At 42.5% G+C, this 125,346-nt stretch overlaps 1 protein-coding gene across 1 annotated transcript; it reads right to left on the reverse strand.

Moving 5' to 3' along the window:
* Window positions 1–2,886: 2,886 nt before the first annotated feature.
* On the reverse strand, window positions 2,887–100,567 carry PDIA5 (protein disulfide isomerase family A member 5). The gene is given in 20 exon segments (XM_048952592.1): window positions 2,887–10,093; window positions 12,958–13,092; window positions 21,606–21,676; window positions 36,345–36,475; window positions 38,875–39,038; window positions 40,078–40,148; window positions 54,832–54,968; window positions 59,777–59,848; window positions 59,952–60,043; window positions 64,080–64,147; window positions 67,865–67,925; window positions 69,151–69,243; window positions 75,058–75,103; window positions 75,849–75,932; window positions 87,332–87,419; window positions 90,559–90,685; window positions 100,047–100,273; window positions 100,276–100,378; window positions 100,380–100,516; window positions 100,519–100,567. Coding segments are annotated over 20 exon segments (2,037 nt in total). The 3' UTR covers window positions 2,887–10,012.
* Window positions 100,568–125,346: the final 24,779 nt, after the last annotated feature.

Genomic DNA, 125,346 nt, shown 5'->3' on the forward strand with positions numbered 1-125,346 from the left:
TAAAGAAATTAGTTTTTATGATAAAAGCCACAACAAACTTACTTGGGCAGGAAACAAACGCATGGCTTTGCAGTCCACAGTTAGGATGTTCTATTTGAAATTTAATTCAGAAAGACAGAAAGGTTTCTTAGGACTGGAGGGATTAGTAAGTACTGCAATTTCTGATGTAAGATAGAGGTGATAGCTCATGGTAATAGAAACTCACTAAGACACAGGAATACACTATGGCATAGGCCCAGCAGGAACTTCTAGGTCATCAAATCCAATCCCCAGTTACTGCAGGCAGCTGTATCAAATAATCCATGTAAAACATTTTCTGAGCTAAAACCAGGTATGTTTTTGTCCTTATAATTTTTACACCCTCACCAGATAGGTAAATGAAAAACACCAAATTGATAGCCCAAGTTGTTCGTGGCAATTGATTCTCGCTTGTTCTCATGCCCCCTTGTTTTAGTATTTCCCCTACCAGTGAGTTAATTAAGAGCAATCAGTTCTCACCTCAGGCTTCTGCTGCTGAATGAGCAGTCACTTTCATGCCCTAAGAGGTCCTTCAGTCTCCTGTCATCTCAGCAGTTCTTCTCTGTGCTGGTTTCTGTAAGAATCCTTTAACATAAGCTTTAACATAACTGATCAGGACCACATATTGTCACAAAGTTTCGTTGGGGTCCTATACAGGGCCATTTATACTCCCTTTCTTTATTGCTAGCATTTCTCCTACTGCACTGTAGGGTTTCAGTAGCCCTTTTGGTCCACACTGTATAGGACAAATACTTCTGTGCCATTGCTGTTTCCTGCAGGAGTTGTTCTGCTGTCACCTCCCTCACCAAGGACATTGGATTCTTGCTGTGTGGCATTCTGAACGTTCCCTGCACCAATGATGCCTCTTAGCCACGTGACTTCAAGACATTTTAATTATCAGGCGCCTCTGTTTTCCACCTAGGTCATTAAGGAAATATTAAATAATAATCAATCCTAAGACTGACTTGTTAGGAACTCCAGATGATTCCCTTCTGATATGCCTCAGCTTCTCCTAGCACGCTGCCTGCCTTTCAGCTTCTCTATAAATCTCAGACTTCCCCAGGTAGGAGATATAATTTTACACATGGCTCCTAATCAGCTGCTTTATTGAAGTCCAGACACAGATTTTCCTTCCTTGTCTAGTTAAATAATTACTGTATCAGAGGAAGCTATTGAGTTAGTCTGGCATTATCTAGCCTTAGTAAATACCAATTCAGTTTTATTGTTTTCCATTGACTGTCGTGACTTCTACATTTCTCTCCCTCCACATTATTTCCTAAAGCTTGGCATAAAGCCTTGATATACACAAAGCAAATGCATTCTGCCTTCCAAATGAAATCCATGTTTTATTCGTCTTCAGTATGGATTATTTATTTACATCAATAATGCATTTTTGAATTTGCAGGTAGAGCTGAGCAGTGATGCTAAGCACACTGGATGCCTTGCTGTATTCACTGGCAGAAGCACATATGCATCCTTTCTACTTTATTACTCTAAATATTTAGAACTGTTACTTCTAGTAACACTCCTAAAAAGGCTCGGAATATAAATGGAGTGGGCTGTGCCAATGGGACATGGCCCCATATGGAACAGAGCCTTTTCCCTAGCAGGTTTGTTGTGAAACATGATTTATGTTGCAGAATATCGGAGAACAAAGCATGCAGTAACGTGACTTGTAAGGTGATGACAGGTATAAGGCGTGAAAGAAATACAGGTTTTGGAGAACAGAGAAGAGTGGGGGAGGATTTGGCCCAGAGGTACTGGATGATTGTTCCAGATTGAGATAAATTACACATGGTATTGTTGTCTTTGTGCTTCATTTTTATTTTTAATTATGTTGTGCGCAGTACCCAAATTGAAAGAAGAGCTGGTAAGGAACTAAATCGAGACTTGAATTTCAAGTCCAGCACTGACCCACAGACTGCATGTCCTTGGGCAAAATGCTTTTTCCTTTTTTTTCTTCTCACTGCCTCATCTGTAAAACACAGATAGCACCACTTCTTTTTTTCCCAACCTGACTATTTACATAATAAAAGCCTTTCCATGCATGACAGTCTCATATATTTGTACAGCATCTAGCATAATGAGGACCTAGATCTTGAGAGTACAATGCAAACAACACACAACAATTAAGATTATACATCTATCCAAAATAAACCTATTGCACCTAATACTGTGGTGCCTCACTGAAAAGAGATGACTTCATTACATGGTGAACTCTACCTCTGCTGCTTCTGTAGTCCCTCTTCTTATTCTGCTCTCTCACCTAAGGGAGGCTGTGGCAGTGAGGAAAGAAAGGAGTCGTGCTATTATTCTTGTGCTATCTCCTGCAAGTGATGGGCTCCTATGTCCTAAGGGACCAGCCAGAATGAGCAGCACCATGTAAATTAGAGGTTCTGTATTTCTGCACCAGCTCTCCAATGAACCAGTTCTCCTCCCTTGTACCAGAGAATATCAACCTTGAAGGCAGCTCCTTACATTATGGAAAGGAAAAACTGTCCTCAGCCCAAGTTGTCTTCTCCATGTTGTCCCCAAGGTCATATCCCCTCTGCAGGCCAGCCCAAGCACAACTGTCCCTGCTCTCGCTACAGTAAGCAGATTCCAGGCTGGTTAAGAGGTCTTGCTACATTCTGGAGATGCAACAGGCAACGCTGGTCTTGATTGCCCTGTTTCATGCTCAGGGAGCAGGGAATATAAGCAAACTCCTCCTCACCAGCAACTTGGAGATTATAGGATGATGTGGGTCATTACAACAGTCCACATTTTCCTAGGAAATGTTATCCTGTATGCAGTAGTTTATGCTCAGCTTGGAGAAAGCTGGCTTCCAGCAATAGAGCTGCTGGAAAGAGAGAATAAAGCTGGCAGTCATGATGTCTGATTGAACAGAAATGCTGTGTGAAGAGAAGAAGCACTCAGCCTCACGCAGCTGTGAGGGAGGGCTGTTGCTAGCCAGCCACTGAACAATTCACCAAAAAGATGTTCTGAGATTTTGCCTTATTTCACTCCTGCCCCAACTCATCCCAGAAGCCCCAAACCAGCTCACAGCTCTCACAGCCACCTGCACAGCCTGCAGAACCCCTGCCTTCAGGACATGGGAAGCTCTGTCCCCATAGCCTGTGTTGGATGGGGCCTTGGGCAGCCTGATCTAGTGGCTGGCAACCCTACCCACAGCAGGGCAGTTGGAATGAGATGATCTTTAAGGTACCCTCCAACCAAAGCTATTCTGTATGATTCTATATACACGTATGATTTATATGGCAAAAGACGGAGCCCAAATCTTGCTTTGGTCAGCGATGCAGCTGAGTCCGTGCCACAGTTTCCCCTATATTAATAGAGGAAAGTGAGTGGGGTGTGCCTGGCTGCCCCATGCCAGAAGGTCCAGGCCTCTGAGCTGGGTTAGCTCTGCAGGTTCTCAGCAAGAAAAGAAATAAAATCATGCATAAATGAGCTTTTCAGGCCAATTTTCTTGGTTTTTTTTTTTTGGATTAACTCACTGCCTGCAGCAGTAAGCCAGCTTCTCTCTGTGCAGGTACGATGATTTTGTAGTGCCTTTCCTGCATCGGCAGGAACACTACAGCACCAGTTGTGTAACTGGCTGCTCAGTCTTCTTTCCCCTTTCTCTTCCTAAGTTTGTCACCAACAAAAAAGGACAAGAAAAGTGACGGTGACTGAGCCATTAATAATGCAGCGCTAGCAACTGATTAATTTGGTTTCATGGGCTGTGCAAGGAAGGCTGCGTCGATTCCGCTGTTGTTGTTTTATGGGAATTGAGACCAGCTATCAGGTGTCTGTTACAAACGTTAGGGACAAAATTAAACACCCACACACGCTAAAGGACCATCAGAGCAGCAGGAAGAATTATTAATATTGCAAGGAAAAAAAATGACACAGCAGAGGAATGACAAGTGCTCCAGACAGATCCAGAGCTCCAATCTAATGCATGGGGTAAGGTCCTCTTTTTGCAAGTAAAGCCTCGACTGTTGTACATTTCCTCCTTCTCCATCATTGAACTCGGCACATATTTGGCATTTAGAGTGTGACGGATTTACACATTTGCTACCAAATGAGCTGCAAGAGCTAATCAGCTCACGCAGAATTGCTCTTATTAATGAAGAAGGCTCTTCTGCATGCCTGCAATGTAGACACCCACTTAAGTGGGGCATCAGAGACTCATTTGAAAAGATTTTGTTCGTATAGGAGCTTTTTTCCTGTGATGAATGCTTGAAAGGAATCGTGTTGCAAAGAGGGAGGGAGCAGTATCTGCCACATGTGACTAACTGGTGCTCATTACTGAGTGATTCAAGAGCAGTAAGAAGGATAAATTATCAGTGTCCGAAAGCTAATGAGAATAATTAGCACTGTAATGCTTTCTGAGACAGGGCATGAGGTGCAGTCCAGTGCCAGCTCAAGTTATGACAAAAAAGCTTTTTTAATACATTGGCTAAACATGGTCCTGTGAAAAAAATATGCAGGCATGCTTCCTCTTTTGATAAAGGAATTTGAGAATAGGTTTCAAGATTAGTGAAAAAATAATCAATTTTTTGGTTTATTTGTGACTCAATTTTCCTAAGTACATCACTTGTGAATTTTCAAAAGGAACATATAGAGTTGCAATCAAAAATTTGATCATGTCTCTTTACCATACTTTTAAAAGTCCTCTCTTACCGGAGAGAAATATCCCTCGCTTCACAATCACACCTTATTCATGTCATCACTTTTTGGCAGTATGTACATTTGTGAACAACTGGTTTTGAGAACGAAGCATGGGAAGAGTAAAATTTCACCAAAAATCTCTGATGAACGCCTGAGAGCTCATTGAGAACTGTAACTACTGCCACTGAACAAGCCTGATGCTTTAGTTACACAAAAACAAGTTCACAAATACTACTAATTTTACATTTTCTGCGTTAAAAAAATTGCAACCATTGACATCTATTGATGCTTGCTGAAAATTTTTGGAGACTGAACAGTGGATGTGAGCACACAGAGATGGTGGGTGATGTGTTTCAGCAGTGGTGACAGCAGCAGTGGGTCTCCTCTGCTGGTGCAGATTGTTATGAGCACAGCATGCAGGCTCTTGTTCATCACTGGTGAAAATGCAGAGCTGATGGTGGTCACTACATGGAAAAAATTGTGTTTTGTAGCTGAGAATTTGCTCTATTAAATAATGTTACTATGCTCTTTGTATCAGTTATAGTTTCCATGGAAATAATTAGGAGGCATTAAGTTAGGAGCAACCTTTGTAGATGCGGCTCTAGACACCCAATGTGGACCAGGCAAACCAGAAGGTTGGACACCCATGGGCTAGCATTAGGGCAATGAATCCCTTTCTAGAAACACCCACGTACTCTCTTTTCTCAGACAGTAAATAAAAGCAGGATGCACAGAGAAAACACAGCATCTTCTCATAACAAGCCACAAAAAATAGTAACAGGGAGTTTAGATTTCCAGTCAGTTCTGTACACAACTGCCTCAGCCAAAGGGCTGCACCCCTGGGGCTCAACTCTGCTGCTTCCAGCAAAGCACCAAGCATTCACTGATACTGGGCTGCCAAAGGCAAAGGAATGCCAGCGTTTGGCCCCAATGCTCAGCACCTGCTGATAAATCTCGTTTTTCCCATTTCCAGAATGCACTCCTGCAGATCCCAGTGTAACATTACAGACCCAATCACACTGAAGTAAACCTATTAAATTAAAATGAGATGCACGTGGACAACAGTCCCTGCTCCGCTGAGCATCATTCTGAGCAAATGGCTTGCTTCACAGTTTGTAAAATGCAGTTGGCAGGGGTTGAGTATTATTCTAGGAAATCCGTAAAAGCAACATTTCTTTCTCTTAACATAACACTATAAAGAATACGGAGAGCAATTTTGCTTTTTATTTTTAAAAGGAAAACAGACTTACAGACTGAGTCACTCAGTCCTGACTTTTCCCCTGAAAAGCAGTGAACTTTTTTAAACAGTAAAACCATCCAGGAAGCAATCCCATCTGAAAGGAGGCTCCCTTGGAAGCACTCACCTAGAGCTTACTCATACGGGAGTTGCATCTCCTTTTTTACTCCCAAATTAAATACTGTGAGAACATACAGTATTTATGTTTAATCTCTCTTTTTTTATAAAAACATCATTATCAATCCATCTTACTGGATGGCTGCTAAGAGACATTTAAGCCAGCAAAATGCGTGAGCCTAATTTGGGCTGAGTGGGAGTTTAGGAAATTCCCAAGGCTGTTTTACACAAATGCATCTGGTTATGGGGGCATTAGGGGTCAACGGGACTATCAGATCCAGAATGCAATTCAACAGGAGGGAGAAGGAGGAAATGAAGATCTGCTAAGTTGCTTTTCTTTGAATCATAGAATCATTAAGGTTGGAAAAGACCAGTAAGATTATTCAGTCCAACCACCAACCCATCCTCACCGTGCCTTCTATGTTCCTCAGTGCCACATCTCCACGGTTCTTGAAAACCTCCACCACTTCCCTGGGCATCTGTTCTTCATTCCGATCAAAAAGCAAGTCTGTTCTAGTCCCATCTGGAGGAGTTGCTCTAGTTTAAAGAAATAAGGATATTTATTGGGTCAGAGATGGATGGACAACTCCTTAGAAGAAGAGACCAAACCATTACTGGGGTTGCAGTGGGCAACAATACAACCATGTGCCCAGACTTGGGACTCCGACCTGACTTGCACACGTCTATGTATTCATACATTTTAGATTTGTCTCACTTCCTTTCCACTCCCTTGAGGGATGAAAGTAATCCAATGTCTCAGGATCTTTCATTAGATAGGAAACCATTTCCCATGCAGCTGCTACCAGTCTGCATAAATATTTGCTCCTGCTGCCTATAATTTCTTGGTCTAACAACAGGACTAGCCAGACCAGTGGGCTATTGTATCTTGTCCAAACCAGTGCTGAGGAATGAAGCCATGCACATCCCCTGTTCCACACCTCTGCTGGTGTACAGGTTTTACTCTTCCTCAACAAGATTCAATCTGTTTAGGATTAACTGTGTAGCAGATGTCAGGTATCTTAGAAGGGCTGAAAGACCAAACTCATCCGGAGCAGAACACTCTGATTCACTCCAAATCATTTGTTATCAGCAAGTTTCTTGCTGATAAATGATTCATGATTTGAAACATCAGATTACCCATTTTGAATCATGGCAGAAATTCCTATGTGATTACAAATGCTGAGGTCATGCATCTCCCAGGACTGGCTGGTAAGTCTGAGCATGTTGGACCAGTTGGTCATTTCACACAAAATAAGAGCTCTTACATATTAGATACTTCTGATTCACAGTTCATGTAAAAATAATCAATTTCAACTTAATTTGACTGACACAAATATCAACAAACTGGCTCCATTAGCAAATACAAATACTAACTTTTGCTTTACTCGAGACATGAGAAATTACAACACTGTAACTGACTGTAAACCTGGTTTTACTAATTGAACAACCTTGGAAGTAAAGCTCCTAGCTCATGGCACACTGTGGCTCACAGTAACTAAGGCTAACGTCAGCCACTTGATGTAACTGTTTGTGGTGTTCAAAAATGGATTTTTCAAAAAAATAAAAAATAAAAAAAATTCAGGCTGTAAACCAGATGAATCACAACCTCATAACAGAAGGTAAATTATTCACAAATATATTATATTTGTGCATTAACACGTGATTAGCCAAGAAAAAAAAAAAATGAAAGCCCAAGGCCAAGAAGTAACTGATAAAAGACCGAAGGGAAAAACGAGAATCCTTAATTTAAATTTTATTATGGTGTAACCAGCTGTAAGGAATTACGGGTCTGAAGCACAGTGTGCAATTGTCCTGTCCTAAACATTTACTAAAGCCTGCAATTCAGAACGATGCTGACAAGTGATGTCACCATTGGCAAGCAATGATTTATTTTCTTCCCTTCAAAAGAAGTCCACATTTCTCAGCAATTAGCACAAACACAGGCACAGCCTACAAGCAGTTCTGGAGACTATTTGCCTTCTTTAATGCCAGCTGCTTTGACTCTGAGATCAAAAACATCACAGGAAGTTCTGCACTATCGTTCTCAGTTGTCTGCCGGTAGGCAAAGAAATTCCTGTTTCAAATCCAATGGCATCAGTACGTATTACTTGTTAAGTGCAGGGTGGAACACATGCTGCCAAGCACGAGGCTGGCTTGGAGAAAACTGTCATGACTTTATGCAAAAGCACAGAATGCAACATGAAGCATCTTGCTAACAGGAAAGAAAACAAACAGTAAGACTTAATAAATTAAGCTTCTTTCACCCTAGGATATTAGCTATGACCGGACAGCTGACTAAGTGAAGAGACTGAAGGTGCCTAAAAAGGGAAAATACTTGGCACAGCTCCACCAGTTTTAAATTTAAGTCACAGTTAACAAGCTGGCTACCATACAAGGCCATCAGGCTACTGGTATTCCAGATTACTCACTACTGGCTGCAGCAGGCTGCAGCAGCCTAACGAGTGCCAACCACACAGGGCCATTCACTGGGTGAGAGAAAGGACAAAAACAGATCCAGAATGGAGGTGAATTGCCATGAACCTCCTGGGCCGCACAGTGATGTGCTGTGCATTAAAACATTCGAAACAGAAAATGAAACAGGCAGACCGAGGAGCAAAAGGAAGGTGACAGAGTCGAGGCGTGTTGCTTCATTGCGAAAAGCTGTTTGGTCTGCTGCTGAGTGTGAAGGTGGATGGATGCAGATCCTGGCACAGCCAAACACTACGCCATCCCCAGCACAGAGCGGGCATCCATCCTGCAGATGCCTGCTCCACCAATGCCTGTGGTTGTTCTCTTGGACAGCCCAACACAGAGGAATCTGAACAAGGCTGATCAACAATAAAAGTAACTTTCCTTTTTCAGATTTATTTGTAGTGAACCACAACTTCTTTCCTCTCTTGCTCCCCTCCTGTGAAAGCCATAAGTACCTCCAGAAAATGTCTTTTAAAAAAAAAAAAAAAATCAGGCGTTAACAAGTCAACTGCTACTAATCCAGCTTTTACAGGGATGGCTTTGTCTAACAGATTGTGTATGCAACTCCTTCAAGAGCAGAAAGAAACTCTCCAACATACAAACGTGGATAAACTTTGGGAATGTAAACATTAACATATATAATTACTGCATTATCAGAAGTAGTATGCATTTATCAAAACATTTAAATGTAACATTTTCAGCAAATGTTTCAGATGGCCCAGTCAAAACTTGAAGGAAGGCTGTGTACCCTACAAGGGTAACTGCACATCCCATAAAATCATTACTCATACCATAACGTACAGAGGCATTTGTCAATACTGATGTCAAAAAGGAGGGCTTAGTTTAATTTTACCCATGCTTTGTAGGTTTTTGATACTTGAGTCAATTAAGTCAATACATTCTATAGAGGTATGTAAACAGTCCTGGTAGAGAGAATGAAATGAAATCAACAGATCTGGATTGGCCAATGATAATGTCTTAACTCAAACACCTTATCTATCCCTGAGCACCTTAATATTGTTTCCCCAGATTTCACCGAAGAACATGTATGTATTTCAAAAGAATGTAAAACTGCATTTGGATAATATTTGTCTTGCAAGTCCACTTTCCTTCACTGCTGCTTTTTGTTTTTCTTTTTAAAGTGTCATCTCCTCCCTCCCCCCTCACTGCTGTTTTGTTAAACATGTACTGCAATACCCTTAAAAAAAAACACCTTATCAAACACCTACAGACACACTATAGACTACAAAAATATTGCATAGGAGTGTCAGTGGGCATACTCTCACAACATGAGAGAAAATGCTAAGTTTTTCTTTAAAACATTATGGCAACATTCTAATTTTTTTTTTTCCTTTTAAAAATCAAGTGGTTTCACTTTATTTCAAAATTGTACAAAATGGCCATGGCTGTTTATAAAAAAAGTCTCTGTCTTGAGAACGTGTGAAGTCTCAGGTGCATTAACAAAAGACCTGGAACCATTCACAGTGCAGCGGAAAGCTTCTTTTGAGGCAGACATTACAATTCATCCTTCTTCTTTCCTACTCTCTCATGGTCTCTTTCTCTAAGGGTTCGCATGAAAGTGGTGAATCCGGCCTCCTGTTTTAGAAGAAAAAAATATATGGGTCATATATACATATATATTTTAACAAATCCACAACCAGAACTGCATGCCAAGAACACTTTTAGCTTCTGTGTCCAACAGCCAATGGAAGCTGGCACGTTATCAACTAAGGAATGGTTATTGCTTCTGCGTTGCTCCATCATGCAGTACTCTGGCCCTGTGCTGCTCTGCTAAAAGGCAAGGAGAAAATCCAAAGAGATTCCACAGTTCACCATTTTCCACAAGAAATTGTGAAGAGATGGTGCACAGAAAGACCCTAGCAGTCACAGAAGGTTGAAAACTGCCCCCAGAAATGCCACATATGCTTTTTGCTGAAACTGCTCAAAGAACTGTCCTGCCTTACTTGTAAGCTATTTTTGCCATTCTGAAATCTGTTTGTGGATTGTTTGTTGCCTATACACATATTTGTCACCACTCCTCGTCCCATAATAGTTTTGCTAATGACGTCTCTCCTCCTCCACTATCCAGATGAAGGGAATTATAGTTTTTCAAAATATTATGAAAATTACAGTCAAAATTTTGAATCTGGATGCTTAGACATCAACCTTTGTATTTCAACAACTGTGTCAAGACTGTTTTTCTAAAGCTGTCGAGTGCCTTCTTTTGGAAGGTACAAGGTAGTTGGCCAAGGTGGTTCAAAAGGTGCCATCGTGCTCATGAGAAGCCCCTTACAGAACAGTGCTTTGTTACTGAAACAGATGTCTGAACAGAGCTGCAAGCTCCACAGAAGGCACTGCACAAAGCACTGCCACCACTGGAGATAATAAAACCTAATTGATGCTGTAGAAGCAGAAGACCATGGGGCTGAGAGGTGGAAAGGGAACACAGCTCTCAGCAGCAGAGAACGTGATGTTCTTGTTTGGTAATTCAATTTTAGCCAATAAATATTTGGCTGCATGCAGAGTATTAGTCAGTCTATTTTCTGGCACTGGGATAATCATCTCCCAACTGCTGTGGTCTCAGAGCACTCCTGTCTTCCTAAATTCTTCTTATCAGCAACCTCCTTTCACCTACCATTTCTGTAAGCAGGGGTTAGAAATATGAAGATTGCAGCTGAAATTGTACCTAATTGTTGGTTACTGCACCCAACTTTACTTTACAGACTGGAAGGAGCAGTCCTTGATAGCAGGCCTGCAGAGAAGGATCTGGGGTCTTGATGGATGAAAAGCTTAACATGAGCCAGCAGTGTGCTCCTGCAGCTCGGAAAGTAAATGGTATCCTGGGCTGCATCAGAAGAGAGGGACAGGGAGGTGATTGTCCTTCTCTACTCTGCTCTTGTGAGGCCCCATCTGGAGTACTGTGTCCAGATCTGGAGCCCCCAGTACAAGAAAGACAGAGCTGTTGGAGAGGGTTGAGAGGAGAGCCACTAAGACGATCAGGGCACTGGAGCACCTCCCCTGTGAAGACAGCCTGGAGAAAAGAAGGCTGCGGTGTGATCTAATTGGAGTCTTTCAGTACCTAAAGGGAGCCTATAAACAGGAGGGGAATCAACTCTTTGAAAGGGTTGATAACTGCAGGACAAGGGGAAATGGTTTTAGGCTGAGGGAGGGAAGATTTAGGTTGGATGTCAGAGGGAAGTTCTTTACAGAGAAAGTGGTGAGGTTGAGTGGAAAGTGGAACAGGCTGCCCAGAGGGGTTGTGGATGCCCCATCCCTAGAGGTGTTCAGGGCCAGACTGGATGGGGCCCAGGGCAACCAGGTCTGGTATCAAATGTGGAGGTTGGTGGCCCTTCGTGTGGCAGGGGGGCTGGAGATTCATGACCCTTGAGATCCCTTCCAACCCTGGCCATTCTGTGATTCTGCAATTTAAGAAAAGATCCCCAATCTGAACTTAACACAGTATCCATAACAAGGCCTGGATCAGCTCCTCAAACTGGCAATTACTGTGGTCCCAGTGCTGGAGAAAACAGGGAAGCCAAGCTCCATGAAGGCTTCCCTAAGATCCTGACTGAGACAGAACCTCAGAATCTGGCTTTTTTTCCATCATGCTCCTCTATAATTTGGCACACTGCAACAGCAGCAATGACTTTCACAAAGGGCTCTTTTAGTAAAATGACTGGATAGCCTGAAGACCAGAGGGTCTCTTCTTGCAGACCTTAGCTTCTCTCAGCAATCAATCACTGCTGAGAAGTAACCTCTCTCCACATCCTTATGACAACACACAAATAACCACATCAGTTCCTTATTTTCAGGCATTTTACAGAACACATTATTCCATTTCTGCTCACTGTATTCATAGCGTATAATTAGATGGCCACAGCAGGACAAAAGGATGAAACTTCAGTCCGCTGGCTAGATGGCACAGTTGGACTATCCATCCTGAGCTACACGATTGAGTCTGACCCAGTGAGAATGAGACATTTAGCTTCCTCTGGTCTCCAAAGGACAGCTCTGTCCCTGCTGTGAAACCAATGGTCTGTTTGGCAGCCTGGTAGAACTGAAGCATGTTTACAGTATATGCATGAACTGGCTCCAGAAGTGACAGGAGCAAGATCTGTATCTTCTGGCATTTCTGCACCTAGCAGCAGCCCTTGTAATACATCTCCACTTTCTCTCAGTGCAAACTGACTTCGTATTTCAGCTTAAAAAATTAAATATGTAACAAAGCATTACCAAATCTTCTTTTTCCTCTCCTCATATTCCTAAAATAAACCAAATATTTTTGTAATGCAGAAATGCACAGTGGTGCGGTATGCAGTGATTCATCTGTGAGTGTCAGTAACAGAAGCAGCTATACATTCTTTCAGTATGATAAAAAATTTACCACGCAGCATTTATTCTTTTGCAAGGCAGGCAGAGAACTTCCTCCCTTTATCAGGTGATGACTCGCTTTTACTCACCCCTCTCTCTCCAGTATATTTTTCCACAAATTTCCCATAGTTGTAATAGTTGAAGGTGGGGTAGCCATCAACTCCCTCCTGCTTGCACAGGTCATGATTCTGATCTTTGGCACAGTCCACCGCAGCGTAGGCGATCTGCAATGCAAGAGATCAGCATGAGGCAGCAGAATACCAAGCAAGACTCCACGGTCAGGATGCTGCTGCAGCTTATACATACTATTGGGAGAGACTCATGTCTTCTGCCAAGAGCACAGCAGAGGAGTGCTGTCCAGGAGTCCTGTCCATTGAGCAGTGCCAGGAGGGAAGCAGGCTGCTTGTGCACAGCTCGCCTGCTTTCATCTGTTGTTTTTTTTTTTTCCCTATGTCTTCTTTTTTTGTCTATGCTTTAAGGCAGGGGCTGTATGTAGGCACAGTCATTAGCAAAATGGGCTTTAATTCCTTCTGAAGCCTCTAGATGCTACTGTCACACAAACAACTGAGCAGGATGCAGCCTGCCTGCTCAACAGGGAACACGAGGAAGTGCAGCCCCCGAGCACCAGCTCAAGCTAACTCCAGTTTGGAACATTTGACATTTGGAACCCGAACCTGTGAAGTACTGAGAAAGGGCTGCACTTAACATTTCTCATGTTAAACCAAAACACAGTTCACAGGCTGTAATGCAAAGAAGTAGAGCCCTTTGCTGCCATTTCACACCGACCGCGCAGTGAGCAGCAGCTCTGGCTCTGAGCACCAACTGCTTGCCTTCACAACCCCATGACGTGCTTTGCCGAAGAGTAAGCAGATTTAAGCACAAGCTGTGTCAAAAAACTACAAACTAGAAGAATAATTTTTGCAGTCATGGGTTATGATGTATCAAGTGCTAATTTCATAGCAGACACATCTTGTCTTCAGGTTTCCACTACAAGTGCCTCCTTCAAACAATGTGACCAAATACCTTGTGCTTGCGTGACTCTGAGGCTGCAGCTGAACTGTTTTTCCATAATTAAAAGATCACTTAATATGCCACAATGCCCTTCAGTCTCATGGTGAAGCTGTCCAAAGACCCCATCTCATTAACCTAACAGCAATTAAAGAGAATGGAAAAGCCAACTTCATTAACCTGCTTGTTTTGTTTTGGCTTTCAAAGCCTGACGAAACAATGCTCAGTAGGCTCACACTGGAGTCTACCTTCAGATGGAAAACACAGATAAGGTACATAATATTCTTACCTTAAATATTTGGTTTGCTTTACTGTTTAGAACATTTGTAAGACTATTACACAGACAAGGCTCTTGACAGCTGTTACAAACAGGGATGATCACACTTTTTTTCTTTTTTCCTTATGAATAGAAAGACTCCTATTTCTTCAGAGCCAGTTATACAAAAGGGCAGGAATAATAGACTATGAAGAGGATCATCCAAGTTTTAATGTCTTCTTAACCTTAGCAGTCAGCCAAAATTTAGAGCCTTGTTGGCTACCTCTCTGTACAAGAAACCTCACAATGCTGACAAACGTTTATGTGATGTCACAATATTCATTTACAAAAAGTACTCAAGTCCTGGCTCCCCAAAAGCAGGAAGAATAACTAAGACTGCTTTTCTTTCCCCCTCAACTTCTCTAATACCACACAGGGAGAGATTAGAATCAGAAAGAGGGGAGGGTACATGTGCAGTCATCCAGATCTTAGTAGTCAAACTGAGACATAGCGTTATCACAACTGATGATCCACCTGTTCTCAGACAAAGCCTTGGAGATTAGGAAAACTAGTCCTTAGTACGCTGCCAGGGAGAGAAGCCTTTTATCTGCACCTCCTTGGAATCATCTAGGCTGGATTTGGCTGGAGCAAAGAACCCCATTACTTTACAAAAGGCTTTTGTGAGAATAGATCTCAGCAAGGAGAAGGCATGGTAAAGGAATGCAGTGCACTAAGCATTCATTGTTAATAGCGTTACTTGATGCCTCTAATCAGATGACTGAAGGGCTACAATCATAGTATCAGAGAATCACAGAACCACTAAGGTTAGCAGAGATCATCCAGTCCAACCCCAACCCATCCCCACTAACACCAGTGTCACATTCACAGCCTTCTTGAACACCTCCAGGGACAGTGACTCCATCACCTCCCTGGGCAGCCTGTGTGAAAGCACCACCAAGACGTGTGGTCATGCTGGTCTCTCCAAATCAGGTATTTTGTTTTCCCATGTTTTCAGAAGGAACTGTGAACAGCTCAAACTGTGTCTACCAACAGCAACTGTATTAACTGCATGCATTTACTCCATTCCCCTCCTGAGTTTCAATGTGTAAGTGCCTGAAATACAGCTCTCCTCTACAGCACAAGGTGCTCCACCTGCGCGTTTGTCATGCAATGAAGTAAGGCAAGAAGATCCCAGCATAAACATGACTGCAATGGCCATGCTACCTTAGCAGGCCTAACAGCAAGGGACATGTACATCTAGAGCAGCATTTGGAGAACACATTTGTGGACTGCTGTACCCTGAAGCACTCCTAACACAGGCTCCCACATGGCCCTATGGACTCACTGCCGCTCTACAAACGTCTCTTTGAGCCCAACTCTTCAGAGCATACACTCAGTTATTCTTAAAGCCAGGGAGAGAAATGGTAATTTTCAGAAGGAATGTAACTCATGAAGACCTGAGCAAAATTTCACAGAGAGATGTCTAATTCCCAAGTCTGCATCCTGGGGCCGGATTTCAAATGCCTGCTGCCAGCAGCAGCTGAGTAAGGGTACTTTGGAAAGCTTGACTGATTACTTTAAAGTGTAAACGTGAAGGCAGCCTAAATATAGAGGCTGCTACCACTTCTGTGCACTCATTACCATAGCATCGCACTCCTAACTGCTTTGCCTGCCTCACAGTGGAAGATCAAATATAGTACACTGCAACAAGAGAAAAATAACACTGGAACATACCTGTAGCAAACCACAGTCTTTGACTGAGGACTGATTCCACTCTCAACTCCATCAACTCCAGACAACTGAACTCCACAACATATCAGAATTTCAGCAGACAGAACCAATACCCCTTTGTTTCATTCTGACAATGTTTTTATGCACTATAAATATTCAGCTCAATTTCTGACAGTAGTTTTCAGCTCACCACCATAGGGAAATGTCACAGCAGCCCTCCAAAGGAAGGTCTTTGCTTGAGTCCTGGCTCAAGCGAGCAGCCACAAGTTGCAAGAAGCTTTGCTTTCATTCTCAATCTTATCAAAGATCAGCTTTTGTGTCATCACAGAAAGAAACTGAGTCAGAAAAAACAAGTGCAGAAAAATTTCCACCAACATTTGGTTCTCAGGTGAGAGACTTTTGGGGAATGCTGCTCTCAGAAACAGTGTTCAAATTTAACTATGAGCAGCCAGTCTTCATTTAAGTTCATTGGAAAGCATGGGTTAGCAAAACCCGTATGCCTCACCTTGTAAAAACAACTCTATTTAACCAGAAATTTCAGATATTTGACATAAGACATCCCAGAAACACATCCAGGAGCCAAGACACTTGGCATCAACCCTCATGAATTATGTGCACATGTATCATCATGAAGAGGAAAAAAATGTGAAAAATCTGTGATCTTCCTCACCAGGAAGAGCTGGGGTAAGGCTCAGGTGTGTCTATGAATGTTCATTATGATAAAAAGAATGCAGCATAACAGCTTTCAGAAGACAAGATTGATTTTATGGATTTTACAGAGTTTTTGACCGGGGGAGCTAAAATTTAATTTCTTGAGCATTTCTAACTTTCCTATGACCAGAGGGAGAATTTCACTGGAAAAGAAAAAAAAACAAACACCAACATTTTGAAATATATAAACAAGAACAACACTGCTTTACCTGCAGCACACACAAAACTCCATGGGGTTATGGATTCCCCATAAACCAAAGCTGCACCGCATTAAATATTGACAACACGTCATCATACAAAAGTTCTCCCTCCAGAGGCAGCGCTGCCCAGGTTTATCACTATCCTGTTCAGTAGCTGTGGTAGGAACAGAATAGTCATTGAATGAGAAGAAAGTCAATCAGAAGACCTCAGTGCCTGAGGAAATTCCCTACAATATGTCCAGTCCTCCTGATGTTATTGGTAGTTCCTCACAGCTACTATGCAGATTATAACAATAATTAATAACACCAGCTTAGTGTGAACAACAATAGTAATATCAGGTTCTGATATTCTGAATTTCTCCTTTGTTCCATAGCTGGTAAAGTTTATTATGATTCTAGCAACACTTAGAAAATATATTTATCTCAAAAGATAAGTCCCGTGGCAACATTTTATGGTTTTACCAAACAAGCAGAAACTGAATTGTAGTCACAAGTTGAACTCTGCACTGCATTTAAATGTGAGCAATGCACATCCAGCTTGAAAGAGCACTTAAAAAGGGAAATGAGCATGGCACACTGTTCACATGAAGTGCCCTGATCAGGAGTGTTGAGCTGTTGTAAACATCAGAACTTTTCAGTGAGGTGCTTAAGCAGAAGTGGAGTTATGCTAAAAGTGTGACCATTGATCTCCACATGATCTCCTCAAATGTAACAATCATAGAATTGTCAAGGGGCGATGCTCTTCTTGTTGCTTTTCCCTGTGCAAGTATTAGAAGGTGGAAGTAGTATTTGCAGTATCATCTATTCATACACCAGCAGCCACAGTTCCCTTCCAAAAGGATTATGGAAGCAACTTTTTCTTGTAGGGGGATCTTGCAGTTAAGGAACAAAATTACAGCTAATGGTTCAAGCAGATGTATTGAAAATTGAAAGTGGGATTCCTTGACCTCCCAGTAACTCCTTTCTATTTTTAAACCCCTTTCATTTTAACTGTTTGTCTCCCAGTTGCTATACGATGATACACAAAAAATATCCTGCAATCACAGTCTCCCTCCTGCTAAAATATGCGCTGCCATACACTGCTTTATTGATTCAAGGAATAAATCTCTGCTGGAGCTAATATTGACTCTTGTTATGAAAATGGAAGTGAATAACTGAATATTGATTTGAGGAAGGAATGATATATGATAAGCTTAAAAAAATTAAAATAAATCTAAAATTGCAACATGGAGAAGAATGCTACTAAGCAATGGCCTGAAAGTACAGTCAATCCCATAGGACACTTACTTGATTATGAGAAAAAAAAAGTCTGTTATTGCCAAATGTCTTAAAAGTACCTAGGAGCAAGACAGATGCACACCCTTCTCTATGATTACTCCACAATTTCTATTTATATTACCTGCTCTGGATCCTAACAGTTATGAACTAGCCTGCTAAAGTTTGTTGAGATTCAGCTATTGCCTTCAATGCAAATGGCCTCGTGAATGGATGATTCATTATTAGATATCCTGATGTACCACAGCAGCATTACCATGGCTGCAATTCATCAGCTGTTCTCAAAGCAGGCCTATTTGCAAAGGAAAGATCCATTAGAAGTCACCAAAATGTACAGTGCTAACATCACCATCTTTAATGAGCCTAATTAAAAAGAAATTCAACACATTCTTTTTAAGCAAAGGGAGATCAAATTCTTGGCCAAACTCATATATTTAGCACATTTAGATAACTCTAGACAGTACAGCTGAACAAACTGCTCAGAGAAGCTGTGGGTGCCCCATCCCTAGAGGGGTTAAAGTTTGGGTTGGATGGGTGCTGGGCAGCCAGATCTGGTGGGGGACAACCAGCCCACAGCAGGGGGTTGGACCTCAAGGATCTTCAAGGTCCCTTCCAACCCAAGCCATTCTGTGGTTCTATACATTGTTTTCATGATTATCATCACATTCAAAATGGGCACTCAAAGCCAGTGCTCACCACATGTGGGAACTCACCAGTCTCACTGTAACTTGCAGATCCCTGCTGGGACACCAGCTCAGCCCAGGAGCTGCAGTCCTTCCAGCAATCTCTGCTACTGTGGTTTCAGTACAAACCCATTTGCAGGGGATCTGGGTCAATGCATTTATACATGAACAGACTTCTCTGGAACTGGAGGAGACTGCCCAAACAGCAGCTTCTTTGGAGGGTGACAGAGATTTGTTACTGAAAGGGCTTGAAGAGTCAATATCTTTCCTTCAGCTAATCCAAACTGGAGCATTACAAATCAATTCCTTCAAGCTGAATGTTCCAATAAGCCAAAAGGCAGAATGCAGATTTTTTAAGATTTAGCTGGTGCCCTTTCAAGAGTCTCCAGAGCAGTTAGTGCATATCTTCCATTTGTTCTGCAAAGCAACAACCCTCACACGTGCATCTTCTGGTTTTGGTCACTGCCAAAACTCCAGCTGCGAAACAGAGGCCAAAGGCTTTCTCTCTAGCAGCTGTACGCAAAGGCCACATCCCCCTAAGGCAAGAATATTCCACATGGCTTTTTTCCTTCTTTTTTTCTTTTTAAATAACTGAAAGCAGCAACACGCTAGGTGCCTCACTGGACCAGCCTGTCCCACATCTGCTCTTCCTGACACTGAATGCCTTCAGGCCAAGAAAGCCATGCAGGCAGCCTGAGCTCTGCAAGAACCCTCCCTGGTTACACCCAGGGCTGTGCTCTTAGGCCAGCACTCAGGATCCCTGCTTCCACCAGCAGTGATGCAGCCACCAAATTGACACATGGAGCCAAAGTTCCAAGCACAGCGTTTCTGAACTCTGACTCCAGCAATGTGGATGATCTAAAAGCACACAGTGCCACACACATCCCTATGGGGGATGCTGCACCAAAATCACCCTGTTACAGCCAATCCCAAGAGCCAGAGACAGGTTTTAGCAGCTTCGACTTCTGTTCATCTTTAAAATTCCTATGTAAACACGCAAAGTCTCCCAGAGGACACCTGTTAAGATACCATTTCCAACCATTCGCAGCTGGAATGTTTTTCATTTTTCTTTGGCTTCTGCAGAATTAAATGTTTAATTAAAGGACCACCCCTGCTGGAAAGAAGATACAGTTTAAATGCTACTCTTGTAAAGTAAAAAAATCTCCCTCTGGGGAAAAAAAAGACAAGACAGGAGCCAGAACTACAGACTCAAAAGGAATACACTTAATAATTCTTCTATGTTTCTGGGGGAAAAAGCACTTCTCTTTAAGCATTATTTTTAGAGAAGTTTCAAACCCCACAGAAGCATGAATTAGCGAAACATTTAGGCTCAGCCAGTCTGAAACACAGGGATTTGCCCAGCATGGCTTGCGGGAACAGCTGGGCACCTTTAAGTTTTAAGTAGACTTGTTTTCTTTCCCACAAGGGCAACTACTGGAAGCAAGAAACCTTGTCAGGTTATGGCTGTACACAGTTCAACAGTGTTCCCCAGATAATCAATCCCTGGCACTTTTGTAAGTCACTAGGGTGGAATAACATCATTTTCCTTAACTGCACACACCTCCTCAAAATTGCACCAGTCCTCATATTCCCTACTGGCCCTCCTGTTCCAACTCATTACATTTTATACTTCTCTACTTCAGCCTTACACTGAAATCAAGAACTGTAACCACCAACCACAGCTTTGCTCTGAGCCCTCTCATAACCTGTGGTCCAAGCCGGAAGCTTCACAAACTTGCATTTACCACCTCTATGTCCAATAACATCCAATATAACGTGCTATGATTCACATCGGTTGCTAATACAACCTGGGGCTCTGATAAACAAGCTTCACATTGTGTGGGATATTTGCTTCATCTCCTCTGGGTGAAATTTTAATGAATTTAGGAAGAAACTAGAGGAAGGTGGGAAAACAAGGATACGTTCTTAGCGATCTCAGGAAGAAATAAGAAACCAAAAGGCACTGATTTACAGCAGTAAGAGAAGTGAGAGCTGCATGGCTCTCAATCTTCCATGTGCAACCTGGGCATGAGGATGTAAGTGAGGGACTGCTGATTTGATGCATTCAGTGCTAGAGAAATGATTTCTTTCTTGACAATCTGAGGCTTCTATGAGAAGAAAAAAACAGAAAAAAAAACACACAGGGAAGAGAAAAAAGCACCATATATTCATCCCTTGTGGAAGTAGACAGACTCGTAGGGGTGTAACTGTTTTAAAATTACCTCTTCATTTCCCTACTGAATTGAACCTTTTCCCTGCCATAGCCAAACGCAGAGCCACAGTGGCATTAGAACAGAGATCAGAATGAAATACAGTTCACAGAGATAATAAGCATGTTTCTGAGCAGTTATCTGCTTAAGCCAGTGGCTCAGTTTGTTGTTTTATTTTTTTTTTTTAAATCCCAGACATGCATGCCCTCCATTAAAATGGCTCAGCTGACGCATGGAAATAATATGTTGCACACTGGCCATCAGATGAACCTTCAAGGCAGAAGTATGAAGGCCCTTAAGAAGGGCATAACATCCCAGACTCAAGCCAGCCAACCAACAGGAATGTAATATATTTATGCAAGCAAGGGTTAATTATCTTTTATTAATCTTTCACTGAGAAACGATGTGCCTCGCTTCACAGAAAAAAAACTCTTGCACAAAGGACTGAACAGAAAATAAAACAAATAAAAGAAAACAAAGAAGCTGTTTGAAGTGTAAATCAGCTTGACCCAAAAGATACAGCCCTTGAGAGGCACATACACATCCATTAGCTCAACAGCAATTTTACCTGCAAGCCTACCACCTCATCAGTAAGTAAAGCCTGCAAAGCACAGATGGAAAGTTCTTAAATATCTCTAAAATGATCAACAGCAAATTAGTTACCTTTCGATCTTCTTTAAAGACTTCGGCAGCAGTTGTAAAATGTGGAATGGCATTTTTACAGTGAGGGCACCCTGTTTGACATGAGCAGAAAAGAACAACACAAACGTTAGTTGTAATTAAGACACCATGACAAATTCAAGACATGTAGGTGAATTAGGGGAACAACTGTATTAAAAATAATTCTAGATGAGAGTTCTCCAGCTGTGGGAGGAATAGAGCAGGACTAGGCATCTGCAAACCATGTGTTCCAGCTACATGAACTCAAGCACGTGTTTAAAATCCTGCAAGCAATATAAGCACATACTTACATTAAGTCCCCATTTAGGTACCGGGGGCCAGTCCCCTAGCCAGTCAGTTAAGAGCACTGAACCATCACTAGCCACAAACAGACAAACCATTTCCGTGCTCTGTACTTCCTCGTGGGTATTACCACATAGGCTATAACTGCTGTTGCCACAGATACAACTGCATTTGGAGACAGGAATAAAGATAGTTCTGTGGTGAACAGGAGGAGGCTGGAATTTAGAAAGGAAGTTGTTGGAACAAAAACTGTCTTAAAAGCCATGAGGAGCATTTGGATGTGTTTGGGAATTGCCTGTGCTAGAGCCAAGGCACTGCAATCGCAAGGGTGAGGAAGAGCAAGTCCAACAGGCAACACATCCTCACGTACAGGGAGGAGCTCAGTCCTGGGTTAGGATGACTGTTGCTGGCCTTCCTGATTCTCCTCCCACTTATCACAAAATGGGCGACCCCAGAAAGGTTTTACAGACAGCAAGCAAGAACTCCAAAGTTCTGTGGGGGAGCCTGCCCGACACCTGCAGGTACCATACAGTGCTGAACAAAGGGCCACTCTGTCCCTTCCTGTACAGTAAATACACTCAAACATTTCAAAAGAAAACACATACATGAAACAGGAACAGCTCTCTTGATTCAGCATTCAGATTTGAGTGTTCTTATCTCAAACGTGAGGCTTACTGTTTGATAAATCTGAACTGCTCTCAAAATATCAATACACAGGAAAACTTTGAAAAACAAAGTGCCCGCATCTCTGAAACCTCCCTCCCAAGTAGATCCGAAGCAAACTCTCAGGACACTTCCTCTGCTCAGATGCAGGAACAAAAGGAAAGGATTCATTTCCATCAAGCCCACATAACGCTATGAAGGCACAAGAGTTCATCCTGGTATTTTTTCTGGGTAAGAACAGATGAGTTGTTCACAAGCTCCAATTATAGCTTGTGCTACTGCTGTTCGTCTTTGTAAAACACTGGTAAAGAAGTGGATGTGCTAATTTTAATTCAGAACTGAACAAATGCCCTCTTAGGCTCAAAGCTACTTCCTCAAACTGCACTTGTTCTTTGGGGTGAGAAGAAACAGTATCTGTACATGAACTCTGCACATCCCTTTTCACAAAAGAAAAGCTTCACACCCCTTTGGTGTTGACCAAAATACAATTTCATTACTTACACACACTGCTTTGAATTTTATTTTTTCTTTAGAATGGGACTTCAAAAGCACTGCAATGACACACAGGTATGAATGCCACTGAGAGTCTGTGCAGTGCCTAATAGCACCAAGAAGTCAAATGGACATTTCCTGGGAAACTGAGCCGCTTCTCCAAATCCACCTTACTGATCTCAAACTCTGTGCAATATAATGGCAGCCTATCCTGACAGCAGCTGTATTTCAGCTGGAGCCTGCGCGTCCTCCACAGCCTGCCAAATATTAACTTTGTTGAGCAGTTCAGCATCTGTCAGGGAGAAACCAGTCAAGAAAGAAAAGGAGGCTACTGCTCCAGGCTGCCAGCACTGCTCCCATCCCAAAAGCCCATGTCAGCAACCCATCTTCTCTCTCACCATTTGCCTGTTCCATCTGCCTAACACTGAAAAGCCTTTGGGTCAAGTCAGTCTCCTCACACATCTTTGCTTATGTCCTGTACTGTGAGGTGAACTCCACGGTTAGCCTGTTAACACTGCTCTATAGAAACAACTCAGAACTGGCAAAAACATTTAAAAGCAATTGTAGAGGGAAAAAAAAAACCAAGAAAAATCAGACCACTCTAAAACTGGAATGCTTGCTCTAGTCTACACGTTCATACACTGCAGCTTATTGGAAAGCATGGTGCCCAACTGCTACACCTAAACATAATGACTCCAAAATTCTGAAACTTTTCAGGTCCCTATTTCTGCTCATCATCTTTAGCTTGAAATTTAAATTTCACCAAACACCAACTTTCAAATTCTCATTTCTCAAGAAGACGTCTCAAGAAAAATGCAAGACTTCACATTATCTTGCTTTATGATTCATCAGCAACACAGTTCCCACTTTGCATTTGCTGGACCTGGAAGCATGGGGCATTTGGTACGGATTTGCTTTAAGCTCCTTCTCAAGTTGCAGCAGGTCAGAGCTCTCCACGAGCCACACTCTCCAACAGAATCAGAACAACCTGAATGGGAGATTGTGTTCTTGACGGTTCAGAGAAGTGTCAACAGATGCACGTTTGTAAGCCAAAATGGAGTATCCAATTATCCACACTTACAGTATTTTGGAAATAGTAGGCAAGAGTAAGCATGCTATGAGGTTATGCTCAAAAGCAGCACATGAAGAAGATCACAGAATCACAAAGGTTAGAAAAGACCATTAAGGTCACCTAGCCCAATCACTGACCCATTCCCACCGTGCCCATTGACCACATCCCTCAGTGCCACATCTCCACGGTTCTTGAACACCTCCAGGGACAGTGATCCCACCACTTTCCTGGACAGCCTATTGGGTAAACAACTGTCATATAACTCAAAACACCTGGAAAACTAACCTGTACTCCCAATGCTCACTTTCTACTTTTCTGTGACCTGTTCATCTTCCCAATCTAATACCGACTGACAAGAAGCTTACCTTCAAGCTCCATGCCTCCCCTCCCTTCTCTCTTGGCCCACCATCCTTTCTTTACTGCACTGTGCTTGCAAAACTAAAACACAGCCATATGGCTTTTGGCAGAGATAACTCCAAGTCCAGTAGGCATTTTGTTAGCCTTGGACATCCATCCACGGAACAGATGTGAACGCTGTGCTGAATTCCCAAGGAGCTTCACAGAGTCACCGAAAAAAGGGGGAAGGAGCGTATCATATGGAATAGCAGAACTTCATCTGTTACAATTTAGAAGGATTGCCAAATGTAGCAAACACTTGGAAGTCACCCAACCCAGTCATTCTATTTAAGGCACACATGCCAAAAAAATAAAAGCAGAGGTTGATGTCTTCATTTTGACAGACGGAAAACTTGTTCTCCCCATTCCCTCTTCACACCCACTATCACACATTTATTTTTAAGTGTTAACACTACCTTCCAGATTTGAAAGTGGAAAGAAAGAAAATGTACTGAGCGCTGTACACGGGGGACAGGAAAGCATGTGGACTCCTAGGAAAGGATTTTCCAAATAGGCTGCCACTAAAGGAAAATAAACTGGTGGCATTTGAAGGTATGAGTGAGGTGTCAAGAATCAAAATGTCCTACGTCCTTCTCAGGCGTATTTATAGAACATTAAGTTGCCGTGGACTGAAGGTAGGAAGATTAATTTCATTTTAGTGGATCAATCTGGGGCCTTTTGTAGAAGCACATGCTTCCTACAAGGCCAGGAGGTGGATTTTCAATTGAGCATCATTGGAACTAGCACATCTGGGGCAGAGACCTCTAACACAAATGCAGGTCTTTACTTTGCCCATTTTCTGTCTTTGTTCCTAACAAATTGTGTTATTAACAAATCATAACAGGATTAACAACAAATTGGAGCAGTGATTTCCTGTGTGATTTGATAAATCCATAAGAAATCTGCTGTGGAAAAATCCTGACTTTCCCCAGGATCCCAGCATTGGCACTTAAAACCTCTATAACCATTTCCGAAAATGGTGAGCTAACTGCATTTCCTAATGCAGACACACTTGCATCACCTGGCAGGAAAACAAGAAAGCTCAAAATCTAGTGCACACGCAGCAACATGTGTTAGGGCTGCTCTGTGTTCCTGGCCTGTGAATGATACAACCTTGATACAGCTGTGGTCAGATCTTCTCACATCTCCATGCTCAAAATCTTGTACTACACAGAGGCTCTTCCACACAGCACAGAGGTACCTGTTGTGCCTAACTGCTGCAACCTGTCAACACACCAAGACTGCTTGCTTATGCCATAGGCCCATGAATTCACATGAGAACATCTGCTATGGAAAAGCCCTAAGATCTCCTTGTCTTTGCACTACAACATTAAAAGTCTTATGCGAACCCACATCAGACTTTTTTTTACTTTATCATTCATGCCAAAGTTGGTTTGGGCTGGGAAGGCAAATTGCAGTACAGTCACAGGGGGCAAAGATACATAGCTGACCTTGAAAACCAGGCTCCTAACATGGAAAAAATATAGTTTCTGTAGGTAAAAAAGCAAGGAGGCAAACAGGTTTTATACAGACCCATGACAACTGAGGGGATGGAGAAATGGTCAGATTAAATCTTCTCTAATCAGCGTGAGGCATTTAAAGGAAAGCTCATGTTTTCTGGGGGGAAGAGGGAGAGATGAAGTGATGGAAAACATATAACCCAGCTTATTTTGTGCAGACTGAGTTTACCAACAGCAGGAACAGCTGTGTGGTACAGTATAGCTGGGGCATCTTTGAGGAAAGAAGGAGTGATCTGGGTTTGGTCTGAGGCCACAAAGGTGCTGAAGAGGCCAATACAAGCAAGATTCATCCTCACAGAAACACAGGTTTGAGAACTCCGAAGAAATAAAGAATAGACTTGAGCTGAATGCAGTTTCCAACACTATGCCACAAAAAAAAATTGTATATATGATGTAAAACCAAAATATTGCATGGGAAATAGTAGAATTTATTAAGTGCTCACGTTAGCTTGCCAACTACTTTTTTTTTTTTTTTTTAAATAAAAAGCAGACCTGGGAAAACAATATAAAGTAATTTGTCAGCTAAGGTAAGAAACAAGTGAAACTGATATTAAAAAAAAAGTGCACACCACCCCAGAAATACAAGTAATCAAGCATACATTGTGGTGGTAAAAATCAATAAAGCCATAGAAATAATATCCTGTATGCACAACTGTAACATTCCCCATAATTGTATGGTCCTATGGGATGTAGATGGGATGTAAAGTTTAAAAGTAATTGAGCGATCAAGTGAATAACCCACATATCATTATTAGATTCAAACAGTATTTTTTGGCAGGAAGGGTTTTTCTTTTTATCCAAGTTAACTGCTTAATGATGACAAAGCCAAAAGAAAAACTGAGGGATTCTTAAAGCTCCAACGTACAAAGGTATTAGGACCAGATAACAATTATAAAGATGCCTCCTGAGAGGTGTGTGATTGTAGATGCCCTTTGTTGGACAACAGTCATCTTACTGAATTTAAAATAAAATTGTGTGAAATGTTCAGAATTGCCTAAAGGAATCAAGTCCTGTTTGCATAAGATGCAGGTTTCTACTTGCTTAAATATGAAACAGTCCTTTAAGTTACTTCATGCTTTGTTTAATTTGAAACTACAAAGCCCAGTGATATAACATAACCTCTCTACAGCTGAACAGTACAAGGTTAATTCAGTTCCCTTAGAAGAGTAGAAGCTGTATTAACATAGCACATAGAAGAAAGGTGAAGCTGTTTTTAATGAATATAAATCAAAAGCTAACAATTTGTACAAAATAGATAAAGCAAGCAAATGGACATCAAAGCAGTATCTACAGTCAGCAGAGGTAATAATGATTTTTTAAGTATATAAGGGCTTTAAATGTATTAGAAGCAGAAGAAATCCAAATAATACCAGCAATAGCCTTGAAAGAAAATGGAGTTGTCAGAAGCAACTTCACTGAATGTATAAATGAAACTATTAAGTAGGTGTGGAGAGGGCCACTATGCTGGCACCTCCAAAATGCTGCTTGCAGTTGCGGATCCACAACTCTAAAACGTGTTCTAAATGGAGGGGGTTCAGAAGACCCACAGGGAAACCAAAAGGATGGGGAGGTACTTTTTATTGCAAACAGGGTCAAAAAGCTCAAGTGTGTCAGTAGCCACAGTCCAAAGACAGAAATCGGGAAACCAGTCTAGATTTCACTTTCACGCGTGACTCAAGCTACTCAGTATCCTCCAGAGCTCACTGGGAACTGAAGCTGATGAACTTCAGACAAGAAACAACTTGTGTTCCTTATCACTAGTGATTCTGAATTTGAAAGGGAATGCTTTTCTACAAGAGATGCTGCCATACAAGCTGCAGCTGCTGGAAGCAATGGGCTTTTGCTGTTCTTGCACGTGAAGGACACGTGCTGACCCCAACCAGAGCATCCCACTGTGGCTCTGCCAGAACACATCAGGCACCCTGACATCAGACAGTATGACCCTACACTTTTCGTCCCCTGTTAATAAACACTGTGTAACCCCACCAAAGCTGTGTGCGTGCTTTCAGTATCCTGTACATAATAAAATGTGGTAACTCATAGAGCTGGGCGCATACATTTTACACGAGATTTTTCAAAGACAGTTTAAACACACAAACATTTTCATGTTGCAAACTATTTCTTCCTCAAACAGAAGAACTTTCAACCATCAGCATTTTCAGAACAAAGCACTGACCAGCTCCTAGCAGGATGTCTCCAATTCCAGTGATATGAGACCATAGTACATGTGCTGTCTGCTCAGCTCTTTGCAGGAAGGGCTCTGCTCCCCCACTGGCTCTCCACTTCTTTCACTGCTTCTCAATGGGTGATCTCAAATGTGTTAACCTGTTAACCAGGATCAATTAATTATGCATCAAAGTGCCCTTAGAGAGACAGATGCAATTATCACTCTCCATCATTACACCCAAGGTTAAATGGAGTCAGGAAGAGGTTAAGTGACTCTCTGGGTCCCCAGCCCTGTGTGACAGAGCCCGACTGCAAGGGGCTGACTCCATTCACGCTGCTGCAAAAGCATCCAGGCCTCAGAGGGCTCAGCAAGCAAAGTGCAGAGCAGGGAATGGCTTTCAGATTCCTCGTCACTGCTTGAAATAATCACTGACTAAATGACAGGGGTAGATAATGCCCTCTGCTATTGCTGTTCAAATGACTGCAATTCTAAGTGAGAGAAAGCAGAACAGTGCACAGCTATCAAAGCAAAGCCAGGAGTTGTAGATTGTAGTGCAAAGCAAAGTCTGTTTCCATTTCAAGAGTTCCAGGCGATTATTCAGAATTAAAACTTGGGTCAATCAAGGAAAGACAGGCTGTGGGCAGTAATTGCATAGGTAAGAGCCAAAAACAGATATACTGCTTAAACCAACACAATTCGTGCAGCTACACAAGTCATTGAAACCACGGGCAGATCTGAGAAAGGTGCTCAGAGATGTTCTGAAAGGTTAATTTACTTCTGTTCTACCAGTGGAGAACTGGAGGCTCTTCTAATTGAAATATCTGGAATCAAAGCTCATTTTATGACATGTCCTGACACACAGCATAATCGTATTTCCAAGACACAATGTATTAATAATTGAGATGGATTTGTCCTTTGATTCAGTAAAGGTCATGAGGTTTTCATTTAAGCACTGGGTCAACCAGAGCTTGCCTCACTCCTAACATTGACTGATACCAATTTCTCAACATAGTTGTGTCTTTTTGTTGTTCTTGTCCTGTTTTCCCAACCTATTTGAACTTTTATTTTGTCAGCATTTAAAAGACTTTCCATTCTGCACTAAGCTTTAGGGAAAGTTTTACAGGATTTAAAAATGGTTGACTCCCCTTTAGGGTTCCAGATTGATCAGATCTCTTAAAAGGCTATCTTCAAATCTATTTCCTATGATTTTCTGAGACAAAAAGGATTTTATGAGAAAGAAGAAATTTACACAAAGCTGAGAGCTGGGAGTTCCTGAGCTGTAATCCAGGCTCTGTTGTCCATGCTCATCTCAACATTCTCAGACTAAGTGCTTTACCAAGGCACTTGCACCCTGCAAACTGTGTTACCTTTAGCGTTACCTTTAGTTCTGTAGCACTTTTGGGTATACAGAGGAGAACAAGGATACATAAACTAAATCCCTAGAAACCCACAGCACTAGAAATGAACAGTTAGAGTCACCCTGCTAAAGTTAGGTTTAATACCCCAGCTCCAGGCCAGCTTACTGTAAGCACTCATCACAGCTACATGCAGCCAATGAAGTGCATTCTGAACTTGTGAGTTCAGAGCAATTAAAAATGCTCTGTGCTAATTAATAGCCTTGGCACAGACACTGGGGCTAGGAGCAGCTCTGAGAGCCTGACTGCAGGCACCACTCTACATGCTCACCCTTTACCAAAACCAGCTTGCTAATGTGCTTTGTGGCATCAGCACAAACGCATCTCGTCGACACAGGCCTGCAGCAGGAGCACTGCTAATGCAAGAGAACAGTGCTACTGTGGAGCCAACACTGCAGTTCTGCAGTGTGCACACAGGATCTGCAGCCTCGTTATCAGAGGGCCCAGACCTGGCTGCTGCCTCATCCAACATTCAGAACATCCTTCCTGCACAGGGTTTTGCCTTGAAATGGACTTTTTTTTTCTGTTCAGTGTTGCACTGCAGTTCAGCATGTTTTTAGTCATTTTTGATAGCTTAAACTTCATTTACAATCATGCACATTTTGTTCACACTCCTCAATACAGCCTCCTAATGAGAACCTAACAAGTTGTGCTTGACAATGATGGGAAAACACTTGGTGAGAGCCATGCGGAGGATGTCTCAGGGCACTGAACTCATCTGTACTACTCTGCTTGATACATTTGGACTTTGTTAACTCAGATACTGAGTGTTTCAGCTAGCTGAGCCTCCTTCATGCAGAATCACTCAGCCAGCTCTGCCCAAAGCTTCCTGCACAGAGATACAGAGCAGCCAACTTTGTCCAGCTTCCTTCAGTGAAGGGAGCAGAAGGATCCACCGCTGATTTCTTAAGAGCAGCTTTCTGAAAGCAGCTCAGGTCGCAGAAGCATGCTGGTAGGTCTGGGGAGCAGACAGGAGCTGACTGTTAGCATGAATAGCAAAAACCCACCGACACCTGCTCTATGCTCAGGGCAACCAGAGCATGGACTCCCAGCTCAGTGCTTTCTGCCATGCATTTTCCTCAACACAAAACTTGGATGGAAGAGACTGGAAAATTTTTTTTTGCGGAAAGACTGAGGAGCACACTGGGATACAGAACCAGAACAGCAGGGCTACCTGTGAGTAAAATTAATGCAAGTTTGCTGCAGCCCTCAGCCTTTCATGTGCTGCTGATGAGATGCACAGGGGTAGCAGGGCTGATTTACAGTCAGAACTAAAAACCTCACTCTGATCCAATTTCTGGCTGCTCAGTAGCCAGGGGACAACCCATCAGACAGTGATGATGTGTCACTGTCAGATTCCTGTTTGACTGGGAAGCCAAAGAACATTTCTGCTGTATAGCACAATACGTAGGTGCCATCTCCCAGTAACAACTTAGAACAAGGCCATCCCAAACTCCTCCTTGATTCCACCAAAATTAAGTGCCCTGGTTCATTTCTTTCAGTCCTTAAGGAAAAATCTTAGGAAAAAAAAGTGAGGGAAGAAGCAAGGAGGCTGATATGTCTTAATTGCATATCCATTCGTCACTGCACAGCCACTACCCTCAATACAAGATACCTCATTAAAATCACCCTCAGTAAGGTCTATTTCTGGGTGTTCTCTGTGTAACCTTTGTGGGTCAGGCTTCACCGGAGAGTAACCTTTTCCAGCTGACAAAAATAATCTCCAGCAAAGAGAAAGTTTCACTGCTGAACAGAGAAGCAAACCGGAAATCAGCTCCCAGCAAAGTATTTATTAAAAAAATACACTTGGTGAACCCTGTTGAGTCCTGCAAATTGAGGCCATTTGGCAAGTTAATAGCATTGGCAACTGCTGCCCTTGCAAACCATAAAAAGAGAGCATTTCACTCCTATTATTTCTCACTGCAGCCAACATCTTGTTGTTGTTTAAGAACACCTACTTTGTGTTTTTACAAAAATTAGCAATACAATGAATTTGCTCAGCACCAAGTCCTTCCCCTTAAAAGTGACTGATCTAAGAAAAATAAACAACTCCTCCTCATCATTTAAGTCTCTTAGTGATGCTTTATTATATACAACACCAGGTTCTGACAGTTAATTCATTTGTAGTCTCTGTGGAAGCAGCAATCTCAACCACAAAACAACACAAATACATTTTTGTAAGTTGGTCTCTAATTCTTAAAGCTACCAATGTGTTTGTGTACAAGAATTAAGGTGAGAGGTGTGTGTAATGAGCCTCTGCTATTTACAGATAATCAGAACTACACAAAAAGACAAAAATAAAGCAAAAAAACCCCAAACCAACACATTTTCTCCCCCAGAAACCTCAAACCAACCACCAAACTACCTCTTTGTTGTGCTCACGAGAGCTCATCCACGTCCTTTTTGTGCTGGGGAGCCCAGAACTAAATACAACACTCCAGTATTGCCTCATTAGTGCTGAGCAGAGGGGGTGAATCAGCTGCTGTGACCTTGTGGTAAAGCTCTGCCTAAAGTGTTCTAGATCACATATCTATGGGTTCTGTGTTCCCATCTCTGAACCGTTTCTACAGCTGTAGAAAAGACCTAACCTAAGCTTGGGTGGTCCTGTGCGGAGCTATGAATTGGATGCAGCAACAGTCATGCATCCCTTCCAGCTCTGGAGATTCTAGGATTCTTGAAGGAGCATCACCCAAGAAAAGCTAACAACTTGATGGTCACATCACCAAACTACATCTGAAAGGCACATTAAATCCTAGGGAAGGGCATGGAGCAAGAGAAAACCATGTGAAGTTTACTTAGAGCAATGTGATGGCCATCAATTTGACATGGGGCTTTGCATATGCTTGAAAAGAAATTCCACGTAGGACTGCAAAGGCTTTTCCAGACAGCAGTCTGGGTCAGATTCAAGGTACCTTCCTGAAGAAAATCCAGATGTTCCTATTTCACTGAAAAATGCACACATAGCTTCACTCAGCCTTCAAGCTTCAATCACTTTTTTTTTTTTTCTCCATTTAATTCAGCTTGAGTCACGCAGCAAAACCATCTCCAACTGAGAAGACACTTTATTTACTGGAGCTTCATTGCCCTCTGCGATTCTGACAACTAATCAACAACCAACTGGTTCTGTTTTGCACAGTTTCCAGTGCTATACTAGGAGAAGGTTAAAATTTAATGCATTGGCAAAGTCAAATCTCAATTATCCAGGGTAACAGAGTGGAGAGAGCTCACAAAGTAAGAAATGCAGATAAAACACATTCAGATAAGCTGTATGAACAAAAAGTGAGGGTAAAAGAAAAAAGAAAGAAACGTCATCCTAGATGAAAAGTGATCCCAAACACTCCTCTCCCATTTTCTGGATTATGCCAACCAGCTATAAAAGGAAACCTGGAGTTGCTGATGGTACCCAGTATTCCAAAGGCTGCCCTATAGAAATAGCACAGAGACAGACCCCACAAGTCCTCTCAAAACATCTCTAGAATGCTTGTGCAACATTATTACTGCTCCTCAAACCCCTCATGCTAGCCCCTAAGACACAATACATACTGGCATGGTACTTCACTTCAGCACATTGTATCATTCCCTTCTTCCTTTTATTTTAGGGATTTTGAACATCAGGGAAGATGTAGTGACAATTAAACATTAGGCCCACAAGAGTCTACTGGAGGACTGGGCCAGGTACTATGCAGCACAGATGCTAGCAGCCTGCCCCAGGTGCTGGCCCTTAGCACCACGAACAAGGATCAGTTTTCACCTATGATGTACCCAGGGAACACCAGGACAAAGATGAGGTCCCAGGCACAAACTGGGACAAGCAACAGTAGTTTTCTGCGACTGGCACCTCTGTCCCCAGTTAGCAATAAGGAGCTGCCCTTATAGCTGCTTCCTGCCCTTAATGAGTTATTACAGTGCACACTGAAATGCCACAAGGGAGCAATGGGAATGTGAAATCACGGACATCATTCTCTGCGAGTGTCAAGTCCACAAAAGCAGATTTTCATCTGGCACTTTCAGGAGTTCTGATTCACATTTTCAGTCCTTAAAATATTTCACAGGCACCAGGGATAACCTTTTTGCTTTACTCCATCACCCTGAAAATAGGTGCTGAGTTCCCCATCTTTTCTGTGTGGATGCAGCACTCCTCTCTTCTGGAGCTAAATCACTGTGAAGCTCTGTTCAGTATCATTAAAGCATCATTCAGCTCAGTCCAAAGTTATCTGCATTGCAGCAGATTGATGGTTCTCCTATAAATACTAAATAATTTGGACTGGAAAGCACAGAAAAGCCAGATCTCATTTTAATTTGGATGTAAGATATGTATCAGTGGCCTTTGCCTAAAGGTCTGTCACTCCAGCTGAAAGCTTTACAGAGCTTTCTGACAAAGGTCAGAATACTAAACATTCTGTTTTAAATTCTAATAGGAGGTGAGAGATACATTTCTTAGTATAAATATTTATATATAAACATTTTATATACACATATATACACACACCCCTAGTCCTAAAATATCTCAGCATATGTGTAAGTGTAACAAATACTGTCACAGAGTCACAAGTGAATGGAGTAACATAATGTGAGTCTGCAGTGACCTGAGATGTGGATCTGAATAGAAAAAGAAAATTACTTGATATAAAAGGGGGGCTGGCAATTTTAGTGGTGCTCCTTCTGCACTGAAATAAGCAAGTTAAGACTAATTGGCAATGTAAGCTCCAAGAGGTCTTGAGATTGAGAAGATGGTAAACAAAAAGTAACCTATCAAATTTAGCACATTATCACTGTAGAAAACCAGAAAAAAATAGAATGGTTTGTACTGTTCTGTTACACTAATAATCATTTCACAGAAAAGAGATTTAAAATATTCATTGGCTACTTTTCCCTGCAACCAACGAAGAGCAGGCTCGTTGCACTCAGTTTGTGTGCATGCTTTATACTTTGCACAAAGGTGTTTCCACATTTACAAAGAGCACATCTGCCACAACAGAAGCCGTGCATTACTGGCAACACTAATGCTGTCTTATGAGTCCAGTGAGTGAGAAGTCCAGAAGTGGTTTCAGTTAATAGTAACCTGGCTTGCACACACGTAAACTCATATAGCACTATAACCATGCAGTGCAAGAACGCATCAGGTTGGTTCTTCAAGGTAGCCCTTTAGTCTTCCATCATGCAAACTTTGCTTTCACAGCCCATTCACACAAACAGGGACAGGCTGACCTTTGCTCAGCACCACCTGCAAACACAGTGAGAGCTGCTTTGCCCTTTCAACCCGACAGTTCCATACTTACTGCACTCAGTCTTTGCTTTAAACACACCCTTGAAGAGGACAAAACTTAATGCCTCGAAGTGATGCAGCTAAAAAACTGAAAACTTTCCACAGGAAGCTGAGAGAGAGAGTAACCCCTAAAGCTCATTATTTCATATGGAAGCATTTGATTATCAAGTTGCAACTTACTCTAAACTGGTTGAGATCCATGAATTGGGAGCACAAGGGCAATTTTCAGCCAATAACTGGAAGGAACTGGAGTTGAGATGGGAGGGATTAAGTCCCTTTCCCTTTTCTTTTACAACCTTCCAGAAACCTTCTTTCTGAATTGTACCCCTCCTATCTCTCCACAAGCACATCCAGCAGGGCTCCTGAGGAGCCCCAAACCACTCATGTCTAATTCTCTAAAACAAAAGCAAAATAAGGAGCTGCCTGATTAAGCATCAAGGAACTGTTTTTGTGTCTTTTTTCCCCCTTTCATTCTGAAAAACACCTTCAGTTTCATGGAACCATATTGACAACTGCTTATCTCAAAGGTTACCTGTGACCAGCAGGGCTGCCCATCTGATAGGGAAGAATTTCTCGCATACTGGGAAGCTAAGTCACTGTGCTATAAAAGCAAATTAATACGACTTAGTTGAGTGCCAGAGCTATCTTCTCCCTTTGGAGAACTTCACCAAAATTAAGCGCCTGTGCCGAGTCTGCATGCCTCTGAAACAGCAGAGGAAACTAGAAGAGGTGATTCTGCTAGCTGCAGTAATACATCAAGAACCACCAGCATACTCAGAGATAAGCAGATACCTGGAAATGGCATGTACCTTCAAAGATATCTAATATGAAGGGAAGGGGAAAACGTGTGGCATTTTCTCATCTTCTTCTCATTCACCTAACTTATAAGAAGCTTGATTCAAAACTTCACTAGAAATATTTTTAAAAGCTTTAAAAACAAAGCATGTGTGTGATGCATGCAAAACAATCCTGAAAGGTGAAGCTATGCCAATATCCTGAGTCAAAATTTAGATGTAGAGTTATTATGGACAAAATTTATTCCATCAAAATTTGCTTTCTTCCTCTGGGGGGTGATTCCTCCTACACTACTGTATCAATTTCACTTCTGAAGTGCTGCATTAATGGTCCAGGCTCTCTGTGCCCATTGCCCTATAAAAGATCACATTTTGTTATGTGGACCATAAAATGCTGCAGAGGAAAATAAATTTGTTTCTTTTTTGTTCCCCTGCCTGCTTTGGTGCCTGCATTAACATAGTAACTCTTTAAATAAATTCTGCATACTGTTTTGCTTCCAATTTATAAAGACACATAAGATAGTGCCCCAAGCAGTTATATTCGGAACCAGTTCTTTACTCTTACAAAGCCTGAGGACAAGAGGGGAACTAATTTGCCATTTCATAAGCTCTAGGGCTCATTAAACTCAACCACATGCAGAAGTGTGTACTCACACGGTGCGTAGAACATGACAAGGGTGTGCTTCTTCTTCTTCAAGGACTCCCTGAAGTCTTCTCCAGCAAGATGGATAACACTGCTCTGTTTTTCTTCCCATGCAGGCTCAGGTGGAGGTGGTGCTTCAGGACTAGAAAAGAAGTGAAATCAGTTTGAAAATGTTTTTGGAAACACGTGAACAAGGCATCACATCCTGGTCACAGCTACCCTGAGAGACCAAGGCAAAACAATCCATCATGGTGTCTGCGCATTATGAAAACATGCTCAATATTTCCAACATCAAGTAACAAGAAGATGCTTATTATTTTCTGTAACTCAATAAAAATAAAATTTAAGTGATCTTATTGAAGCATACGAATAGGTATGCAGAACAAAGATCTTCTATATTACATCCAACATCTGGCTGCAAAGAACATTGCTTCTAATATCACTGTGGGCATGAATTGAGAACAGCAAGCAGATGGAATCAAAAGGCAACCAATATAGGACAGCATCTTCCATTCAAACTTCCTTTTTGTTCTCTTTATTGCCATCACGCAAACTTCTATAAAGAATTTCATGACCCTCTCTTGAATTCAGATATTAAAGCCAGGATGCAATAATCAGTATCAATCCACTTGGAAGGCTGGGGGTGACTGAACTGGAATATTTTACCTTGATAAAGAGAATGTCATGTTTCAATTATGACTGCACATACTGACTAGATCAGAGCAATCCTGCATATCTAGAGCACCTCTAACAAAACTTCTGCTATTCACCAGCTCACAGACTTCTCTCAGACTCATTAAATTCATTCCTGCTGTATTCTTAAATAGTGATTACTTATATAAAATCATCAGAATGGAGCCACGGCATGAAGACCTTCATATGTCGCCTTGGTAATAAATTAGATTTTTTAGACTTTCCTGTCACTTTGAATGACACATTAAGTTGTATCAGGTGCATAAAAACTACGTGGAGAAAAATCTCAATTTTTAAAGTTCTTCTCAAGGTCACTTGATGGACATCCATTTTATTTCCATCGATATCGATTTGCCAGCTGCTAGCAACAGAATTAGGCCAGCTGATCTGAGCTTTCACACGAACACTCTTAGTGTGAGCTATCATCGATTACAGTTACAGTCAGAGGTGCGAGTTCATCTCACATGGACCTCCCCATGGTGACCAGAAATAAGCTACGCAAATACTGCTAACAACAGTGTGGCAGCACGGACTACAAGCCCAACAAAGACTGGGAAATGGAGCTGAAACCCATGCTGTCCCAGACAGACCACTAAGCAGGACAGGTTTCCACAAGCTGTAATTTTATCTCTAGCCTGTACCCCACACGCATCCTTATTCCTACCAACTTCAGAGCAGCTATAACAATTTGATCCCACACAAGCAGATAAGGATGTTATTCTACTGCACCTCTCTTTGGGAAAGCATCTAGCAGTTAGACTAGGAGACAAGGAGGCTGTATTGCCCCTGTGTGAACTGGTAGATAAAAGCATTCTAGCAACACAGCTGGATCTGGGAGGGATGAGCACCCTCTTCCTCAGAGCTTATTCACCTGCTGATACGAACAGGCAGCATCAACCTGAGTACTTAATACAACAAAAACCACATCATACTCAAAATCCTCCAACAAACTGATGAAACTAGGCCAGAGATTTAACATCCACTATTGACACAGCAGGCTGTGTAAGCAAGGAGGCCAAGAGTACTGTCTGTGAATGTACAGTGTAGATAAAACTGCTCAACACGCAGCAAAGACGCTGCCAGGCTAAACCTGTTACCTGATCTGAAGTACTCAGATACAAACACCCTCCCCTAATCAAATATGAGTCGGAAAAATTAAAATTATACTCCTCACACCATCTGCACTTAATGATTAAATGATTTTAAAGCTTCACAAGACACAGATGTTTTCCAATGAGTGTGGAAATGCTTTATACTGCAGTGCTTAAATAAACACATTTTATTCTAAAATATTTTGAGATTGTATGAATAACTTTCTTCTTTGAAATGAAATTATTTTCAACATACATCAACTTATGCATATTTTAGCACATCACTCGAAGAAAGCGGGGAGGTGCAGACAGGTGGGTGCTGCTTCTGTTGGTCTGGCTTTCCTTCAGCCCCACGCAGCGGGCAGTGCAGGCACTGGCTCTGAAAAGCTGGAAGGAGAAAAGTGCAACTACAGAGCTTCAGTTACTTAGTGAAGTCTGCTGCTTGGTCTAAAGAGGGAACAGCAAAAATTCTGTTTATTTTCAGAACCACTGCTATTCCTTCTCTGGAGAGAGGCTTAGTGTACATTTGAAAAATATTTACTTGGGGAAAGAATTACCAGGACAACAATGAATAACCCCGCAGCAAATAAAGGATTTGGTGTATTAGAGATCACAATTAACATACATGTTTGTATGGCTTTGAATACTGGAATTCAATTTGCTTCTGTTAGCAAGGGATTTAGGCAGCTGATGAAGCCAGATTTAAGATTTGCTCCCTCAGAAAAGCAGACTTCAGGAGGCAGTAGACAGAACTTACTTTTGCAGCCAATCGATGATCTTCTTTTTTGTTCTGAGGTGTGGCAGAGTGTATTTTTCTTCTCCATCCTTAAAGTACTTCACAGTAGGAAACCCTGAGATGTGGTATCTTTCTGCCAGTGCTTTGTTGACGGTAGCATCTACTGCTGCAAGGACACCTGGGCTCTACAACATAAACAAACAGCTATAAATCAAAGGAAAACACACACACATCTTTGGCAAGAAGCAGTGGATTTGGGCACAATTAATTACTGAGTCTAGCTGCCTTGCTTTCTCAGGTCCTCAGTGAAGATACAAAGAAAGGCACAGGCCTGATGGAAAGCCAGAAAGGGACATCTTACAGACTAAATGTAACTAGTATATTATTACTCATTCTCTTTCCCCCTTCTGACAAGATTTCCTATAGACAATTCTTTCTGTAGTGCTTAAGAGTTGCTCCAAGGAAGACCATTTCCTCCCACAAGTCCATTTCTCCCAGCAAAAATAAATTGTTAAAGACATATTTGAAGGCAAATTGATCTCTTCCTGACTTGTGGGTAACTTTACATGGATGACCTTGACAATTATGGGAGAACAGACATTTGTTGGATGTGACTGATCTGCTCTTTGTTCTGCACATCTCCCTGTCCTCCAACAGTGACTCCAGATGTCTACAATGGAGATGTCTGAAGTTTGGGGAGATGAATCCTATTTCTGCATGGTGTACACAGAGCAAGGCTGGATCAATACCACTAATACTTACACTGTCAAGACTCTCCTCTCCAGCTATGCTGATGGAGCACTTAAGATGACGCTAATGGAGTGATGCAACCATAAAAGCAGGATGTATGAAAGAGGGATCAACCCCCTTTGTTGGTTTTTTTTTTCAAATCTAATTCATAAATAAAAGTCTGTTTCTTCACATTCAATGCCTTTAAATAAAGCAAAAAAAATCCTTTTTGGATTTGATCATATTATGTACAAGCCCTGCAGCAGAATACATAAACGTTTTTCGATTTTGTTTTCGTTCAAGACAGAATGTTCTTTCTAAGACTTTGGCAGGCCTCATGCATTAGCGATGAGACTGTTCTTTGGAAGCACATTTTGAAGGGTCCTGTGGGAGGATGAGAACAGCTGAATTTGTTGTAGGGAGAAAAGTCACTTTTATTAGTCCAGTTATTTATTACTGATTATTTGAAGGATATAATAAAGGAAATTAGCTTACATCACTGCCTGCATGGAGAAACTCTGCAGCCTTCTCATATTCTGGCTTCATTTTCTTACAGTGCCCACACCCTGCCAAGAAAAAAAAAAAAAAAACCAACAAAAAAGTTAACTTGTACACACCATGGTTATTTGCTGACCCATCCAGCCATTACCACAATCCAAGCCCATGTGGTAGGGTGGTAGAGATCTACTAAACTTCAGTATGCATTTTGCTTTATTAGTAAAGGCTTACTATGATTTAGGATGTTTACAAAGCAGTCACAACAATTTGAACAAGGAATTTAACCTTCTTAGAAACATTTTAGGAAACTCCACAGATTCACACCCAGACCACTTCCCTCCCTGAAGCTCTATTCGCAGTACTGCTCAAACCCATCACTTCTAGCACACTCTTGGGCATGGCATGAGCTCACCCGTTTTAGTTTCCAATTCTTTATCTGCATTTAAAAGAAACAATACAGGCTCTCACATGACTTCCTGACTTTAAGCAGAGGCTTATGCTAGCACAGCTTAATAGAGTTGTGTAATTTGAACTAAACTGCATTGATAATAAGCCATACTTTACACTGGTGTGGTGTGTCCCTCTAGCAAGGATTTGCACTGATTTAATCACGTCAGCATAATTACACCACCACATATGTTCTCAACATAAGTAGGCCTGTAAAACCAAGATAATGGTGCTTCTTTGCTCGTGCAAATTCTCCAGAGAGATCTGTCATTACTTCACTGCTTAGAGCTGACATAATAATAAAGTAAAAAGAATGAACGAATGAGAAAAACAGATTTAAAATAAACTATCTGGGTGCAAATTAAAATGCTTTCACCTGGTACAGCTGCTTCCATGCAAATTGAGCTCTTTGGGATCAGGTGAGAGTCCTGTGGTGACAAGGGATGCTGAGACTTGAGGGGGGAGCAGCAGGATCGATGCAGTCTTGGTGCACCAACTGTAGATGCAGAGCTACCACCAGGTGCACTGCACGACCCTTCAGTCACGCTGTTGCCTGCCCTGGCACAATGCAACTCCTGCAAGACCTCACCATACTGCAGCACAGCCTGCTTCTCTTTCTTCAGCTGTTATTGTTGGAACACACACTTGAAAGTTAAGACTTTACTGAGCCTCCGAAAGTTGTAACAGCAAATACAGCTAGAAATCTGTTACAGGATGGCTTCAGAAACAGCAGCTCCTGAGGCATCCAGGCAAAAAGGGCTGGGGTTATTTTTACACCACTGTCTAAAAGAGAATCAAGCCAGGATTGAATCTTCATGTCACTCTGATTCCCACTAATGGGATGCCTGACAACAACCAGACACAAACCTTACAAAGATTTGGAGGTGAATTTGGGAAGAGACTGAAAAAGGCTGCGGAAGAGTTACTGCCTCAGCACTGCTTGTCTTGGGTAAGAGCACAAAAGAGGCTGGCAAAATGATTTATTTGCCACCCACAGACAACTTGCAGGCATATGGCTTTCTGGAATGGGCTGACAGCTCCCTTTGACACCTGCCTGAATTGATTTATTTCTTCCTTTAAGAGCAGGGAACTTTATCCATTTAGTGCTCCTCTTCACTTTAAGTAAGGGGCAGCTCGAATCACAGCTCACGTACCTGGGAACTTCATTGACTTCGCTCAAATCATTTGTTTGGGGAAAAAAAGAAAAGATTTTTCTGCAGAGGTAAGTTCATCTTGGCAGGTGTTACACTGTGTTAGCTAAAGCCTGATCAAATAGTGCTCTAAATACTGGATCCACACATCATCTGTTATATTCCATAGTTGTAAATACTAGATCTGACCAACTAAAAGCATCAAACAACTTCAGTTTCCACATACCTATGCAGAGAAAAAAGGAACTGAGCTAGGCATACTTTGCCCAGGTATGTATAAAAAAAAAACCAAACAATTCAAAGCATATGAAATTTGTGTAAATAAAATTTTGGATATATTCATACTAATAAGTTTCAGCATTCTGGGTTCTTCAAAATATCACACAGATACAGCACTACAGACTTAGAATCACAGAACTGTTTGAGTTAGAAAGGACCTTCAAAGGCCATTTAGTTCAACACCCCTGCCACGAGCAGGGACACTTAAAGCTCCATCAGGGCACTTAGAGCTAGTTAACTCACACTTAGCATAAAGGGAAGGCAGGTTCAGGTCTTTAAAGGCATTTAAATGCAAGCTGAAGTCCTCAAATCTTTATCATGCAACGCCTGTCCTAGCCCTGGCAGAGGACAGTAGGAAGTGCCAGTTTAGGGAAAAAAAAAACCTGAAGATGGGACAAGAAATCTCAAGAGCTTCTCCCATGACAAATGATGTTTATCTGGCCACCTTTATAAGAATTTTGCTATTGCATGCCACAGCCTGTTCCCATCTACCAGGGCAGAGGGTGGAGAGACAAGTCAGAAGTCAGATCCGCACACCGCAAACCCATTCATCTCTCCTACAATTATTTATCCTACCTTTCAATAGTCCTGTGAGGATTGCCATTAAATTCAAGGCCAATGAAAAAGTCGTTTAAATGAATACCAAGGTCACCATCTCTCCTGTGACTGCCGTGTTAGGCTCTTCCGCAGCAGTTGTATCCCCCTGCACTAAGCTTCTCCAGTTCTAGAAATTTTCTGTCAATAAAATGAATGGGAAAACAATAACAACCCCACAGGCTCTCAGCCCAGATGTTTCAGTGTGCTGCATAAAGCCTCATTCTGCTCCAGCAGAAGAAAAGGACAGGTTCCCTCCGTCCTGTGGGTGAGTGCCTGCTTCTGCAGGTGGGCTGTGGGGCCTGGGCACCTCAGATGCCCTCCAAGTATATCATGTGGCTCAATGTCCACAGAGATCCAGGGTCCGAGGTGCTCAAATGGCAAAGAGCATGCGGTGTAAGTCTAAAGGAAGAGTGTTACAAGACAAGGAGGTAAAGCTTACAAAAATCAGTGCTAGGACTTCTGGTACAAGATAGGCTCTTGTTAACCAGCTAAAAGAGATGCTTAAATGAAGTGAGAATTCTGTTTTCCCACTTTATTTATAATCTATCTTTATGTTTGTCACATAGCTTGGCAGATAAACAGCTCCTTCCTTTAGTGCAACTGTCACAGCTCACCTGGACCCTTCCAACAAGGGCCACTGTGGGTTCCTCCATTCAAACAGGGCAACTTCCCTCCCGAACTCTGCTACAGGACAGCACTCAGCCAGCATTCTGTCCCTTCCAGAGCATGATCATACTCCTGCAAAGAGGGATGGCCAAGCATGGACAGAGTGATGCTGACGTGTGGCACACTGATGATAGGAAATGCACCAAACAATTTCTTTCCCAAGTATCTGTATTCACTTATAGCAGCCTGTTTGGTATTGCTGCAGACACCACTCAGAGTGCATTTGCTGCAAACTCTTACAAAAGGAAATAACAAACACTCCCATTGCTATCACCTAGTTTTGCCTGCAGAGGACAGGCAGAAAAGCAGCCAAGCATCCTCAGCTAAGCTCCCGCATGTGCTATCTTAGTGCTGGCTCCAGAACATAAAACTGTTTCTCTGTTATTTATTGTTTCCTTCTTTCAGGTTATTACAGTTATACAATTAAACACTAGATTTTGGTAAAATCCTTGCATTTTAACACAACCCTGACTGAGGACCAGAAATGTATGTGACAAGCAAGAGATAAAGGCCAACATCCAGGTGACTGGATAAGGAATTTCTGGCATGGAGAACCCTAGAGACTAATTAAATTGCAAATAAAGATCTTAAAGAATCATTAAATTTCTGCTATCGACGGACTGCCTGAGTGCTGTTATCGTGTCCCAGCTATTATCACACCTTGCCATCTCCACACACATTTATAGCTGCATACCAAAATATTTCCATCAACCTGATGAGAAACCAAATTTGAAGCACAAAATATGCCCTGCTCTCAGCAACTGAGTCAATAGCAGCTCAAGCTACATTCAGAGATTTACCAAGAATTTCAAGAAAAAGACAATCTAAAAAAAGAAATTCAGTGACACCTTTACTCTTCTAAGCATTTAACACAAGGAAATCTCGTGGTTTCTCTATTCTTAATCCCAGAGGAACAGTCACCTCTAAATGCCACAGAATAGCCAGCCCTGCCTTACATTTTCCCTGCTTTATGTTTGAACCCATATGATTAGAATCATTAAGGCTGGAAAAGACCACTAGGCTCATCTATAGTCCAGCCATCAGCCCATCACCACCATGTCCACTAAACACATCCCACTTGTGCATATTAAAATGGGAGCATGTATGTGGTGGGGAGGTGCTAATAATCCTGCGGGACACAGGAAGGAATACAGAAGCCCCAGCCCTCTCATTACCTATATGAGAACACAAATGGATTCTCTCCTGCCACAAGTGTCTTTACCAGGCAAAGATTTCTTAAGCAGAATGTAACAGTGTTACTCTCTGGTTTGATGTGAGACAGCTTGTAGCTCTTCTACCACTGTCAGAGAGCACAAGAACAACAGCTGCAGATTCCCTTGCATAATTTAGCTGTCTGCATTGCAGACATCTGGTGGGAAATCATCCACAAATTTGGCAGGGAGGGTTCAAACAACGATGGAAGCTTTTTCTCCCCCATAATCACAGGTACGTGTTTCAAGATGGGTTGGATCCATGTTCACTTAACAGTTGCAACAGTTCACAGAGCCTGGCTGTTTTTGACCCAGGCTATGAGAACACAGAAGAACTAGGAAGATGGAAGCATAAGGAAGTGCTTCAGTGTTTTGGGGCAGTGCTGTGTCCCACGTGCAGAGCTGCTGGCACTAAGGCAAACATCAGCCCTGCCTGAATTGCCACCAAGGGATTCTTATGGACACAGTGAGACCCCTAGGAGGGCATGGGAATTACCTGACCCTGCCTGTGCAGAAGGATGCACACAGAGCCAGCCGAGCTTCTACTACTCTGTATCTGATCACCTTGGCTATAGAGGTGAAAGCATTTGAGATCCAATTCTTGATCATCTTTTATCCATGCTGGCAGAATTATTTTCCTCAGCCTCGCTGAAACAGCTCAGCAGATTTGCTCTAGAGAGTTACAGTGCAAGATAGTAGGATTTTTTTCCTCCAAAAAGACAATCAAATCACTGCATTATTTAAGGCAAATCACATTAAGTGACAACTGAGTTCACAAGCGTACCCTCCAGGAGCCCCACCTGTGCTCAAGCCAACCCCAGCCCCAGCAGAAGGGCTATCTGCAGCCAGCAGCACACCTAGCAAAGGTAAGCTTGGGGCAGAGGAGGAAGTAACACAGTACAATCTCACACACAGGGACCAAAGGAACATAATTCTTACAACCTCCTGCATAACACATACCTCCACTGTGGTTGTGCTGGAGCACGTGTTCTTCTGACGTAAAGGCTCAGGGGAGAGGGTGGATACTCTTTTGAAGGCAAACTTCAGCCACAGGCTGCTATCTCTGCTCCATCTCACCCTCAGAGTCATTTCTTTGTATTTAACCCTACAAGGATCCCCAGAGGAGCTGGGCTTCCGGAGTTAACTTTGGAAAAATATACTCCTGTCTTCCATAGCACCAAGACATGCACAGCAAAGCCCTCTAGCTAATTGCTGTCTTTATTTAACATGAACTAACAACAAAAATATCACACTGTTCCTCATTTCCATTCCAAATCTGGCTTCAGCTTCCAGCTGTTGGAGATTACACAGCACTTACACAGGCTCTTAGCCAAAGCTATATGGTGCAATCAGTGGGAGTCAGTGTTGGGAGACAATGGTGCCTCCTACCATCCCCTCGGGAGGAAAAGAAGGTGGATCAGCTGGCATCAGGAGATAGGAATTACACTTCCTACATCAGCTTAGAGGAACATGGCCCTGTGAGTAGGTGTTGAAAATTAATCTCATATTGCAATGTGAAAGAGAGACAACAGCACAGCTGCCTGAAGGTGAAATTATTGAGAATTTATGAAAAGTACCGCCAGAAGGATTCCTTCTCAGTTGCAATATATTTACTCAATTTCAAAAAAATATCCCCCCTTCTCCATTCCAAGATGATCAACAAAATTTTATTCTAGGGAGAGAAGTCGCAGAGCTCACACCCCCACACCACCAAGGAAGATTTTATGTTCTCAACTTAGCCATGAAAACACTAAAGAGCTGAGGTTAGACAAAACAGCAATGACCACCCAGTTCAGGAAAACAGTATAGCAAATAAGAGCATAGGATGCAATTAGTACTAAAAACAAAAATAGCAAAATGGATGCAAAATTGAGATCTCCATAGGAAATGATATCCCAACACACTGAAGATTGATTGAAGGGTGTAAAGCTTTAAAGCAATGGTCAACATTAGCTTTACAGAAGTTACCTATAGAACGTTAGTTACCAAAGTTATCTACAGAAGGCAAGTATCAGGAAGGGATACTGCATACAACACGCACCTTCTGTCCAAAATGACAGCAAAAACAGTTACCTGCTGAGATGCATTCACCCAGTGAATGTAGCAGTGGTGTGCTGGAACGCTCACTAACCACAAGTGGTCAGGGCCCAGAAGATGCCTTCATCACCAGCACAACACCCCAGTTGCGAACCCAGGGTTCATTTATTAACAACTGAAAGACGGCAACACTTGCTGATTCACCAACTGAAAGGGCACAAGGAAATGAAAGGCAAGAAATCTTTCACCGCAGGTTTCTCTGTCCATTATCCACCCTGTAAAGTTAGCTCCTGCTCTGTCTTCCATAAGATAAAAAGATTTCAAGTCATTAAGTATTTAGGAAGATAAATTTGATAATGAAAACTTTGCTGGTAATGACTGAAGTGGCAGAGATATTTGTAAGGCCCTTTCCAAATGAGAACTCTGCATAATATATTAAGCTCATCCAGGCAAGGAAATTAATTTACTTCAGAAGAAATAAACCTGGTGGCTTAATTCTTATAACTAATTCTCACTGTTAACTGGTCATTACAGGTAAGCAAAGTAAACCTATAAAAATAAATTATGCCTCACTCCTATTAGAACTTAATGTAAGAGCTCTGATGCTTATCAGTATGCTGGGGTCAACTTTGCAGGACAGTCATCTAACCCACACACACAAAGAAGGACCTTAACTGGACACAAAGATCAGCTGAAATTACTAAAGCCTTTTAAAAGGTCACTCTGGCAAGAAGCACTCCCAGAGAAGGAGAGAACAAGGCGAGACACCCAGCCCCACTTAAACCATAAGGACTTCTTAGGAGAGAAAGAACGCTGCAGAAAGGAGGGAAATGGGGCAGCAAATCCCCAAACAAACTAAACGTTCCTGTCACAACACCTGACATGTTTACAGGAAGATTTTTTCTTGATTGGAATCGCCTTCATAAATGTCTTCCTACCAGAGAAAATAATTGCTTTATATCAGACACAAATGTTTAGCAATATGGGTCACAATTGTACAAATCAAAGCAAGGAACTAAACTTTTACATTTCCAGGCCAAGGCTATCATTTTCTATCACTGGATCATCCTCTTTATGACTTTACCCTGCTCAAAGAGCACAAACTGCTTCAAAAAGAATGTTCTTATACAAACAGCATGCTGCAATATCAAAAGTCTGACACAGAAGAGAAAACGGAGTCTGTCATTACCATCCTCGCCCTTTTCATTAGATATCTTATCAAGTTTTATTGCACAACCTACTTACTAGGATTTTTATGTTCTCCATACTCCTGTTTATATTAAGTGCCACTAAAAGTCATATTGATTTTTTTTTTTTTTTTAATGTTTAAGCCCCAAGAAATGTAGCTGGGATGGTTGTTAAGAAAAATAATCCATGCCAGGTTCTTCATTTAATGAATTTGCTGCATTTTCAGAACTCACGTTTAAGCATGCTCCTAAAAATCTCCACTGAAAATCATTGCTATAATTACTTTAATGAGGCAGGTCACTGCACTGAACTACTTGCACTCCCCAACATTTCTTTCGGTGATATTCACATACACAGAAGTACTACACATCAAGCACCATCCTACCACAGACTTGTATGATTTAAATATCAGTGAACTTGGAGTGTCCCAGTCCTCAACATTCTGAAACCAACAACACTCAAAAGCTGTTCACTTCACTGGAAGCCACGTATTTACCCCTTTTCTATGAAGAACGTATCTGTTAATGGAGCCTGCCAGCTGAGTGCGTACATTCAATGAACAGAAAGTTGGCACAATTTACACTTATCCAGGGAATGTGTTTATTATATATGCCATTAAAAATGCATTAAGGCAGCATTAAAAGGTAACACCTACAGGATGCAATGAGTCAGGAAACATTACACTGAAACTAAAAATGATCTCTTCACCTCAGTATCCAGACTTTCAGAAGAGCAACATTCATCATCCCAATGCCCCAGCATGACAATTCCATCTTTCAGAGACCAGGGCATCAACCTCTCCCCAGCCCACCATGCTTCACCAAACTGAGCATGGCTATGACCAACTAATGGTTCATAATGTTAACAAGAAAGTCTGTCCTGTCCAAAACTTTCTCTAATTACTGTAAGAACGAAGAGAGTATTTTCTCTAGGAGGAGCAGGAGCAAGCCCATAGCACACACCTTGACACACGCAGATCTTCTGGATGAAGCACAGCTTCATCAGTTGGATATGGCTTCTGTTAAACTCACAGCTTGCCTTATACTCTTACGAGCCTCTTGTAATCCCTTCAGACTACAGCAACATAACACAGAACTGCTTGCTTTCATTTCCTTCTGATTACAGCATTAGTGAATAACCAACACAATTCTTTTCAAAGCCCTGCCTGTACAGAAAGTGCAATTTAAAAAGCAGAGCTCATACACAAGGTTGGATTGTCAAAGCTTATAAAGACCCTTCAGGAAACTAAAGCAGCTTCCTGACCAAAGCCTACATCCTGGCAAGCTTTTGACTCCCAGCCCCCTGCCATTCCCAGGGGTAAACCATGTTCTGAAGACTCCTCAACTTCTGCTGCAATTACGAGCCTGTCACACAAAGCTGTATTCATAACTACAGACCTGGAAACAACAGCACAGGTGTGGAGAGATACTGGTGTAGACCCTACTTTTGCTGCTCATGGGAAACCACCTACGAAACTAAGCAATGGAAACCGCCAACATTTTGTCTTAGAAGTCACTCCTATGTCAGATACAGCCACATCAAATAAAAAAATAGAAGATATTTCCCTCCATTCCACATTCAGTGCTGCTATTTGGATAACCCACATGCCTTTAACCTCTATTGGTACAACTGCAATGGTTTACATTTAGAAAAACAAACATCTTTGAAATAGGAATTAGCACGGAAAAACTTGAGATCATATTTACTTATTTATTACAAGCTGCCAATGCTATGCTGCTGCTGACCTGTGCTCACAGAGCTTTTTCTTTTATTATTTTTTTTTAGGCTACACAATAAAGTAATTCCTCAGCCTTTTCAACTTGTGGTCTCACTGCTGAGGCTGCCAATAGCTGCACCAATTAGCACTAGCTGCAGTGGTAGCTTGCTTTCATGGAGACCTTTCATAAGGAACCAGTGGGGGTCTAAAAGGGAGACTTATTTATAGTTGTAAAACCCAGTTTGTTGTTTTTTTTTTTTTTTAAAGCAGGCTTGATTTTGTGTGCACGTTTTGGTTTTTGCTTTACTTTAAATATAAAGTGAGCAATAAACTCCCATGTCCTAATCTCACCACACGCAGCAGGGAGAAAGAAACCCAACTCCCACTGACACCAATGACAGTGCTCTGCCACGGAGAGATCCAAGCCTGCTGTTTGGTTTGAAGCTGGAGGCCTTCATCTTGTTCTGGGCTAATCGGTTGGCATTCTTAGTAATGAGTCCCCAAAGTAGCTTAAAACTTTGGAGTTTAATGTATGGGAAGGAGGAGGGAAGGGAAGGAGGGTGTGAAGAGGTGTTTTTCCAAATCTAAATAGATAAAACAGCTTCCAGCACAATTAAAAACGGGCACAGCTGAATAGTTGGCTTTGGAGAACACTAACAGTGTAATTTATCAGGCTGGTTTATAAAAGGAGAGAAAATATCTAAGGACAGAAAAGGAATTTCTCAGATATTTCAACAACACATCAAAACTGTAATGCTTTTTATCAAGATTTATTCTTCCCTCCCTTTTACTAGGAGGGAGCAATAGGAGGTAATGGCACGGCTGCATCTCCAAAGCAGTTTCCAAGAACAAATTAAGGAGCAAAGAAAAAATAAGCTGTGTGTTCCTTGCCTGCCTTCCTTATCAAGGAATGAAAACAGCAACAGCTTCAATATCCCACTAGCCATGTTTTTCCTAACTTTACACTCTGCAGCTATAACTTATACAGTGCCTAACAAGTAGTCCTATAAGGAAAACTGGGCAAAAGACAGGCTTAACATGAATTTAAGCTCCTATACAAGGAAGAAATACTGCAGAAAAGGATGCTACAAGTGTTTAATTCTTAAAATATCAATGCATACTCAAAGTAAGGCCAAACTGTCTTTTCTCCTCTCCTTTACCCCTGGCACCAGTATCAGACCACAATTGCTATTGTGGCGAAATGCTATTATGGCAAATAGCGTGTGAGAGGGAGAAAGAGCAGCCACGGGAGGCTGCCAACCCTCACCCAACAAGAGCTGCTGGTTACTGGGATCTGCACTCACTGAACGTCCCCAGGGAGGCTGCAGCTTCTGATGACATCAGGACATGGTTCCACACAGAAGGTATCCTGAACACAAACGCTTTAAAACATTAGTGGTCATTTGTGCTAACAAAACACAATGAAAAGTAACTCTCTAGCATGAAGAACAGACACTTTTGAAAACCACTGCTGAATTGGATTTAATTTCAATGCAAGATTTCAAACACCTTTCAGTAGCATTTGAATCAACTTATAAGCAACTTAGTTTGGGTTATTTTGTGCAAAATTCAGATCTTGGGTTGGGGCACAAAGATGGAAAAAATATGGAACAGGAAATTATTATTATTGTTCTTTTATTTGACAAAAACCAGTCTGAAAGACTGCAAGCTGCACTAATTTGGCAAATATTTTGGGCAGTGTTATTTTAAAACTAGCATTTGACTCAGCAGTTTGACGGGGACAACTGAAAATAAACAGGACTCTTCTGCACTGAAGTGGTTCAGGAACATTTTGAACAAGTCCCAGTGAGTCCCTGTGTCACTAAGCATTCAGAAACATTTGACTGGCAGCATCGCTTAAATTTGGAGACACTCAGCACCCAGCTGTCGTCTCAGGCATCTAAATAAACTGATCAGCATATAGCATGGATATCAAGAGGCACAGACAGACATGGAGTTCTTATTTTCACTGCTATCAGAAAGCTATGATGAGCTGTCTTTATTGAGGCTGTGGTACAGCTGTAGTACACCTTTGTTTGGTGTGATGCATCTTTTAGAGACTGAACTGTTATTACTGAATAAGGCCAATTCAAGCAACAACTCCAAAACCTCCAGGGCAAAGGGCCATTTATTTGCTCTCCATTTGTAGAGTGCTACATTGGAGATTTCAGTTTATAACCAAATTCTCTTCTGTGACAAGTAGCAACACAGAAGACCCACTTGGAAATGTCTGCAAGATCAGTCACCTTCATCAACAGTTTTGCATGACATGAGCAGCAAAGCTGAGTGAACCCTCAGGATGTCTGGATGCACCCAGGATAATCATATGCTTACCACCATAATTCTCAAGGAGGAAGGAACACAATGCTTGCCTGCTCTTCGGCAGTGACTGAGGAAACATGCCTTCAGATTCTTAGCTCCTTGAGTTGTTGCTGACCTTTGCTAAATGCTCAGCTTTGCTGAACATCCTCTTAAAATCTATACAAAGGAGTTTCAGAAGGTTAAAAGTCCTACTGTGCCCCCAATGACCTGCAAAATGAAAGCAGGACAAACTCATCCCACCTGCATTCACCCATGATTCTCAGGGCCAGCAGCAGCTACCCAAAGCAGCACATCTTCTGTTTGGTGGCTGTGCTACATCACTGCAGGAAAGGTGTAAGGCCTCTGAGAGCAAGAGGTGCAAGCTGCATTCGACAAACATTCCTGATACGTTTAACTCAGACACAGCTGCTCTAGCTGAACTTGGTTACACACCAGGTCTCATTTCACATAACGCTGCAACACTTCTAATTGGGCTACTGAGCACAGCTGATTGTGAATCATGATGGCATGGTCCTCAGGGGTGACCACTAGTAGCCACAGGCATGGAGACCCAATTGGTTGCATCCATCACAGCACCTAATTCTGCAGTTCACAGCTATTTACTATGAATACATTCGGCTCAAGTGTACCTTCAGCACTTGCAGTTTCCATTTTCCCCACATGCATCTTAACATTACAGTATATTAATGCGCTGGCTCTCTGACTATGAAATTGTAATTAAAGCATCACTGAAATAATTCTGCCTCTCCAAAACACAGGATTTATAGCATGTTAAAAAAGTCCATGTGCATCCTGCATGGGGACACAGCACTCTAAGTCCTTGCATACGATGAAATGCCTTTGTTTAGTCTTAGTTATAAAGAAATATATCCCAAGTTCTGGGCCTATCTTATATGTGTTTCGATTTTTTTTTTAATTAAGTCATATTGTTTTAGAAAAAAACTCTCATGTTCTCAGCCACAAAATTTAAAACAAGTACAACATCCTCCATTTGTATTGCTTTCTCTTTTTTCCTAGAGCAATTTATCTCCTATTATTCCTAAGGTGACTCCATTAACAAAATTAAGAAGTGCTCTGAGAAGGTCTTTTAATCACAGTAAATCACATTAATAACTATTCATGATGGCTGTCTGTCATTAATTAGTTTGTAAGCCTTGCACCCTCTACTGAGGTTGCCCACAAGGATTGTTCCAATCACAGACCATTTACAAATTTACAGGATGGATCCTGCACGTAGGCACACCACCACCACTTCAATGAAAATAAAACATATTGAGTTATTCATGCCCTAAATATTCAAGTTTCATTTAACATTGAGTTTTCTGGTACGTAACATTCTTTAGTTCAATTCTGAGCAGCCGGAACACGTTGTCAGGAGACTGCAACAGTTCTGCTCAGCATTTAATACAGCACATGCCAAAGTATTGCTGCACCTTAGCACAGAACACTCAGCTGGACGTGCTCCTCCTCCCCAAATGGGTCACATCACCCCTAAAACTGTGTCACGTGTACTATAGAGGATATTAACAAAATAAACATAAAAACTGAGCAGAGCTCTGTTCGGATTTAAAACTAACTTGAATTTACTACAAAATTAGATCATAGCTGCAGGTATTCATTTATTTTTAATCTGGCTTCCTAAAGGAATAAGGTTTACAGGACCAACTTTCGATTTCTTCCCTCCTCTCTGCCTCCTCCTAAATAGATTATTGAACTCCTTTGCCACATTACAAACTCAGAAAAACAACAATTCTTTCAAATACTAATAAATCCCCATAAAAATCTGTGGTTAAACAAAGACCCTTATCCTTTGTGCACAGAGGAAAAGAAGGGAAGCTCAGTCATTACACTCCTGCCTGGCAGCAGCTGCTCTGCAGCCCAGAGGAGCAGCAGCCGGCACTGTCTCCTGCACACTGGGGTGTGCAGAAAGCTGGGGGAAGGAAGGATTTGGGTAACGAAGGGGAACCCTAAGCAAAGCATGCCCCATCAGTTCTGCTACTTGTACTTTGGTTTTCAGACCAGGCATTAATCTCCAGACCTGCCTTCGTTATTACAAACAATCCAATGAACACAGCAACAAAACAGCAGTCACCTGCTTCCGTGGATCAAATGGCCAGACATTTCATCAGGCAGAGGAAATTAGTTATGCTGTGTTTTCCAAGCAAGTCTTATGAGCAGACCTTCAAAAGAGGCATTTAGGTGCTAAATCCTGCTGACTTGAAGGGAAGCAGGATTTTAGCCTCTGTGCCAAGACCCTCGGTTGTTTGACTGTGAGCACGCAGCCTACCTCCAGACTGCTACCCTTTCAGTTTTTGCCTGAAAAAATGACCATCTCATCCAAGTGCAAATGGCAGCACCAGCAGCCAGAGGAGACAGAAGTCACGTACCATCCAATGCAGCAGATCTGAGCCTGAACTTTCAGCTAAAGATACAAAGAACTGGTAGAACCAACTACGCAGCTGTAACAAGTTACATCGTTTGCACGCAAACAATGCAATCCTCCACATCAACCCAGAGGATACAAGATACAGGAGAGCAACATGACTGGAACAGCTTGGAGGGCAATACCTTAGGGCAACCTGTTGCATTTTGCACCAGAAAAATTAACCTCATTCATTCTCAGCCAAAAAGCCATTAAGATCACTATCAGTGAGTTTTCAAAAGACTTTCTGAATTTACATAACTTACTAGCACCCTTCAGCAAAATACATAATGACCATCACCCTCTACCAGAGGATGAACTGTGGCTGCAAACAAAGACTTAGGAGCTCACAGATCTCAAGTAGCTCAAACAACCAGAGCGCTGCCTTGAAAGCAAGTAGCACAGAAGACAAGCTGAAAATCAGGGATACAAAAAATAGGGATAATCTTACAAAACAATGTTGATCTAACTACTTAAGCTTTATGACACTCTTGAATTATAATAGACAGCCTACAAAATACCTCTTCCAGCAGCACATCTCTGCCCTAAACTTAAAATCAGCAACTTTACAAACACATCGTACCTTGTGCGCTTAAGAAACAAGAAATGCCTGGACTTTGATTTTATGGCCCTGTGAAACCTACACAACAAATTGTCATTGATTTTGTTTGCAAGCATTTGGATCAGAGCACAGAATAGAAAAAGCAAACTCACATGGTGCATGGAACATCACTAGGACAGATGAATGATCTTTTATAAACTTGTCGAAGTCCTCATCGGTCAGGTGATAAACTACATTTTCCTCATCTGCCCAGGGAATCTCCGGAGCCTGTGGCTGAGGTGCCTGTGGGCTACAAGACAAACAGACACAGCTGAAAAGCAGCTCGTTGATGCTGAGAGGAATTTTAGCAAGTCTGACTGCAAGGAACTACCTTTGTGCAAATGGTCACAGAGGTCTGACACAGTAACCCTACTGAGCAGCTTCCATAATTGCTCCCACTCAGACAGAATTGAAGGAGAGAGGAAAAAAAACTCCACAAGCATCTCACAAGGACAGATCAAAAATGGAAGGGGACAGAACGAAGAGATAACCAGATTGCTTGGTTATTACATTATAAAAATCAGATGTGTTTTTCTATTACTCTTTCAGCCTTCTCAGCAGGAGACTCCCTTTCTCAAAGCACTCACACTTAGCAGTTCACAGGAGTCACTGCAAATGAAAGAGAAAAGCAGCGTGCAGAAACAGCCAATCTAATCAGTCACCTTGAATACTGACAGCACAACCAGGGCCAGCAGAGAAAGGAGGAGCTGCAATGCTGGAACCAAGGAGCAACATTTACTAGGACATTAACCCAGGAAACCATGGCTTTACCCTGAACAACCTTTTGACCTGGGGAAGCATCTGTCCTCTCCTGACAGTGTCCTCACAAGTCTAATTCAGCAAAGCTACTCAGACTGCATGCTTAATCTAAAAGATAAGCGACATGTTGCACCAACTCCCCTATGATCGTGCATGAGCTTAACCACCTTTCATGGCTGGGAGCCAGGGAGCCTGCTCAAAGACACACTGGTACATCTGGAAACTGAACCTCAGATCCTCTGGACCAGTTCAGTCCACTGAACAATTGTGGTTTTTTTTTCCTGTTATCAAGGTACATTATTAAGAAAATTCGGCAGATGTGAATTAAACTGTGTGAACTGATGTTGTATTTATTTAAGCACTGTTCACATAAAGTACACCCAAGCACAGGAACATTTGGAGCCAAACTTTAAAGCTACTTTATCCTTGCCAGGTACAGTAATGAGTCCCAAATATCCCACAGAATTCCTCAAATTCTTTGGCAAAGTACAGGTCTGGCTGTTGCCCCATTCCTCGTGAAAACACATTTGCTACTTTTGATTAAAATGTATTATTGTGTTATCTGTCTGGAACAAGGAGTGGCAAACAGATGATAACTCATTTATTCTGCCTTGCTCATTACCAGGCTGAAAGCCTAGTTTGATAAAAAAAAAAAAAAAAGCAGTAGAGACACACAAATTCAGATGGCAAGTGCTGTTGATGTAAGCAATCTGTCTGATCCAAGAATATTAAGCAATACATGCAAAACTGCACATCTCTGATGCTGCCTGTAGGATCAACAAGCTGAGAAACAAACGTCAAAGGTGACCAAGCAGCTCAAAGAGAAAAAGAAGTAGGTTACCATTCACAAGAGTTTGTAACAGAAATGGCCACAGCACAGGTAGGGTTGTGATGAGTAAGGGGCCATGTCACAAAGTTTACTAGAGCATCACTGCCAAGCCTCTAAGAGACAGAAATAATCCACAGGTAGAAAAATGAAGGCTTCCAGAAAATATCATGACATGATTTATTTGGAAAGAGAGTTGGTTTGAGTTGGCTGAGTATGATGAACATGGACACACCAGCCACAAAGCACCACAAAAGCTGTGTTCAGCAGGGCCTGGCATGACCTATTTCACTAAGGAATCAGTAAAGCAGGGCACAGGATGTTTATTCAAATGGCCCAATTTAAAATGCTGTGCATGCTAATAAGCCTACACAGGAGCTGGTAAGAAGCACCTCAAGGCCTGGAGGAGACAACAACCAAAATCTAAAATGTCATTTAAAATTGAGAGAAGGCACATCCAACGCCTGAAGTCCAAAAATAGGATGACAGAAGTCTGGAAGAGTTATCAAGAGCTAATTGAATTAAGTACAGAGGACAAGTTCTTGCTTTAATTGAGTAGTTAGTGCTAAGGAAAGACCCAAGAGAAGTACATAAAAACAGCAAGAAAACTAAGCAGCTATTGAAGGCAGCAAGAAATTGTCTGGCTTCACTACCATCCAAACTGATGCAGCGGTATGAGAGAGATTAAAAAAAGAAATGTGGCACATACAAGATAGCATCTCTCACATTAATAATGCTGTGTTGGATAAAGAGTGTGTGACGGTTTCCCTCCATGCCTCATAAGAACATCTGAAACTCCACAAGATAATAGTCTGTGCCTATTAGGAAGATTAATGGGGGTTAAGGACCTCTAGGCTGATGCATTAGGACGCTTCAACTTAAGGAAGTACCTTCAAAATAACAAAAAAGGCGCCACAGCCCTTCAAACTGGTACAGCTCTTGCTCTGAGAGTGCATGAAAAACATCCTTTGTACAGTTTAAACAACTCTAACCTTTGTTGTTAACTCTGCAGCCCTATGCTTCAAATCAGCACAGATCAATCGCTTTCAGCATTTAACCCTAAACATTTACAGGGCAAAATAGACAAAGGGGAGACAGAAGAAAACAGTCTCACTTCTGCAGTGTTTAACTAATGTCCACAGAAAATAGGTCATCTCACATGGCACAGCATCTGCTGGATTCCCTTTTGAGAACGCACAGAAAAGGGCACCTGCATGCACAGTACGAAAACAAGTTGGTTTTCCTTGCCATGGACACTCAGGCAGCACTGTGCTCCTGCTGCTCAGCACACCTGCTTGACTGGTCAGCAGCTCCTACTAGAGCCACTTCCTGAGGTCAGCAGCTTCATCTTGGCAGCGGCCTCTATGCTCCAACGTCACCACTTGAGAATCATCCAAAGCGACACAGCATGGGAAACCCAGAACTACACCTGACAGCCAGGGAGTTTGGAGACTAAATATTAGATTCTGGGTTTGGCCTTGTTGCATGGCTATGCATACAGCTCTCTGCTCGTTTCGCTGTAGTTGTGTTCTCAGAAAAGGGAGCCAGCGTTCCTAACTTAGAAGCGAGGAGACTGCTCAAGACATCAATACTACAGGAAATGACAACAGTAATGATACTAAATTCTAGCTTGAGGTATCTGGTGAGAATTTTAGTATTATATTATTCTGAAATACAAAGGATACGCCTTCTGCAGCTACCTAATCACAATCTCTGGCTTTCCTAAAGCCCTTGCCATACCACACTTGAGTATATACCACTATACTATGGATTCCCCAGAGTAATACAGCATTATGCATGTAGCAGATTTACCATGCATACAGTTTTAATTACAACATTAACTACTAACAAGATTTAAGTATGCATAATTTCCCAATGTGGCTTCCTCAAAAGTCATATTTATTATACAAAACAGGGGCAAGAAGGCTATTGCTCAGATCATCTTCGGGGAAGCTAATAAGCATGCACTGAACGCTAAGTGAGGACAAACAGCTGCCTTTACCTCTGGACTGCTGGAATATCAGCCAAAGCCCACAGTGGCTTGTTAGCAAAGATTATCATTGGGAAGAGCTTGCAGCTGTTCTGCTTTGCTTTTGCTGTGCTCACTTGCTGTCACAACACCGACAGAAAAGCTCTTCATATTACACGGATTATCTGGATATTATGCAGACATGGGAAAAGCCCACCCCAGACATCTAACGTTTCAAATGTGGTAGCCAAGAGATAAACACATCCTCACAGAACTAAAAAGCATAATACAGTACAGGTGATGAAGTCACATCCTTGCTCTATGGGCTCATCACCTCCTCAGCACTGCTGGAGTTGCCATCCTGGTCATTTCTATCTGAAAGACTGAATGAACTAAACGAAGCTTATAGACCACATCTAAATCTCTCTATCATCCACAGGGCAACACTTGCCTTCAATGATTGTACCTCTTGATGCTAACAGGGATGCTATCTGTCACCACATTTGTGGGTCCCCAACCTTGAACCACCAAACCTACCACTGCTGAAGACCCTGGGCTACCCAGAACAACTCATACATCCCCATATGGGTGCAATAAAACATGTCTATTGTAAGCCACTTTTCTTAAGCTATATTATCATGATGGCTTGCAACATTTTCCAAGTTTTCACTTCCTCATACTAGCTTAATTTTAACAGCATTTCCTTGGCTGCAAGGAACAAGGGAGAACCTTCATAACTCTACAAAACCTGAGAGCTGGAGCTGGCTGCTAAAGGCAATCGTCTATCACTAGACAAGCTCTGCTCCCTCCAGCTGCTCCACCAGCTTCAATGATGTGCTGATTTGCACCATCTGAATACCAACTATTTAGAAAAAGACATACATAAACACACTTGTTCTGTCTCCCTCTCTCAAATTCTATTCCCACATGCTCATTCAGCTCCCCGAATATTTACAACTGCAAATAGCTGCCTTTAGGCAGAAGAAGATGCTTTCAACATCACTCAAGTCACAACAGGAAACACAAACTTTGTGAAAATGACTAGTGATTCAGGGTGCCTTGATCTGCTGCTTGTTTCTGCAAGATACTCTAAAGGCTCCATCTGAAGGCTGAAGAAGCAAAGAAAACTGCACACTTGGCATATACATTTTTTATAAAACAACCAAAGTCAGACCTTTTATGAGACATTAAGTTCAGGCACCCAAGATCACTGGAAATTTAAGTTGGCGTTTTTAACGAAGACAAGATCTGTGCATTTGCATTGATTTCAGTCCAGTCAGTCTCCTATTACAGATGAAATGCAGTTGTAAAATGCAAGGCATGCAAGCTGAAAAACAAACATTAGGCAATCTCTCTGTGATAGTTCAGCCAATCTCAGCAGGGTAGTTTTGTTTGCTCTTTTGAGCAGAGGGAATGAGGGAGAGATGGCTGATCCTAAACCATTACATTTTGTAAATAATGAAAAGTACATAAAAGGTAGAGTGCATGAAGTTCAGTGCCTTACTTTTTTAGCCACTCTGCTATATCTGCCGCAGTAGCACCGTAGTTCTCAAAATGGAACAGGAACTTTCCTTTCCTATTAAAGCAACAAAACAAGGTTTAGTCCTTGCCTTGAAGATAAGAACATGCAATTATAGTTGAGTGTATGATTTCCAAAAGAGTAGCAAAATATAACTGACTCAAAATAGCAGATTGTAGGATATCCACGGACGTTGTATTCTTCCTTTATCCTTTCAAATTCAGCAGAGTAAACGTTCATTCCTGCAAGAACCTGAAAAAACAGAACACAATTATATTGATTCCTATAATGCAGTAGTAACATCACAAAGCAAAACCAAGCAAGCTCTAGGCAGATTCTGATTTAATTCATATTGCTGTAAAACAAGAGGGACTTCATAAAGGCAATGAAGTGTTTCCAATTTTGACCAAGGGAAGACAGAGCAATATTTGAGCCTAGTCCATAGAAAACACACACCATTCATCTTGTCACCTACTCATTTCTCTTGCAGAATCTCCATTTCTTTCTATTCACCCACTAACAGAATCACCAAAAGGAAATTCTCTCAATCTCACTACTTGTGCTCTCCTTATGTATTTGTATTTTAAGCTACAATTCTAACTAGATCTTTTTCCTCTTCTGCAAGTACACAGCTTGGTTCATATCCAAACACTAACCAGGACACAAGTTCCACCACACTTCTTTGGTTTCCACTCCAGAAACAATTTTACAACCTCAGCTCATATCCAGATCTACCTGACCAAGCACTGGCTTTATCCCAGTTTAAAGCTGCGCTTAATGAATGAAGGGGGGAGGGGAGGTAGGGAAATAGGTATTACTTCAATGTAAAAGTAAAACATGCTCCATGAGCCCTGGAAATTCCACCTGGCATTTTAAATATATTAGCTGCCTGACTGGTAGGGTGCAGTGACAGTTGAAATAGCCTTGTCTTACAGATACTTGAAGGTGGGTAGGGAAGCCGAGCAACTTCACAGACAGTGAAACACAGAGTTGCTCGTCCCTTTCTTCAGGCTCTGTTCCAATCCGCCCTCCAACCCAGCAGTCCACCCCAAGCTCCAGGCTCAGGGCTCTGTGCCCTATCCAACTGCCTTTCAGATTTTTGATCTGAAAATCTGAGGATGGTACTAATTCTGATTTTCCATGGGTGTGAGTTTCACACTGAGGCTGTTCTGCAGCCAACCAGCCAGTTGCCGAGATACAACCTCAAGATTAGCTTAGTTTTAATGGCACTGACAGCTTAAATCATTTCAGCAGCAGGGTTTTAATCCAAACTCCTCCTCCTCCATCCCCCTCCAAAAACAGGATTTTCTTCTTCGAGCTGAAATATCACATCAGAATTTAATACCAGGTTCCTGATGCAGCAAACTGAATAGACCAACCAAATGTGCTCAGAGCCAGCATGAAATAAATCTTACAGAACACAATCCCTGCTTGAAGGTCAACCTTTTCCAAGAGTATGCTGGAAAGTCAGAAGAAGATTCTGTTTTCTCTCACCTATCCTGAGAAAGGCAAAAGGAAAGTTAACTGAGAGGAGTACAGAAGTAGGACCTATTCTGGCTGGTCCAGTCTCTTTGAGTTTTCCCTGTAATTCTAAAAATCTGATTGACTTCATTCATTTTAGATACCAAGAATCAATTCTCCCTTTCCCTTACCCTATATGCCACCTCTTGAGGACTGGTAAATTCAACAGGAGCAACTGAACTGTGTCCAGCCAGACTGGTGACTGATAAGAGACAAGAACCTGGATTCATACTGGTGTTCATATATCATATGAAGCATAACTGGCCCATTACAATGGGATTCATTTTTAATGACAAAAGTTAATGCTTTACCTGGCCTATAATCACATAATTATGTACCATTGAGTCTGGCAGGGGCCATGAGCACACTTTCTACCCAATTCTGGATCCTCCCTCTATACTTAAGTTTAGATGTTTAGCTAATTTGCTTTCAGCAAGTGACTGAAAGACTCTAACTGTAATTGAAATTTATTACCTCTTGCAACATCCAGAGCAAACGGGACCAGTTTATTCCTTTCATCTCTGCAGTGACATTTGACAGATTTCAACAATTCATCTGCTTCCAAACAAGCTATCTGTAATCTAAATCCATAGCCGGTCACATTTTACAGGACTCTGACGATTCCTGTTCTCCTACAACATTCACACATTGCTTAAAACTCCTTTCAAAAGGGCTGCTTCAGATTTCAGCTTCACATCACCACTTGAAGCCTTCCTAGCGCTAAGTTTAATGAACACATTAACCAAAGCTGATTTTGACTTCAAAAATAAGGGTAGGAGCTTCTAAAATCTCCAGTTTTTACAAGAAAGAAAAAGACAAGAACCAGAAGAAAGCACTTAAACACACTCAAGCATCTCTTTACTGGGTGAAGCCTTCTGGTGCACTCAAAGTCAACAGAAATTAAGCAGATGAAGTTCTTTGCTGACCACAAGTTCCTCCTTGCATTTGGGCCATAGCGCGCCAGCAACAGACACTCACCAGACCCCACCTGCCACAAATCATGGGAATCTTTTGTGCCAAGAATATAAGTCATCTTCATCTCACTTGGAGCTGCTCTTTTCCAGTGCAGAAAGAAATTGCAAACTCCAAGCATAATACTGAATGTGCCACTCAGCTTTCCTTTCAGCAGCAGTATGGAACATAAAAGGACTAGTCCCAAAAGAATGTAACAACTAACAACAGAAACAGTTCACCTTTTCATTTTGTAGGGTCTATGAAATAAGGCACACGGTATTTCATTTTCCTGCTATCTAGTGGTAATAATCACTTTTAAGCCTGGCACATTCTGACAGCTAATGAACAGGTCTGATTAAAAGGCCAAAACTTCACTCCATCCAAACCAATCATAAACTTTGCAGCAATGCCTGATCTGGAGGTCGCCGTTGCTTTCAGGCAATGCACAGACAATTTATGATGGGTACAGCACAGTAGATTTTAGAAATGACAAACTCTGTACACATCCCACTCAGAAATCTAATTAGGTCAGATGTAGATGAACAGATACGTGTGAAAGACACTGGAGGCAGTGGCATAACCCTCCTTTCTGACATTATCTGTATAGGTGTTCATGCTTCTAATTCCTGTCCACCCACACCTCACAATGGACCTGCCATGCAGGACGGGAGCACCATTCCACAGAAAGCAGCACACCCTCCTCCAAGGAGAGAGGGAATCTCAATGCTGCCTGGCTGGATAGAAGCATGCTAGAAAATATATATCCTAAATAAATCTGAACAACTCCCACTGCTTTTTGCCCTAAGCAAGCAAGGATTTAAAGAAAACACTTGAAAAACAACTAGCTGGGAAAAGCTGGGGAAGTGTGAGCACACTCAGTGCTTAAGAGATGAGCTGACCTGAGCCTGCCTAGTAATGCACGGTGGTGCTTCATTTTTTCCCCATCATTTGTTGCCTCTCCTAAAGAAACCTGAAAACTCTTACAGTGACTGGTTCAGTGGGTAGGATCAGAACAGATTCAGCCTGACCTATGGAACTTACTATAAGCCTATTTCTGTGCCACTCCAGTATTAGGGGTATTACACAAATTATGCACAGAGCATAAGATCTTGACTTGACAAGCATCTTCAACTTGCTTAGCACTCAACATGCCTTATTAGTATAAACAGGTAACTAAGTTATTGTTATTGCTGTAACATGATTTTATTAGGATCAAATTTTGTTTTCATTTCAGCCCAATATAAATTGTTTGTTAACAAAGCTACAGTGAAACTAATTATTAATGCTTAAGCTCACTTGCTAGGAGAACAATCAAGCTAACAAAGGGTAATGCCCATCCCATGACACTGACTCTCCACTGAAAAAGTTGATTAACTATTACTATAAAGACATCCATCCTCAAGCCCTCTATGAAACATCAAGCCAAAAAGCTAACAAAATTCAGTGTGGCAAACATTTACTTATCAAAACAAGCTGAGGAAGCCCAAAGCCCACAGACTAACCAGTTAGGAGCAGATCAACTACACAGCATCAGAACGCATTCTTCCCTACAGAAGCCACACCAGATATAAATGATAAGTGAGTTAACACCTCATTCTTCAAAGTTTTAATATGAAATTAAAAAAAAAAAAAAAAGAGAGAATCCTGAGTGGTTCTGGAACAACATCATTCATTCCTGGCTTTGCTTTAGCTCAATTAAAAATTCCCCACTTCAATAAATATTTGTGGTTTTAAATGCTCAAAAAAAAAAAAAAAAAAAAAAGCTTCTAAAAGGGCTTTTCGTATTTCATATAAAGTTTATCTTCTCACTTACATATTTACCCTTCAGTTCTGTGGCTGCCTGCTGAAAAGACGGCATCATTCTCTTACAAACACCACACCCTGATTAAAGAAAAAGAAATTATGTAAGCAATATGTCAACAACCCCATTCAGATTCTTCTACAGGATCTACATTCTAAAGCATATTAAACTACACATTTTTTTATAATTTTTTTTTTTCCAATCCTGACTTTTTTCCACTAGTTATTCGATTATTATTTTCTAAGGACATTGCTTCCTGTTATATGCTATATGTTACATGAAAGTTTTTCACGTTATTCATTTCTCATCCTTGTTTTGGAATGAGCGACACCATCTATATTCTTCAGGCTCAAGGCTGAAACCACTCTGGAATGTGGGCTGAAAGATGTTTTACTCATCAAGTCAAATGAAAAGCTTCATGCATTTTGAATGGGCACTCTAGCGACCAGGAAAGTCAGAACTAGTCTTTTATCAGTGGGAAGATGGGGATATACTTCAGATTCACCTCAGTTTTAAAAGTTTTGCAACTGATTTAAGACACTTCATAAACAGATTAAACAGACTTTAAAAGTTAAGTTGTGCACTGTTAACAGAGATGATAACCGGGAGAAGCAACAGCCCTTATAAGATCCAAGAACTTCATGTGCTGAGGAAGAGAAACAGTGAGCAAGGAAGGAAGACAAGCTGGAGTACACTAAGAGCTTTTTGATGACGCTCTTGAGCGCTAAGCAGATTAGCAATAAATCACCTTGTAAGCAGTAGGTTTCACCCTTGCCAAGTAAAATATGCACACGCACACTGGGAACTGAGGGAGGGGAGAGAGCATGAAACAAAGCAAGCTGCAGCCATGCACTTCAGGCACTTATTGTAGAGACTCTTGGTCTGCCACAGGACAATTGTCAACTCTTTCTTTCTGATGAAGAAAGAATGGTTTTGAAAATAACTTTCATAAAAGAAGGTTGTGCAACCCCTGGTTTAGGATCACATCAGAGTGCCTGGAAAGAACATCCTTTAATCAGAGGAAAGAGCTCGTTTCTGTGGTCTTTTCACCTTTGATCTCTCCGCTCCAGTTGCCAATGAGGTTGTTAAATTAGTGCTGGTTCAAGCAATGATTTCCTGGTGGGCAAGGACCACTCATTTGAGGTATACTGAAGTCTCAACTTCATCCAAACCACTGGACAGGCATCAAAAGATATGAGCCATCAACACCATCTTCTGAATCCTCTGTTTCTGCTTTCTTTAACAGCCTCAGGTCGTAAACTTCCCCCAACTACACATCTCTGTCCCTTGGGAATCTCTCCCTGGACTCCCTTCTGCAGGTCAGGCACGTACCAGCCTCCTCCCCCAGCTTCCACTCATGCTCCTTCTGCTGCCTTGGGCTCCCTGATCCTAAACCTACCTCAGAGCAACCTGTCCTGACCATGCATTTTCACGCTATGCTGTTCAGGACTCTGACAAGCCAGATATGTACCCATGGGGGCATACCTCAAGGGTTACTTTAAAAACTCATTTCTCATCTGTTATTTTTTCTTGCATTCTGAGTGAAAAGTGTTTGCTTGCTTTTGTCTGCTTTTTTAATTGAACACATTGAACATGAACTAGTTTTTCCACTAGGTAACATCTCCATTTTTAAAGTCTTGTTTTCAGTGACATTTTGAACAGCTCATTTTCGTTGCCAAATGCAGACTGTCTCTTACAGGATTCTTCTTTGGCAGAGTTAGCTCTAAGTAAATCTGAATGCCTGTAAGTATACCTAATTTTTCATATTTAGTACTGTCTGACTTATATTAAAGTCCGAAAGTAGAGTGAATGGGCTTCAAATAGCAGGTAATAATATCTTCTGAGGAAAAGGCTCGCCTTTGCTCTGAGTTGTTTCACTCAGATCAAGCATTCCTGAAATATTAAAGAAACTACATTTAAGTTTCCAGTCACTTTCATCTCCCTCCGCACTAGCATGTAATCAAAGAATCCATTTCCTGAATCTGCCACAATGGATTTCCAACAAAGCTTGCAATGAAGCTGAAAAAATGAGGCAGCTGTCTTCCTCGTGCCTTCCCAGACAAAGACTCCGATGTCCTCTCCTGCCAAAGACCCCCTTGGCTCACTCCCTGCACGTAAGGAAAAGCAAAACTCCCTTCAGCAATCAGCTTGGATTTGCTGCTGCCAGGCACAAACAGTAACACTACAAGACAGCAATCCTCAGCTCCAGCTCCCCAAAGCCAGTGCTTTAATACAACTGCTGGATGTATTCTGCCTTTAGTAAGTGGAGCAAGAGTAAGGAAAGAAAAACTGGATAAGAGTCAAGTCAGAAGGTCTCATGTATTAAATAAAAGATGAGGGAGTTAAGAATCGTGAAATCAGAGGGGGAAAAAACCTTACAAGTAGGCTTCCTTCACAGCAGTTCAGAAAGCAGCAAAGGTATTACAGCACTGCAGACTAGCAGGTGTTTTGCCACTTCAAAAGACCAGAAACTGGAAGGAGGAGGGTTTCTGGGGGAACGGTTCAAAGAGAACCAAAGGCTAGATAAGGCACATTTAAGGCAGGGACACAGTTGTGGAAAACAATTATTCACGATACAGGTAAACCGTGCGGGGCTGTGCAGCAGAGCGCTTGCCACGAGGCAATGGGCAGGCAAAGGAGGCCTGCAGCCCCCTGCTGACATAGCCAGGGCAGCCCGCAGGCTCTACAGAGCGTGAAGGCCCCGTGCTGCTGCTAATTTAATTAAAGGAAAAACACCCTCATACTGATGCATCATGCTAAGTCTGGGGCCATTCTGGCCTTCTTGGCGGTACTCTGAGGAGACTGAAAAAGGGTAGGATGGCGTTTCAGGCAATAATTACCAGAGAAAATACACTCAAACACTAGATACTGCTGCCATGGGGCATTCATTTTAGAAGAGAGACAACTAAGGAAATGCTAGCAATGCCTTGCATCAATTTCATGATCAGGACAGCACTGGGAGGCTTTTCCAGCTTAAGGCACACATTCATGCCTTTCTCATGGCTGCCCCACTTTCCAGCTGAGCAACAGCTCCGGCAGTATTTTGTTTTAAAGAGCTGGAAAGCCCCTAACACACCTGTCACCAGTTGTTAATCTGCAAAAGCTGAATAAGCAGCCAATGCAACAACAAGCTCAGAGCAGTGCAGTGACAATGTCACAAAAGGAACAGAGCAACCCCAATGAGTTGTTCTCTTTCCTTCCTGCCACCCCACATTCAAGATATTCCTGCTGGTGACAACTGAAACATCCAGAGTATCTCCTGAATGGAGTAAAAAAAAGTATTCCTGCTCTTGACTGTTCCCACTACCTGCAGTTACTGAGAACAGATAGAACTTCTTTCTATTCCAGGGGCTACTCTAGAGAGCTTTTGTTTGTGTCTAACTGCTTGTTGTATACTGCAGCCCAAAGCGCAAAAGTAAAAAGCACGTGCAATATTCATCTGCAATTCCAGCTCCATATAGACCAGAGGGCTAGACCCTCTCAGAAAGTAGCATTAACACATGAGCTCAGCATATCACACTTCTGTCTACTATCATACATATTTAGGAAGGATAACAAGTAAAAAACTTACATAAACTAGATGCTCATCACAAGACTGAGATAAAGGGAAAAAACTGCCAGCCTAGGATGCAGCAGATGAACAATGAGAGGAAAACTGAATACAAACAGGCAAACACCACATGGATTTCAATGATAATGACAGTATACGGTGGTGTCAGTGAAACACAAGGGAGGCTTCCAGTCAGACTTGAACATTTCTCAGTAAAGATGACAGCAAGATGTGCTACATTACTTACATGGGGCATAGAACATCATCAGAAGGGGTTTGTCTTCCTTCTTCAGAAGCCTTCGTAATTCCTAGTGAATGAACCAAACAAACTAAGTACAGGCCTACATAAACATACACTTTCATTAAACTTCAAAAAGTCAATATTTTAGTAGTATTCTCCTTTATTTGGGGAAATGAAGCAGTCATACTCCCAAACAAACAAGACTCGAGTTTCTTCTGCCTGTTCAACTTTAAGTTGAAAGGAGATGACAGAACTTCTTATAGACTCAAATATTTCTAAATAGCCAAGACCAGCATTTTTGGTGTCAAGATGTGAAAGTTGTACTGTTTGGTCCATTCTCAACTCAGAATCTGCAACCTAATGAAAAAAACATATTCTAATTCAATAAGTTGGACTCAGTAACAAAGTTTTCATTTCCACACTATGAAATAGAACAGGCCATGAGAATAGATTTTTTACTACCAGCATGGTAGAAAAAAACAGATCAAGTTTTCAAATTGAACACAATCCTTGGAAGACTTATAATAGAGTACAGAAGGTATACATTAAAAATTAATCTTCCTACAAAAACAGAATGTCAAAATAACTGTTTCTAATATAAAAAATGAAAGCTAGGTAATTGAAAAGGCCCTTTACAAAATACCAGCTAGTGCCCAATCAATTAAAGTTTTAAAAATCAATAGACTAGAAAAGTAATACAAAAGACCAAGCTGATAATATTAGAGAGAATATCATGGGTAGCTCTGTGATGGCACTAGCTTATTAAGGTAGTTTTATCTTATTTACAGCTTTCCCACTTGCCACTGCAGATGGTTACTGTACAAGGTTAAACCACTCAAGACCCAAATTTTGCTCCTACGTGCTCCAGACTTCCTGAGAAGACCTCAGGCACATGAGAGAATCTAAGCTTTAATGACAACCTGCAGTTTTAAGAATAACATTTTTATCTCCTACTTGCATCCTGCAGCAACTGCATCTTGCAAGCTGCTACACTTTGAGACAAACATGTCTCTTCTATTACAGCATCCACAATGACTTGATGCTTGCTATGTAGTTCACAGACTAATACCACAACCACACACAGGGTAGAGGAAAGAAGGAAGGAAGCAGGAGACCTTGCTCTCTCTCTACCATAATACACAAACTTTATTATGTCCCTTTAACAACCGTGTACTATAGAATTTCCTTCCAAAGGAAATAATGGTGCTTTGTTAAGAGTTTATACAAACATGCATACTCCCCACATCCCACATAATTACAAAATGCACAGAACATCTTTTCAGTTGTCATACCTTTTCACTGTCAACATGCACAATGTCTTTGGCTTCAGGATCCTCCTCCCACAAGGGAGCACCTTCTGGATCTTTGAGAAAGGCCACAATGGACTGTAGGAAACAGGAAAAACAGCTTTTAAAGCAAAACAAATGAGAACCTGAACTCAAATCAAATACTGTCATGTGAATCCCAAGCAATAAACACTTTTGCTTTTCCATTTTTACACTCTTTTGCTATAATGAAGTTGCACACAAATCTATTCTTGCAGAACTAAGTGATACACTGGTGCTTAACTTCCTCACAAATGATATACCCACTCAATGGTGCCTATTTCTATCACAAAACTGGGGAAAGTTGCGTGGAGGTGGACCAACACAGTCAGCAATTTCAAGGATCCTTCAGAGAGTTCTTTCAGTGGTAGTAGATCTCCAATGTTTCCTGGCTTAGCAGGAAAGATTTCTCTATGCAGAGGTTACATTCCATACCCTTAACTGGATCCTTGTAACTTTTAGATCCAAAAGTACCAGCTGTAGGGCACACTGATACTCACATAGCAAAAGCAATGAATTCCAAACTTATAGATCAGACTCAGCTTTTGGTCAACAGGAAAATAATCTACCAATAGCCTCCCCTATGATCCATTCAAATAGAAACTGCACTTAATGGATTTTTAAGTAGGAGTATAAAAAAGAAACATAGCAAGAGAAGCAGGAAATGTGAAGCACTTTGATTCTGCAGCTCCAATATTTGATAAGCTGAGTACATATATGCACACTCTACTTGACTGACATGTTTATTCCCTTTATCACAAAAATACTTCCTACTAGTTCAAATTTCAGACTGAATCTGAGGAAAACTTCAGTCCTCTAAGGTCAGTGAGAGGCTGGCTCTCCACGGATTTCAGCAGAGCATCACTGCCCACTGTTTCCAGCTATATATGAAGGTGTTAGTTTCATCACTTATCCTCAGATGTCTGTGCTATAGAAAACACAATGCCTAGACTTTTATGATCACTTACTGCTCAGATTGACCTTGTTTTCTTTCTCTGTGGCACCACTTGTAGGCATGCATCCACTCCCAGACAAGAACTCTGTGCAATAACACAATGAGGTCCAAGGGGAAGGAGCTGTTCTGGTGACAGCAACAGGACCCGAGGGACACAGCTCCATGCCATTCAGGTTTGTAACCCACCTTCTCAAGAGCAGGTTATCAGTACACCTGGTAACACGTGCCACTGAAACAGTCTCAAGAGACACTTCTGCCACCTTTCTGTCTTTGGTAGGTTTGCTCTTGTACAACACTCCAACAGCTTATCAACAGATAATAGAGTTCAGCTCATCTTCCTGCATCTCAGCTGGTACTACAAGACTTGGGAGGATTCAGAGCTTACAGCATTACTGCATTAATGACTGTCTACTTGCTTAGCTAACATTAAAGAGATTTGTCTTATAGTAAGAAGCAGCATATATTAGTCACTAGACAACAACCAAAGCACTTAATGTACCTAGTGAGAAGACCTAAGGGGTGAGGTAGCTGTTTTGGGACTACAAACACTTTGCATAGAATAAATATGTTTTAATGTGGCATTAGCAGAGAAATGAGCTATCAAGAAGAAGTTTTATTAATTTATAACATAGTTACACTTGTAAAAAGCTCTAAAGCTACAGGCATCAGCATCCCAAACAATGCTGTAAGAAAATTTAATAACATATAGAAAAAGGAAAGGGCAGCAAGACCAAACCAGGAAGATATTCCAACCCTGGGAACACTGCATCAAGTTCTGCTTGCCCTCAGTCTGCACAGACCTCAAATGTACTCTGCTGGGGAGGAGAGAGGGGACAGCATTTTAAACAGCTAATGAGTGCAATTGACTCTCCTAGTTTCAAGAAATTCCTGTGTGCCAAGTTCAGTGATGTAGAAACAGATGTGGTTAGAGAACAGGGGATTAAAGAGATTTAATTCTTGCAGCTTCTCCCTCTCAGCCAAGAAAGAAAAAATTAGATGTGTAATGTCTTCTGGCATGAGCAGGCAGTGCAGTGCCTCACACTCATTACTCCGCTCTGTGAAGAGCGTTTCCTGTGCGCTTTTAAACAGCAAAGAAAAATCCCCACAAACAAACCACAGTATTATCTAATTGCAGAAAAACAGTTGTCCCTGGGTTCTGAGTTCAAGACCTAAGCAAGGTCCAGGCCACAGCACAGCAGCTCCCATGCTGCAGAACCAGCTCCACTCTTGCCCTGCCGTGATGGGGTCAGGACATGCTTTGATACTGCAGCCCCGGCAGGCCCACAATGGACTGTTACCCACTGCCTGAGCCCCTGCAGCAGCTCTGAACATCAAACACCAATTCAGTAGAACACAGGATGTGGTTTTGTCCAGCAGACGCTGCCAAAATGAAGCTAGTTTTAACAGTACCATAGTTGGCTATCATTTATGGGTTTTAACCTGAAAAAAATAAATATGGAAACACATCACGCACTTTTTGCTCCTTTCAAGTATAATGCAGTAGAGAGGCTAATAAGGAAACTTTCCTTGATTACACACACACACATCCTACAAGAGCAAACTTGAAAAGGATACAGAGTTTAGAACTGGTCTAATTTACTGCGTTAGTCCATTCCCTCTGCCAGAAGGTTTACACTTGAAAGAATTTTCTCCATTTTAGAAAGACAGTAAAATTCTCCCTGTATTTTATCCTCCAGAAAAGGCTTCAGTGAATAACAAACATAGCCTGGATACTGGCCTTATGACAGTATGGCAATTAGGATATGGTGCGGTCAAAGTAACCAGCTAAAATCAAAAAGTGATCTAACCTCGGACATCCCACAGAAGCTCACTACAGATACCTGGCAGAAAAACTAAGCCATTTTTATCTTGCACACTCAGTTTCTGGAAAAAAGTAATTGAGTTTATTGGCTCTGTACCAGCTGTTGTATTTTTACCTCTGTGCTTGCTATCAACGGATATATACTTTATGACTATCTAACACTGATTTTAAGACTTAAATTTTTAGCTTTCACAACATATGGCTATGTGTACCATAACTTTTTTTTAAAGCACTGCAGAGTTGTTAGAAATCAGCTGCCTCAAAATGTCACCGCTTGCACCAACATTTTGAGAAAAAGCAGGTAACTGTACCATTCCTAAAGCTACTCACAGTTACACATCCATTAATCACAATCCCCCTCCCACTGTCTTTCCCCCAAGCACCCCCAATACAAATAGTCAAGGCACTGATACTTCTGACCCAGTGTTATTGCTCTTCTACAGTACCTTGGTATGTGTCACTCATTGTGGCCACCAGAATTACATACTTGATGCAAGACAACGAACTCAGATGGTGGAGTAACATTTCCCGTTCCATTCTCTGTTCCTTTACTAATCATTTGACTTTTTCACTCTTGCTAAGCCAATATTTTCAGGCCAACCACATCCAGGCAGGTAATTCAAATCCTATTACAACAACCTGCTGATACTTCAGCACAGTTGGAGTTGTGTCCTTCTATCCCTCTTGCATTTGTTATCTCACAGGTTCTTGCTTTCATATGGACAAGCCACTGGTATTGTGAGCCTTCTCAACTCTTTAAAAAGATTAATTTTATTTTTTTTTTAAACTATTCTTAAAAGTTTTTTAATGATCAAACTTAATTCCCTTGCCATCCATCTTCTTTATCAGACACTCCAACAGCTCAGATCCTAACCAAGGTCTCAGCAGCAGGGGGTTCTGACTACTAACATCTCCCCACTGCAGGCACTGAGCTATCCTTCATTCCTCATTTTTCTAAGAGTTAACCCACAAGGACCTAATTACGTAAGAATTTAGTCACTTGAAAAAATGAAAAGCTTTTTTTAAAAGCCTAAGTACGCTATCAGCTGGATCAGCCCTATCTGTGAAATTGATGACTACTTCAGAAGAATCCTTTTACAGTAATGAAGCATTTCCTCCTCAGAGCTGTGTCCACTATTCTCCAAAACAACATACAAATATTAATGTCAACAGAATGCCTGGAAGAAGATCCTAGTTTTATTGCCATGAAACAAGTCCTTTAATGTCTGTTCTTCATTTTGCCCATCTGTCCATAAAATGAGTATGAAGCTCAATGTAATGATATCCCTCTGCTGCTTGCTGTTTGTAGTGCCCTATGAGACCTCTCACAAATGTAGCTAAAGGTAGGAAAGAAGTGCCGCTGCCTCAACACAAGAAGGCATGGAGAAATGGTGCAGAGGGAGAAATACAAACAGTATTCAAAAAGCCATGAGCAGCAGAACAAATAAACAGCTGAATTCTTTGACCACTGCCCAGCTCTGATGTGCTGCCCAATCTGTAAATCATTAGCAGTTGGTTTCAGAGAGGCAGTCAATTTAAGAAGGAGTAGACATCGTGGAAGACAGGAGCTTCAGAACCTCTTCTGTCCAAACTAAACTCACACATCCCATGTGTGTCTATGGGGTCACTCTAGATCTGCTTTCTTCTCACCAGCCAGAAAGAAACACCTCAAGGCAGAAGGGAAGGGGAAAAATACATCACAAAATGGCAACTAAAAGAATAAACGACATGGTTCCTGTCCTGCTATGATCACAACTCAGCTGGAGCACTCCCTGGGGCTCCGCAGGTGCATTCCAGTTCATCCTATCTGTAAGGAAGAGTCACAGCACTAACTCCTGGTTGCAGTGTTGTATGGAGAGCAGGAATGACGTTTTAATGAGTATTCAAACCACCCACATCCAGGCAACTAATCAGTCTACTTCACCCCACCACCCACCAAGAGGAAAAAATAATAAAAAAGCATCAGGTGCATTTCCTCACAAAGTACACAAGAAGCCTGAGGCATTTGCTGACAAGGCTGGGTTATCTAACCCAGGCAGCATTTTTGCTGCAGGAGAGGCGAAGATGCACATTCCTGTTCTCCTCACTTCACGTGAATCCTGCTGAATAGATTATTCAAGCCATAGTTTTTTTCCAAGACAAATCTCTCCATCATCTACCCCACAACAACTCTGGCTGTGGAAGGAAGGTAACAGAGGAAGCATGCTTAGAAGCGGCCACTCTGACAGAATAGAGTTTACAGAGCATCTCACACAGACTTTTCTCCATCCCAGTCCAAACCCTTGAACAAGGCAGAAGATAGATACAAATCTAATTCTGACAGCCTAAATTGATTCATCAAGCTTCAGTGATTATGCAAAGCCCAAGTTTGCTGAAAAAGAGGAAGAAAAACAAATTGCCATCAGAACTGGGTGGAAGTCATTTCTGGAAGCCAAATCATCACGTGCCCCATATGAGGATACTCCCAGCACCTCATTGGGGATTTGCTGAGGAAGGCTGCTCACCTTCACCTTGCTTACTGTGCTTTCAGTCTATCATTCCCCCCATCAGTCAAATTTCGTATCTTTCCCACGGTGCTCACAGAACACTGCTTCCTGTTGCTTTGCCTCAAGATTCAGAGAAAACGGGAAGTCATTTCATCCCTCTTGCACTCTGGGCACATCCATAAAAACTGCAGTTCCATGATCAAAGAGCAGGCCACTCAACTCTTAGAAATTTATAAATGCAAGGCCTAAAAACCTCAGAGAAATTTCTATCCAAAAACGCAGTATCAGCTAATACTTTCAGTTATACTGCCATCAGTAGCACCTGGTAATGAAAATAAGAAAATCCCTATTTGTAACCAGCTTGGAAGCTAACTCACAATTTATATGACTGTTTAACATGGGTTCAATCTTGTTAATACACAGCTTTTCTGAATCTGTGGTTGGCAGATGCATGCATCTACAAAAGCCCCTAGGTCATTCTGACAGCTGCTTATGAAGATTAACCACCCTCCCTTTCATGCCTTCAGCATGAAAAAATACCAACACCTGTTCTTAACCCACATATCTCTCTCCCATACCTAACCAAATAATAATCAAATATTTAAATTTACCTTCAACGTGACAGCTCTGTTATATTCAGTATGAAATGCACCATCCCTGTAGAACAAGGAGTGGGTAACAGTGTTAACTTACAGTAGCATTGCTGGAAATCACACAGCTCCCTCACTTCTAACTAACCAGAGTAAAATTATCCTGCCAAAGCCACAGAACCCAGCAGAATTTACACCACAGCAATTTAAGCAGGGGAGGAAAAGGAAAAACTGAGGATAAAGGCAGGGTGGAAAAGTGTGTCATGCAACCAGGTCTCTCCTCTCTGACACTTTAATAATAAAATTTACTAAGGCATGATCTTTGGAGATGCAGCTGCTTGGTATCTCTTACACTTCACAGTACTCCCACTCTATTATTCTCAGGAAGAAGATATCTTGCTATCTCATTCCATTTCCCTCTCTCCAAGTACTTTACAAAGTACTATCTCAAGTTAGAAGAGCAAGCAGAGTGGTGAAGCCAACTGTCCAAGACACATGCCAGTAGGCAAGTGACAGAAAAAGCAAGAGATCCAAATCTCAGCCGTCAGCCCTGTGCATTGGGTAGTTTTAGTCTACTGGGCACCTCTCCCACAAGCCCAGATAATGTACTCTCTTCAACAGCACAATAAATTTATCTTAACTTCTGTTACAACACATGCTTCCAAACTGAAGAAACAGCAAGCAATTCACATATCAGAGGGCATAGTAGAAATAACTTCTCATGCTGTAGCAAAATGGAGCTGCAAGGAAAACAAATGGTCCTAACAGGGGCATCAACAATTAGGAACTACAAATCCCAGCACAGCACTCACTTATAATGGAGTAATTCCACTCCTTTCTCCTTTGAATTAGGATCTACTTTCATCTTCTTGCATAATTTTCGGCTCTCAGTGTCACTGCAAAAAACATATATTGGAAGAAAAACAGTTACAAGAGAAAGAAATCAAATGCATTCAGTTCTGAAAACTCATTGCTCTGCTTCCTCAAAAGCAATTAGTAGTACCTAACGGTTATTTAGAAGCTGCTCAACCAAGTTTTGGAGAAAAGACAATTAAATTCCTCAGTTTGCCTGGTCAGGACACAGCAGACTGTGTTAATCTCCATTCCAATGTCAGGCTCCAAGCAGCAGAAAATGAGTCCATCCTAGCATGTCTAAGTACCTCAGATGATATTCTGTTCAAGGGGTTAACATAAAATTTAGGAAGTCAACATTTAAGAAGTCCGTGTTCTTGATACGTTGATGATCAAATAGCACCATTTGTGAAAATATTCAAAGACAAAAGCTGAACTGGTTTTGTATCTGGCAGAAGATAAAACCAAGATCTCTTCACGGTATCTCCATGCCCTGATCACATGTGGCCACCTTTAAAAAGTTCCAAATTTTGGAGCAACCCCATTTGCTCTAGGTACGAGGAATGTGTCCTGGAGCCACAACAGGCTGGCAGAGGGAAGGTGGTGGTTTCCAAACTGGTAAAAAGAAAGAGTTCACTTTGTGTATCTGGCATAACCCCAATTAGGCTGAAGAAAAAGGCCATGGGAGCAAACTGTGCCTTTGGTGAGGCAGGCAGGGGAAGGGTCTGTGCCGACTAACTGCTGTCCTCAACAACACAAGAGCGCAGCTGCTAAGTCTGCTTCAAGTTGCAGTGGATATGAAGCCAGACACAGACCTGGGGAGATGTGTGAAACAGTGAACAACAAAGAGAAGTGGATGATCCACACTGATGAGACTATCCTTTGCATCGACAAACCACAAGATTAAAAACCTTGGAAACCTGTTCCCAGCAGAGGACATCTTGTACTTTTTGTGCAGATAAATCAATTTAGAAAATGGAAACACTGGAAACCCATCAAGTTTAAACCAATTAGAGACACATTAGAGAGCCCAAGATACAAGGGCTTCACCAAACGAAGGGCTGCTGGCAGCTCTGGTTCTAATTCCCCCAGTGTTCTCCAGCTGCCTTGGAACAATAAAGAAGTTTGCAATGTGCTGCAAATGAGAGCCTGCCTTGTGCAAATCTCCACAATGATTATCTTTAGGTGGAAATGAGAAAGGGTATAATATGGACACGTGCGCCAATACCAGAACTTTACAATGAAATGAGTATTTTAAGGAACTAATGAAGCATGTGACCACTTAATCAGAAGTGCCTGTAGCCTCTGCTGTTGAGAAGCATATTTCTGTAAGAGCGTTACTGAATTCATGTCTGTTCTCCATTGTCAGATTATAGCTCAAGCAACACCACAAATATCTCTGTCCTACCAAACCAAGTTACAATCCCAATAGCCTGGATTTAGAGTCTTCCCGAGATATCAAGTCTAGGAGCCAGAAGCTCCCTGCCTTCACTCACTTGCAGTCCTCCAGCAGTCCCATAGACTAAAACTAGGGGGTCCAAGGGTCAACAAACACCAGGAGGCAGCACAGCTTCTGACCACCCTCACATCTTACCCAGACACAGATCGAGGTGCATGGAAAAGACCTCGTGGAACTGCTGCCGTCAACTGCTTGGCAATCAGCTCATGTCAGTCCACAGTTAACGTTTCTAAATACTGTTCTGAATACTCCCAGAAGTTTCCACCTCAGCCTTGTAGAGACAAAGGTTAGAAGGTGGTAGCAGGGAACAAATGCAATGCTGAACACCTGGCTCTGGCAACAGGCTCTGTCAAACCCCTGAGACAAGCAGAGGACCAAAACTGGTGTAGAAACAATTCTGCTGCCAGTTCTGCCATCAATTCAGGCAACTTCAAACCAGAGTGAAACAGGGAATTTTTCCTCACATATCAGTTAAGAGATTCAAAGGCTTACTCATCTCAAAACAGTTTTGCAAGGTTTGTCGTTGGAAAAGCTACAAAATATTACTACCAAGATGCACACACAAGCCACTAGCAACTCCTGGCACCCCAGATCCTACCAATTCTCTTCCTGCTTGCATGAGCTTCTATTAAAAAAGGAAAGATAAGAACAGCTGTTTCACTGGAAGGACCAGACTGTGAGCCCACTCTGCTCTCAGGATTGCTCCATTTGTAGAGATCCATGTGGCTGCTTGAATGCACATCCATTATCACAGGAAGGCAAGCAGCAGTTTGCTCCAGTCTTTCTCTGGCTATGCATTGGTCTGATTGTCTGCACCAGTGCATTGGGAATTCAGTCTGTTTATGCAATCTATGTGCACTGATGCAAGGGATGGAAGAGGAGTAAGCTCCCAGAATAGGAGATTTCTAAATATGAATCAACAATTTTTTCATGCATCAGTGCAGACTTCTGCACATGCCAGACCCACCAATTCAAATGTCGTATTAATGTTTCTTTGGAAAAAATGAAAAATAAAAAGATGTGCAGAAACAGCAGAGACGGATGCATTTTGCTTTTTCTTCTGCTTTTGCTTACAGCCAGACAAAAATAACCTGTAAAGAGCAACCCTGCGCTGATAGCACTTGGTAATGACCATTATCCTTAATGAGAGTAAATATCAACACAGATGCAGCCTCTGCTCTGAGATTTGTCTCCTTTGGATCTCAGCCAACAGCCTCTCTCTGAAGATGAGCTCCTCAGCTCTCACATGGGAGAAAGTAATGAGGACTCCAGTTCTTACAATTTAATTACACCACTTGAAGAGGCAGAGCAAGAGTTAGTTCCAAGGGCTGGAGATGGAAGGTAGGGTTGGAACATCAGTCCTCTGCCATCCCAGCCAAGGCACTCCAGACAAGGTACCAGGCTCAGGAAATGCTAGCTTGAGGATGGGTGTGTGACGATGCCGCCAGCAGCCATCTTTGGCTGCCTCATGACAGAGCAATTTGGATCCCACAGATCCCACCCGTGCTACTAGTGAAGGGGTCCAACTTCATCCTGTTTCACCCTATATGCAATACAGCAAATGGAACATGGTCAAATCTCAAGTGGGGCAGCAGTACAGTACCCCTCATATCCTACAAACACAATCCACATACTCCCCACTCCCAGAGAATCAGCCTGGTGCTGCAAAGCACTCCTTTGCTGGAGAAGCAAAGCCACGGCAGCTTGTTCAAAAGAACAATAAAATGAATGGTCTAAGTTGACCTACCCAAGCAAGGAGTCTGAATGACAAGAACAGCACACATCACAGGAACACCTGACCCCTTCCCAAGCACACTGCAGCCTTCTCAGCTTTTCTGTCATTTGGGGTTGTGACGGAGCTGGCAGAAAGCCCCAAAAGCAGCACTCCCTGCAAACCTCTGGAGTCCCCTGTCAGCGTTAGCGTGCATGAGTGATCACTTTGTACAGGCAGCCATCTGCTGCTGGGCTGGGATGAGGCCGAGGACCTTGCAAGAGAGCTCTGACCACCTCTGGATAACAGTCATCAAAGCCAGCACCTGAAAGGGGCACGCACGCACTGGCATTGCTCAAGAACAGTGTGTGATGCTCTGCCCGCAGGTGGGAAGCTGGAGGCCCAAAGCCAGAAGGATGGGGACGTGGTGAGAACCTGGTGGCAGGAGCTTACCCAGAGAAAAGGCCTTGCCACACTGTGGCAGAAGAATTCAGAAAGGGAGCGAACAGAGGCCAAAACAAGACAGGAAGAATGCAAAAATATGGTACAGGAACTGGGCTGCATAGGTTCACAAAAACAAGTCCAATCTGGATGGAACTTGACTAAGAGACAGTGCCCAATTCCTACTCAGAGGAAATTCAGCATTGTCCTGGCAGGTTCAGAAGGCAGCAGGTTAAAGCCAAGCACCTGCAGCACCATTCCTTCCCACAAGCACCAACAAGATCTTCTGCAGCTGCCCACATATTCCCTTTATTGTGAAATGCTGACCACTGGATTCTAACCAAGGTAAGAAATCGACCCTACAGCACCATCAGCCTGTGGGCAGGGAGAAGCTGGAACAACTGTCAGATCCTCGCTAAGAAAATGCCAAAACTGCCCTCAGGAAAAGCTCATGTCTGCTGTTGCCAACTAGCAGCTCTGAGTGCATGTGCTGTGTGTGGCCACATTATCTCAGTGGTGCTGGCATTCACAACACCTTGAAGTGCAGCCTGGACCAAACCTTCCGATTTAAGTGAAGTGAGTAATAAATCACACCGTGGCAGCACTGATTTAAGTACCAAGGTCGTGGTATTTGTTCACACAGAAACTATCTTACTTTCCTATCAGCATAACACAACCACATGAACCACGGATCTCTCAGTCTGTAAACAGATTTTATCTGCACATCTCCAAAACAGGGCTCAACAATGCACATAAGCCATGCTTCAGCATCCCTTACGTTCCAGATGCACCTGCAGACCAGCAGGATGGAGGCTGTGTTGTACTGTCCCAGCAGCTGGAAGAGATGAGACTGGACAGGGAAGGAGAAGGCACAAGCACTGAGATCAGGGTGTTCTGTCCACAAAATAAGCCTTCCCATGCTGGAAAAAGCTTTGGAAGGCATCAGTGAGAGCTGCCATCAGGTTAGCGGTGTGCTGTCTCATTACTGCCTCTGTTGTTTAATTGCTTTCATTCTCTTATGGTGAAAGCCATCATACAGAGCACAACTCCAGTTTTATTCATGGACCTGCAATTTCAGAGCAGCCCTCAGAAATGAACTATCACAAAGGGCTTCCCAGCCCAATGCACAGCCTTTGCAGTTCCCTCAGGCTATCCTGCAGAGCACACCCTCTCCAGACAACAGACTGACAAACATCCTGGGAAAGCAGGGAGCTGAGATACTGCCAAACAACTCATTGAGCTTGTGACCCAAAAAAGCAGCAAAAGCAACAATGACGCCAGAAATTTCCACAAGCCACATGACCAACTGAAACCAGATGGACCCCCTCAAATCCCATTCTTCTCAGGCTGTGGGCACTGCCTCTGCACCACCTCTCTTCCCAATCTGGAAGCTACTGCAACCACTGCTGCTCACAGCACATCCCTCTTGTGAGGCTCCTCCTGTTCTCTAATGATCCCAGACTTTGCTGTGTCACTCTCAAGACAGATCTGAATAGGAGAATAAAAGGGGAAAAAAAAAAAAAAAAAAATCACTTCTCAATCCATCAGCCTAGCTTGCAAAAGCACTTCTCTAAAGAGCTGTGCTAAGCAGCCACTGGATGGTAACGGCTCATATCTACTCAAACACAAAGTACATCTGCACCTCTCGGAGCAGACAGGCACTTCGATGCTATGCTCAAGGGTAGGGCTTAGGAAGTGGCAGATGAACAAAATAGGAACAGAACCCAAGAGAGATGGATGCAGAAGAAATAAGCATAGGAAGCTTAGAATACAGGATTTGTCTTTGAAAACAAAGCAGTGCTTTGTCACTGCTCTAGATCTTATATGAAAATAAACTTACAAAGAATTGACAATAGCAACAGGTTTCCATAGCAAGGAATAAATGAGCTGCTTGAACAAGGCAGTGGATGAAAAGCCTGAATCTTTTAAGGCTTGAGGGAGCACAAATACCAGAAAGAGAAAGCACACCAATGGAAAGACTCGAGGATTAGGACTAGCAGCCTGATGGGACAGCTTCTAATCTGAACTTAAAGTCTGTTTTTTTCTCCCCAAAGCACAGCAAAAAAACACTGTGTGGATCAAAGCGCAATCTTCAGAACCTCCTGCTGCAAAAACTTCTCTAAAAGTGCCTGGAATGCAAGTAGGAAAATGCCAGTGCTGTGGAGATCCAGCATCAGCAGGCATCCAATGAAAATGGCTCTCTGTGCCCATCAGTCAATTAGAGAGACCAGAAATCTATGGAAATTAGATTAAAAAGAAAGACTTTCCCCAAATTCAAACCCATCAGATTAATTCTCACTACAAGAGCAAGGCAAAGAGCAGAAAGAAGCTCTACAACCAAGAGGTGACAGGTATCATCAAACAAACCTAATTAAGGAAAAAGATGCACAGCACAGACAACCAGCTGTGGACATTGCTCAGTTGCTGACTATTCATTTTGTTTTTCAATGTCATTATTCCATGAAGTGTTGGAGTCACTGCTCCTGGAGATGTTCAAGAAATGTGCAGATGTGGCACTGAGGGACGTGGTGAGTGGGCAAAGTGCGGATGACATGATGGTTGGATGACATGATCTTAGTGGTCTTGTCCAACCTTATTGATTCTATGATTCTACAAGCTCCAGCTCTACTGAAAGGGAGTAATGAATGGTACTGTCCATGGGAATATGAATTAGTAAGAGGCACTGGGCAGTATCCACACCTGCACAGCAAAGGTGCAAAGGAGCTACCAAAGGATCTATACTAGAAATGCAGAACACTTGAACTCCTTTTCTGAAGAGAGACATCTTCATCAGTCACATCCAAACCTCCCCTAACCCTCACCAGGCAGGTGCAGAGGGGTACCTCTGGCATGGGACACGAGTACTAACACTACTTTGGTACGCACACCAAGTAGGAGCACAGAAGGGAGATTCTGGATGCCTCTCCACAGGCACACAGAAGCCACAGCACACTGTGCTCCTCTGCAGTCTCTCTCAGATTTCTGGCTGCATGATGAGCTTGGAGAGTATGTAGAGGATTTTTTTTTTTTTTTTTTTTTTTTTAAAGCAGCAACTTCAGGAAAACTGAGGTAACTTATCATTACCTCTCAGCTCATTCACTCTTCCTTTCACTCTTAAAAACAGCAATGTTAAAAATTCCCAGTTAGCAACTAACCGGAGGCAAAACACAAACCACTGGCACGCATAGCTGAAGTTCTGGTACAGAACCAGGCTTCTATATACAGCACCACAGTGGATTTTAGCTAATCATTGTGCTTCTCAATTAGTGCAGACCAAGCAGGTTTACTATGTTAGAAGAGTTTACCTTAAAGGAGATTTTTTGAGAATAGAACAGCAATTCCTGCACAGTCACTCTGACTATAAAACAAGAAGACCTGAAGGAGCAGTGGCTTTAACCTCATGGGCAGGTTATGAAAGAGACAGGAGGAAGGCACTGGAAATCTATGCTGCAAATGCCCAGTTTGCCATAAATATCATAGCCATGTAAGGATTACACTGTCAGCATAACTATATTGCAAATAGTTTCTTACAGATACCTGGCATACCTACCCTGGATCTGCTGCAAACAGACCTTTGAAGCAGCAGGAGGAAAAGGCAGAACACAGGCACTGCAACCTGCTTGGATGGAAGCAGCTGCACCACTGCAAGCACACTCCTCCCTTCTTTCCACTTTCCTCCCCATCAAAGCTGGTCATTTTTATTTGTGATCTCAAAGCTCTCCATCAGCTTTAACATTCAAGTGCAGGAAGGAAGATGAGCAGACTTACACTTAAATAAATCCTATTTCTGATTGGCTTTATGGGCGTGAATGTAGAAGCTAAAGAGCAAAACAACACATAATGCTACCTGCATCAGTAGCCTTATTTCTGAAATTCCTCTCTCCTATTCCAATGACTGCATATAGGTAAAGCCTTTGCTGTATCAAAGCTTTGGGAAATTAGAAACTGGGGAAGGAAGATTTCATTTAAAACTTGACATTTGGAGGCATCCCAGCAAAAAAACACATAGTAGATTGTTTCCTGTAGAGTGTTTCCTGAACCAGAAGATGTTTATATACACAGATTTGAAGGGGCTGCCTTTCCATCCCAACATGAGGAATAAATGCTGAAGGAAATACTTCACCTTTATGATAGATGTAACTGGATTGCAACATTTTAAATAGTACCTGGGGAAAGACTACAAGAATGACATAGGGCACAAAAGCAGGAAAGTAGGATTCAAACCAACCAAAAATCAGGCAGGCACTTTAGCCAGATGGCACTTATTCTTCCCATTAGGCTGATGTACTAACGCCAAGCACGGACACAGTGGCAGCAGATGGGAATCACACAGCTTTGTTTGTATTTGGGACCTGCTGGAAGGGGAGCCATGCAATTAAGCAGGGAATATCTACTCCAAGCCAAAGAAATATGTATTTTGAGTCCTGCTCTACACAGCTTGGTGGGAATTACTGCTAAAATCAAACAGATCTTAGGAATCACAAGACAGAACTGAGACTTTACTTCAGAGATGCACAGCAAAAATGTTATCTTTCATTCAAGCACTAAGCTCTTCTCATCATGTTCACACAAGCACTACACTTTGTGCCTTTACTATGGAGTGGGAGATCTTTACTATAAGAGTGGTGAGGCACTGGAACAGGCTGCCCAGAGAGGTTGTGAATGCCCGGTGCATGGACATACTCAAAGCCAGACTGGATGGGGTCCTGGGCAGCCTGGTCTGGTATTAAATGGGGAGGTTGGTGGCCCTGCCTGTGGCAGGGGGGTTGGAGATTCATGATCCTTGAGGTCCCCTCTGACTCAGGCCATTCTGTGATTTTGTGCCTTCTACTTACTACCTCAAAGATCTGCTAGCAGGAGTTCCTATTTCATGCATAATTCCTTCTACTGTTAGAACTCCTATTGGTTTGCTAGTAAAAATAATTCAACAAATAATCCAGCCCACTGCTTGATTTTACATCTACCAAAGAGCATCTGAATGCACTAAACAAGCAACACTTACTTGTGTTGCTGTAGCATTCTCCAAAGGTCTCCAAACTCTTTATAAACACTGACTAATGAATAAGGCAATATTTATTTAACTGTCTGGCAAACACAGATACACCTCTTTTTAACAGCGGGAATGAATAGCAGTAACTCAGTGGCCAAGTTGAGAACCACTGCTCTCCAGAAGACCAATCCCTCTCTTGATTCCAGCCTCTGTCCCAGCCTGCAGACCCAAGCAAGCCAAAATAAGGACAACAGTGCTTGCAGTCAATCCCATAAAATAAGGGAGATGGGGGGATTACAAGGAAAACAAAGAAAAACCCAAACCCACGGCCAATAAAGAATAAGACTGCTGTTGCCACTGCCGCAGGGAGCAGACATAAACCACAGCTCCAAACAGCACAACAGCCTTGCCAGAGCTTAGTTCTGACAGCAAACAAGTCTGCTGCAGTGGGATGTGCAGAATAAAGCCAAAGTTCCCTGCTAAACATTACTGCCAAACTAGCCATTGCTTGTCAATATTTGTGAAACAAATCGAGCTTGTGTTGTAAATATCCTTGCATCTGTGTGCTGTTTGTTTCAGTATGAAGGGTTGCAAATAAGCCTCACAGCATACTTGTTCTAGGAGAATGGCCTGAGAGCCTCTGGCAGCGCTCAGCTGTACCCAGTGCCTACAAACAGCCCTCTGTGACCAGCGACAGACAGCACTCCTGCATCCTCACATTATCACTGCAGCAGTTTGCAACCACCTGTATTAGAAAAAAGAAAGCCTTAAGGAAAAAAAAAATAAAAATAAAAATAAAAAATCAAGGAAAATAGAAGTTCTAAAGTCATCTCAGCGCTAAGAGATTGATTTCAGAGTGCTCCATAGGCCTAACAAGTAAATCAACCATAAAACTTGGTCAGGCTCAAGCACAAGGTCTCTCGTGTGCACAAAGGCATCCTCTGTCACACACATGAGCCCACCAGCTCCATGGGACAGACTCCAGGTGAGGACACATCTCTGCAGGAAGCAAGGACAGAAGAAAAGTCTCTGATAAAAACCCAGCCACAGCTGGATAGGCCATCTATTTTTTCCAGGCTCTTCCCATCTGAGTAATCCAAAGATATACTGCTCAACCCTCCAAGAGAGAGCTGCATCTACTGTTGCACTCACTGTGTCTTGTTCACAGGCTAGTCCTCAGCAAGAAGAAATACGATTGGGAATGTATGAGTTTATTCTTATACCTTAGAAGCTCTTACAGCATGACCATCAACAGGCTGCCTCACTGTCAGGGAACAGCTCACCCTTCCTTAAGGACAGGAAGCTCCCCATCCTGGCAAGACAGGAGGTACAAGGACCAAGCTACTTATAAAATATATTTAAAGTCTCCTCCAGGAATGCTTTAATACATCAAGTCACTTCCTTGGAGATTGTTTTAGATGAAAACATAAAGTAAGAAAGGGGAAAGCATATCAGAGTTTCAGTAAACGAGTTGATTTTACAGAAAAAACGAGCAATGCATTACCCTCCCCATCACCATCACTTACAAGCTCAAGAACACAGACTGAACTGTTAAGTGCCAACACTTTCTGGATTTCAGATGGAAGCCTTCCACATTGAATCTTTCCTTCCTCAACCCAGAACTGAAGTAAATCATGGAGATTTATTGCAAGCTATCGGTTATTGCTTAGTTGCATTACAGCAGCATTTTCAAGGGCCAAATGGCCTCATCGTTCAGCAGCTGTACAAACACATGCCACGTGCACACACAGAGTAAGAACCTCACAGCACAGAGGTGGCCTGAAACAAAGAGGAAACAGTCACAAACACAGCTGATAAGAAACTAAAGTCAAGAACCTGGTCCAGTACCCTCTTCATTAATGCTCATTACCAACATCAGTAAGTTGTCTAGCAGCACTTTTGTTAGAAGGGAGCCTGGTCTTCAGAGATCTGCCAGGTCTCCATGTGACTTTCTCCTCTTAAGTGTCAAGACATTATCTGCTGGCTATTTGCTATTTGGCAGGTGGAAACAGGTGCAAACTATGATTCACCAGCAACTCACTCTGGGTCACTACCTGATGGATGGAGACCAGCTCCAAAATCAGCTTTAAAAGGAGTGATATGATTTGCAGAGACAACAGATTTGTGCACAGTGTACAATTTGTTCGTTCCACGGCAATCCACCCAAACACAAAAGGAAGCCAGCAAGCTGTTCCTCTGCAGATCAGGGAAGGAAATTTGCCACCTGTAGGCAAAGTTGCAGAAGCAGAGAGGCTCTATGGTACATAAACTAAAGCCATAGGTAACATGTTATTGGGCTGACCCACGCCAGAGGCTTTCAGATCTGCAAGCCACGAAGCACAACCTACAAGCACAGAGGAAGCTCTTCAGAAGAAAGCACATTTTCCTGAGAAACAGAAATGGGTGGGCACTTCAAAATCAACCAGCCTTATTGCATGTGCAATATCTTCTGTCCAAGCAGAACTGTGCTGCCCTCCAGCCAAGGCATAACATGTGGGATTCTACCTCACCCTGTTTGTGAGAAAGTTGCAGCAGTGTTTCCATGCTATGTAGCCCCCATGACAGGCAATGCCATACCTGAGGTCTCCAGCTTTGGGCTGGAAACACATTGTCACAGAACTGACAAACAGCTTGTAGTGGAGAAACAATCCCCTACCAATTGCACAAAGGAAGAACAAAGGTGGTAAGATGCAGGCTCCCTGTGGTTATACAGAAACTGTACAGAGTGATGTGCATTCAGCTACAGGCAACAAGTTTCAGAGCTACCAAAAGAGCTAAGTCAGCAATACAAGCCAAAAGGGAGTGTGGGAGAAAGGGGAATAAAAAACAGCAAGTTACATACCCACAGTCTATCCAGCTTATAGTACCTCGTCCTTTCACCTCCTGGGCCACATTAGACAGTAACCTGAGTGAGCTTTCTGCAGCAGCAGCTGGAAGAAACAAAAAAAAAAGTCACCAACAGCATTATTACTCCACAGAGAATAATACAATGGTGCATTCCTTTGTTCTGAAGCACTGGAACTTCTTCTCTAATCTGAAGAGACTGCTAAGAGAAGGATCAGCAAAATCTTCTATAAACCAGAAGAAACGCTGGCTGCAGCTACAGCAGGTGGCTCCTTCCCATCTCACTTCCCCTTAACATTCAAACTCATCCCTCTGTGCATTCCTTGACCTACATCTATAGAGCAACGCCATGTTCTCTTCTGCAAACCAGCTTCTATCCAACAACCCTTTTTTCCCATGGCTCGGCACAAACTGGTTTGTGCCACTGCTTGCTAATTAGAGCATTTAATTAAGAAATTCCATCAGCTGTAAGGGCAAGTCATTCAGCATCTCTTCCTGCCTCAGTCCCACTCCTGTAATACTTACCTAATAGCAGGCTGTTATTCTCATATTAACCATGGGAGACAGCCAAAACAGAGGTCAGGGGAAGCTCAAAACTATGAGCAGAAAGCACCTAGAAAAGCTTCTTTCAAGAACTGGCTGCACACTCAAGTGAGATTTTTATAATGGCCATGTCATGTGTGAGGTTTTTGCAAAACATTTCCATTCCAAAGCACTCTTATAAATGGTATTAAAAATAAACAAAGAAGAAAAATGGGAAGAGCAGTCAAAAAAGAAAAGAGAGCCCCAATACCAACTCCCCAGTCTCTAATGGAGACTGTTCCCTGCCTCAATAAACAAAATACAGAAATCCTTGAACTACTTTACCTTTTGCTGTTTCCAGATCACTGGAATATAAGATACATGGAGTGTAAGAGCGGGTGTACTGGGTTAGATCAAACATCTACGTGAACCAATAACTTGTCTCCAAGAGTGAGGAAAGTGAAGGCCTATGACCAGAGGTAGACCCAGCAGGCAGTGATAGTTCTGTTTCCTTCAAGTAGTTTCTAGTTTTTAGAAAATTTTATCCCAAGGTTCCTGAGGCAGAAGCAGCTTCCTTGTATTCAACAGCCTCTGTGGGCCTCGATGCCATCAGAGCCTCCAGGCCATTCCTGTTGGCTCAAGAAAATCCTACCCCAAGGTGTTGGTAATGCACAGCTGTGGCAGTGCACAACAGCCACCTCTCCACTACACAGGGACATGGATTCAAGGGGGAATTCTTCCTGCACTCATAGCACAACAGCTCAACAAGCTCCCTTTAAAGAGGGCAAATGAACATTAGCATTTGGGACTGGACAGACTCCTCCCATAAGTCTCACTAGTTGGGCAGCCATGGCAGGACATCCAGCTGATAGGATGAACTAGATGTCCTCTCCAAGTGGGGATATTTCCTGAAACCAACACATTTTCTGCATGAGATAGAAATGCTCATCTAGTCATGCTCCACTGAGAAGCAAAGCCTTGTTTCAGCATGACCAGTTGTTGGCCAATGGCTCATCACAGCTAGAGAGGATGTATCTGGGATTAAAGTTCCTATCTCTGTATTCTCATCTTCACTTCCCCTCCCCTTTTTCCTTAACTGGGTGACAGTTATGCAAGAGCATTCTAATTGTGCAAGGATCACTGTGCGAGGGAGAAACATTAATCCCACTGCTGGCTCTGCATGCGGCACTTCATACTGCTAAAACCAACCAATTAAATAATAAAAACAGAAAGAAGAAATCTCCGCAACACGCTTTTTGAACAATGCCTATAGGGCAACATTTATTTGATGAATGTCAGAGCCAAAGTGCTCTGGTTGTGCTACTAAAAAAAAAAAAAAAGAAATTAAAGCAACCACCACTTAAAGTATTAAGCATAAAAAGAAAATTTTCCCTTTAAAAAGCTGAATAATACAGATGTCTTTTTTTCCCCCCTTCATTTAAAGCATTCCTTTCAAAAAATCACTGTTCAAAACTCTTTTCTGACTTTCACTTTGAACCTGTTACTGAAAAACCATTTGTCCACGTTTTAGCCCTCAGAATCTCCCATTAGAACAAAACGGAAATACTTCAACAAAACTTGTCACATCTGTCATTTTAACTGTCACAGAATAAGCCCATCTATAGAAAACAAAGTTAACTATCCCAGCATCCACACATTTTTGTCTGCAAAATTCTGATACTGGGGGTGGGGTTGGGTCCCCACATACAGCTCTGGTTTGCCATGCTTTAAAGCCAGAGCAATCCTCCTGACGTCACCGTGTCTAAACTAAGACCTTTGCAACTGGCAAGAAAGGAAGGATGCAACCCCCAAGCAAAACTTATCCTTGTACCACTTGTCCAAGAGGAAAGTAAAGGAGGCAACAAAATAACAACACACCCAAACAGTACACAGAAAATCAACTCAGTGAAGGGTTTTTCTTCCTGCCCTCCAATGTGTTGCATGGGCACAAGAGCATCCTGAAGTCGTGCACAGAGCTTCAAGATTGCTTCTTAATTTTCTATGGCGCCAACACAAACAAATAGCAAACAAAAAAATCATCAAAACAAATGAGGTGACAAAGGTAAAGAAGGAACAGAACACAGCAAAAGAAAGAGCAAACAGACAGATATAAGCAAGAGTGAACAACCAGAATGAGAGAGAAGACAGCAAGGAGATTCAAGGGGACAGGCGGCATGATGTGAAGTGAGCCATTTTCTCCCTCTTACATAAGCAGCTCATTTTTTATTTCTATATTTTGTTCATTAGAGTTGAAAGACAACCGTGGGACATCCAAAGCTGTCAAAAGCAAAGACAGGCTGATTTCAGAACTGTAACTATTCATTAAGCCTTTCAGTGCCACCAGCAAATCGAAACTCGCCAACTACTGCGATAAGCACACCAGCAAGCTCTGACTGATAGCTTTTGTGAGCAGCCATTTTTTGGCTACAAAGCCAGAAGGTACATTTTCACCAGTGACAGAGCAATTAAAAGATCAAATTAAGAAACCCTTCTATCTTGAGACATCAGGAGTCTCTGCAACAGAACAAAGGACACCACTCCTAAAGAAGCCCTTGTGCTGCACCTTGCAGTCACATAAGGTAACACAGAGCAAACAGCGAGGACAAAGAGCTCAGTCATTTGAGTAGAACACATGAATATCCACAAACACATCCATGCTATTGGGCCCAAAGACCTGGGTCAGTCAGGAGGAAAGGAACTCACCAGATTTGGAATACAGCACTAGTACGTTGTTTCGTGTCCTGAGAAGCTTCTTAAAATCCTTGTGGTCACTTATTTTTTCTATGAGAGGAGACAATTTCAATGAGTACCCAAACACCAGCAGAAATGCCTACAGAAAAAAAAAAAAAGCCAGAAACATTAGAAATAGTTTCCACACTGAGAAATAAAACACAAACTGCTCTTGAAATTGCCTTGATCTGTTTCACAATCTGGAGATGTACTGCCATAAATAAACTATTGTGTTGATGTGACCAGCAAAACAAATGAACGAAAGAAGCCATAACCATGATTTACTGAAACTGGACCAATACTGCTCCCAGTAAGCAACCTTAGGTGGAAAGATGAGGTAAATTTAACATCCAGAAATATGTTTACAGTTAAAAAGTCATCGCCTTTAGAAGTTTGTTCCTTTAATTAGAAAAAATTCCTATGTAAATTTAATATACAGTAACAAGAGATGCAGCAAAACACCGCTTTGAAAGCCCTCTTGCCCTGGTTCTTTAAATCCTCTGAAAACCCAGAGGAACATGCCCATACCCTGCAGAAGGCAGCAAGAGCCATGCGGTTAAATAACTAACCCAAGCTGACACGGAGCAGATGAAGGAAACAAAGGCAGAATTTCTAAGCAACTGTGTCTGCATTTAGAGGCACAGCCCCCTCCCAACCACCCTCCTCCAGGGGATGAGGGCTCAGCTCCCCACCAGCCACACCACATCCCAGTGCCTTTGCCACAAGATCAGGCTTGGCTTCCACCATGTCTCACAGGCATGTCTCTTAGTCTCTCTGCATCCAGGCAAAGAAATCACTTCTTTTGTGGCATCTTCTAGCCTACTTAAAATCACAGCTGTTCCACAGCAGAACTTGTCTTTTACTCTGCCATAAAGCAAATCTAGCAAAACATGGCCATAACCTTCCTAGAGCCTCCAGTGCTCATTTGTGCTGCAATAATCTTCAATAATAATAATAATAATCTTATCCATAAGGCTACGCCGCCTCCCTTCTGCACAGTAATGAATTCATACTAATGGAATGATTATGGGAAGCTTAGCCGGAGAAATTATCTAGTTTACATTCACCTTACAGTAAAACCTTAACACTTAATTGCTGGGCTAAAAGCTTTCATTCATTTGCCAAAAACACACACAAGATGTTCCGCATCTCCTCAATTACAGGACTAATTTTGATCAGGTCTCATTCCAGCTGGGTTGTAAAACTTAGGTCCAGGGTGGATGGGAAGAAGCAGGGCCCTGTTCCTCACACCCTGCGTGCTACAGATTGCAGCATTCAAAACAAGGCACTCAGCCAACCCAACTCAGAGGATGCAGCCCCAGGCATTGTTTCATTACAAAACCAGTTATCTGCTAACACCATGTCAACGAGACACCTATGAAACACAGCTTGAAAGAACCAGAAGCTTTTTCCACATGTCGAGCAAGGAGGTACATGGAAACAGCTGAACTGGAAGGACTGCCATCCTCAAAGCAACCTCAGGACATGTTTAGGAAGAACTGCTAGAAGATACACCTGCAATATACAATGCAAAAGTACAACAGGCAGCACAAGCTTAGGGCAAACAGGTCAACCCACTGCATAACACTGCTCCATCAAATCCCAATGCTTTATGTCATCTGACACACTCATTCCTCCAAATCCAGCTGTCCAGAGCTCAACCTCTCTCCTTCAGGCTGATGAACATGAATCACTTGTGTATTTTGTGAGGTAAATACACAGTGCTGCCAATCAATGCTGACAAACACAGTTGTGCTAGGCGAGGTGACACAGGCATTCAAATTCCTGCTTAAAACTCTTGCAGTCAGGAGCTGTACAGGAAGGATTAATCTAACATGGCTTTATGAGCACATCTCTTTAATCCTAAATATTTTTTAAACACTTTCCCCACAACTTTATGCAATCACTCAAGTATCCTACTGTTTTATTTCTATCTTCAGTTACAGGAGGCTAAACTCAACCTGCACTGAAAGCAGGGGAAAAGCAAAACTGTAGCCTGTTCCCTTGGTTTAGAAACCTGCAGTTAAATCAGGAGAAGTAGGTCTGAACTTACTGCTGATAAGAAAGAATTGGAATTAAAAACAACACACACAAAAGCCACTTTCAATATGACACCACACAGTATTACGAACTTTGCTTAAAGCATCCATAGAGTTCCACTCATAGCTTGAATGCACATGTATCTCACGTCTCTTCCAGATGGAAAGGCTGTTTAGGCCATTTCAGAAGGTTTTTTTGCTGTTGTTATAATGGCAGAGCTATAAACCTTTTGAAAAATTGGATTCTGGAAACAGTGACAGCTCTAACTACTGCCTCGCCTGCGTTGCCACTGAGAGAAAGCACGCGGTACTGCTGGAACTGCAGCACTTCAAGGGAAAAGCACGAAACGTTGCAAAGATGCGCTGTTATCTCACCCTATTTCTCCCAGGGCAACACAGCAATGCTCACATTGCCGTGGTCTCACTGCAGCACCCCTCTCTGATGCTCCAGCTCAGAACAGAAAGGCACCACATACAAGCACGTCTATCAGCCCCACTCAATAAATCATCATTTCCCTTTAATTAAGATTAACGTTCCAGCCTTTTTTTTTTGTCACAAAACCCAATCTGATCTGAGCCAGTAGCACCAGCAGGGCAGCAGTGCCCCGGCTGCCACCTCAGGCAGCAGCACAGCACCAGGAGGTTATTGGCTGCACCGAGGAGTTCACGCCTTTCCAACCAGCGTTTGCATTGCGCTGTGTTTGCAAAATGATAAGAATTCAGTAGTTCTGTGCTCTCTGGCTTTCTTGTGCAGAAATGAATGAGGGCACACTGCTTTTTCTTTAAATCCAGAGCACGAGAGGAGACGAGCTCCTATTAAAAAAAGATGTCATGGAAGATGTCTGTTCCTCCTGGGCAGGAGGTTGCTTCCAGATGCATCACACCAATAGAGAAACGAGCTAAACCCTACTGTCGCTTGAGCATCCTAAAGCTTTAAAATCTGTGCACAACCACTGCGGAACAGCTAAGGAAGACTCCAAACGCTTTACCTAAAAGGTGAATGAGAAGCTCCTTCCCTCAGCAGCCTTCAAAGCAGAAGGCATACAAGGACCATACCAACACCTGCACCATCCCTCTTTCAGAGGGCTCTGCTGATGACGAACTGCAGTAAAACTGGTGGATGGTCTGTTCTGTTTCATGCTGTGCTTGTACACTGCCCAGAAGTACGGGTCCTCCCAAGGTTGCTCTGCAAGCTGTACCTGATACAGCCATCACCTCCACAGCCTAAGGACCTTCAGAAAAAGCATACACAACACAGACTGCAAATTGCAAACCTGGAGCACTTCTCATCTAGGTAGTTCCCCCAGCTCATGAGCTGAATGGGAATTTATTTTCACAGTGCTGCTCTGTGTAGGTTGCACGTCACTCACAGGATCGCAGCGTCTGATCTGAGATGCATCACGGATTCTCAGGTAAAACACAGGTGAACCAAATCCCTCAAGACAGCCAATTCAAACCTGCTGGGAGATGCTGCTGTTTGAATACAAGGTACAAAACACGTGTTCTGCCTCTGCTCTTCAAATCAAAGCCCGTATTTAAATACATAATCTTGCAAGCTAGGTGGAAGGAGTCAGAAAGGTTTAATTTTCCCTTTTCTTCCCCCCCTCCCCAGCAATTCCTCACAGAGCTGCTGAGCACACACGTGTTACCAACAGCCAGGCACTCCATAGCCCCTCTGTTAGAGCTGCACCTGAGACAAACCTGAGTCCTCAGAAACCCAGAGGCAAAGATAACCCACTGGCAGATAACTATTTGCTAATTACACAGCCAGGACAGACACTAGCAAAAACACAGCCATCACTCAGGCCATGCTTTTTGCAAATCACCAAGGACCTGAGAAAGCAGAGTTTACTCCCCGAGTTGTTACTCTTCTCTGAATCTCATTTCAGAATGAAAAATGGGAATATTTTTTAAGCTGACACAAGAAGACATTTTCATATTTTACATTTATTATTCAAATGAAAAGGAATAAACGTTCCATTCTCACAGAACCTCAACCTTGATCCTCACCTCAATTCACAATTTGCTGCCCACAAAAACTGCACAACAGCACAGACTCCTGCTATGGACAAGCAGCATGGCTGGAGGAGAAGTTTGTATCTAGGACAATGGAAACACAGTTTTAAAAACAAGAAAATACAAACCCAAGTTCAATAAGGAAGAACCATCAGAGGAGCAGAATTGCAAAACTGACAGAAAAAACTATTTCCTATTCTCTCATTTCCAGTTCAAGAGCATGAAATATGCATTTCCCTGGACACAAATTATGCTTAAAAAATACAAAGGGATACATGACTGAAACACTGCTTAAGTGCCTGCATCCATATGTCAACATGCAATTTTTATGCGTGCACTAACACTTGCATGTATAATTAGGGAGACAATTTGCACACCATTCATCAGGAGTAGCATGGGTGATGCGAATGGTGCTGATTGCAGCTCAACTGCTGCTCGGCAGGAACACAGCCACAATTCCAAATGCCTGTCCTCCAGCAACATATTGACTTTGAGTTCTGTCTTAGCTTAATCACCCACTGATGTCATTTTCATTTTGGGACAACAGTGTTCAACCCACTGCAAATATGGTCAAAGAGTGACCCTGTGCATATGAAACAGATTGTGTCTGACAAGGCATTTTATGGGAATTTAGCTGAAGACCAAACCTGCCTCAGAATTTCAAGCAGCAGTGCAGATCACAGAATTTAATTTCATAATTGATTTCTTTCAGAGGGGAGTAGTTCACATTCTAAAAAGATGTCTTGCCTGATACATTAAAGTGAGGAAGGGGAAAAAAAAAAAGCAACAAATCCCAATAACAAGACCAGACTTCACTTTTCCTTTCCTGTTCAGTCTCCAAAACAAACCCACAGCAAAGCACACACTTTGCTCCAGAATGTGAGTTTGAAGGAATATCCCTATGCTGTGGGATGCTGCTCTGTGAGCCTGCAGACAAGCCAGGGGCACAGGCAGATCCCAGGGTGCAGCAGTGCACCAGCCACCTCCAGGTGAGAGAAGGAGGGACACAGACACGGCGCTCCCTTCCCCCCAGTTTGTTCCAGCTTAAAAATACAAGATGTTCAAATCCAAAGCTCTCTTGTTTACAAGAATCACTGTTTGACTGCAGATGTTTTATCTTCCTTTTTCATCATACCAGCCACTCTTGACCTTGTGCAATAATTGCTTGCTTTTCACTCAAGTCCTCCCTATGCTGCTATTTACATTCAGGGCTGTGCAGCTTTGATCACTGAGCCATTTGTAACAAACGTCTTCCACGATAGATAGTGAGATGTAGGACAGTCCCCTGTTTTCATTCATGATTACTATCCAAAATAGCTGCAGAAATGTTTTAATCAAATCAGATGAGTGGAAATAGGGTTATCTCTGTTGCCCAAAGGTACCTGGAAGCCCTGTTAAGCACTGGCACACCACAGAGAGGTGGTGGATGCCCCATCCCTGGAGACACTTAAGGTAGGTCTGGACGGGGTCTGAGCACCTGATGGAGCTGTAGGGGCCCTTGCTCATCGCTGGAGGGTAGGACCAGATGGCCTTTAAAGGTTTCTTCCAATTCCAACAAGTGTGGATTGGAGCACCCTGGTCTAGAGGGAGATGTCCCTGCCCATAGCAGAGGGTTGAAACTAGATGATCTTAAGGGTTTCTTCTAACCAAATCATTCTATGATTCTATGATTTATTATTCAAAGGAAGGGGAAGAGAATGGGTAATGAGATACATGGAAGTGAGATACATGGAAGATGCATTCTAATTCTGTATATAATCCAGACCAATTAATTCTCACCTCAAATCATGCAAGGAATAAAATACTAAAAACAAAAGAACTGCCAGCACTTCACTGTGATGGGTCATATATGAAAGAGGCAAGTGTCCCATCCTCTTCTGTTCACCAAGGAAGGCAAATCAAAATCCTGGCAGAATAGCTTCATATTCTTTAAACTTAGTCTGAAAAATGCAACAAATAAAGCATTCAACTTGATGCAGCACTAGCTATGTTCACTTTCCAAATATAGAAGACAGTGAAAATACCATGGCGACGTCAAGATTTGCCTAGTCTCTACTGCTCATATTGTTCTTAAACACTGGGTTTTAAGGAACAGAAGCTACAGGCATAATAGCCTGTACTAAAGGTGGTTCCAAAGCTCTGCATAGCCAATTAATTGTATGGTTTATCACCGGTTTTCAAATGCTTAGTGAGGGAAAAAAAAGGCAACTATTTGATAATTAACAACTGACTGTAATAGGGTCAATTACTAATGCTGACGAAGAACTTCCTCCTTATTAGGGACGTGCAGCTCGCTCTCTCCAAGCCAAGCATCACTGCAAAACAAGCTGCTGGTGAAGGACCATGTCAGATGCTGCTTCTCAACACACACATTGGAATAGCTTCAGAAACTCAGGGCACGAGAAGAGCATGGCCCACACAACCCCCCACTAAAAACTGGGTTTGAAGAAGTTTAAGGAACTATCACCCAGCACAAGAAGCATGTAGGAGAGGCTATAAAAGGAAAACAAAACCACTATTAATGGGGCTTACGAAGAAGAGAGGGCAAAAAAAAAAAAAGGTGACGTCTGAAAATCCTTAGCACTTCATACAGCAAACGTTATCTTCAAAGCACTGCACAAATATTAACTAATTAATCCTCACATTTTTCTGCCAGGTGAGAAGCAAATAAGCTTAACTTCTACAGCAGGAGCAGAATTCATGGGGAAAAGCAGAGCTCTGTGAGAGGCAAAGCAGAGGCAGTGCCTGCATGAGTCAATGATCCCAGAGCAGCCCACAGTGTCCCCAGTGCTGGAGGTAAAAAGGGAGAGACAGGTTGACTGCAATCACCCCAGAAACTACAAAGAAAGGTCTCATTACCCCCTATTTTACTGAAATCATAGAATCAGTAAGGTTGGGAAAGACCACTAAGGTCACCGAGTCCAAGTGCCAGCCCACCCCCACCATGCCCACTGACCATGTCCCTCAGTGCCACATCTACACTCTTCTTGGAACACCTCCAGGGACAGTGACTCCACCACTTCAAGGAACAACAATGCTGAAAAGCAAATATAAATGGTCAATAACAGAGCAACGTCCACAGCTGATTGCCCATGGTGTTGCGAGCTCAGTTCTGGGCAGAACCATTGCTCCTGGTGATCACACCACACTTGTAGCAATGTCCCAGCTCTTCTAAAGGGAATTTCAGCTCAAATGCCAGTAGATTCAACATATCATTCCATAAGGCCTACACACCTGCCAGAGGGCCACACCGCAGAGCTACCTGCAACAGGGAGCCCACCCAGTCCCCACCAGCCAGGATCCCGGGTGTGTTGTTCTGCTGGGCTCTGTTTGGGAAGGGACAGCACCTGACCCCCCAATGGCAATTTCAGCCTATTGGTAAGCTCCCTCCCTGTGCCTCCAACATTAAGTCTGGTCCTTCAAGCACAGGGTCTGGCCAACCGCTCACTCAACCCAATGGGGAAGTACCCAAACCACAGCTTCCCTACAACTCCAGCTCATTCAAGAAATAAAACAGAGATCAGCATAGCACCTCTCTTGAGCGTGCACCATGAATCTGCAACGATGCAGGAGACCACTAAGAATCTTCCCTAAGGAGATCCCAAAGCATTTTGTCCACCCAGCTCACAGCTTTCCTTGCACAAACACAGGAAGTCCCACAGAAAGCAGGATTTCAATGCACGGAAGCTGCCTCCAGTTTGGGGTTCTGCCCCTATTTTTCAGGAGCACTAAGCATGCACCTGGGATCGCAGCTTGAGCTGCACATCTGGCACTCTGCATTTCCAGAAGGAAAAAAAAAATAACATAAATCACATTCAGGTACATAAAGAACTGTGTCAACCCAAACTGTAAACATCATGCAAGGCATGGCCAGGAGGAGACAATGCTCTCGTTACCCTCTGCCCCCAGCCAGCCACATTGCTTTAAGTCTGCACATTGAGAATGTCTCTGTCGAGCAGCCCCACTGGCTTTGCAAACAGAGGCTCAAGCAAAACCCAAAGGCAGGTTTTGCAATGTCACAGCTGTAGGCTGTGTTTAATCCCGGCATACAGCGAGTTACATATTTCAAGATGAAAAAACACACCTTCAAATGCAAGAGAATGCAAATTGGAAGAAATAATTTAAAGTACTTGTACACGGCAAAGGGGAAGGAATTAGCTGAATCAACAGCTCGATGGAGACATCTGCTCAACACGCAGCACCACAGTGCAAATAAAATGCCGGGGCAAATTAAGAAGGGGAAGAGAGAATAGTGTGGATAAATGACAATGGCATCAAATAATGCCACTGACAATGGCAGCTCACTCAGCTCAGCTCAAAGGCAACAGGTCTGAAACAGCAAAGGCGCAAAGAAGGGCAACTAGAAGGGCTGGAAACAACACATCCACCTGCAGAAAGGCTTCTTTTGTCAGGAGGAAAAGTAGCTTCTAACGTACAAAGAGATCTCACAGAAAAATACCTGCATTAACACAGAACAAACGTTACAGTGGGAGAAGTCCCGCAGCCTCAGCCAGCAGAATACAAATAACCCTCCACGCTCACCGCTTTAGAAGGAAGGGAAATCCAGCCCCGGACCACAGCACACGCTTAATCCCCGAGCACGCTGCCCTGGGTCTCGCAAAAAGCCGCGTGTACGGAAGAGGCGCCGAGGCGGGGAAGCCTCACGGCCACGTCCGGCACTCGGGGGAGCTCAGCCCCCCGCTCCGCTCCATCCCAGGACCCGAGCCACGGAGGAGTAAAGCCAGCCTCCCCACGGAGCTCGGCGGTGCGTACGCTGCCGGGGCCGTACGGTGCCACCTCGGCCACGGCCACGCGTCCGCACTCGGTCTGTTCGAACCAGGTCAGCGCTTCCAGATCGCGCGGATCTCAGATCCGGCGTGCATAAGAAAATTAAAGTAATTGGGCATTAATTATTAACTCCATTTGTCTAGGAAGAACTATAGTTCACGTCAGCCAAGTTAAAGGCGCCTTTCAAAGCGTTCAGCCGATGCCGGCAGTAACTCACCGACCCGCGGCCAGAGGAGCAGCGCCGGACCCGACCCGCAGCCGGGGCTCTCCGCGCCCGGACCGTCTCGTCCCGCACCACCGCCCCGCAGCAGGAGCGGGGCTGCTGTACAGCTCGGACGGGGCGGGACGACAGGGGCTCCTCTCTTTTCTCTCTTTTTATATTTTTTTAAGAGAAAAGCAAGGCAGCAGGGCTGGGGAACACCTGGGAGAAAAGCCGCCACGGCCGTGCCCCCCCCCGCCCCGCCAAGCCCCGGCCAGGCGGCGGCACCGCCGCGCCCAGCCCCGGGCCCCGTCCCGCTCCCAACTTCGCCCAACTCCGCCGGCCGCACCCCGGGGCCGGGACGCGAAGCCGTCCTGCGGTCACCCCATCGCTCCTCCGGTCCGGCCGCCGCTACTCACCGTCAGCCCGAGCAACAGCAGCGGGAACCGTCCGCAGCACCGCGCAGCTCCCACACGCTGCCCCGGCACAGCCATCGCCGAGCACGGCGCTGCGGGCTGCGGCTGCCGCTGCCACGTCTGGCGGCGCACGCGCGCTTCGTCGCTCCCGCCCGGCCGCGCGGGGCATGCCGGGAGTTGTAGTCCGCCGCGCCGCCCCCGGGAGGGCTGCGGGAGTGCGCCCGGACAGCGGCTGCCATTCCGCGGGGGGTTGTGCCGTGAGCTTCCACCTCACTCCCAGCATGTGCTGGGCTTACAGTCGTAGAATCATCCAGGTTGGAAAAGACCTCTAAGATCTAAGATCGTGTAATCCGTCAACCTGTCCCCACTGTGCGCACTAAACACGTTCCTTACTGCCTCATCCACATGGCTTTTCAGCATCTCCAGGGACAGTGACTCCACTGCCCTGTATTCCAGCACAACACTGCTCTTTCAGAGAAAAAATGTTCCCTAATACCCAACCTGACCCTATAACTCCAGGCCATTACCTCACATCCCATCGCTGTTATCTGGGAGCAGAGGCCAACTCTAACTCACCACAACCTCCTTTCAGGGAGTTGTAAAGAGCCATAAGGTCAGCTCTGAGCTGCCTCCAGTCTGAACAATGCCAGTTCCCCCTGCCTCTCCCCATAGGACTGTGCTCCAGACCCTACACAGCTCCGCACCCTTCTCTGGACACACTCCAGGACCTCAATATCTTTCTTGTGGTGAGGTGCCCAGAACTGAACACAGCACTCGAGCTGTGCCCTGACCAATGCACTATTGCTGATCCAAGCCAGGATGCCATTGGCCCTCTTGGCCACCTGGGCACACAGCTGGCTCATGTTCAGCTGGCTGTTAATTAACACCCACAGACACTTTTCCACCAGGCAGCTTTCCAGCCACTCTGTCCCAAGCCTGTAGCATTACATGGGGTTATTGTGATCAAAGTGCAGGATCTGGCACCTGGTCTTGTTGAACCTCACACAATTGGCCTCAGCCCATCAATCCAGCCTGTTCAGATCCCTCCATGTAGCCTTTGCTACTGGCAAAGGGGTTGATGTGCTTTTGTCATACTCTTTAAAAATAACTGCTGGTTTTAGGTCTAAGGTGTGAGGTGAGTGAGGGAAACAAACGGTGAGGAAAGGGAGATGGGAGTTAATTGGAAGAGAAGCTTAGGAGGTGGGACTCCTAGGAATTGACTGTTCTCTGGCCAGTTTTTCCTACATGCAGATGTTAAACCCTAAAGAAGAGCCCCGCAACCCTCCAATGCCAGACAGCAAGCAGTCAGACCACTGAGTCTGGATCCACCGACCCTGACCTGGATCAACGTCTGCAGCCCCCACCAACAGGTCAACATGCCACATGCCTACTGCACCGATGGGCATCCCAGCCCTCCTGTTGTCTATCGCAGCCTGGTGGGACCCAATCTCCTGCCGAGTGCTGCCTAGAGCTCTTCCTCACTGCAGCAACATCAAAGGGAAATCAAAGGTGTCTGTTGCAGTCTGATCATGGTGGCTGGCTGTTGCCTGAGCATTGTGCCATGAGAATGGCTTCGAGGGAGTAATTTGTAGATCCATGCAGCTGACTGATCGCTTCAAGTGGCAATCATGAAAACTGAATGCCACTGACATTAACAAGTCCCTCGGTGGAGATGTAATTTTAGCAAAGCAGAAGTGCACAAAGAGAAAGTCATTACTGTTAAAGTTTACACTTTCGTGACATCTTTTGCAGTTGAATCTGTGTGCACTGTCCTTGGTCACAGCTGGATAACCTTCAGCAAGTCGTTTCATGGAGCTGTGCTCTGCTTCCCACTTGCAGAAGGTCCAGATTGGCCAACCTGCAAACAGAGCTGGCAATCCTCAGTCTCACTGTAATGCACTGCTGAGTATAGGCGAACAGCCCTGGAACTGTCAGTTTAGGATGAGGAAGGGTGGGCAGCCAGAGAGAGTCCAAGGAAGGAAAGGTGTAATAGGTAAGTGTAATTTTGCAGTGGAAGGACCCAAGACAAAACATGCACTGCATCAGATGCCTGTATGTGTACTGCTGCTTTTTGCATGTAGTCTCTGCTGACTGTACTGGTGTTTGTGGCGCTGTGCTCCTCACTGCCAGAGCTGGTGCTTTCCCAGCTGAAATAACAGCCTACCAGCAGCAGGCCACGGATCCCAAACTGCAGTCCATTTCAAACAAAACTTCCAGGAAGAGGTCTCCTCTTCCAGATGCTGCTCGCCTTCAGATAACCAGCCCAGAGCTGAAAGGCTTCTGCAAACCACTATGCTGACTCAGCCAGACCTCTAATATCAGCTGGATACCTAGGTCCTCAAAGGCTGTTTGAATCCTCCTGTGACTCTCATGTGAAGAAAACTGATACATCTGACGCTTCACATCAGTTACCAGTACCAGATAATGCTAAAGTAACCACAGGTAGTGGCTTTTCTGTGCTGCATCATCACCATGCGGGATGCACTGCCCTTGTGGCAGGAAAGAATGAAACTCTGGATCATCGTTGTTTTGTTGCAGGGTGCTTTTTTGTCGTAATGGCAAGAGGAAATGATCTCAGGAAGAAAGTAAAAGAAAGACAAAAGGCAAGGATGATAAGCTACTTGAAAATGGGCTTCTGAAAGATTACACAGAAAAATTCCACTTTGGGAAGCTACAATTCTTGTATATGGAAGAATATTAAAAGGGTATTCTTGTGACAACTACAGTTTCTTTCTTTCAGTTCAGCTCGATAATTTGTATTGACATGACATGCGTTGCCTAAACTTAAAATCATTGAGCATCTGTCTTAGGTCAAAATAATATATCACGTATCAGCTCTGAACTGGGCTTTACACAGTGGCAACCACTTAATCAGTCCAGTCGTGCATTACTAATGAACTCATTACAGCAGTATCTGAGTGCACCACTATCCAGTCCCAAGTTTTACACTATATCCATTTAGTATTAACATAATATGCTGCTTGCTTCTCCATGCTTTTAATATTTGTATATGGTACCTCAAGATGCTGTCAAAGCATCCATTAATTCACCACCAAGAAGCAAGAAAGCATTACTGCCCTTGGATTATAGATCAGAAAACAGTAGCGGAGAGATTATATGATTTGCCCAAGGCTATAAAACCAGACACTTTCAGATGAGGTTCATTTCCAAGAGTCTGCACTGGAACTGCTAATCCTTACTTGTCTGTCTATATTCAAATGCCTGTTTTACCAAGAATTAAATACAAAATGGACTGAGACTATGTCTGCATCAAATCACACCTTCCATGTTTTCTATATGTTTCTGCTTCATTTGACAAGGTTTATTCTTTGTTCTCTTTTTAACCTGAGCAAGTCTCTGGAAGCCTCAAAGTAAAGGTAAAATGAGTCACCTTTACCACAAAAAAATGACAGCTGAACAGACAGGAAAAGACATGAGCACTTTGCAAGCCAAACTGAATCCAGGGGCAACCCAGTGGTTTACACCAGGACCTCAAATCACATAGCATTTGCCCGACGTGAAAGCGGGATTCCCTCACTGCCTTAACTGCAGCAAGGTCTCCTCCTTCCTTCCAGCACCATCTCTTTATTCAGCTCCAGCCAACTGATTGTAATCTTTGGGCTTATCTCTTGTAAGTCTTGTGACATCTGTGTCATGGCACTGATTGCATCAGCCGAACATGAGAGCTGGTTGCCATCAACAGATTGATGGTATCAAAGCCCTGGGCTCCTCCTGACCTTTCCTACAGCTCTTCTGCACATGATGGAAAGGAAAAGAGACAGCACCAGCCCCTGTAGGATTTTACATGGGAGTGGTCTCAGAGAAGAGACACAGCTGCACACTGCTTTTCTCCAGCAGATGTCTGTCAGAGGGGAAAGCCTGAAGGCAGCTTTCCACTCCTGCTGCCTCCTCAGCATCTGGTAGCGGGGCTGCAGATGAAGCATATCCACACACTTCAGCTAACAAGTTATACAAAAGATCCTTAGCATGCCAAAAAGGAAAAAAAAAAAAGGGGACGGGAAGGTGCAGCTGTTACATAGAGGATTGTTTCTTACACTGAACAGTCCAGTTTCATACTTTTGCATAAATCCTTTTGGATGCTATTTTGTTAATGGTGAAAATGCACTGTGAGTCTCTAGGGACTGCTGCCTGTAATTCTGCTGTAACATATCTGTGCTTTTCACCTGATTTGCTCTCTACAGTGAATGGGAATGGCATGAAGGCAGATCAGGACAAGGTTTGGCTTGTAGGCTTTGTGAACAGCATCCTCAGTGCTCTGCAAGGATTCTGTATGCAGCCATGTCACTCAGTGTTTTCATTTTCTGCATCCTACCCCTTTACGTCTCTGAGGTCTTGAAGGACTGTGCACTTTTGTATAGACCTCACACAGCACAAAGAAGAAATACACACATGCTGTGTGCTTTCATGGGAATTTTACTTTTGTACTATATTGTTGTTGTTTCCTTCAGTCTAGAATCAAAGTATTTTTGGGCCACAGGTAGACAGATGCTCTTTATATATGAGGAAAAAAACCAGTAGATACTGCAGGAGTCAGTTAAAAGTAGAGTACAGATATTTTCCAAACTTTTCTTCCTGGGAATTTTCCATTACATTTTTTATTGCTTGCTTTAGGTGTGCCCTTTTACATTTAAGAGGTCCTACCATTAAGAACACTGTCATTTCTTTCACTGAATCTCCAAAGCTGGATATAATGTGTTCCTGAGTACCATAAAAACCTTCTGCAGCATGGGCACCTTGCTGGCTGATAGTAGATAATTTATGTCTCTCAGTTACCTGCTGAGAGAGTAGTTTAAACAAGATTAAAACAACCATTGGAGTCTAGCTGTTATGCAGTGGCTACAGCACTCCAGCATGTTTCCAAACTGCTGCCATCAAGACAGCTTTCTAGGGATTTGCAGAAGCTTTGTATAACACTCACAGTCTGTTTTACTTTGAATGCATCATCAGGAAAGGGTTGAACAGCGAGCTTGTGAGGAGAGCGGAGATCTGAATCTGAATTCAGCCTGTAGGTAAACCACAGCTTTCACGCCTGAGGATTTGCATTTCACAAGGTCTAGCACATCTCTGCCTGTAAAACAGAAATAGGTGCCTTAGTGGAGTTCAGGTAACACCCCTTGGATTGTGATGGTACCTGTGTACCCTAATAACAAGCCCCAGCTAGTTATTTTCAGACACTACTGGTCTCTGTTGAGCTGGCAAAATATTTGTCTTTACTGCAGGACTTCACATAATACCCAGACTAGCTCTGCTGCTCTGCTCAAGGGTAGCCTCCCACCAAGGGTAGCAATGAGGAAGGAGATGGGGCTTCTTGTATGAGTGGAGCTATTATGTCTCTAGTCTGCGTTCACAAAATATCATACATAAGAAGGACTAACTATGAAGGTAGGACTGTAAAGATATGACCAAAATATTTTTTGGTTTAAAGCAGTGTTTGCATTACTTGCCTCAGTCTTCAGTAGATCTGCGTCCATCTATGGTAGCTGAGCATCTGTCTCTATATTGAATCCAAAAATGCATTAGCATTCAGCCGTCAGCATATATGCAGACAATGTTCTACTAAAGTATTTTTCATACATCTATCCTGTGAGAATATATTCAATATATGCAATACATACATATTCAGTACTTTTCTCTCTCTGTATGTAGATAGATAATTTTATATCTACTTTTTTACACACATGCACACATATACGTGGCATATATTAAATTAAGCAGATCCTTTGTCACAATCCATATGATTATATATAAATATAGCCATTATCCAGTCAGTATCAGTTTTCTTCATTTTTTCAGCTTTTCTGGTATTCGTGTGCTTAAAGTACTGCCTGTGTAGGCTCAATTAAATGTATGACTACAGTCACTACTTACTGTGTGCAGTAATGCAGACTTTAATGAGAGGATATTTCTTCCTGAAAGACCTTGTCTTTGCAAGGACCTCTTCTCACACTCATATGAAAAGAGATGTGTTCTGATGAAGTTAGAATAAAAAAAACATAACGATCAAATCCTTTGGCTTTCTGCAGATGGGCAGTCAGGGTAGCAATTTAGCAATTCAGTGAGGAATTTACTGGGTCCTTAGGATTTTTTCTCTCTAAACCTCTTTCCTTCCTGCTTATTTCAGTCAGTAACCTATCTTTTAGTAGAGATACACTGCTGAGAATGCTCCATGCAAAAAAAGATTGTAGAAGATGCAGGGAAGCGAGTGGGAATAAGGCCTTGATCCTGAAGTCTTTGAAGGTAATGGATTGACTTCAGCAGGCTTTGGCTCAAGCCCTAGCTGTCAGACAGAAAAGTCAGTAAAGGAAGCTGGAAAAATAGTTCAGAAACAACATGGAAACAAAGGAGGCAGAAGTAATAAATACTGAATACAGAAGGAAGAAATCGTGAAAAGGAGGAGTGCCAATGAAAGAGAGGCAGAGAAGAGCAGTAGTGGACACCACTGAAACGTCAATAGGTGCAAGTGAGAAGAAGGAACAATAAGCAGCCCGTGAAAAAGGCTGTGCAGGAAGCTGGTGTGCTCCTGTGTTTTCAGCTGGTCATCCACACAGCACAGCTCTGACACCACCAGTGACTAGGTGTCAGAGAACTACACAGTCTTGTCTCCCCATTGCAGGAAGGATGAGATCATTTAGGGTGTTTTTTTTTTTTTACCACCTCAATGCTGTCTGGCACCCGTTAATAGGCCTGTGAAAGTATTATTTTTCTCATTTTCTCCTCTTGAAATATGCATAAGCCTGGTGACAGGAGGTTACTCGGCTCCTGTTTGTGAGGTAGGGAGATTTACAGACAGCTTCTGCTGTGAGCCCCCATGGTAGGGTCTGTGCTGAGAATAGTCATTGCTCCTATAAAGGATCATAGTAAGGTTTAGTCGTTCTTCCAGCTCTTCCTTTAAGAGTCCTTTGATTCATTATTACCAACAACTCTGTTTGCTTCTTGACACCACAACCCAATAATGGAATTCTTGCAGCACTGTAACAACTGAGCAGCAACTCTGCCAACCCGGTAAATTCCATCCTACGCTTTTATTGTCAAGGGCATCCACATACCTGCTTTTTCAAAAAGCTGTACCAGTTGGACTTTGCTGAAGCTAAATTATTCTCCTCCTGGGCTTCAGCCAGAGACACTGGATTGCAGCAGGGCACCAGGACAGACAGACAACCGTCTAGAGAGGGATGGAGATCTGCAGGTGACATCTCTCCACCCATCACATCTCTGTGCCTTAGAAGACAATCTTTTTCACTTCTTCAGAATATCCTCTTATTCTCTTCTCTCCTGGGCCATCTTTCCCTGTAATATCCATTTCCCAACTACATTTCTTTGCTGTCCTCTTACATAATTTTTCCACTTCACCCTTTCAAAGAAAGATTTAGATTAAAAAGGGCCTTTTGCTGCTGTCACCTTGTTTACTGTCCATATGTATAACATTCACTGCTCCATCTTGAGTGTTGCTGCTCAGCCCATAATGTCTCAGAGCTAAAGACTGTCTCTTCCTCTGTTTCTCACGGGACTACTTAATAGGTCAGTTGTTAGGCACATGCAGTAGACATCATAAATAATAATGATTCTGAGTTCCTTCAGCAATGATTTTCTCATTGGTCTTGGTTTTGATTCCTGTGTACTCTGGCTCCAAGAGCTACATACACATAAAAATAGACACAAATGGCTTTAGAAGCCGAGAGTTTTCCAGCAGCCTGCAGAGTTATCGTGTGGTGAGTGGACCCAGTAAACACATTAAGTACTGACAGGTATCTGATACAGCCTATCAGATTATTTCAGGTATGTTTCTCTTTATTAAATTAAATTTTTTGGCAGAAAAATTCTATTCTGGGCATCTGGGTCAAGTTTGATCATTTTAGAAAACTTCTGCCAGAATTATTCAGTCATCTCTAAGTATTAGGCTTATTTGATGGGGTACCTTAGAAATTCCTGGCCACCTTTTGTCTGAAAGGCTCTAATTTCCTCCTCTCTTGAAGGAGGTATCTGACATTCAGGGCAGAGTCATTCCCAGTCCCTGCAAAGACTTAATCAATTTTCACAAAGTAAATGCAGATTAAAAAAGCAAGTGCTTGGATTCACAGGGCTGCAGTCTGCACAGCTCCAAGAGCTCAACCTTGCAGCTGCACGAATCAGCAGAGCTGCTTCTCCATCCTATGCCATGAGTATCATTTGCTGATGGAAGATTGGGAGCTCATGAGCTGAGAAATGCCCCAGGATCAGATGAGAACTGGAGGGAGACTGAGAGAGACCAAGGTTGAGCAAGGAAATGCCACCAGGAACCTAATTTAAAAACGTGAGAAACCACATGCACACAAGCTCTGTGTTCAGAGGGGACAAAATATCTTGCTCAAACACTGGGAAATGCTAGAATAAGGATACCTGAAAAACTGTTTTGTCCTTCTTGAACATTGTTTGTGAGATAGAGTTTTTAATTACGTAATTGCATATTTTTTTTCCCCCATGGACTCTCTAACTTGTTTGTTGCAGTTGTTGGGAGACGTATAACTGGAAGGAAAAAGATGATCTTATCATCAGTGCAATATCAGGCAAACTGCTTAATTTTTTTTCTGCAAATTAATTCTAAATTTTGTTATTTTAGTTTCTGGGTACTCACCTTAGCATCTGGTGAGCTTTGCAGCAATACTGAGCACTCATAAGAGAAACTGAATTCAGTAGGATCAGTGCAGAGAATACCTGAACTATGTACTGCTGTCTGCTCTGAAATAGGTCTTAGGCAGTTAAATAGTACATTCACAATTGGGGACTGAACCTTACATTGCCTTGTTTCTCTTCCCTATTTATGAAGTGAAAGGGAATGCTCTTTTGTCCTACTGTATATTGACAAGAAAAAGCTTATCAACAGGCATGAAGCACTCAGGCTCTGTCAGTGTAACTTATATGCAAAAGACCTCATGATGAATATAGCTCCCATCAAAGCAAAGTCTCAGTAGCATACAGTAAGGAGGCAAGGGCGTATGCAAGAAGGAAGATAAATCAAAATACAAAGAATTGCACAAGTATTGAGCACCATCTATCCTGTGTGCTAAGGAAGAAGGGAACTGTGGAAAAAAAACTGTGTTCAGATACTAACAGATGCCTACATTAGGAAAGCAGACTTGAAGGAAATGAACAGTGACAAAATAAGAAGGTGCTCAAAAGCATTCTGTAGAAATGTGTTAAGGACCTGTAAAATTGACATAATTATACTTTTCCTTGCTAGTGAAATGCCCTGAGAACTGCTTGTGAAATCTGCTACAAGACTTAATGAATTATTATTTCCACAGGAGCAGTAAGATCTTATGCAGTGGCTCTAGGATAGCTCAAAGGATGGATCTGAAGATGACTGCAGTCAGTGGGAAGTTAGTTAATTTCAGGGGGAGCTGGAGCAAAATCCACGAGCTATCAAATCCAGTTTCATTTTGTGAAGTAATTTTGTGTCATGAACTGTAGACCCTAGAGACAAAACTTCGGATTTGAGGTTATTAGGGTGACATAAGCCAGGATCTGGACTAGGTTTATTTTTTAAACAAGTTGCTTCTTGGCAGCAACCCAGAAAATAAAAACAATATGCGTAGAAAAATAAGAGGAAGGATTGCATGGAAATGAAACAGCAGTTGAAACTAGATCTGTACAGACAGGGGAGTCAGTGCAATATAAGACAGGGACTGAACTGAGGCTCTAATAAAGGCATTGTCCAGCTGAACTAGTAAAAAGCAATAGAATGAGGTTTAGTGGAGACTGACAGGGTCACCTCAAGCTCATTTCCCTGCATGCACCCTAGAAGGAACACTGGTAGAAATGGCCACGTTTTTTCCTTCTGTCAGTTACACAGCAGAAAATCTGAGCATCCACTGAGGGCTCTGTCCATGACAAGCAGAAAATGGTTGCATTAAAAGCATAAGCCAATACAGTGAATGTGACCAAAGAAATACAGGCTGACAGTGAAAAATACAGCAGGTTTGAAGTGTGCCATAGCTCTTTAAGTTGCAGTACATCTGGGCAGCTAGCATGGAAAGCAATAACCTGTTATTGCACATGTCTGAGGTGTTACTGCGGACAAGCAAAAAATACCAGATTCTAAGCATCCTTTAGAAATAGAGCGTTACCACTGCAATGATAGAAATAGAACCAGACACTCTGCTTTTAGCCAAATTCCCAGATCCTGATCTGAGCTTTCAGCAAGACACACGGGTCCCAGTGTTGCCAAGAAGCCACAAGGTTCTGCCTCTCATTGACATGAGATCTCCCACTTGTAAGTTTTTAATCTGTCTTTACTCAGTTTTCATGAGCCCCTTGCCTCTCTAAGAAAGATAGCAATGTGTCTAGTACTACACCAACCAGAGGTAGTTGGGCTGTAGCTACTCTGTGTAGGTGAGGATTTCGGAGACCCAGAAGAGGAATACAGATATTTTCCTGAATTGCTTACACTTAAAGCCTGCTCTGAGGGGAATGTGAGAAACACTGGATTCAGTTAACTTGACTCAATGAAGAGTTATCAAACGCTTATGTTCTCCTAGTAAACTTCCCAAGATGAGAGCTATGAGCTCTTGTATTCTGCTGAGTCTCTTCGCAAGAATCCTCTCATTACAGAGCATCTGGCACTGCAGCATTCTGATCTGATCAACTGCGTATTGCCAGTGCATTGCAGCTCCCTTACAGCAATATGGATTTGCCACTCCCTCTTGATTCAGTCTTGAGATGGTCAAAAAGACAGAAGTGGAAACATTCAACTATGTGCAATCCATGAATTCTTCCTTACCTCAAATCTCTTGGGTTTGTGCTTTTCTCCTGTCACATAAATATCTGGCTGGTTGTGTGCTCATAAATGTCAAACATTTAAGAGGGAATGGATTTATTTTAATATTGTCTGTTTAGAGTAAGAATTTAAGGGCAAGGACCTTTTCCTTACTGGTATATAGATATAATTTCTTCATGAGAAACAGGGATATATTCAGATTACACATATCAAAACACTCAGCCATCTGTGCCACAAAAGGGACACTATGACTTATGCAAAGGAAAAGCATGACTCCCAGATCTCCTGGAATTAAAACCCTGTGACCATAGTTAAAATTTGTTGCTTATATGTTGTTTTAATACTTAAGCACTGCAGTATATGCTAAAGCATGAGTAAGACTGCAAAATTAGATTGAGCAAAATAAGTTAAATTTTCTGTAATGTTGACTTACGAGCCTTAGTCAAAGCTTGTTATGGGGAAAAAAACACAGGAGACTTCTGACACGGCTTTGCTATTTTAATTGTATTTATACACTATAATAAAACGTCCTTTAAAATTTTCTTGGTTTTATGGTCTTTCTCTTATCATAATAGCTACACATGAATTTACTGGACAATTTTACTACAGTATCTATTTGTTTTGTAATGGAATTTTGACAGATGTATTTGTGAACATAAATATCAGATTTGTTCATCCCTATTACTAATAGCACGAAGTGTTCAAACTGAGACTATCTAAAAATCCCATTTGACCTTTCCCTTTGGATGAGTTGCTGAGTTCTTGTGCTTTTCCAAGCACGTGAGGAAAACAACTTCCTTCTTTGGAGTTATTTTATGTTTTGTGTAGTAAGCAATGCAGAGGAAATAAATGTTCTTTGTTTACAAATAACAGAGTCCCATCCAAGTGTTAACAACTGTTATTAATTATTTACATTGTGATGGCTCTGCAGAGACATCATCCAGAGAGTAGCTGTATGCAAGCACAGATGAAAAAGATTATTGTTGCTATTCCTTGTGGCATGTACACTGTTGCCCAAGGTAACAGTGATTTGTTTATAAAAGGCAGCAAAAAGGCCTGGATTAATCCAAACAAAAAGCCTAATTGTACTACTAAAACCATTTGTGATAAGAAAGAAGGAAACAAAACTAGAACAGAATGTGCTAGATTAACCTCCCATCTGTTTACTGTTAAAATAATAGAGGGATCAGCTATTCCACACTTCAGAAGGGCCATTAAACAAAAAGGCTGAAGAGGAATCAAGACAGTCATGAAAGGCAATATGCTAAGGGGAGCGAGGCCTTTTTTTTTTTTTTTTTTTTTTTTTTTTTTTTTTTAAATGGCTGCTTCATACAACATCTCCCCTGTGCTAAAATACACCAATGCCCTACCAGCGTTTTCACTCTCCTGAGCACAAAAGAGCAGACCGGAATGGAGAAGACGACCCAGTTAACTCATTACTCATTACTTTTGCCAGCTTTGTCTATAACCTGGGCAAGCACTGAGCTCTCCTTGCTGCTCTTCCTTCCGGATCTTTTTCTTTCCTATCTGTTTCTTTTCTATCTTTTTAACTTTTCTTTTGTAAATGTTTCTCTCAGTTGGCCAAGATCACAGTTCCTGTTGCTATGACTTTAAATAGATGGAACTCAATGCACTCAAAATCCCAAACCCTATTTAACCTTTTAGTACTGGTCATGGACACACTTTTGATTCATTTATCTCATCAAATTTAATATAATGCAAATGGAGGGAGCTTACAGTCTAGAAGCATTATATTAATCTAACATTATAAAAAAAGATATTCTAATTTTGGACCCAGAGCTACTTGAAAGCATTTCAATTGTTATTAAAAATCAGCATCAGTAGGTGTTAGATCCCCCCTAAGATCTCAGTTTCAGAGACTGATGCAGGAAGCCTGTGCCATATCAGGAGACCAAAGTCTGTAAAACTACAGGCCAGCATACTAATTACTGGATCACTTTCTCTTCTCCTACCCTACTGCTGCTTCCAGAAAATTTGATTTCTATTTCTATTGCCGCTTCATTTTCAGTAGTATGCCAGCTTCCTGGGTAGCCAACACAAGATACAGGGTTCCTCTGAATTCTCCAGAAGCAACAGCCCCCCCACAGAACCCTTCTCTCTCACAGTGCTTATTTAAAGCACAGATTTGTGTGTCAGGAGAGCAGCTAGGCATGGTTTTTCTCTTTGCTCTCTAAATGATGCTTAACCTACTGTTCCAGAATCTAGAGAAGATTGTTTGCTCCTCCGGACTTTTTCTGAGAAAAAAATTGTTTCCTTTCTCTCTAAGAGGTTCTTTTCCGTTAAGCTTTAGGAGAAGCAATCTCTGCTAGAATGCATGATCATGGTCATAAATGCATCTCAGCACTGCAACTCACATATGAGAATTAGAGGGAGCAGCCCTTGTCATTTAATCTGATCCACAGGGGACTAAGAAAGAGAAGCGGGCAGCATTAGCACCTGCTCCATTTGTCAAAAGCAAATCTGACAAATAAAAGAAAAAATAAATAGTAGGGATCTATTGTGTGCAATGGAGAACTGAGCTTTTGACAGAACCGTTTTAATTAAAAATGTTTCTGCTTGATGGTGCTTGTTTCCTGCAGAAAATTGAAGCTGGAACAGTAATCATAACCTTAGCTATTGCAATGCTGTAATAATGCTGATGTCTTCCAAACCATGCTGCCATTAGTTTACACTCCTCTTCCTCTGGGTCCACTGGGGCCGAGTTACTGCCCTGACACACCAATTCCCTGTACAAACTAAGGGAAGGAGAAGTGCATGTTGATCTATTTACTCACGATGGGGAATCCAACCCATAATGTAGAATACTGCTTTGCAACATCTGCATATTTCCCAGGAAGCAGCGCAGCTATGTTTGGGAGTCAAAATATTTTCTTTTTTCACTGCTATTTCAGGCTATTCTACCTCCCAAAGTCACTTCAACTGCCAATCTTCCAAATAGTTCTAACCAAGAATCTTCAAGGAGAGAATGAAGTGACAGAAGGGGGACCTATTAAGGACAAAGGAAACCTAGACTTCCAATGTTTGCACACCATCATCTTCTAATGAGTTTATTTTCTGTTATGTGAGGCACTTAGGCAGATTCTTAAAAAAAAAAAAAAAAGGGTGTTAATAATGATCAATCTACATTTATTCTGCACATAACTGCAGAGGTTATGATGCTTGGCATAATTGCAGTGCACTGAATGTTTCCCTTCTATGGCTGCAGAGGATGCAATAGGCTGTTACTTACTTCTAGGCAAGGGAGCTCTTCCTTCAGTTTAGAGGTCAGGAATTTGTGCTTCTGCTGCTGAGATTTTCAGTCTTGATTGTGATTGGCAGCTGTAGACAGCTACATTCAATTATTATACAATCAACACTGGTTTGTCACATTCTCCTTTTCAAGTGAATGCAGTGCACCTGACAACAATACTATATCAGACAAACCAAAGATGTTCTTGGAAAGGAAGGAGTTTTCCCAAACACTTTTCATTCAAGGAAGGATTTAAGACACACTTTATGTGGCCGTATTTCTTTGTTTCATCTCTCTTTCCCCAAAACATCACAAAGAAATAGAAAAGACTCAAGGCTAGACCTGGCGTCATTCCCACACCAGTCTCTCCCTTAGTCAATGATTAATTATTTATCTGTTCTCCTGAGAAAGAAAATCGACACGCAAACAAAACCAGGATGTATTATGTGTATTTACAAGCAAGGGAAACACAGCAAAGATAAAGGAAAGTATTGTAAATTTGAAATATACTTGCAGATAAGATACTAAGGAGAAAGTGAAATTTCATGGATGTATTCAAGTACATTGGCCCAAATCCATGCCAGCTATTAATCCACAGCTCACGGAAGTGTTTGTTTCACTGTTACTTATAAAACAGAACAAAACCCAACTCCAGAGCAGTTACAGTGAGCAGACAGCCTCCACACAGAGCACCATGTACTGGATTAGACTGAGAAAAACCACACTGAGTCAGATAGCTGCCACCAGAGAGAAAGGATGAGTTTGTAGCTACAACTTCAGTGCACAGCTGAGGAGGGACCAACTGTGAAAATCATCTCCTCTCCTTGCTTCTGTTCCATAAGGAAAGTAAGGCTAGACTACCTTTTCCCCCCCCCCCCCCCTCCCCATCATGGTCACCTTCAAGGAAGACACATTGTGCCATCATTCACAAATGTAAAGATTCAGGGTTTGTTCAGTGATGTGCCTGTGAGGCTGTCCAGATTTGGCACAATTTTCATCAGTTTTCAAAGATACTTTAAGTGGTGTTTCCAGGAAAAAACCCTGAGTCTATCAGGAGTTTAACCTGAGATTTAAAGCAGAGAAACAAGTATACACACTGAATTATGGCTCTTAAGCTACCATTAGTGAGAATACTAATCTTAATAGATTGCTGAGTTGATAATATGACAATTCCTATACTCTGCTGAAACCAGCCATGAAAAACAGCAGTGCATGAAAGGTCACGTGGTTTCAGTTTTACAAGAGCTACAGCAACGGAGCTGCTGAGTAGTGAGAGCGTATCTGACCTGAGCATCTTTCAATCAGTGAGGTTCCATCTTTCAGAAAAGAGGAGCAGCTGACATAAGTGTTATTACTTCCACAAATTAAGGTTTCTTGCTCTTCTGTCTGCCACATACCCTTTCACTCTTTCTCTCCTGCCCTCTCTTTTAATCTTGCTTGCATAGGAAACAGGAATCCTCCATCACTTCAACATTCACTTGTACATGTGAAACAAGCCCAGTGCTAGACCTTTCTGATGACATGAAAAATCACCTCAGAATGTGCAAGAGCACAGCAAACAACCAGCAGGGAATGGAATCCCATGACAACTCACGTATGAGTTTAGGCAAAATCCATACAAGCATTACAGTATGTGAACATGGTAAAAGAGATGCCAGTTGTACCAGTTGGCCTGATGCCTTCCCAGCCTAAACAGCAAAAAGTGGTTCCTCAGAGTACTTGTGGCCTCAAGGAGTTCCTGGGGAGCCTTGAGCAGAAGGCTGCCTTAGTTGTGTTATGCTTTCCTTCTAAGCACACATTTGTGTGAAAGATAGTAAAGATAAAACCTGGTAACACCTTTCTAACTAGCACAGTGCCCAAACACTTAGGAGATATTGACATCTCTGTGCCTACCACTGAAATGCAGCCATTTCAGGGCTCTAAAGCAGCAACTGCTGCACAGTCCATAACCAAACAGTCCGAATTTTGCTTGTGAATACTATTATCTCCTGCTGAAATCACACAGCATGTGTAACCAATAACGTGTGGACTCAGTGATTTTTCAAACACCTTCCTGCCACAATCTGTTCCTCAGACCTTTCCTAGATTCTCTCTGCCCTTACAGCATCCCAAGCATTTTCTCACTATTTTTCCAACACGCATCATGGCTGACAGAAAATTTATTGAGCAAAATTAAACTGACACTAGAAAACAATGCGAAACCAAGCTTCCTTCATCTGCTTTGCTGCTCCCCATCATTCAGCTTTCTCTCACCAGAATGTTGGGACTCACACTCATTACTGTGCACACTTACTGTCTCGCACACAGACATGTAACTTTCTCTTCAGGTCACTCTTCATGTTGGTGCTTTGCATTTCTTTGTTGCCCTTTTGTTCGCTCACAGCTGGCTTCACGGCAGAGACATGCCTGAGACAAAGACATCAAAGAAGGATGCTTATTTTACAGTCTAGCTGGTTTTAAACAGCCAAGCAAACAAATAAAAAATGCATTTGGAAATTTTAAATGGATCTCATCCTGAGCTCCTAGCTGCAGCAAGACATCACAGCTCCAAGGCTGACAGGTGTTTGGACACAGTGGCAGCAGTGGCTTTGGTGGGTTATGGCTCAAGAATTGCTGTGTTTGCAGGCAGCAGAATTGGTGACCTGGAGAAGCAAGCTGCCCATTGCTTGACTGATCTTGTCTGGCTTCTTCTCATATTAAGAAGATTTAGTGCCAGATTATGGGTGAAAATCTGGATTAAACTGAACCTGAATTTTTGTAAAATGAGGACCTTCTGCTGCACTTCATAGGTAACTGTCAAAGAATGTGATTATTCAGCCCAGCTTTCAAGCACTCCCAAAAACAGAGACCTGAATGCAAATTCTATCATTGTTATTCAGGCTCTTCATCTGAACACCTTAGAATAACTCTAAGTGGCTATAATGCAAGATGTGCAGTGAGGTAGAGGATGTGTTTCAGCACAGACCGCTGTAGCTTTATGAACTCTCGGTGTCATCGTTTATATCAGTGCAGCACCAATCACCAAAGTTTATTTTGAATCCTACAGTGAGAAATTATTGGCATTTAGGCTGCAGAGTCTTTTCCTTTGCTACATCATGTGCAAATGACGGTTTGAAGTGAGTAATACTGCTTTAGCTCAGCATTTCAAATGTTTGCTACCTGATGCAGTGTTTTTTGGAGGCAAACAGTGAGAACTCGAGTCAGAGCTTATAACTGCAACAAACAGGTAAACCTACAAACAGTAAAGGATAAAGTTCCTGAGGGAGGTGCAGTGGAAGGATGCAGGAATGTTGGAAAAATGGTCACGAAGGCAATCAGAGGGCTAGAGCATCTCTTCTATGAAGGCATGTTGAGGGAATTGGGCTTCTTTCTCTTGGAGATAAGAAGGCTGTAGGGACACCTCACTGTGGCTTTTCAGTACTTGAGAGGAGCTTACAGTCTGGAGGGGGTACTGACTTGTTGTGTGGTCTGCTAGTGACAGGGCAAGGGAGAATGGCCTTAAACTAAAAGGAGAAGGTTATATTAGAAGTGAGGAAGAAATTCTTCACTCAGAGCAGTGAGGTACTGGCATAGGCTGCCCAGAGAGGCTGTGGGTGCCCCATCCCTGGAGGCATTCAAGGACAGGCTGGATGGGGCCTTAGGCAGCTTGATCTGGTGCCTGACTTAGTGGTCATCAACTCTGCTTATGAAAGAGGTGTTGGAACTAAATGATCTTTAAAGCCCCCTCCACCCTCAGCCATTCCATGATTCTATGAAAGGCATTTATATCTTAGTCTGGCTGCTTGTATATTGGTTTCAATCAGATTGTTCAGTGGTTGTTGCATTTCAAACCAAGCCTCTTAAAGGACCAAATACATTTATTCATGAGAATAAATGCTTTTAGCCCACAATGACACTAGAGAAACTGGTGGCTAACTTCTCTATTTAATCAGGCTCAGGCAGACAGACATTTAATATTGGAGTTCTCATTTTTTTACTCCCTGTGGAAAAATCAAAACTGTCTGTGAGTGATATATAGTGATATTCAAGTAAAAGTACCCCAAGTCATCAGTACGTTTAAGCACATGCTTAAATTTAAGCAAGTGCTTGAATAACACTGCTGTTCCTTGAACTTAAATGGGACTTGGTTCAAGGATGAATTGATATTTATGTTCCTTGAACACCTCAGATAGGCTTGCTCATGACTTTTTTGCTTTGCTGGATCAGGGTTTATAACTCCACAAGTTGATTTCTATACTAGTCTAGTATTTCAAGTCCATATACAAAAATAAACCTGATCTTTTTCCAATATTCCACCTCTCTGATCTCATGACATCCAGAACACAAACCACTGATCTTTTCAGTGATCTGACTTACAAATGGTGTTTTAGAAGGCACCAGCAGCGAATCACACCTTCAGTTGGAATACCTACATTACTGCATCTCTGTTGCATGCGAGTAGCTCGGAAAATGAAGTTAAACTCATACAATAAAAGTAATTTAATACATGATTTAGAACTTTAACCACCTTTCTACAAATTAATTCACATGCCTACAGACCTTTACTTGTATAAGCAACTCAATATGATCTGACGAGGAAGGAATTATTAGTGAGAATTGGCCTGCCAACTGTAGAAATGATTGTACTGTAGGTCAGTGATAATATTTACATGAAATGTGGCACTTCCATTCAGTTTTTCTGACTTTTTTTTCCTCCTGTGGAATTGCTGAATTTTTTATCTTTGAGGACAGATAAAAGAGAATCAAACTTCTCTCACATCAATTTAGGTATAATATATAGTCAAAGAATTGATCACACTTGTCCTGGTTACCTAATAAAAGAAATTACAGCTGAGATCTAGATAGGTCACTGTATAATCACCAAACATTAAGATGTTATAATTACAAAAAAAACAAGAGAGTTATGCAAAACAGATTACAGTAACAAAAAGAGAAGAGATAGAAAGCTTACCCATATCCTGGGCTCTCTTACAAAACTCCAGCAGAGAGGATCTCCAGAAGAGATCCTTCCCTACTGGTAGCCAGCTTTTAAATAGGTCTAGGAGGGGTGGAGCCTGGCTCCACTGGCTTCCAGCAGCACAGGTGAATTGCCTTCACCTGTGCTCCTCTGGCTGGCTCATTGCTCGCCTCAGGTGATCAATCAGAGGTTCAGGCCGTGACTCAGCAGTTCCCATACAGTCACTATTCTAAAAAAACAATTCTGTTGATCTCTAACAGAGTTTCAAACAACTTAATGACTGATGGATGATGTTGCAATGCTTAATATTCTATAGAACTGGATCTTATGTTGTAGATTCACAAAAAAAAAAAGAAAAAGAAAAAAAGAAAAAAAGATTGGAAAGAATATTTAGAGGTAATTCTAGACCAAGCTCCCTTTCAAAGCAGGGCTAGATGTAAAATCAGATTGGGCTGCTAAGGACCTTGCTGAGTTTTAATGATGAACAATCCTGAAATCAGTGATGTGTCAGTCCCACCAATATGAACTTCTTCTGTATTTCCAAACAGTATTTCCCTCGTTGCAGCTTGTTGTTGCTTCTTGTCCTTTTGCTGTACATATCTGTAAAAATTAGGCTTTATCTTCCTGTAGGATTAGTGTAATTATACACCCTGTTGGCCTTCTCTTCTCCAGGCTAACCAAACCCAGTGGCCCCAGCTTCATAGTGTACAGCAGGTGGTGCAGTCTTCTAATTGGCTTATCTGGAGACTTTCCAGTTTGTAGTAGCTCTTGATCTACAGGCCCTGGGGTCCAATGGAGACACTTGCTCAGCCTCATCCTGAAGTGCTACTTGGGCTGCTTCTGACTTTATTGCATGCTTTTTTGCATTTGCCTTTGTTGAACTTGACATGGTTCTGTCTAACCCATTCCTCCAGTTGATTGGTGTCATTCTGAATGGAAACCTTGCCATCCATTGTACCATTCCTCCGGTCTGGGGGTCACTTGATGGGGGTGCATTGAGCCTTAGCATCCACAGCCATATGGTGTAACAGTAGGATAACATATTGACTTAGTCAGCAAGAGATACATTTCTGCTTTTCTGGCAGTAATAAAATTCCTAATGATTGTTGACCAGAATTCATGGAATGCGTCTGGCTGATAGACTAGGCTGAATATACAACACAGGTTGCAGTACAAGTTATGGTAGTTAGAAAAATAAGTAGTAGCAGTGCTGATTATACATATTTATATTTAAAGGCATTTCTGATGGATAACTTTGAATCGGAAAGAAATGTAAGATGGAAAATCAGTAGTATATAAATAGCTATGCAGACAAAGTGGTTGCAATTATCTGAGAAGAGGGATTATATTGGCATACTGGTAAAGTTCAATACCTTACCCTGCCTGTTCCAGCCACCCTGATCTGCACTGTGTCTTCAGAATTCACTGTGCAGCTCCTGTCTGCTTTGCTGTCATGCCTTACGTTTGAGATGCCACTATGTGTTGTGATGGTCATACTGAAGGAAGAACGTGTTGTTTTGCAGAAGTGGTAGGGTTTCTACCTGCTGAAAATGCAAAGCAGAAAGCCTCTCAGTGCACTAGCCCACTCTGCTGCAATCATTTTTCTTTATTGACATCCCTGGCTGTGCCTGTGAAGGGAAGCAGACAATCTCAGCTAGGAAGAAGTGCAGAGCACGGCCTCATGTGATGGCATTCTTAGCTTTCTGCTAGTGTAATGCTTGTGGTATCCCACAGTCTCTTTGCTGAGGCATTGCAAGAAAGAGGTGGCTATCTTTTCCAACCTCTTTAAATCAGAGCAGGCCACATGCTGCAGTAACATCCAGCTCAAACTCCTCCTACCAATGGCAAAATAACAGTAAATATTCATATTGCACATATTACCAGTTACTAGATCCAAGATTCCCATTCACCATAGGACTGCTTCCACCACTGCTCCATTCATGTAGAAAGGAAGAAGCCACCTTGCCTCCATGAATTGGGTGGTGAAGATGTCAGACATGGCTCTCAGTGGAAGACCCCCCCATCTCTCTGTATTTCACAAGAAGGTTTCACTAATGTGGGCCATCTGATGCCTTGCCATGTCAGGAAGGAGTACATTTCAGCTCAGGAGGGACCAGAGCTACAACATGCAAATGTGGACAGCACAGGCAGAGCTGTTAGGTTTAGAGTTACATCTCAGGTTTACTGTTGAGAGATGTCCGAACCCATGAAGTTCCACTTACCTGCCTAAGAATTTGAAATTACAGAACCCTATGGGTCAGTCTGTGTCAATTCCAGTGGGCCCACTTCTTCAGAGAGAAAAGCTTTTGTTATTTGGTCACAACCACCACAGGTGAAGACAGAATGCAGCTCCTTTCCTAAGACCTCATTTTAAATATCTGTCTGAATATCTACAAAACTACAAGACTTGAATTTTTAACTAACTGCCCCCTGCTTAAAAAAAAAAAAAAAAAAAATTCACTTTCAGAAACAGTTTGTATGTTGAATGAGAAGAATAAAAAGTTATGTTTTTTTAAAAAATAGGTTTTCTTGCTCCTGACCTTTTAGTTTAAATAGCCCTGCAGCCAACGTGGGTGAGATTTTAAAGTCAATTGGTTTTGATTATAAGCAATTGAATATCACACACTGAGTAGGTACTGTATGGATTTTAGTTAAGTTCATTAAAAGCACGCAGGTATGGAAGGACACTGTATTAATGGAGTGCTCTGAGCACCTTAAGTTTTCAGAATGGCTTTCCAGATCATGAGTTGCAAATACTACAAGAGAATTACAATCTGCTGAATGGACTTTCAGTTTTACCAGTATGTTCATATTGCCAATACATTGAGAGCTGTGTTTGCCAAACCTGACACTGAAAATTTCTCTCTCAAGATATTGCTCATTACATAAACAGGTAAAGGAAGGGAAACTGATACCTTCAAAGCTTACTCATATTCAGATCCAGATTTTTCAGTAGAGGACATCTTGTAGGGTGCAGCAGTTTGTTGTATAAGTGCTCTTCTGTAAACACAGCTGTTTAAATGAAAATTAGGATATAGCAAAATCTGTCAAAGGTGGTAATGGGGAATGATGAGTATTAAGCTCATCATAAAGGTAAATTACCTAACGTTAGGTATGAAGACAGTGGGTATGCAGGGACAAGTCCTGAATTCACTTTTTATTCAAATCCAGACCTTGTATGGAGTGTTCACTAAGACATCTTATGTGTCAAACAACACCTCTCCAAATTAAGGTGTAGTTGTAATTGCAATGTTTCTAAACTCCCCCCCCCCCCCCCCCCCCAAAAAAAAAAAAAAATCCCACTTGTATTTACCACAGAAGTTTTCAGTCCCTTAGATAACATATCTTGGAACACAATAACAGTGTACAGCAGCAGGCTTCACACTTCCAGTCTCAAGGCAGAAGTAACTTCTAATAAGCACGGCCTGTAGCCTCAGGCCTTGAGTTACAGGAAGTTACAGTTTCTGATGTAGTGTCATACCTCTTAATGGCATTGTTTAAAACTAATTTTTCACTGTTCCTTTTATTTGCCAACAAATAGGTGACTGCTAGGCACTGTATATCCTACCAAAATGTGGTTGCTCCCTGGGCAGTGACAAGAGCCTCAGGTTAACATTCCCTCCCTTCTGCTGTATCATGTAGTTAACTCAACCTTTATGTTTCATCAGTCTTTTTCTGCAGACAGGGACCTTTCTGCCTTCATGAGCCTCAGTGGGAATACTTGGGCCTGTGTCTGTTAACTGTGGTGACATTTACTGACCTCGTCATGTCAAGAGACAGGAAAATTGGCAATTAACAGGACCTGTCTTCAGGGGGAGAAACAAATGTATATCACTTGTCTGTAGGCAGCACAGGCTTCAGATGTAGTTCTCTGAAAATAAAGCAGTTGTCCCAATTTAAGCTCATTTCATTTCTCCCCAAAGAAGTGAAATACAGTCGCTGTGGCGATAGTGTCAAGTCATCCCTCTGTATTATTCCATTTGTTCCATCACAGCCTATTCTCTCCAGGGAGCTCATTTGTATTCTCTTGCTTTCAGGTCATCTGACTCTCCCTTCGTGTCACGGATTTAACTTTGCCATCTCTTTAGTATAAATTAAAATGTTACCGTTGCCATCAGCCTGAGGCCGGAAACCACAACTGTGACTACTGAGCAACCTATTTTAAATTCCAGCACAAAAAGCCCTGTGCCTAAATATTTTATGGCTAAAGGCCATTTGGCTTCAGATCTAGATCTAAATATTCAGGATGATGCTTACTATCACTAGCGCAGCCTGCCATCTCTTTGGAGTATTTGCTGATATTGTATTTAGAAGTGTGTTTTTTTCCCTTTTGAGAAAACACCGAGAAGGGCAGCCTGGGCTGCGCTTCAGTCAGTCACTGGCATCAGCATAAAGTTGTAAAGGACATTTTACTGCATGTTTAGAATGCTTTCCCCATGGAAACCCTTCTTCTCCCCTAGCAGCGCTGCGGGGAATTAAGAACTCACAGCTGGTTATTGAAGTGGATACCTGAACATACGTACTCTCCACTTAAGCATCATTTTAGAAGGTCGCCACTGACATATGTTCCTTCCCTTTCCCTGGCTCCATGTGAGACGCCCTGGCCATCTGCAGCAAAACTGCCTTTCTAATTGCGCTGCTCCCTCTGCAGAACAACGGTCCTCAGCTTGGGTGGGAGCGGATGCTGTGCTCCAGATCCCCCTCTGAACCCAGTAACACTTATCTGCATACCCAGAGCAGCTCGGTCCGAGCAGGTCTGTGCAGATTGATTTTTTTTTTCCCCTGTGCAAATGCAGATAGCACAGCCTTCTTCGGCCAAGCAAGGAAACACAGCCGCAGCTCGGGGTATTGCTGTGGATGACCCGTCTCATAGAAAGGCTGGAGCTGCTGTATCCCTGCCCTACAGATCTCCATCCCAGCTGCTCACGCTCAGCAGCGCCTCAGCGCTCCCGCCCGCATCGCCGCACCGGGAGGCAGCAGCAGCACCTAGCGGTACCAGCAAGCAGCACCGAGCGGGACCAGCACTCCCTGCCGCCGCTCTGCTTCGCAGCTGGGAAACAGTTCCACACACACCGCTCCTCGGGCAATCCCCTCATTTTTCTATCTTTTTCAAAGCATGTGAACGGCACTGCTTTGCATCGCGAGCCTTCTGCTAAAGGGAGCTAAGTGATTCCCTTGTTTGGCCAGAGATTTCAGGGAGGTCCCCCTGTGTGTTGGAGTTAGTACATGGAAACAAGCAGCCCAAGGAATCGCTGCAGCATTTCAATTCAAGTTGGATGTCAGGAAAAATTTCTTCTCCAGAAGAGTGGTGATGCACTGGAATGGGCTGCCTGGGGATGTGGTGGAAGCACCATCCCTGGAAGTGCAGAAGAAAAGATGTTGTACTAAGGGATGTGATTTAGTGGGGAACTACTGGTGGTAGGTGGACGGTTGGACTGGATGATGTTGGATGATCCAACCCTGGTGATTCTGAGGTTCTAGGATTTCTTTATAACTTTACCTGTGGGGCTCTGAGCAATGCATGCCCGTGGAGATGTGGTTCAGCATGCTGCTCTATCCCTGAGGCCTTGGGAACCAAACTGCCTTCTCTACAGCACAGCTGAGAAATAAAGCCAGCAATACCTCACAACAGCTTGCCCCAATACAGATCTGTGCTGTGTCCTGCTCTCGACACCAAGCCTGCCTGACATCAGCATTTAGCATTTAAGTTATTAAACTGAAATATATCATTCTGCTGATTGGGGAAACAGTGGGAATTGAAAGTTATTTACCATTCACATGGTGATTTAATACAGTACCCCAAGAAGATGACAACAAACCAGGATTTTTCTGTAGGTCTCCAGAAGAGATGGGAATGCAAAAAGAGTGGTAAATGAGACGCTGCTCTGCACAGGGCAGTATGCTTTGCAGCTCCCAGCTCTGCCTGACCCGAAGCTTATCCCAGAGCGGGAGTTCTGAGCAGAACATGCAACCACGTTGCATTTTATTTGTTCTCATTGCCTGTCCTCAATTTTCCCGTGTCAGTTTTAAAGTGGAAATCAGATCGCAAACGTTATACACATAAATAATGTATTGACTATCTTATGCGAGCTGTACCAAAGGGGTGTTACTGCATGAAAGGATGTAGTGATACAGTTGCCTGATTAAGGGAGGACTGAGAAATTAAGAAGAACAGGTAAGTAATTACATATTGTGTAACCATCATCTCTATGCTGTTACTTCTCTGAGACGTGAATTGAGAAACACCCAGTGCTGCTGCAATTGGCAGTCTCAGGATTGATAAGCCACTGTACAGTGTTACTGTTTTTATATAGCTATAACA

Source organism: Lagopus muta, chromosome 8 (genome assembly GCF_023343835.1).
Source record: "Lagopus muta isolate bLagMut1 chromosome 8, bLagMut1 primary, whole genome shotgun sequence".
NCBI classification, from domain to species: Eukaryota; Metazoa; Chordata; class Aves; order Galliformes; family Phasianidae; genus Lagopus; species Lagopus muta.